The sequence below is a fragment of the Oncorhynchus clarkii genome, chromosome 8 (genome assembly GCF_045791955.1).
Source record: "Oncorhynchus clarkii lewisi isolate Uvic-CL-2024 chromosome 8, UVic_Ocla_1.0, whole genome shotgun sequence".
NCBI lineage: Eukaryota > Metazoa > Chordata > Actinopteri > Salmoniformes > Salmonidae > Oncorhynchus > Oncorhynchus clarkii.
Genome location: NC_092154.1, coordinates 34,997,650 through 35,141,828, shown reverse-complemented (window position 1 = coordinate 35,141,828; position 144,179 = coordinate 34,997,650). Strand labels below are relative to the sequence as shown.

Genomic DNA, 144,179 nt, shown 5'->3' with positions numbered 1-144,179 from the left:
CACGACCACGCAAAAAAACCTTGCAGAAGAACAAAACGAACAAAAACATCACAAAATGTCTTCATAATATATGCACAAACTGTTCCAAACTGTTTCGGATGGGAAGCATGAGGATGCCAATAAGGCACAAATTATTTGGGGAGGTGTGATGCATCTAGGGGTCAAAACATTGCCCGCCCCCGACTTCATTGTCCCTAGCTTTAAACCAATTTAAGGAGGTGAGCTCCTGCAATTTAATGTCCCTTAATAGCTAAGTCGAAGAGGAAGGGCCAGAGAATGCTTTTTTGCCCATCTCTGTACGGTGATTTTGTGACAAATTGTTTCTTCATATCTAGTTCATGTCCCGAATTCAAGTGAAATTGATCCTTGGCACCACCTCAATTGTATCCAGATCGTGAACACCAAGTATACACAGCTACAGTATATTGATTTTATGAAGTGAAACCATTGTGAGGTATTATATGTCATGTTGATGGGTGATTGGGAATCCCCTATAATGGAAGGCACTTAATGCTGTGTTTTTGTTTAGCCCCAAGGTGATCTCTTTCTCTCTCTCTCACACACACACACGCCATGAATCAGCGACGCGATTAAGATCCAAGTGGCCCGTGCCATCCTTGATTTAATGTTATCAACTCTGTTAGTAGCCACTTAATCTCTATCTGTATTAGCTCTCTCTCTGTGTATGTGTGTTGCTGTGATGCAAAGTCCCTCTAAAATACAGACCATAGTAAGTCCCGGGGCTAGATCAATCAACTACAGGCTTTTATATATATATATATATATATATATATATATATATATATATATATATATATATATATATATATATATATATATAAATCAAATCAAATTTTATTTGTCACATACACATGGTTAGCAGATGTTAATGCAAGTGTAGCGAAATGCTTGTGCTTCTAGTTCCGACAATGCAGTAATAACCAACAAGTAATCTAGCTAACAATTCCAAAACTACTACCTTATAGACACAAGTGTAAGGGGATAAAGAATATGTACATAAAGATATATGAATGAGTGATGGTACAGAGCGGCATAGGCAAGATACAGTAGATGGTATTGAGTGCAGTATATACATATGAGATGAGTATGTAAACAAAGTGGCATAGTTAAAGTGGCTAGTGATACATGTATTACATAAAGATGCAGTAGATGATATAGAGTACAGTATATACATATACATATGAGATGAATAATGTAGGGCGGGCAGGCAGGCCGGCAGGCAGGCAGGCAGGCAGGCAGGCAGGCAGGCAGACAGACAGACACACACACACACACACAACCCCATACTCACCAATGTACAACTCACTCCATCTCCACACCATTCACACAGTGTTTGTATTCACCTAATGTTCTTTCTGTGTATACCTTATTTGACCTGAACCTTGACCCTCATGGCCAGACCTCATCCTATACTCCTGGGGCTTGTTAACCCTTTCAAAAGGTGAATCTGCTTGACCCATGCAGTTGTAACAACAGAGCTGCACTTTGTGTTGCCGTGAAGACATCACAACCAATCAAAGAGAGGCGTACCAACAGGAACTGTCATTAAGGAATTCAGAATAACAGTGGGCTTCTTGGCCCTGGATCTGCCAATACAGATACAGAACCAGGAATGACAAAACCAGGAATGACAATATCAGGAACAGATAAAAGGAAATTAAATGAAAGGGTAGTGTGTCCACCCACTCTGCCTGGAATGGGTGAAAACGCGCATTCCTTATGTTATAAAATGCATTTTATCTGCTAGGATAATGAGGAAGCATTGTAAACACTACCCTATAACTACCAGCTATACTGATGAGGTAACGTTTTATTTAATTTAAAACAGGTCTTCCCAAACTGGGATACGCGCAATGCTGTAAGGGGGTACGCCAAATAAAAATGTGATTCACATTTGTTTTAAAACAGTACATTTATATTTTCCAACTGTGCTATACATTTGGGTGAGTTTTTTTTCCCCGCCTACGTAGCCTCGTTTCACTGCCAAAAATGAAATTAAACCATCTAGTTTAAGGAAGCCTAGTCAAATAATTAACATCCAATCACATTAACCGTTACTCTCTCGCAGGAATCCTTCACTCTTGCGCAGATATTTAGAAACTAAACATGATAATTTGAAAAATAAGCCACAGGAGTTTTTTGAGCGAGAATAAAGACGACTTTCGAGTATTAAGACATGTATAAAAGCAACAGATACCATTAATAAGAAAGAAGCGTCTTATATGGTGTGCTACCGAGTGGCTAGGACAGGCAAGCCCCATTATTGTGGAGGACTTCATTCTTTTTATTTTACCCCTTTTTCTCCCCAATTTCGTGGTATCCAATTGTTTTTAGTATCTTGTCTCATCGCTACAACTCCCGTACGGACTCGGGAGAGACGAAGGTTGAAAGTCCTCCGATACACAACCCAACCAAGCCGCACTGCTTCTTAACACAGCGCATCCAACCCGGAAGCCAGTCGCACCAATGTGTCGGAGGAAACACCTTGCACCTGGCAACCTTGGTTAGCGGGCATTGCGCCCAGCCCGCCACAGGAGTCGCTGGTGCGCCCGGCCAAACCCTCCCTAACCCGGACGACGCTAGGCCAATTGTGCGGACCTCCCGGTCGCGGCTGGTTAAGACAGAGCCTGGGCGTGAACCCAGAGTCTCTGATGGCACAGCTGGCGCTGCAGTACAGCGCCCTTAACCACTGTGCCACCTGGGAGGCAGGACTGGACTTCATTCTTCCTGCTGTCGCAGATCTGGCTGGGACAATGCTGCGGAGAAAGGCCAAACAAACAGACAAACTACATTGTTTCACGACTCATCAGTGATATGGCAGGAGATGTTTTGAAACAATTACTGCTTTGCAATCTGTAACATTAATGCTAGTATGAACTCGAATGAAGGGATGACGCTTTTGGTCTTTAGCAGAGCGCTGAGACAGAACTGCACCCACGCCAACGTCAGAGGCATCCACTTCTAACACGAAGGGAAGGATCCGCATGAACTGGAATGTGTGTAGAAGAAAACCAACGTTTCAGGTCCTGGAACACCTTCTCAGCAGCAGGGGTCCAGCTTACATGCCCAGCCGAGCCCTTGGTGAGCGCTGTCAATGGCACAGCCACCAAACTAAGGTCTTTCACAAATCTCCGGTAGAAATTAGCAAAACCCCAAAAACACTGGACTTGCTTGACTGTCCTGGGCCGCGGCCAGTTGACCACTGCTTCTACCTTTTGGGAGGCCAGCCGCACACAGCCCTGAGACACCCCAGGAAGAAGATCTGAGGAATGTGAAACTCACACTTTTCAGCCTTCACGAACAAGTGGTGAGAGAGAAGTCTTTGAAGAACCTGGCGAACATGTTGCATGTGTTCAACCATGGACCTGGAGAAGATGAGGATGTCATCTAGGTACACAACACGAGCTGGTGAAGGAAGTCGCGCAGCAGCATGACACGGTACTCATAATATCCATTTGGGATGTTGAACGCTGTATTCCACTCATCTCCCTGTCTGATGCGTACCAGATTGTACGTGTTCCGTAAATTCAATTTTGAGAAAACCGTAGCTCCCTGGAGTCTCTCAAAGGCTGATGACATAAGAAGAAGAGGGTAGAGGTTCTTGATGGTAATGTTATGATGGCATAGCAGTCAGACGTCCTTTGTCCTCGTCTTGTCGTGCCCCGTGTATATATATATTTACGTATTTCTTTGCATATCTTTTATATATTTATTTTCCAAAAACTAAACTTCAAAACACTCTCCTGCAACCCGCCTCACCAATTTTTAAAAAAAGTATTATTTACCTCAAATCTGAAATCCACAATAGAAGCTAGCCAGAAACTAACCAGAAGCTAGCCATAAACTAACCAGAAGCTAGCCAGAAGCTAACCAGAAGCTAGCCAGAAGTTAGCCAGTTTACTGACTAACGTTACTATTCAGCTAACCACGGTGTGTGGTCATCAGCTATCTTTTAGCTCGAAAAGCTATCACCAGTTTTGTACAACACGACTCAGACCAGAGCATACCGGACCTACTTTCTCTCCATATCCCCAGACTTCAACCTCAAGCTCTGGACATTTACACCTGGATCTCGCAGCTAGCTAGCTGCTATCTGTGTGACTATTGGCTTACTTCGATCCCGGCGCAAACATAAATTATTCCGGAGCTAGCCATCTGAAGAGTTCCATCAGCCACTCCTGGGCTACAATCACCTATGCGGACCCGTTTTACTACCGATGCGGAGCCCCACCGGGCCTTCACGACTGGACTACCGTTATCTGCCCGAGGGAGTTATCCAACTGGCCCCTCCATCCCGACGTTACCTGAACGCCCATCTGCGGCCCGCTAATCGTTAGCTGTCTTATCGGCTGCTATCTGAATAGGTCTATCGGACAATTTTTCTTGGGTCACTATAACTATATCTATTTTGCCAATTGGATTGGTCCCCTCTACCACACGGAACCCCACTAATCTACCGACGGAAACGCACGAGGTGGCTAAAAACAGATCTCCATCCTATGCTAGCTTGCTACCGATGGCCCGGCTAGCTGTCTGGATTGCCGTTACCCCAACCATCTCACTACTCACTGAACCCTTATGATCACTCAACTAAGCATGCCTCTCCTTAATGTCAATATGCCTTGTCCATTGCTGTTCTGGTTAGTGTTTATAGGCTTATTTCACTGTAGAGCCTCTAGCCCTGCTCATTATACCTTAGCCAACCTTTCAGTTCCACCACCCACACATGCAATGATATCACCTGGTTTCAATGATGTTTCTAGAGACAATATCTCTCTCATCATCACTCAATACCTAAGTTTACCTCCACTGTAGTCACATCCTACTATACCTTTGTCTGTACATTATACCTCAAAACTATTTTATCGCCCCCAGAAACCTCCTTTTACTCTCTGTTCCGGACGTTCTAGACGACCAATTCTCATAGCTTTTAGCCGTACCCTTATCCTACTCCTCCACTGTTCCTCTGGTGATGTAGAGGTGAATCCAGGCCCTGCAGTGCCAAGCTCCACTCCTATTACCCAGGCGCTCTCTTTTGATAACTTCTGGAACCTTAATAGCCTTGGTTTCATGCATGTTAACATTAGAAGCCTCCTCCCTAAATGTGTTTTATTCACTGCTTTGGCACACTCTGCCAACACAGATGTTCTAGCCGTGTCTGAATCCTGGCTTAGGAAGACCACCAAAAATTCTGAAATCTCCATCCGTAACTACAACATTTTCAGACAAGATAGAACGGCCAAAGGGGACGGTGTTGCAATCTACTGCAAAGATAGCCTGCAGAGTTCTGTCTTACTATCCAGGTCTGTACCCAAACAATTTGAACTTCTACTTTTAAAAATCCACCTCTCTAAAAACAAGTCTCTCACCGTTGCCGCCTGCTATAGACCACCCTCTGCCCGCAGCTGTGCTCTGGACACCATATGTGAACTGATTGCCCCCCATCTATCTTCAGAGCTCCTGCTGCTAGGCGACCTAAACTGGAAAATGCTTAACACCCCAGCCATCCTACAATCTAAGCTTGATGCCCTCAATCTCACACAAATTATCAATGAACCTACAAGGTACCACCCCAAAGCCGTAAACACGGGCACCCTCATAGATATAATCCTAACCAACTTGCCCTCTAAATGCACCTCTGCTGTTTTCAACCAAGATCTCAGCAATCACTGCCTCATTGCCTGCATCCGTAATGGGTCAGCGGTCAAACAACCTCCACTCATAACTGTCAAAAGCTCCCTGAAACACTTCAGCGAGCAGGCCTTTCTAATCGACCTAGCTGGGTTATCCTGGAAGGATATTGATCTCATCCCGTCAGTAGAGGATGCCTGGTTATTTAAAAAAAAAAAAAATACTTCCTCACCATCTTAACTAAACATGCCTCATTCAAGAAATTTAGAACCAGGAACAGATATAATAGCCCTTGGTTCTCTCCAGACCTGACTGCCCTTGACCAACACAAAAACATCCTATGGCGTTCTTCATTAGCATCGAACGTGATATGCAACTTTTCAGGGAAGCTAGAAACCAATATACACAGGCAGTTAGAAAAGCCAAGGCTAGCTTTTTCAAGCAGAAATTTGATTCCTGCAACACAAACTCATAAAAGTTCCGGGACACTGTAAAGTCCATGGAGAATAAGAACACCTCCTTCCAGCTGCCCACTGCACTGAGGATAGGAAACACTGTCACCACCGATAAATCCACTATAATTGAGAATTTCAATAAGCATTTTTCTACGGCTGGCCATGCTTTCCACCTGGCTACCCCTACCCCGGTCAACGGCACTGCACCCCCCACAGCAACTCGCCCAAGCCTTCCACATTTCTCCTTCTCCCAAATCCAGTCAGCTGATGTTCTGAAAGAGCTGCAAAATCTGTACCCCTACAAATCAGCCGGGCTAGACAATCTGGACCCTTTCTTTATAAAATTGTCTGCCGAAATTGCAACCCCTATTACTAGCCTGTTCAACCTCTCTTTCGTGTCGTCTGAGATTCCCAAAGATTGGAAAGCAGCTGCTGTCATCCCCCTCTTCAAAGGGGGGGACACTCTTGACCCAAACAGCTACAGACCTAAATCTATCCTACCCTGCCAAAAAGATTATCGACCATTTCGAAACCCACCATACCTTCTCTGCTATGCAATCTGATTTCAGAGCTGGTCATGGGTGCACCTCAGCCACGCTCAAGGTCCTAAACGATATCTTAACCTCCATCGATAAGAAACAATACTGTGCAGCCGTATTCATTGACCTGGCCAATGTTTTCGACTCTGTCAATCATCACATCCTCATTGGCAGACTCGATAGCCTTGGTTTCTCAAATTATTTGTTTGCCTGGTTCCCCAACTACTTCTCTGATAGAGTTCAGTGTGTCAAATCGGAGGGCCTGTTGTCCGGGCCTCTGGCAGTCTCCATGGGGGTGCCACAGGGTTCAATTCTTGGACCGAATCTCTTCTCTGTATACATCAATGATGTCGCTCTTGCTGCTGGTGAGTCTCTGATCCACCTCTACGCAGACGACACCATTATGTATACTTCTGGCCCTTCTTTGGACACTGGGTTAACAACCCTCCAGACGAGCTTCAATGCCATACAACTCTCCTTCTGTGGCCTCCAATTGCTCTTAAATACAAGTAAAACTAAATGCATGCTCTTCAACCGATCGCTGCCTGCACCTGCCCGCCCGTCCAACATCACTACTCTGGATGGTTCTGACTTAGAATATGTGGACAAATACAAATACCTAGGTGTCTGGTTAGACTGGAAACTCTCCTTCCAGACTCATATCAAACATCTCCAATCCAAAGTTAAATCTATAATTGGCTTCCTATTTTGCAACAAAGCATCCTTCACTCATGCCGCCAAACATACCCTCGTAAAACTGACCATCCTACCGATCCTCGACTTCGGCGATGTCATTTACAAAATAGCCTACAATACCCTACTTAATAAATTGGATGCAGTCTATCACAGTGCCATCTGTTTTGTCACCAAAGCCCCATATACTACCCACCACTGCGACCTGTACGCTCTCGTTGGCTGGCCCTCGCTTCATACTTGTCGCCAAACCCACTGGCTCCAGGTTATCTACAAGACCTGCTAGGTAAAGTCCCCCCTTATCTCAGCTCGCTGGTCACCATAGCAGCACCCACCTGTAGCACGCGCTCCAGCATTTATATCTCTCTGGTCACCCCCAAAACCAATTCTTCCTTTGGCCGCCTCTCCTTCCAGTTCTCTGCTGCCAATGACTGGAACGAACTACAAAAATCTCTGAAACTGGAAACACTTATCTTCCTCACTGGCTTTAGGTACCAGCTGTCAGAGCAGCTCACAGATTACTGCACCTGTACATAGCCCATCTATAATTTAGCCCAAACAACTACCTCTCCCCCTACTGTATTTATTTATTTTGCTCCTTTGCACCCCATTATTTATCTCTACTTTGCACATTCTTCCACTGCAAATCTACCATTCCAGTGTTTTACTTGCTATATTGTATTTACTTCGCCACCATGGCCTTCTTTTTGCATTTACCTCCCTTATCTCACCTCCTTTGCTCACATTGTATATAGACTTATTATTCTACTGGATTACTGACTGTATGTTTGTTTTACTCCATGTGTACCTCTGTGTTGTTGTATGTGTCGTACTGCTTTGCTTTATCTTGGCCAGGTCACAATTGTAAAGGAGAACTTGTTCTCAACTTGCCTACCTGGTTAAATAAAGGTGAAATATACAGTGCCTTGCGAAAGTATTCGGCCCCCTTGAACTTTGCGACCTTTTGCCACATTTCAGGCTTCAAACATAAAGATATAAAACTGTATTTTTTTGTGAAGAATCAACAACAAGTGGGACACAATCATGAAATGGAACGACATTTATTGGATATTTCAAACGTTTTTTAACAAATCAAAAACTGAAAAATTGGGCGTGCAAAATTATTCAGCCCCTTTACTTTCAGTGCAGCAAACTCTCTCCAGAAGTTCAGTGAGGATCTCTGAATGATCCAATGTTGACCTAAATGACTAATGATGATAAATACAATCCACCTGTGTGTAGTCAAGTCTCCGTATAAATGCACCTGCACTGTGATAGTCTCAGAGGTCCGTTAAAAGCGCAGAGAGCATCATGAAGAACAAGGAACACACCAGGCAGGTCCGAGATACTGTTGTGAAGAAGTTTAAAGCCGGATTTGGATACAAAAAGATTTCCCAAGATTTACACATCCCAAGGAGCACTGTGCAAGCGATAATATTGAAATGGAAGGAGTATCAGACCACTGCAAATCTACCAAGACCTGGCCGTCCCTCTAAACTTTCAGCTCATACAAGGAGAAGACTGATCAGAGATGCAGCCAAGAGGCCCATGATCACTCTGGATGAACTGCAGAGATCTACAGCTGAGGTGGGAGACTCTGTCCATAGGACAACAATCAGTCGTATATTGCACAAATCTGGCCTTTATGGAAGAGTGGCAAGAAGAAAGCCATTTCTTAAAGATATCCATAAAAAGTGTCGTTTAAAGTTTGCCACAAGCCACCTGGGAGACACACCAAACATGTGGAAGAAGGTGCTCTGGTCAGATGAAACCAAAATTGAACTTTTTGGCAACAATGCAAAACGTTATGTTTGGCGTAAAAGCAACACAGCTCATCACCCTGAACACACCATCCCCACTGTCAAACATGGTGGTGGCAGCATCATGGTTTGGGCCTGCTTTTCTTCAGCAGGGACAGGGAAGATGGTTAAAATCGATGGGAAGATGGATGGAGCCAAATACAGGACCATTCTGGAAGAAAACCTGATGGAGTCTGCAAAAGACCTGAGACTGGGACGGAGATTTGTCTTCCAACAAGACAATGATCCAAAACATAAAGCAAAATCTACAATGGAATGGTTCAAAAATAAACATATCCAGGTGTTAGAATGGCCAAGTCAAAGTCCAGACCTGAATCCAATCGAGAATCTGTGGAAAGAACTGAAAACTGCTGTTCACAAATGCTCTCCATCCAACCTCACTGAGCTCGAGCTGTTTTGCAAGGAGGAATGGGAAAAAATGTCTCTCGATGTGCAAAACTGATAGAGACATACCCCAAGCGACTTACAGCTGTAATCGCAGCAAAAGGTGGCGCTACAAAGTATTAACTTAAGGGGGCTGAATAATTTTGCACGCCCAATTTTTCAGTTTTTGATTTGTTAAAAAAGTTTGAAATATCCAATAAATGTCGTTCCACTTCATGATTGTGTCCCACTTGTTGTTGATTCTTCACAAAAAAATACAGTTTTATATCTTTATGTTTGAAGCCTGAAATGTGGCAAAAGGTCGCAAAGTTCAAGGGGGCCGAATACTTTCGCAAGGCACTGTATATCTTTTTTAAATCGATACAGGGACATAATCCCCCATCCCTCATTCCAACAACAAAAAACCTGCTCCTGCAGGTGAAGTGGGCGGCCAAATAAAACCAGCCGCCAGCTAATTTAACTGTTCATGGCTGCAGTCTCTGGACCTGAGAAAGAATACAGCCCTCCACTCGGAGGAGTGGTGCCGGGCAGAAGGTTGATGGCACAATCGTAGGACCTGTAAGGAGGCAGTTCGCTTCCCCTTCATTTGCTGAAGACATGACCCAGATCCCAGTAATCCCGAGGTATGCGGGAAAGATCAGGCTTGTCATCCCCAGCCAGGGGATTAGGAGAATTGGAAGCCTCCTGACGAGCAGGGCCGGAAGGTTGTGGAGAGAGCTGCTTGCAGTTGGACTGGCATGAAGGATTCCATCCGAGAACTCTTCCCAAGGGCCAATCAATTTCAGGAGTATGGATAGAAAGCCACGGATGTCCAAGAACCAGGGGAAGCTCAGGAGAGTCCACCAAATGTTACTGGATAAACTCCACATGATAATCCAGAACTCGTAGCTGAATAGGCATGGTGAGTTGCTTCACCTTCCCAGACCCTAGGGGTTGACCATCCAGCGCAGTGACCAACAATAGAATGTCCAGCTTAGTGAGAGGCAGCCCCTGTTGGCAAGCTAATATGCGATCCAGAAAACAGCCGGTATCCCCAGAGTCTATGAAAGTAGGAATGTCCAACTGCCCAAGTCAATGGTGTAATCAGCTACGCTCTGGCGGCCCTGCTGAAGCGCAATGAGTCTTTGAACAGCGTTCCTGCTACTGATGGAGTGATCAAAAACCCTATTCATCTCCTTGGTGAAGCTTTGCCAATTAAAACAAATGTCTGATTGCTGCTCCCATATGGCTGTGGCCCAGGCCAGAGCTTGTTCTGAGAGCAAGGAGATGATGTATGCCACTATGCTTGGGGGGAAACGTTGATGGCTGCAGCTCAAAGGCCAGCGAGCATTGGAGCAGGAACCCACGGCACCTCCCAGGATGCCTCTCATAGCGCTCCGGTGCCGTGAAATGAGGCTCCCGCAGGGAGGAAGACGCTGAGCTGGTATGGAGTGGAGGATTAGGAACAGCCACAGGTGCAGCAGCCGTTGCTCCCGCCTGTTCTGTCTGCAGAGTGGACACGAGTTCTTAAATCATGTCTGCAGCCGCGCCTCATGGCGACCAATCACAGTTCCATGGTGGGTGAGAGCCGACCGTAAATGTTGGAGTTTGGAATGTTCCTCTAACAACTGCGAAATCTCTGCTGGGTCCATTGTAAGCTTAGGTCTACTGTAACAATAATGCTAGTATGAACTCGAACCCAGGCGCAGAGAAACAGAGGTAAGGGTAAATCCAGAACTTTTACAACCTCACAAGAGCACACTAATAAAACATGAGACCTAAGCCAAGATACAGGCCAACCGATGAATCTAAATAACAAGGCAACCAGGTGAACAGAGAAGGTAATAAAACACGGGTAAATCCAATAACTAAAAATCAGGGTAACCTGGAAACTAGAAAACAGGGTAAGGGTGCCCTCCAGCGGTAACCTAAGGAAACAACAATCAAATAACACAGAAACTGTGACACATACAAGCCAGATAATTATATGTGTTACAGCTGGATGAGTCAACAGACGTGGTTGGCCTGGCACAGTTCCTGGTATATGTCCGTTACGTTTATGGAGGGTCAATTAAGGAAGACATCCTATTCTGCAAACCATTGGAAACCAAGACAACATAAGGGGATATTTTTTAAGTACTGGATAGCTTGGTGACAACAAATGGACTTTGGTGGCCAAGATGTGTTGGTATGTATACTGATGGTGCAAAAGCCATGACAGGGAGACATAGTGGAGTGGTAACACGCATGCAAGCATTGGCTCCCGACGCCACTTGGGTACACTGCAGCATCCACCGAGAGGCTCTTGCTGCCAAGGGAATGCCTGACAGCTTGAAAGATGTTTTGGACACTACAGTGAAAATGGTTAACTTTGTTCTAGCAAGGCCCCTGAACTCCCGTGTATTTTCTGCATTGTGCAATGGTAAGGGTAGCGGCCACGTAAAGCTTTTACAACATACAGAAGTGCGTTTTTATCAAAGGGCAAAGTATTGACACATTTTTTTAAATTGAGAGACGAGCTGGAGAGACTCTATCCGAAGCGGTGCAGCCAACGGGTTTCTCCACGCATCGCGCTGACAGAAACAAACATCTTTCTGGTAAGAAGAGGGGCGGGAGCGTATGCCTCATGGCCAACGTGACATGGTGTGATGAAAGAAACATACAGGAACTCAAATCCTTCTGTTCACCTGATTTAGAATTCCTCACAATCAAATGTAGACCGCATTATCTACCAAGAGAATTCTCTTCGATTATAATCACAGCCGTATATATCCCCCCCAAGCAGACACATCGATGGCTCTGAACAAACTTTATTTAACTCTCTGCAAACTGGAAACGATTTATCCGGAGGCTGCATTCATTGTAGCTGGGGATTTTAACAAGGCTAATCTGAAAACAAGACTCCCTAAATTTTATCAGCATATCGATTGCGCAACCAGGGGTGGAAAGACCTTGGATCATTGTTACTCTAACTTCCGCGACGCGGAAAAGCTGACCACGACTCCATTTTGTTGATCCCTGCCTACAGACAGAAACTAAAACAAGAGGCTGAGGTCTGTCCAACGCTGGTCCGACCAAGCTGACTCCACACTCCAAGACTGCTTCCATCACGTGGACTGGGAGATGTTTCGTATTGCGTCAGATAACAACATTGACGAATACGCTGATTCGGTGTGCGAGTTCATTAGAACGTGCGTTGAAGATGTCGTTCCCATAGCAACGATTAAAACATTCCCTAACCAGAAACCGTGGATTGATGGCAGCATTCGTGTGAAACTGAAAGCGCGAACCACTGCTTTTAATCAGGGCAAGGTGTCTGGTAACATGACCGAATACAAACAGTGCAGCTATTCCGTCCGCAAGGCTATCAAACAAGCTAAGCGCCAGTACAGAGACAAAGTAGAATCTCAATTCAACGGCTCAGACACAAGAGGCATGTGGCAGGGTCTACAGTCAATCACGGACTACAGGAAGAAATCCAGCCCAGTCACGGACCAGGATGTCTTGCTCCCAGGCAGACTAAATAACTTTTTTGCCCACTTTGAGGACAATACAGTGCCACTGACACGGCCTGCAACGAAAACATGCGGTCTCTCCTTCACTGCAGCCGAGGTGAGTAAGACATTTAAACGTGTTAACCCTCGCAAGGCTGCAGGCCCAGACGGCATCCCCAGCCGCGCCCTCAGAGCATGCGCAGACCAGCTGGCCGGTGTGTTTACGGACATATTCAATCAATCCCTATACCAGTCTGCTGTTCCCACATGCTTCAAGAGGGCCACCATTGTTCCTGTTCCAAAGAAAGCTGAGGTCTGCACAACGCATCACCGGGGGCAAACTACCTGCCCTCCAGGACACCTACACCACCCGATGTCACAGGAAGGCCATAAAGATCATCAAGGACATCAACCACCCGAGCCACTGCCTGTTCACCCCGCTATCATCCAGAAGGCGAGGTCAGTACAGGTGCATCAAAGCTGGGACCGAGAGACTGAAAAACAGCTTCTATCTCAAGGCCATCAGACTGTTAAACAGCCACCACTAACACTGAGTGGCTGCTGCCAACACACTGACACTGACTCAACTCCAGCCACTTTAATAATGGGAATTGATGGGAAATGATGTAAATATATCACTAGCCACTTTAAACAATGCTACCTTATATAATGTTACTTACCCTACATTATTCATCTCATATGCATACGTATATACTGTACTCTATATCATCGACTGTATCCTTATGTAATACATGTATCACTAGCCACTTTAAACTATGCCACTTTGTTTACATACTCATCTTATTTGTACATACTGTACTCGATACCATCTACTGTATCTTGCCTATGCTGCTCTGTACCATCACTCATTCATATATCCTTATGTACATATTCTTTATCCCCTTACACTGTGTACAAGACAGTAGTTTTGGAATTGTTAGTTAGATTACTTGTTATTACTGCATTGTCGGAACTAGAAGCACAAGCATTTCGCTACACTCGCATTAACATCTGCTAACCATGTGTATGTGACAAATAACATTTGATTTGATTTGATTTGAGCTTAAAGGTTTCTTTACTGACCATCATTTTCATTTGTCTGACCGCTTGCATGATGACGAGTTTCTATCTGGGTGATGGGTGATGTTATTTTTCTCCTGAACGATCTGAATCTAGGATTACAGGGACTCTCTGCAACTATATTCAAAGTGGGGGACAAAATTGAGATTATGATTAAGAAGTTGGAGCTCTTCTCTGTCTTCATTAACAAGGACAACACACAGGTCTTTCCATCGTATGATTTTTTTGTGTGCAAACGAACTCAAGCTTACGGACAATGTCAAATATGATATTGCGAAGCACCTGAGTGAGCTGGGAGTGCAATTACGCAGATACAGTGCCTTGCGAAAGTATTCGGCCCCCTTGAACTTTGCGACCTTTTGCCACATTTCAGGCTTCAAACATAAAGATATAAAACTGTATTTTTTTGTGAAGAATCAACAACAAGTGGGACACAATCATGAAGTGGAACGACATTTATTGGATATTTCAAACTTTAACAAATCAAAAACTGAAAAATTGGGCGTGCAAAATTATTCAGCCCCTTTACTTTCAGTGCAGCAAACTCTCTCCAGAAGTTCAGTGAGGATCTCTGAATGATCCAATGTTGACCTAAATGACTAATGATGATAAATACAATCCACCTGTGTGTAATCAAGTCTCCGTATAAATGCACCTGCACTGTGATAGTCTCAGAGGTCCGTCAAAAGCGCAGAGAGCATCATGAAGAACAAGGAACACACCAGGCAGGTCCGAGATACTGTTGTGAAGAAGTTTAAAGCCGGATTTGGATACAAAAAGATTTCCCAAGATTTACACATCCCAAGGAGCACTGTGCAAGCGATAATATTGAAATGGAAGGAGTATCAGACCACTGCAAATCTACCAAGACCTGGCCGTTCCTCTAAACTTTCAGCTCATACAAGGAGAAGACTGATCAGAGATGCAGCCAAGAGGCCCATGATCACTCTGGATGAACTGCAGAGATCTACAGCTGAGGTGGGAGACTCTGTCCATAGGACAACAATCAGTCGTATATTGCACAAATCTGGCCTTTATGGAAGAGTGGCAAGAAGAAAGCCATTTCTTAAAGATATCCATAAAAAGTGTCGTTTAAAGTTTGCCACAAGCCACCTGGGAGACACACCAAACATGTGGAAGAAGGTGCTCTGGTCAGATGAAACCAAAATTGAACTTTTTGGCAACAATGCAAAACGTTATGTTTGGCGTAAAAGCAACACAGCTCATCACCCTGAACACACCATCCCCACTGTCAAACATGGTGGTGGCAGCATCATGGTTTGGGCCTGCTTTTCTTCAGCAGGGACAGGGAAGATGGTTAAAATTGATGGGAAGATGGATGGAGCCAAATACAGGACCATTCTGGAAGAAAACCTGATGGAGTCTGCAAAAGACCTGAGACTGGGACGGAGATTTGTCTTCCAACAAGACAATGATCCAAAACATAAAGCAAAATCTACAATGGAATGGTTCAAAAATAAACATATCCAGGTGTTAGAATGGCCAAGTCAAAGTCCAGACCTGAATCCAATCGAGAATCTGTGGAAAGAACTGAAAACTGCTGTTCACAAATGCTCTCCATCCAACCTCACTGAGCTCGAGCTGTTTTGCAAGGAGGAATGGGAATAAATGTCAGTCTCTCGATGTGCAAAACTGATAGAAACATACCCCAAGCGACTTACAGCTGTAATTGCAGCAAAAGGTGGCGCTACAAAGTATTAACTTAAGGGGGCTGAATAATTTTGCACGCCCAATTTTTCAGTTTTTGATTTGTTAAAAAAGTTTGAAATATCCAATAAATGTCGTTCCACTTCATGATTGTGTCCCACTTGTTGTTGATTCTTCACAAAAAAATACAGTTTTATATCTTTATGTTTGAAGCCTGAAATGTGGCAAAAGGTCGCAAAGTTCAAGGGGGCCGAATACTTTCGCAAGGCACTGTACATTCCCGAAATGGACGACACAAGCAACTGGATTCGTTATCCCTTTCATGCCCTGCCTCCACTCCACTTACCGATATCTGAACAAGAGAGACTCATCGAAATTGCAACAAGCGTTTCTGTGAAAATTGAATTTAAATCAGAAGCCCCTGCCAGATTTCTGGATAGGGCTGCGTGCGCTCAGAGATTCTTGACTTGGCAAATCGCGCTGTTAAGACACAGATTTATTTTGAAACCACGTACCTATGTGCAAGTGGATTCTCAGCCCTCAACAGCATGAAAATTAAAAACAGGCACAGAAAATTATTTAAGACTGAGACTCTCTCCAATACAACCGAACATTGCAGAGTTATGTACATCCTTTCAAGCACACCCTTCTCATTAACCCGGGGTGAATTATTCACAATTTTTGATGAACAAATAAGGTTTTATATGTAAGATGGCTAAATAAAGAGCAAAATTATTGATTATTATTATATTATTATTTGTGCCCTGGTGCTATAAGAGCTCTTTGTCACTTCCCACGAGCCAGATGGTGACAAAAACTCACACTCATTCTTATGTTTAATAAATGTATCGTATAGTGTGTTTGTGGCAGGCTTACAATGATGGCAAATAACAACATTTGTGAGTGTGCTGACCCTGGTGCTAGAGGGGGTACGCAGCTGGAGGTTGAGTGTTTGAAGGGGTACGGGACAATAAACAGTTTGGGAACCACTGGTTTAAAACATACAGTCAAAACATGAAAACAATAGCAGTACTTTGGTTGTTTATTAGTTTATTAATCATGCAGTACTTTTTGCAGGTTCTTAAAAAACAAGGAATAATGTCAAACAAAAAAAACTATGATTAGGTATATTGATATTAAACAAATATTCATTTATATGAAATTCTATTGATAGAGGGGAACATTTTATTGATAAAAAATCCTTCATTTGATAGAAAATGATTCTACATCGTGGACCAGAGTACTATAACAGAGCAGAGACTAAGGGGGACAGTTAATACATGAGGAACCGCAGTAGGCTGCATCCCTTTAATAAACTCTGAGCAGATTTCCAGGCTGTTGGGTTCACTCTTCTTCTCTGGTGCCATGGAGAACATGTCTGCCTGCTGTACTACACCCAACAGACAGAGACCTTCAAACTATTTAGGTATGTGTTAGATGCACCCTTGTTGCTGTTTCATTTAGCTCGTGATTACCCCTTAATAAGTGTCCTCACACAGCATCAAAAGTTATGGTCATTGGTTATGGTAAGCGTATAAACTCACTTGACGAACATTACATTTAGCTGACTGGTTTACGGGGTTTTCCAGATAATCCTTTTTAGTGGAGCCCACTGAAAATCTTGTGTGAACCATACAAATACTGTACACACACACACACACGCACACATGCACACACACACATCTAATTCAGATCAAAACATCTAAATCAGATCATTGACGTCGTAAAATGTGTTTAAAACCTTCGTCACTGCTCCTCCTGCTGAACAGTGGCTCCTTTGACATATCTGTCTCTGAGTTCTTAGAAAACCACATTCCCATGGTCTCAGCTGAGCGGGTGAACAAAAATCAACTCCCTTCAACTCTCCCAACCCCCCCAGCAAATTACTAAGCCAATCAGTGGAGAGGATTCTGGTGCAAAAGGGCCACTGCGCAGTGTGCATCACGCAGGTAGTTGTTACACAAAACCACCTGCGTTACATAAAGCCATTTGAGTTTGAGAAACAGTGCTCTGTACCTGTATATGCAAACCTTTGTCATATGGAGAAGCAGGGGATACGAAATGTTCCCCACACCCTGAACCATCAAAGGCAGTGACAGCGTCACCATCTGTGGGTAGAACAGAATCAGGTGACTGGAGTCATAAGAGAGTGTTGGTCACAGATCTGGGACATCTCAGGGCACGCCAGGCAGTGTGCACGGGACAGTGTGCACGGGACAGTGTGCACGAGACATCTGTGCTGCAATGAGCACAAACCATCTGAGTACAAACCAACTTATTTAACCCCTTTTCCCCAAAAAAATATTACATCACAATAAAAAAAAATATTTGATACATTTTTTACAATGTAATGATCCGTCCCTATTTGAGAGGATGGACAAACAAGCAATTGGACAGAACTAGAAGCTATATACCAGCAGTATATGTCCCAGAGTAGGATGGAATCAGAAAGCCATAACAACGGTCCTATCTGTATGTATGTATGTATGTATGTATGTATGTATGTATGTATGTGTGTATGTGTGTATGTGTGTATGTTTGTGTGTGTGTGTGTCATGCTTAATGTGTAATTCTCCGGCCCCATGCGGACCACTGTGAAATTACACTGACATTGCGTGAGTGGTCTGTACATTGCTTGTCATCTCCGGCATAAATTGGATCTTATGAAACGGCCTCACATGGAACATGCTCCAATTAAGTGACGCACAGTGGAGGTTTGCTGAATTGTGTAACTCAGAGTTAGTGATTGTTAAGTTCGTTTTTACGATTACATACTGAATATCTATCTATTCAGCACTGTATTCAGCACTGTATTGTCCGCTTTGAGGACAATACAGTGCCACTGACACGGCCTGCAACGAAAACATGCAGACTCTCCTTCACTGCAGCCGAGGTGAGTAAGACATTTAAACGTGTTAACCCTCGCAAGGCTGCAGGCCCAGACGGCATCCCCAGCCGCGCCCTCAGAGCATGCGCAGACCAGCTGGCCGGTGTGTTTACGGACATATTCAATCAATCCCTATACCAGTCTGCTGTTCCCACATGCTTCAAGAGGGCCACCATTGTTCCTGTTCCCAAGAAAGCTAAGGTAACTGAGCTAAACGACTACCGCCCCGTAGCACTCACATCCGTCATCATGAAGTGCTTTGAGAGACTAGTCAAGGACCATATCACCTCCACCCTACCCGACACCCTAGACCCACTCCAATTTGCTTACCGCCCAAATAGGTCCACAGACGATGCAATCTCAACCACACTGCACACTGCCCTAACCCATCTGGACAAGAGGAATACCTATGTGAGAATGCTGTTCATCGACTACAGCTCGGCATTCAACACCATAGTACCCTCCAAGCTCGTCATCAAGCTCGAGACCCTGGGTCTCGACCCCGCCCTGTGCAACTGGGTACTGGACTTCCTGACGGGCCACCCCCAGGTGGTGAGGGTAGGCAACAACATCTCCACCCCGCTGATCCTCAACACTGGGGCCCCACAAGGGTGCGTTCTGAGCCCTCTCCTGTAATCCCTGTTCACCCACGACTGCGTGGCCACGCACGCCTCCAACTCAATCATCAAGTTTGCGGACGACACAACAGTGGTAGGCTTGATTACCAACAACGACGAGACGGCCTACAGGGAGGAGGTGAGGGCCCTCGGAGTGTGGTGTCAGGAAAATAACCTCACACTCAACGTCAACAAAACTAAGGAGATGATTGTGGACTTCCGGAAACAGCAGAGGGAACACCTCCCTATCCACATCGATGGAACAGTAGTGGAGAGGGTAGCAAGTTTTAAGTTCCTCGGCATACACATCACAGACAAACTGAATTGGTCCACTCACACAGACAGCATCGTGAAGAAGGAGCAGCAGCGCCTCTTCAACCTCAGGAGGCTGAAGAAATTCGGTTTGTCGCCAAAAGCACTCACAAACTTCTACAGATGCACAATCGAGAGCATCCTGGCGGGCTGTATCACCGCCTGGTACGGCAACTGCTCCGCCCACAACCGTAAGGCTCTCCAGGGGGTAGTGAGGTCTGCACAACGCATCACCGGGGGCAAACTACCTGCCCTCCAGGACACCTACACCACCCGATGTTACAGGAAGGCCATAAAGATCATCAAGGACATCAACCACCCGAGCCACTGCCTGTTCACCCCACTATCATCCAGAAGGCGAGGTCAGTACAGGTGCATCAAAGCTGGGACCGAGAGACTGAAAAACAGCTTCTATCTCAAGGCCATCAGACTGTTAAACAACCACCACTAACATTGAGTGGCTGCTGCCAACACACTGACACTGACACTGACTCAACTCCAGCCACTTTAATAATGGGAATTGATGGGAAATTATGTAAATATATCACTAGCCACTTTAAACAATGCTACCTTATATAATGTTACTTACCCTACATTATTCATCTCATATGCATACGTATATACTGTACTCTATATCATCGACTGCATCCTTATGTAATACATGTATCACTAGCCACTTTAACTATGGCACTACATACTCACCTCATGTATATACTGTACTCGATACCATCTACTGTATCCTGCCTATGCTGCTCTGTACCATCACTCATTCATATATCCTTATGTACATATTCTTTATCCCCTTACACTGTGTATAAGACAGTAGTTTTGGAATTGTTAGTTAGATTACTTGTTGGTTATTACTGCATTGTCGGAACTAGAAGCACAAGCATTTCGCTACACTCGCATTAACATCTGCTAACCATGTGTATGTGACAAATAAAATTTGATTTGATTTGATTTTCATTTGTTATTTGATCAACTTCAATTTGGCAGATAGATTTGGAGTTCTATCAAACTAATTGTTTGGATCATTTTATTACATACAGTACCAGTCAGAAGTTTGGACACACCTACTCATTCAAGGGATTTTCTTCATTTTAACTATTTTCTACATTGCAGAATAATAGTGAAGACATCAAAACTACGAAATAACACATAACACATGGAATCATGTTGTAACCCAAAAAGTGTTAAACAAATCAAAATATATTTTCTATTTTAGATTCTTCAAAGTAGCCAGCCTTTGCCTTGATGACAGCTTTGCACACTCTTGGCATTATCTCAACCAGCTTCACCTGTAATGCATTTCCAACAGTCTTGAAGGAGCTCCCACAGATGGTGAGCACTTGTTGGCTGCTTTTCCTTCGCTCTGCAGTCCAACTCATCCCAAACCATCTCAATTGGAATGAAGTCGGGTGATTGTGGAAGCCAGGTCATCTGATGCAGCACCACATCACTCTCCTTCTTGGTCAAATAGGCCTTACACAGCCTGGAGGTGTGTTGGGTCATTGTCCTGTTGGGATGGGATGGCGTTTCGCTGCAGAATGCGGTGGTATCCACGCTGTTTAAGTGTGCCTTGAATTCTAAATAAATCACAGACAGTGTCACCAGCAAAGCACCCCCACACCATCACACCTCCTCCTCCATGCTTCATGGTGGGAACCACACATGTGGAGATCATCCGTTCACCTACTCTGCGTCTCACAAAGACACAACGGTTAGAACCAAAAATCCCAAATTTGGACTCATCAGACCAAAGGAGATATTTCCACCAGTCTAATGTCCATTGCTCATGTTTCTTCGCCCAATAAAGTCTCTTCTTATTATTGGTGTCCTTTAATATTGTTTTTTTGCAGCAATTCGACCATGAAGGCCTGATTCACATAGTCTCCTCTGAACAGTTGATGTTGAGATGTGTCTGTTACTTGAACTCTGTGAAGCATTTATTTGGGCTGTAATTTCTGAGGCTGGTAACTCTAATGAACTTATCCTCTGCAGCAGAGGTAACTCTGGGTCTTCCTTTCCTGTGGAGGTCTTCATGTGAGCCTCATCATAGCTCGAGATGGTTTTGTGACTGCGCTTAAAGGAACTTTCAAAGTACTTGAAATGTTCCTGATTGACTGACCTTCATGTCTTAAAGTAATGATGGACTGTCGTTTCTCTTTGCTTATTTGAGCTGTTCTTAATATGGACTTGTTCTTTTACCAAATATGGGTATCTTCCGTATACCTACCTTGTCACAACACAACTGATTGCATGAAATGTATTAAGAAGGAAAGAAATTCCACCAATAAACTTTCAATAAGACACACCTGTTAACTGAAATGCATTCCAGGTGACTACCTCATGAAGCTGGTTGAGAGAATGCCAAGAGTATGCAAAGCTGTCATCAAGGCAAAGGGTGGCTACTTTGATTTGTTTAACACTTTTTGGGTTACTACACGATTCCATATGTGTTATTTCATAGTTTTCATGTCTTCACTGTTATTCTACAATGTAGAAAATAGTAAAAATAAAGAAAAACCCTGGTATGAGTAGGTGTGTCCAAAATGTTGACTGGTATTGTACAGTGGTTGCTCAACTAACAGTTTTGAGATTATGCTGCGGGATTTAGAGGTAATTTGTGGTTTAGTACGGTACCCTGCGTCACTGCTTTATTGCTCCAGACCAGCCCAAGGGGGAGTTAGAGCACTGATTATGCTTTTGGGTCCAAAGGCACTAATGTGTCTCTAACTGACAATGAATGGGCAACATAAACCAAATAAAAACTGATAATTGTGCACGACTTCAAAATTGAATTTCAATGAACTGAATGATGAAGATGAAGAAGGTGATTGAATTGAGAACAATAGTGTAAGAATTGCTTTTCCTCTGTCCTTCACGTGCACACCCAGAAAAGACACTGATTTGTTTTGTTTCTACTCATCAGTTGTCACGCCCTGGTCCAAGTATTTTGTGTTTTTCTTCATGTATTGGTTCAGGCCAGGGTGTGGCATGGGTTTTTGTATGTGGTGTGTATGTATGGGGATTGTAGCTAGTGGGGTGTTCTAGCTAAGTCTATGGCTGTCTGAAGTGGTTCTCAATCAGAGCCAGGTGTTTATCGTTGTCTCTGATTGGGAACCATATTTAGGCAGCCATATTCTTTGAGTTTGTCGTGGGTGATTGTCCCTAGAGTCCTGATGTCCTTGTTCTGTGTTAGTTTACACAAGTATAGGCTGTTTCGGTTTTTGTTACGTTTATTGTTTTTGTAGTGTTTGTGTTTTTTCATTAAACATGAATCGCAATCAACACGCTGCATTTTGGTCTGACTCTCCTTCACACCTGGAAAACCGTTACATCAGTATTACTTACTAAAACTGTTGTTCCACTAAGGTTTTTAATCTAAGAATTGACTGAACATAAGCAAATGATGTCTGCTAAATAATCAAGTTGATGGTGCAGTCATATAGCCTCGGCACCTACATAAAGCTGAGTGACTCACTTATTCATGGCTTTGAATCAAAATAAATATGTACCAACATTCTTTCTGATAGCATGACAATAGACTCTTACCAAAAACAAACAGCCTTGATTGGGAGTCCCATAGGGCGGCGCACAATTGTCCCAACGTCGTCCAGGTTTGACCAGAATAGGCCGTTATATAATGGTGCTGTGCAACGTGACCGGTCAGGTAGCACCATAGAAAGAAGCTGGCTTGATGTCCATTTAGTCTGTTCTCTTTGGTTGCAACGTCATTTAAAAAAAGAAACAGCTCATTTTTGAATGGTAACTGGGTGGAGTTTGGGGCGGGGTGAGGAGTACTGGAAAGGTGTGAATTTCAGGTTACAGTAGGACATAAGTATACAGCAGATCGCCTGTAACGTGTGTGCTGGGAGTCGGGAAGCAAGTTCAGGGAGTGAATAATTTAATAAATGAACTAAACATAATACAAAACAAGAAACACGAACCACGCAGAGCCATGAAACTAAAACAGAAACAATAACGCCTGGGGAAGGAACCAAATGGAGTGACATATATAAGGCAGGTAATCAGGGAGGTGATGAAGTCCAGGTGAGTGTCATTAGGCGCTGATGCGCGAGCCGATGGTGACAGGTGCACAATAATAAGCAGCCTGGTGACCTAGAGGCCGGAGAGGGAGGCCGATTGTCCTCACTTTGATTATGCTGTAACAACATACTGTAGCACCATAACCAGGATCTCTATTTATTTAAGTGAGCAGATTAGGGCTTTCAGAAGGAACAGAAAATCTACTGAAAACATTAAAAAAATACTGGTAGACTTGGGGATTTTGGTCATGGACAGTGCTATTTGCAAACACTGTCATCAGATAGTGGGGTGGCAGGTAGCCTAGTGGTTAGAGCGTTGGACTAGTAACCGAAAGGTTGCAAGATCGAATCCCAGAGATGAGAAGGTAAAAATCTGTTGTTCTGCCCCTGAACAAGGCAGTTAACCCACTGTCATTGAAAATAGGAATTTGTTCTTAACTGACCTGCCTAGTTAAATAAAGGATTTTTTGTGTGTTATGCGGAACACATTTTCTTGTGTTACAAAGTGGGATTTAAATCAAAAATGTATAACTAAAATGTAGTAATTGCATAAGGATTCAGACCCTTTGTTTAGGCAAGCCTAAATTAGTTCAGGAGTAAAACATGGCTTAACAAATCACATAATTAGACCCACACATATAACATCTGTAAGGGCCCTCAGTCAATAATTGAATTTCAAGCACAGATTCAACTACAAAGACCAGGGAGCTTTTCTAAAGCCTCATAAAGCAGGGCAGTGATTGGTAGATGAGTAACAATAACAAATCAGACATTGAATATATATTTAAGCAAGGTCAAGTTAATACTTATTCTGGGTACAAAACATTGACACCTGCTCTTTCCATAACATGACCAGGTGAATCCAGGTGAAAGCTATGATCTCTTATTAATGTCACTTGTTACATCCACGTCAATCCATGTAGATGAAGGGGAGGAGACAGGTTAAAGAAGGATTTTTAAGCTTAGAGACAATTGAGATATGGATTTTGTGCCATTCAGAGGGTGAATTGGCAAGACAAAGGATTTGAGTGCCTTTTGAACAGGGTATGAATGTAGGTGCCAGATGGACCGGTTTGGGCGTGTCAAGAATTGCAACACTGCTGGGTATTTCATGCTCTACAGTTTCCCGTGTGTATCAAGAATGGTCCACCACCCAAAGGACATCCTTCCAACTTGACCCAACTGTGGGAAGCATTGGAGTCAACATGGGCCAGCATCCCTGTGAAACGCTTGACACTTTGAAGAGTCCATGCCCCGCTGAATTGAAGATGTTCTGAGGGCAAAAGGGGGGTACAACTCAATATTAAAATCAAATAAATTTATATTTTAACATGCGCCGAATACAACAGGTACAGTGAAATGCTTACTCACAAGCGCTTAACCAACAATGCAGTTTTTTAAAAAATACCACAGAATATATATATAAGTAACAAATAATTAAAGAGCAGCAGTAAAATAACAATAGCGAGGCTACATACAGGGGGTACCGGTACAGAGTCAATGTGCGGGGGCACCGGTTAGTCAAGGTAATTAAGGTAATATGTACTTGTAGGTTATGAAGAGTTATTAAAGTCACTATGCATAGATAATAACAGAGAGTAGCAGCAGCGTTGATCACGTTGAGGGAGAGTTTGTTGTCCTTGTCAGTGATCAGGCCTACCACTGTTGTGTCATCGGCAAACTTAATGATGGTGTTGGAGTTTTGCGTGGTCACGCAGTCATGAGTGAACAGGGAGTACAGGAGGGGACTTAGCACGCACCCCTGAGGGGCCCCTCTGTTGTGGTTCAGCGTGGTGGATGTGTTGTTACCTACCCTTACCACCTGCGGGCGGCCTGTCAAGAAGTCAACAATCCAGTTGCAGAGGGAGGTGTTTAGTCCCAGGTTAGCTTAGTGATGAGCTTTGAAGGCACTATGGTGTTGAATACTGTAGTATGTAGCTGTAGTCAATGAATAGCATTCTCAAATAGATGTTCCTTTTGTCCAGATGTGAAAGGGCAGTGTGGACTGCAATAGAGCTGGTGTCATCTGTGGATATGTTGGGGCGGTATGCTTATTGGAGAGGGTCTGGGGTTTCTGGGATAATGGTGTTGATGTGAGCCATGACCAGCCTTTCAAAGCACTTCATGGCTACAGACGTGAGTGCTACGGTCGGTAGTCATTTAGGCAGCTTACCTTAGTGTTCTTGGGCACAGGGACTATGGTGGTCTGCTTGAAACATGTTGGTATTACAGACTCAGACAAGGAGAGGTTAGAAATGTCAGTGAATACACTTGCCAGTTGGTCGGAGTAAACGTCCTGGTAGTCCGTCTGGCTCTGCGGCCTTGTGAATGTTGACCTGTTTAAAGGTCTTACTCATATCAGCTGCGGAGAGCGTGATCACACAGTCTTCCAGACAGCTGATGCTCTCAAGCATGTTTCAGTTTTATTTGCATTTAAGCGAGCATAGAAGTAGTTTAGCTCGTCTGGTAGGCTCGTGTCACTGGGCAGCTTTCGGCTGTGCTTCCCTTTAAAGTCTGTAATAGTTTGCAAGCCCTGTCACATCCAACGAGTGTCGGAGCCGGTGTAGTACAATTCAATCTTAGTCCTGTATTGATGCTTTTCCTGTTTGATGGTTCGTCAGAGAGGATAGCGGGATTTCTTATAAGCTTCCGGGTTAGATTCCCGCTCCTTGAAAGCGGCAGCTCTACCCTTTAGCTCAGTGCGGATGTTTCCTGTAATCCATGGCTTCTGGTTGGGGTATGCACGCACAGTCATTGTGGGGATGACATCATCAATGCACTTATTGATGAAGCCAGTGACTGATGTAGTGTACTCCTCAATGCCTTCGGGAGAATCCCTGAACATATTCCAGTCTGTGCTTGCAAAACAGTCCTGTTTTGTTAGCACAGACTGGACAGTCTTTTAGCATCTGCTTCATCTGACCACTTTTTTATTGGCCGAGTCACTGGTGCTTCCTGCTTGAATTGTTGCTTATATCTGCTTCATCTGTTCCTAATGCTTTCTAAACTCAGTGCACTGTAATTGACTTGAAGCTCGCTTGTTCCCCTTTTGCTTGATTGTTTAGTTTGACCACATAGAGAGTAGTATTAGAAACCAAAACCATCATGCCACCCCAGCATTAGGCAGCACAAGGAGCTCCATTACTGTGGGAAACATTGGAGTCAACATGGGCTAGCATCTCTGTAGAATCCATGCCCCAACAAATTGAGGATGTTCTGAGGGCAAAAGGGGGTGCAACTCAATATTAGAAAGATGTTCCTAATATTTTGTACACTCGGTGTATTCCTATAAATACATATGGCTGCTGTATAAGTAAGTAACTGTCCAGTGTTCCCAGATTTCAATGAAATATGAACTATATTTAATTACAATGTGTGAGTACACCGGTCATTCACAATATTAATAGCAAGCATTTCTGAAACGCTGTTTGAGATACAATTTTGAGTTGGGGTTTTTAAAGTGTTTTTGTTTCTCCAATTTATGCTTTGGCTACAATCACCAGTATAGGATGAGTCAACAACGTTATTTGGGTATGAACTTTTAAAAGTGAGAATTTCACTGGTCAGTTATTTTAATATATGGCTTTGTATCTACCTGGTTGAATGCATGTTATGTATCAAAATGGTAACACGTATGTGCATGTTACAGAACAGGACCAAACATGAGTATACAAGACATGTTCAGAACTTGTTGCTCATCCACTCTGTTTGTGGCACAAAGGTATGTACTATATGGCATTCAAACTCATCAGTCAGAACCAGTACATATACACAACACACACGGCAGACAGACTGTGGAGGAGAGAGAGAGCAAGAGAGCGAGAGAGGAGCAGATTTCTGGTGGGATGACATTTCCCTCGATAATCTGTTGACCTTTTATGATAATATTTCATGTGATCAAACACTCCTCTCCTCCAGGGTGACTTAAAGATAGATGAAAGCCTGGGTGGAAGACACATGGACAGGAGAGGTGGCTATAAGTGTTGTTCCAGCCAGTCCCTCAGACTCTGTCTGTAAAACACAGGACCAGTGTTCTGATTGGATACATGAACTTATGCTGTTATGAAAGCGTAACACATCTTTAAGTGGATATCTATTCTCTAACCAATCTGGTGAATATAGAATGGTGCGAAAAATATGTCTAAGACAGTTATTGTAAGACACAAGTTGAAGTTTAGGTAATTACACACGTGATAATTACACAACAGTCTAAAGTGGATGCAATCTAATAACAGCATATTAGAGAACTGTCAGGGGATGGTATGAATATTGCGACGGAGAGATGGAGAACAGAAGAAAAGAAGGAAGCGAAAAGAAGACGAGACGATGTCGTCAGTTTTTTTGGGTCATGTAGCATCCAATCACTCGTCAGGTCACCTCAGCATGGAATCTGTATCCCGAATTGCCATGGCGACGCGGTTGCTATGAGATCAATCCATCTTTAGATCACACGGTGGCTTGCGGATGCCTCATCTCTCCTCTCAAAACGGACTCAGTTACATACAGTTAAAACTCGACCTCCTAGCTTTTACACTCTGCGTAGCTAGTAATGATTAGCAGTCATCTACTACACAACCAAGATCTGCCTGTCTGGCCATCTGCAAGTGCCCATTGAAAATAGCATTCCACCCAACAGACTGTCCCCCTCCCCCGTTTCCTTCCCTCTTTTCCCCCTTCCCTGCGTATCCCAAGGACTCTCCTGCGAATCATGGTGTCCCCCGTATGACGCTTGCCCAGTACCTTGGGGTGGTGTAAGAGCCCTGGCTAGCTGTCAACATACAGTACACTCAACTACCTACAGTTGAAGTCGGAAGTTTACATACACCTTAGCCAAATACATTTAAACTCAGTTTTTCACAATTCCTGACATTTACTCTGAGTAAAAATTCCCTGTCTTAGGTCAGTCAGTCACCACTTTATTTTAAGAATGTGAAATGTCAGAATAATAGTAGAGAGAATGATTTATTTCAGCTTTTCTTTCTTTCATCATATTCCCAGTAGGTCAGAAGTTTACATACACTCAATTGGTATTTGGCAGCATTTCCTTTAAATTGTTTAATTTGGGTGAAACATTTCGGGTAGCCTTCCACAAGCTTCTCACAATAAGTTGGGTGAATTTTGGCCCATTCCTCCTGACAGAGCTGGTGTAACTGAGTCAGGTTTGTAGGCCTCCTTGCTCGCACACGCTTTTTCAGTTCTGCCCACAAATTTTCTATAGGATTGAGGTCAGGTCTTTGTGATGGCCACTCCAATAGCTTGACTTTGTTGTCCTTTGCCACAACTTTGGAAGTATGCTTGGGGTCATTGTTCATTTGGAAGACCCATTTGCGACCAAGCTTTAACTTCCTGACTGATGTCTTAAGATGTTGCTTCAATATATATACACATAATTGGCCTTCCTCATGATGCCATCCATTTTGTGAAGTGCACCATTCCCTCCTGCAGCAAAGCACCCCCACAACATGATGCTGCCACCCCCTTGCTTCACGGTTGGGATGGTGTTCTTCGGGCTTGCAAGCCTCCCCCTTTTCCTCCAAACATAATGATGGTCATTATGGCCAAACAGTTCTATTTTTGTTTCATCAGACCAGAGGACATTTCTCCAAAAAGTATGAACTTTGTCCCCATGTGCAGTTGCAAACCGTAGTCTGGCTATTTTATGGCGGTATTTGAGCAAGTGGCTTCTTCCTTGCTGAGCGGCCTTTCAGGTTATGTTGATATAGGACTCGTTTTACTGTGAATATAGATACTTTTGTACCTGTTTCCTCCAGCATCTTCACAAGGTCCTTTGCGGTTGTTCTGGGATTGATTTGCACTTTTCGCACCAAAGTACGTTAATCTCTAGGAGACAGAACACGTCTCCTTCCTGAGCGGTATGACGGCTGTGTGGTCCCATGGTGTTTATTCTTGCATACTATTGTTGTACAGATGAATGTGGTACTTTCAGGCGTTTGGAAATTGCTCCCAAGGATGAACCATACTGGTGGAGGTCTACAATTTTCTTTCTGAGGTCATGGCTGATTTGTTTTGATTTTTCCATGATGTCAAGCAAAGAGGCATTGAGTTTGAAGGTAGGCCTTGATAAACATCCACAGGTACACCTCCAATTGACTCAAATGTTGTCAATTAGCCTATCAGAACATTCTAAAGCCATGACATTTTTTTTTTTATATTCTAAGCTAAGGCACAGTCAGAGAGAGAGAGTCCCCACAAGGTCAAATGCTATTTCTAGGTGGGGTATGCTCAAGGTTAGATTTAATGTTAGGGTTAGAATTTGGGTTAGGAACTAGGGTTACTTTTAGGGTTAGGAACTGGGGTTAGGTTTAGGGTAAATACAATTTTGAATGGGACTGAATTGTGTGTGTCCGTCCACAAGGCTAGTTCTACAAAACTGTGTGTGTGTGTGTGTGTGTGTGTGTGTGTGTGTGTGTGTGTGTGTGTGTGTGTGTGTGTGTGTGTGTGTGTGTGTGTGTGTGTGTGTGTGTGTGTGTAGGATGGAGGTGGGGTTGAGAGAGTTTGATTGTCAAGGCTTTGTGCTAAGCGTGGCCCTGGCCTCGAGATAGTCTCATGTTACATGAATGTTAGAGCCTCTGGCCTCATACGACCGACCCTATGTTGTACTAGGAGATATAAATCACAGCCACAGTTGTTGGCAGAGTCTACAATACAATTCAATATAAAGTTATTGTCCACTTGTCACAATTGAAAATTGGTCTTCACACAACTGGAATTGGACACACAATGGGAATTTAACGCACACACACATACATGTTTAAGAAGACCTCAGGGTTAGGGTCATGGGTCAATGGTCAGGGTCAGACACAGAAAGTGCCTCTGGTCCTGGTTATAAACCAAACTCTGGAGGGAAAGGGGGAGCACACAAACTGTTTTGACTTTTTCAGTAAAGTGACTGAAGTCTACGTAGCATAATGCAGCCTGTACCATCCCACCTGAATCTGAAGAAGGTTGTTGTCAGAGGTTGGATTGTGAGTGGAATACGGAGGCATAGGATCCAGGTCTTCAAGACATCATGCAGGAACTCTGAGTCTCTGGTCGGCTTTTCTCTTTAGAGTTTAAGCCACAGGGAATTGATAACGCGTCACAACAGAATCAATCTGTGGATATCACAAAATCAATCTGAAAGTTACAGTCTCTGTTCCAATAGCCCACCATGGATCCTAAACTTCTCCTGTCTGGTGTTAATGACATTCAGTGCCTTCAAAAAGTATACATACCCCTTTATTTATTCCACATTTTGTTGTGTTACAGCCTGAACTAAAAGAAAAATCTATATTTTTCTCTCACCCATCTATACACCCCTTCATTTTATTTAATTTATTTTATTTAACCTTTATTTAGCTAGGAAAATCAGTTAAGAACAAATTCTTATTTGCAATGATGACCTACCTAATGACAAAATGTTCTTAGAAATGTTAGCAAATCTATTGAAAATCAAATAAATACATATCTCATATACATAAGTATTCACACCCCTTGTCAATACATGTTAGAATCCTGTTTTGCAGCGACTACAGCTGTGAGTCTTTCTGGGAAAGTCTCTAAGAATTTAGCACACCCGGATTGTACAATATTTGTAAATTATTCTTTTTAAATGTCTCCAAGCCCTGTCAGGTTGGTTATTGATCATTGCCAGACAGCCATTTTCAGGTCTTGCCATATATTTTCAAGCCGATTCAATAAGTCAAAGCTGTAACTAGGCCACTCAGGAACATTGAAGCAACTCCAGTGTATATTTGGCCTTGTGTTTTAGGTTATTGTCCTGCTGAAAGGTGAATTTGTCTCCCAGCGTCTGTTGGAAAGCAGACTGAACCAGGTTTTCCTCTCGGGTTTTGCCTGTGCTTATCTGTATTCTGTTTCTTTTTATTTAAAAAATTACTCCCTAGTCCTTACCGATAACATACCCATAACATGATGCAGCCACCATCATGCTTGAAAATATGAAGAGTGTTACTCAGTGATGTGTTGTTTGGATTTGCCCCAAACATCACGCTTTGTATTCAGGACATAAAGTTAATTTCTTTGCCATATTTTTGCAGTATTACTTTAGTGCCTTGTTGCAAACAGGATGCATGTTTTGGAATATTCGTATTCTGTACGGGCTTTCTTCTTTCCATTCGGTCATTTAGTTAGTATTGTGGAGAAACTACAATGTTGTTGATCCCTCCTCAGTTTTCTCCTATCGCAGCCATTAAACCCAGTGACACATCTCAATTGAATCCATTTTAAATTCAGGCTGTAACACAACACAAAACAAGTCAAGGAGTGTGAAAACTTTTCTGAAGGAACTGTAACCATGGCTCACAGCTGAACATCTGAACCTGTCGCCAGAGGTTACACCCCTGATGTCATGTGGCCACTCAATCTTTCGACTGCATCCCCCCAGGAGAAATTGAGAGAGAGAGATGGAGAGATGGCTTGTTGCAATATTAATCAAGAGAATAGGTTCTGTTCAAACCGGAAGAAACACCCTGGGATTGACAGATTATTGCAAGTCTGAGGCATCTTGGATTTCATCTGCATTTAATAAATGTATACATTAACTGACAGAGGGAGACCAAAATGAACTGCATTGATACTGTACTTCTAAGAACAATGAATGATTCAAAGTAGTTTCACTGTGAGCCTGGCAAAATGGTAATTTATCCATTATTCCCTTTATCACACATCAAAGACATTCATTACGGAAGATCTGTCAAGTTCATTGTCTGCTCAAACAGCTTAACAATGAAGCAGGTGTTTCTGTTTATTTCAATGTTCTGATGCTATTTCATAAAACTTCTATTTTGTTGATTCGTCATTATAGTGCCGAATTTAATTTTAATTCAACTAAAAATTCAATTAATCTTACAATATGTTACAAGTGTTTTTGATATGTTTATGCTGAAACTGAGAGTTTAGAAAATTATACCAATGTTTCACGTTCGTCATAAGGAGTAGACCAAGATGCAGCGTGGTATGTTTCCATCCTTTATTATGGAATAGAAAACTTCAAAGAAAAAAACAACAAAGCTAACAAACGAAACGTGACGCTATAATAATGCTCACAGGCAACTGTGTAGACAAGATCCCACAAAGCACAATGGGGAAATGGCTACCTAAATATGATCCCCAATCAGAGACAACGATAAACAGCTGACTCTGATCGGGAACCATACCAGGCAAACATAGATATACAATTCCCCTAGATAACCCACCCTTAATCACACCTCGACCTAACCAACATAGAGAATAAACAGATCTCTATGGTCCGGGCGTGACACAATAGTGTGATCATCTTGATCAATTGGATGGTAAAAACTGTGATAAAATGCCTTACTTACGTAATACGTAGGCTCATAGGGACCATAGGCAATCAATCAACTCCTCTCCATCGCTCCCTGTTCTGGGCTGTCTTCTCAATCTCGTTCCACCCCAATGCCGGATCTTTTGGTGTCTGAAATAAATTGTCATTGTATCAAATTGATAATTAGTTCATCACCATGCTGGAAATATCATGCATTTGTCAATGCACCTCAGAGATGTTGCACTTGGCATTTACAAATACTCATCAGTCTACATGTAATTCTTCTTTCTGAAATGTACAAATGCTCTATCCAAGCAGACACACACCGGATTCTTCGAATCAACTTATCATAGTCTTTAATCAAGGCTTTGAGTAATATAATCAGGTGTGTTACAGCTTGGCTGGAACAAAAGCCTGGACCCACACACACACACACTGGCAGAGTAAGATTGCCCACTCCTGCTTCTGACAGTCAGAGTGTGGTCTTGGCTACCTGTGGTTTTCCAGTGTGGTCTGAATGTACCTTTGGCCCTTATACAGTACAGCTGCAGGGGCAGCAAGACACACACTTACCTGTCCCTCAGACTCTCACACAGAAAGGGTGTTGTTGTTGTTCCCATTTGACTCTGGTGGACAATAGCATAGTCCCTGGGTGTGGCTGTGGGTGTGTGTTATAAAAACATTATCTGAAGATGGCCATTCCTCACTACAGGAACAATAAGTACTGAGGAGAGAGACTCATTCTGGTCCATGATCATTTTTTTGCAGTGTGTAAAATAATACAAAATAATTATTGTCACAAGCAAACAAATTTTGGCAGGTAAAATGTATTGGAACTCACATTTCACAATCTGACATAAGGGTAGGCAACCTTTCATGCTTTACATTAGAAATGTGCTATTTTTCATGGTTTTTCATCCGTTTGAACCCCATTGAGATTTTTTAGGAGCCAAATTAACGGCTCATTTTGGTGAACGGAGCTAAAAGATCTGGCTCACCAAACATACCTGGAATGCCCATCACCCATTAACCCAGTCAGCTCTGATAAGTAAACATTTTGTGTGTGTGTGTGTGTGTGCTGGTGCATGTGTGTTCTGCTACTGAGGGTGACAGCGGCAGAGTGTCCTGGTGTAACTCTGTCATATCCTGACAGACAGCGGTCCCAGCGTCCCTGTTGATTGGATTACGGCTGAGGATACCAACACAGATTTATCCACTTCACAAACACACACACAAAATACACCTCCCGTCCCGCCTTATCAGTTCAACTCAGATCACTGCGTCTCCCCTCCTCTCACCTCGCCTCACCTCAGACGAACTCTCAGCACTCAAGTTCTTAAACATACCCCCCCCCCCCAACCTCCTGGCTCCCACTCCAGCACAAAATACAGCTCTTGGAACAAATCTTTAAGACAGTTCCTGGGAAAGAGTTCAGCAAGAAAATATACACTATTCACAGAAGACCTCTCTGCTCCTAGAAGACACGAGTTCGTGGAAGTCACCTCTTCTCTTGTTAAGAAGCGAAAGATTTCCTAACAAAAAACAACATAGTCGCTAATAACTGTACTTGGTCAAAGTTGCATGCCTTATTCCTTTGCAATTACAATGTACAAAGTCAACATCCAATGGGTATTACAGAGCAGTTTTAGACAACGAGCCTGTTCTAATACTATAGACATGCTTCGCCCTTCCTTTCTTGGATAGTTAGAGAACACACTTAGATAGCCAAGATGCCACGACATCCATTAACCAGTCAGCTCTGATCAGTAAACATTTCCAAGTAATCACTTCCAAGACCGTGAGGAGGAAAAGACGCCTTCTATTATTTTCAAGAACTAGACTAGAACATTGTCGAGCTGTCTTTTTTTTATTTTCAGAGCCAAGTATCACTCTTGTTCTGTAGGGAAAAGGGAGGTGTGAACTGCAAGTCTAGCCTGTCACCGGCCGATTTCTATTATTATGACTAGAGTGAACTCTGAGTGAGTTCAAACCAAGTTCATAGAGCACCATCGCAACACTTAACAGCAGATTCATAAACCAAAGAACTGGGCTTCGCCTCTCAGAGACCCCAACCCCATGGACCCCAACCCCATGGACTCTCTGCTTTCCATCTATTGTCCTTTCTCTGTGTGGCCTTCACAATGGCCTCATTCACGGCGCATTAATAGCAATGTAACCCTCCCTTCAGGACAGAACAAAACATCCCCAAATATCTGTTCCTGGTAAAAAACCTGTCAGGAGTAACTACACCCACTTTAACATACTGACATACTTTAACATACCGTAGCTCACCAAAACATTTTGTTTCTGTTTAACCATGCTGAAAAAAAAACATCACAGACCAGCATAGGCTTTCTCTGTTTTGGACACTAGTGACCAGCTTTCACTGTGCTTTTGCTGGAGACCAGCATTCGCAGTTTTTTTTGCTGGTGTCGTCACTGTGTTTTTGCAGGTGACCAGCCTTTACTGTGTTTTGGACACTGGTCACCAGCATACAAACATATGCTCGCCACCAGCAAAACCAGCATCGAAGTGCTTAATTATTTAGGACAATACATTACATACAGCCTTACTTTAAAGGCCTAGTTTTTCGCTAATACAGTGGCCACATCTGGCGTGCGAGCCACATTAAAATAAGAAATAATTTAGAGTGCTTATATTTGTCCAATTTTATGTACAAGTGTGTATTACACGCATGTGTGAATTGAAAATGTGTTTTTTTTTGCGCATTCCTTCTCTCCTTGAGACACCCTCGGAGAGTGAGGTCACGGTCAGGGTCAGCCATTATCAACAGCAACCCAGGAGCAATTAGGGTTAAGTGCCTTACTCAAGGGCACGTCAACAGTTTTTTTTTACCTTGTCGGCTCAGGGATTTCAGTTACTGGCCCAACACTCTAACTGCCAGGGTACCTTCCACTGGCTTGCAAAGTTATGTTTAATTCCTATAGGAATCCAGCCAGAGTGGGGATATCCAACAACTGGAACTTTTATTCACCCACAATCTGTATTCAGAGTGACTGCCGGGGTCATAGACTTCCTAAACCATCTCAACTGTAACAACCATTTCAGTAACAGGTGTAATAAGTCCAACTAACAGATTGGATTAGTTTATCAAAATGTATGGTATTTATCTTTGTGCATGATAAGATTAATGAATCAATCAATGCACATGCAAAAACAAACAAAACAGACAATTGTAAATCAAACAGCAATAGAGCATGCTGGGAAATATTATGGGTGTGGTTTTGCCAGACCATCTTGACCAGCTAGACCAGCTAGGTCTAGCATACCAAGCATCACCAGCATACCAGCATGAGCTAGTCACCAGCATCACTAGCTTGAACAGATGGTCGGCCAGCCTAACCAGCTAGACCAGCTTGAAATGTAGGTTGGTCTATACTGGGGGTTTCAGCAGGAAATGCATTTCTTTGTTAAAGGCATAGTTCATTGAAATAGGCTACTGAAGTCTCAGTCTGAATAACCCTTTGAAGCCTATTTCCGAATTTACAGCCTCTTTTATTCAATACGGAGACAAAGGAGACTGAAGCTATGATAAGGTGTGACTGACTTTAGAGGCTTCAGCAGACATCTTGTGTAATGGTTATCTACATGTAGACTGGACCAAAAGCCAGTCTCGAGATTGCTGTTCTGTTGTGGCCTCGGACAGGGTGAGAGAGGGACGTTGGCTCGACTCCACCCACTCTGTTGAAGCTCATATTAAGTCGATGGTGCTGCTCACTCTCTCTCATTCACTCCACCTCGCTCCCTCTTTCTTTTCATTGTTTTCTTCCGGGTCAATTAAAAGTGTGTTTCATGAAGTGGAGGCTACAAATATAACCCCTCAGCTGAGAGATACACAGGACCTTGCTCCTGCACCAGTAAGGGTGGTTATTATTAAAGCAAGAGCACCACAGGTAGCAAATCCTAAACTAGATATGCCCCTTAATTAAGCCACTCATTTACACTCTCCCTCTCCTTATATCTTTCTATTGCTCTACCACTCCACCCCCCACTTCCTCTCTGAGTAGATCAATTCACGCCCCTGTCAGTGTCATAACTGTTCCCCTCTCGAAGACGTGCATGTTAAGGCAGCCCTCCACACCTCTCAGATTCAGAGGGGTTGGGTTAAATGTGGAAGACACATTTCAGTTGAATGTATTCAGTTGTTCAACTGACTAGGCATACCCCTTTCCCTCACTTGATCTCCTTCTTATTCTTTCCTTTTCCATCCCTCTCTTCCTCCCCCCTTTCCTTCCTTCTGTGTGCCCATCACTCACTCTCCCTGCTCCATGCCACACCACTCCAGTCAGTGTGCTGACCACAGAGAGAGCTGCTTTGGTGGTGGATGACTTAGTGAATGGATCGCATGGTTCCATGATGACGGAGGGAACAGACAGAAAGTAAGTAAGGGAAAACAAACACATCCCTCTCTAAGAAGCAGCACAGCTGAAGACAGAGAATTAAACAAGAGGGAGTCACATCCCTGCCGTTCCAGACCTTCAGGGCCGTGTGAGTCCGTTTCCTGATTCTCAGTAGCTCCTTCCTTGGTAGCTGGCCCCCTCCATCCCCCTTCCCTATCCCATTCATCCACAGACTGCTGGAGAGGGGTGCTGAGTCATGGAGATGCGGGGGAGTAACACACACACACACACACACACACACAGCAATTTCAACGAAAGTAATGCTCATTGTCGAATGCTCTTCCTAAAATACACTGCTCAAAAAAATAAAGGGAACACTAAAATAACACATCCTAGATATGAATGAATGAAATATTCTGAATAAATACTTATTTCTTTACATAGTGCTGACAACAAAATCACACAAAAATGATCAATGGAAATCAAATTTATCAACCCATGGAGGTCTGGATTTGGAGTCACACTCAAAATTAAAGTGGAAAACCACACTACAGGCTGATCCAACATTGATTTAATGTCCTTAAAACAAGTCAAAATGAGGCTCAGTAGTGTGTGTGGCCTCCACGTGCCTGTATGACCTCCCTACAACGCCTGAGCATGCTCCTGATGAGGTGGCGGATGGTCTCCTGAGGGATCTCCTCCCAGACCTGGACTAAAGCATCCGCCAACTCCTGGACAGTCTGTGGTGCAACCATTGGTGGATGGAGCGAGACATGATGTCCCAGATGTGCTCAATTGGAGTCAGGCTACCTCTGGCGAGCACATGTGCGGCCCCCCAAAGAAATACCACCCCACACCATGACTGACCCACCACCAAACAGATCATGCTGGAGGATGTTGCAGGCAGCAGAACGTTCTCCACGGCGTCTCCAGACTGTCACGTCTGTCACATGTGCACAGTGTGAACCTGCTATCATCTGTGAAGAGCACAGGGTGCCAGTGGCGAATTTGCCAATCTTGGTGTTCTCTGGCAAATGCCAAATGTCCTGCACGGTGTTGGGCTGTAAGCACAACCCCCACCTGTGGACGTCGGGCCCTCATACCACCCTCATGGAGTCTGTTTCTGACCGTTTGAGCAGATACATGCACATTTGTGGCCTGCTGGAGGTCATTTTGCAGGGCTCTGGCAGTGCTCCTCCTGCTCCTCCTTGCACAAAGGCGAAGGTAGTGGTCCTGTTGCTGGGTTGTTGCCCTCCTACGGCCTCCTCCACGTCTCCTGATGTACTGGCCTGTCTCCTGGTAGCGCCTCCATGCTCTGGACACTACGCTGACAGACACAGCAAACCTTCTTGCCACAGCTCGCATTGATGTGCCATCCTGGATGAGCTGCACTACCTAAGCCACTTGTGTGGGTTGTACACTACGTCTCATGCTACCACTAGAGTGAAAGCACCGCCAGCATTCAAACGTGACCAAAACATCAGCCAGGAAGCATAGGAACTGAGAAGTGGTCTGTGTTCCCCACCTGCAGAACCACTCCTTTATTGGGGGTGTCTTGCTAATTGCCTATAATTTACACCTGTTGTCTATTCCATTTGCACAACAGCATGTGAAATGTATTGTCAATCAGTGTTGCTTCCTAAGTGGACAGTTTGATTTCACAGAAGTGTGATTGACTTGGAGTTACATTGTGTTGTTTAAGTGTTCCCTTTATTTTTTTGAGCAGTGTATTATTGAACACAATCACAATGGAGTCGACGCTTAAAAGTTCCAAGTCATGTTTCCATGGCAATAGGAGCTGACACCATCCCGTCGTGACAAAATGTCTTTATATACAGAGACCTGGGGTAGCACGGCAGCCGTAAGATCTAACACTGGAGGTGGAGGGAGGTATACAGGAGGACAGGCACATAACTAGTACATGATCCTTTTTGAAAATCTCTGGTAGCCTAAACAAAACGCTACAGCTGTCGGCAAAAACATTAAACGACCTCGTCGGAGAGACAGAGATGAAGAAAGATAGAGAGAGCGAGGGAGGAAAGAGGGAGGGTACCTACAGGGGGAGAGAGCGAGAGAGGAAAGAGGGAGGGTAACCACAGGGGCGGGGGGGGGGGGGGAAGAGAGAGAGAACCATTAGACAACCAGTTTATTTAGTTATTTTCAACATCTCAGATTCCTCAGAGAACATATGTTTTGGGATAAATGGGAAGCAATGTCGATGATAAAGCAAATTATTTGTTCATAATAAACACCTCCAATAAGGGTCAAAACGGAGACACTATTCACTTACGTAAATGAATGATTATGACACAGATGAATAGTTCTCAGAAGTTGACCACCGATTCCTTTTTCCCTGCTAACCTAAAACGATTTGTTCGCCTATGCCTAATGTTGTTCTTACTGGGAGTGATCCACACTGTCTATAGAGGACGGCTCTACCGACATACACGAGTCATCACCTCCACAATACCGAGGCCAGAAAACAAAAATGACTGTGTCAATCACAACCATCACAATTATTATCATCCTGATAATGATCATGAGTTTGAGTGAGCATAATAATTATAGACATGATTCCCTGAGTGGCTGAGTGTGTTGGTCGGTTGGATGGCTGGATGGTGTGGGAGCAGAGCAGGGCTCAGCAGATGTGCTAGACAGTGTGCGTAGGGGTAGCGTCCCCCACACCACAGTCAGCCCTGTCTGCTCTCTAAGGGGCTGGGGAACAGCATGACCCTAGAACAACCAATTAAGTCCGGAGCTGGCACCGTGTAGCCAATTGTCTCACTGCACCACTACTGAGAGTGCACAGAGACAGACCGGCACAGAAATAGCCTACACTTACCTCATCTATGAGGTTATATTGGTCGATAACAGCTAAGAGGTAGAGCTTTTGGCTCAAGGTTATGAATTGGTGCTCTGAGGTTCACTAGCCCAAAGGCTAAGGAGGCAGACCTGTAGGCATAAGGTCGCCGGTACAAATCCTGGACTGGGTGACAAATGTCCATTGTTCACTGTGTATCAAATACACAATAAGTGGTATGCTATGGACAATGGAAGGGAGCCGGTTTGACCACATCATACATAATTTCGTGAACTCTTTAATCTGGACTAATCTCAAAAGTATTTGATTGTACCCAGGCCTGATTCAGTTGTGTAGCCCCCAGACTTTGACTAAGCCCTCCAACAGTCAATAGGTCATCCCATTTACGCAACAGGCTAACTGAAATTAGTCTAGTATGTCAAAACAACAACAAGGCCCTCCGTCTGCTCCTGAATCAGTTTTATGCAACTGGCCCCCTGTCTAGTACACCAAATGGCAGACTAGCAAATCGCTTCAGAATGTCACTGGTTCAGTGAGTTCACTTTGATCGAAAGCTTAAGTACTTGTTTTCCGGAGCTCAGTATTAAAGTTACCGTTTTAAACCACAAGATGGTAGCAGAGAGTTACAGTAGGAATCTCTAGTCTAGCAGCTTGATCCTGGGCCCCGTTTCAAAGCTAGGAAAATGCTTGCTTGCTTCCGGAAATTGTAGGTGGTGTAACAAATATATATATTTTTTTAAAGTGAGAATAATTGCCTACATTCCAATATCCTCGTACCAGTATAGAATACACGCCTAAGCATTTGATTATAAGACACTAGGGGTGTCAAATACTAATAACTGTTGCTGCCATGCTATGTTGTCATTTTAGGTCTCTATGTAGTGTTGTCTCACTTGTGATGTGCTTTGTTCTATTTTTTTTAATTTAATACATTTTTAATCCCATCCCGTCCCCGCAAGAGGACTTTTGCCAGGCCATCATTGTATATAAGAATTTGTTCTCAACTGACTATGCCTACCTAAATAAAGGTTAAATGAAATGACTCATACAACGCATCATGACTGCAGGCTAAAATCGTACCCATGGTCTCATTCTAAATGGTAGGCTTGGTACAGAGCCAATACAAACAGGTCTAGTGTTTGATTTGTAAATATTCTCTCAGGGTTGATGTGCTGTGGTGTAGAGATGTATTAAAAAGGTCATCTCCAGATTTTGAGTGATGGAGATTTGAGACTGAAACCTTGATAAGTGATCTGTGTCCACGGATACCGAACTAAATAAGAGGGATAGGAGATGCAATCCATCAAGGAGTAATCTCATGTGGCCATCCTTTCTGATCTCGTCTCATGGGGCTCCAAGGCTAGTCAAGGAGGAATGAGGCAAATCATGAATGCACTCAATGGCTGTTCTTGGATGAAAATATAAAAAACACATTCTTTATTTACCATATATGTTGATGTACACAGCTGTTTTTTTTTTATAAAAGCGCTCACAAAATGCTAATGTAGGATCACTTCACATTTTTTAAATGCTGTAAAACAAATTGTTTAATTACAAAGCGATAAAAAAATATTATAATTCAAATTCTTAACTGCTCTAAATGCAAAAGTCACATATTGTAGTCTGTGCCACATCCAAACTGTCTGCAGTAGCTAATAACCTGTTTCCTGTAGGTACACAGGGGCATCTACCATTTAATAATACACAGATCAAATAAAATAGTAGATTAAGCCATTTAGTACAGGATGTCTACTAAAAGGACACTTGCAGTATTATCCTTTTGGAAAAAAATAATAATAATTGCTTATGTAAAATATAAAGAGGGCTCCAAAGAAACTATAATATTAAAGCCATTTGATATCACCAAAGTGAAGTCCTCGGTTCTCAGGACATTGGAACAGACAGGGTTGGGACCCATTCTACTTTGTCAATTCAGGAAGTCAACTAAAGAGCCAATTCTCTTCTTTGAGAAGCAATGAATTGGAATTTAAGTGTACTTCCTTAATTTATGAAATTGTAAGTGAGTTGACCACAACCCTGGAGCCATCCAGTTGTTTGTGCCATCAATAGAGCACTCTAGACTTCCTTTTAGTAATTGTACAGCAAAATAGTTGGGAGTGGAAGGGGATGGCATAAATGGGTGAATGTTATTTCTAAAAAAAGAAAAACATAGTAAATCTACCATTTGCACATTCAATTTGAACAGGCAAATAATAGAATTTGTAGGCAAAGGAATAGACCCTGCAAGCATCCCGAAGCAGTCTCACACACACAAACATACACAGCAGCACCACCTGGATGGTGAGCTTCTCTACAGGGATACAGCCAGAGTTCTTGTCTGTCTGGGGGTGCAAACAATGGTACTGCAACAGACATCAATACTCTTGATAGAATCTCAAATGGCACACTATTTCCTATATAGTGCACTACTTTTGATCAAGGTCTATAGGGCTCTAGGGGAATAAGTTGCCATTTGGGATAGATCCTAAATGGAACGGGGAATTAGAGGTTAATTGGGAAGCATCCTTCTATACACGTTATTCATCGGGCACACAGAGGGACTGACAGAACCGAGCAGACCACACAGCATGACTGACTCATTTTGGATATTTTTATTGTTCATGTTTTAAAAATCAGGAAGTCCTTCCATGTTAAGTCATTGGGGCTACTCCACTCCTTTCTAGCTTGACCACCATCATCATCAGCTTTGTAGATTTAACAATACTCTGGGGCAGTGTGTTTCGACGTCTCTCTCTCTCTGGTCTGTTAGGAAGCTAATGATGAATTTAACATGGTTTAGCCTTCAAATAACGTTAGTCTTCTATTCTTTCCCAGTTTAGCCGATGTCCCCCATGTACAATAAAGGCACTATGAAAAGAAAGGCTTGTGTTCAAATTCGACTCGGTTTCTCCAGACAGAATGGTCTTTATATGGCTGAACTAGCCTACTACTTGCTAACACATAACAGCAACATTAGAAAGAAAGGGGTTTTGGTTATGAAGAGTAGAAAAACCAGCCATGAGTATTCCTCTGTGTGTAGCCCAGTTCAATTCCTCTTGTCCCGCTCACACACACTAAAACTCAAAATGGGAGTCTGTAAACACTGAACTATAAAATTAGACCTTGGAGTTTTCACATCAATAACATGACAGGAGTTGGATGACATTGATCAATATTAATGAGGACTGAAAGACTGATGGGGATTGTGAAGTACACAGACGGAGTCTGTGTCTTTTGTTTTTACATGGACAGTAAACTCCAATGGATCCAGAAAACCATTGACCATTGTGTGAACAACCCAAACACACTGCAACCTGGGTCAACTTATTGCCTACAATATCATTCAGATAAAAAGTGAAGTTGGCACCAAACTATGTTTGTACAGACCAGCAGATATCCAGTCGAGGACAGAAGAACCCCTTCCTGTCCCTCAGCCTCAACCTTCCTCAGGCCAGCACATTTAAATCCCCACAACTCCATTACAACAACGTCTGTTGACCAACAGACAGTCCGCCGACTGTCCCCCTTGCTTCTCCTCCTATCCAATCATAGCAGAACAAAGAAAAATGCACACAGAGAGAGAAGGGTAAAGCTCATGGCAAAAGCAGCTGTAATGGGGCTCTGAGGAAGAAGTACGGCGCTTTCCTTTCTATGCTCAAGTAGAGAGAGATGGGAAGAAAATAAAAAGTGGTCTTCAACCAAGCTGCTTCTTCCTTCGCCATTACGTACAGCATGTGCCTATAATACATGTCTGTTCGCCAGTCGGATTTCCAAAGCACATGACATCATTAATGAGAGAAAAAGAACAGAAACAAACCAACAAATAAAAACAAAAGAAAACCTGAGAGAAATGACCAGAAGGGGGCACCACTGCACCCTAGAGCGCTTTTACAAGACAGCGAGAGCAGAACAGAGGGATAGGGAGGTGGGGCGAGGGAAACAATGTCATGTTTGGTCATGCCATAACGTCCTGTGCCATTGACATCTGTTGCGCAGGGCTGGAGTGGACTGGGGATTAACTGTCATAGTTGGACTGGGCTAAGTAGAGTTGTGCTGATTTGGTTTGAGCTCCAGATTTTTTCAGCCTGTTCTCTTCTCTTCTGTGCTGGTCCGTCTGTCGTGTCCTTCCGTCCGTATCGGACTGTCAGTGTGAATCGGACTGTACTGTGTGTGGTCTCTAGTGGCCGTCGTGTGGTGTTACCATGTCCTCGGCCCTCCGGTGCGTCTCCAGGGCATTGACGGTGGAAATGTCTTGAGGCAGCTCAGACTTCCTCCTGACCAGCGGACGCTCCTTACGCTCGTTCCTCTGGAGCTATCAGGGACAGGCAGGAACAGAGAGAGAACTGTTAAGCATAGTCCAGTCATACCAAAAGCTACAAAATAGTAAGAAATTGCCAAGCACTCCCATTTTTGGGTGTATTTTCCAATTAGCATGCACAACTTCACGTTGGCTGTTGGCCTATCCAGCACAGTTCCGAAGCTAGCTAACTAGACCCTCCCCCGATTAGTTATTGGTTGCTGCTAATTTGCATAAACATGGGACTCATAGTCGTCGACCGCTAAGTTGCTGAATGTATCCTCGTCTCCTCCCCCCATTGCAAAACAAATGATCTCCAGCAGTTTATCGTTAGAGATGGTGCCTGGTGTAATCAAAGCATTGGACTGGTCACACACCCATACTGGTTCCTTTGCACCAAGAAACAAAGGAACAGTTACACAGAGTGAGTTCACCCCCTCAAAACAAATGTTCTCTAGTCCTTAATACTCTTCAGTGCCGCTAAAATTCAAATAACAAGTTTCACTAGGTCCATCACGTCTTGACGAGATCTCAACTCAAAGTGATTCATACTGTATAGCTAACTCAGCCCAATCCATCAGTGATCACTAAACCCTCCTAGACATGTAGTAGTCTAGTAGGAAGTGTACACTATGCTGTGCATTGTAGGACAGCGGTTCTCAGCCTTTTCCGGGGACCACCAAATCACTGTCAAAAGCTCTCGAGGACAATCATTCGACGAGTCAAACATATTTTATGTAAAAAAAGATATATATCTTGGCAGTCATATTTTGTAAATATTTGCGTTGAATGTAACAAATTAAAGGCTTATTATTATTATAATAAACAAATGTGCATTGTGATATGTAAAAAAGCTTATAATACTATTAATACTCCAAAATATATTTTTTGGAAGAAAAACCTTTATTATAATTTTTTTTATATAATAATTTGTATACCACTTGCAGTACCCCTGCGGACCACAGGTTGAAAACAACTGCTGTAGGGTGTACACTAGAGTACGGTGTTTAATTAATTAATGTAAGCTCTCCACTGCCTTTGAAATGTGAGCCTGCCTATATCTGATCCTGTCAATAAGTGCGGCACTCAGCCCTCTCCCTGAACCTGTTCTTCACCTACAACCTAGACTACGTCCCAAATTGCACACTATTCCCCACGTAGTGAACTACTTTTGACCAGGGCCCATGCTACCCTGCTCCTGTTCAAACACACGTCTGTCTCTCCACATATTTAAAAACTGCAACAAGGTGTGAGAGGATCCACAAGATTAGTTCTACTAATGTCACACTGGTGCTACATTTCACACAGTGAGGAAGACACTGCTCTGGACGTTCACATGAACACACGACAGCATGGAGGTGGTCAGCAGGAAAGGAACACACAGTCCCACACCCACAGTACCTGTGTGGCCTCTTCCTCTATAGTCTTCTTCAGCATGTTGAAGTCCTCCATCATTGGTCCGTCTGTCTCCATGGGACTACCCAGGCCTGACTGGTCCACGTACACCAGGAACTAAACATGGGAGAGTGAAAGGGGGAGGATTATAATGAGACACCAGGAAGTAAAACCAGCAAGAGAAAGAGGTGAAGGACTCCCAGAACCAAAGATAATAAATATACCTTTTTAGATAATTTGGTCAAAATATATGATGGCTGTGTGTCCAGTTCTGCTAAGTGGTTGTTGGGCTCTGAGCAATACACAGAGTACAGCCATAGCGTACATCCATTTATCTGTTGCTGCCTGGGCTGTTCTGTCCTGAGATGGGGGACTAGGTGCAGTACTACTGGGTTGAGAGGGGAAGAGACACCGGGGCTGGAGTAACATGCCCGCACAGAGACGAATAGTGACGATGCATGCTCACCTGAGGATTGGACTTGGCCAGATTCTCGATCTTCACCCACGCTTCTTCTCGCTCTTTCCACTTGGCCTTCTCTCTGCGCACACACACGACGACAGGGGAACAGTCATTTCAGAGTCATGGGCAACACGTGGGTGGATGTTGTAAGTTTAAGGCTTCTTACTTGTTCTTCTCTGCTCGGAACTGCTGTGTGCAGTCGTCAAATAGCTTCTGGTTCATCTCCATGAAGAGCTTCAGGGCGTTGTAGATCAGACCGTGGATCGTCCTGTACACACAGACATGCAGAGAGACACGCACACACAAATTCGTATGAACCCAGGAATGCATAACAATAAAACATACGGTTGTTAACTTCCTTATAATAGGGCGGAAAACCGATAGGCAGAAAGAGAGGCAAGCTCCATAGTGGTAGTTAGTTGTTAGAGTGACTCACTTGTTCCAGTGGGTCTTGGAGTTGCGGTAGAGCGAGGGGAACATGATAGGGAGGATTCTGGCGGCATTGTCACTGATCAGACTCATGATGTACTCGTTGTTCCAGTAGTACAGCGCTCTCTCTGCCACCTGACACATGAGGAATCCTTGGTCAGGTAACGTCTTAGCACACATAACCACTAACACACGCACAAGCACGCAACACACAACACTTGAGCAAACAACATAACACACCTGGAAGTGTGGGCTGGACACACACTTAGCCAGCTGTCTGAAGAGGGGCTCCATGACCTTGACAAACTCAGAGGGTTCGATGACGTCCAAAATCTCCTCCAGCTCGTTGAGGAACATCACCTCCTTTGGACTGTGGGTCTTTGGCCAGTACTTCAACAGAGCCATCACTGTCTGTAGGCGAGAAGAGTAGAGCCATACTTTAACACTGCACTAACTAGTCACACACAGAGCTGTTGGTCTTTGGCCAGTACTTTAACAGAGCCATCACTGCCTATGGAGATGATTTACACATGATAACTGAACCAGCATTGGAGCAATATACTAATCTCAAACAGTGTACTGGGGACTGGTGATTCTTGCCCAGCGAACTGGAAGAGGTCTTACCGGTTCCGTGAGGGTGCTGTCCTTCTCTAGAAACTGCACCACACAGTACGCCAGCTAGAAAGAGACAGACAGACACAAAAGAGCATATTAACTACAACTATCATGTTAACAACGCTGACTAGAACTGGAATGAACATGTATTCCAACCTATAACACTGTAGGCCTATATCAAAAGGTTTTGTTCTAAAGTAGGCCTAAGGCTTCTTTAACAGTAATGGGTCTAGATGCTATACCTGCGGGTGATAGACACTAAGGGACTTGACTTTGTGTAAAGGCAGCAACACCTTCAACAGGAATATCTTGTGCTCCTCTTTCAACGGTAAGGCAAACCCATTGATTATGCTGCAAACAGAAAGACAAAAGGGTTGTGATCAGCAAATCTAATACGGGGAGATTGGCAAAACAACGTAGGCACAAAAACTATTTGAAATAATTACAAATTGACATACCTTCCTAATATTTCCAATAACTCTGCTATTCCATTATGATGTTCCGTTTCATAAATGAAGCTGCAAAGAAATGACAGTTCTATCAATTAAAATTACCAAAGACCCAAGCGAAACAGACTAGTGAAATTAATGGTCATTTAAAAACATTGCCAACATAACTAATCTCACAGTGCTGTATTACAGCTATTTACTCACCTATAAAATATGTTATTTATCTGTTTCCTGATGTACGCTCTCAGGCCCAGGAACTTGCCGTAGATGCGATGCAGAGTGGTCTTTAGAAAGTCCCTTTCCCTGGGGTCTTCACTGTCAAACAGGTCCAATAGCTGTGGAGACAACACAGTGACCTTACAACACCTGTTCACAACACAGAGACACAGCCAGTCCCACACAGACATCATCACATCCCATGTTGCTTTACTTCCAGTGAGAAAGGACCCGTGCTTACCTGCATTACAAATTTCTGGTCGATATACTTCTTGGCTACATTTGGTTGAAAGTCTGGAGACTCTAGAAACCGGAGGAAGAACTCGTAGACAAGCTGGAGAAAGAGGAGCAGAGGTGTACACATCACTGGTATGAAACAGTGTGTGTTCATTCACGTGCGTGCGTGCGTGCGTACCTGTAGGTGTGGCCACGCTGCCTCTAGCGTGGGCTCATCCTCCTCCGGGTCAAACTCCGCCCCTGTGGGGTTGGACGATGGAGGCAACGTCCTGAACATGTTCACTGCAAACTGAAGGACAGAGACAGACAAGTCACTACACAGAACGCCACACATTACCACCATCAGAGCTATTGAAAAAAAATAATCATGACAGGGGTCAAAGATTAGCTTTCAAACCAACTCCGGCACACAAACGTGACAACGGACATTTTGATTAATGTGTATCAAACTAAATAGAAGATAACGGTACAGACTTTCATCGGACCTCTTCACCCATCACCCCTTTTTAGATTTCAAAACATTCTGTCAACGCAGCAAAGATGAAGCACAAACCACTACTGCTGCAGACTAGACAGAGGAAGAAATGACACGACCGTCAAGATGACATTTACCTGGCCTTTCGCTCTCCAGCTCTGTCAAAAAAAACAAGTAGCCTAGATAGTTGCTTTCTTTTCACGAGTCTCTCAATCTCCCATAACGAATAAGCAGCAGACATCCCTCATCACTCCATCTGTCAGAGTAGACGCAGGCTTCTCTTTATCTCACAGCCTTTTCTCACCTCTCAGAGAACACTACATCCCGCCACACCCCTTGCAGGCCTGAGGGTAGCGTGCACTCACTTGTCAATGTTTACGTTCTGAGAACCCATTTTATTTTCCCAGAGTGTGTCACTGTCAGTCTAATGGACCACCAAAGGCACATGAACAGGGAGTGCTTTACCAATCTGAAGCTGATACGTCTAACAATAGCGCACTTATCAAAGAGCTGTCCGTTGTGGCCTATTATAACCATAAAGAACACCTTTTACAGTGCGCTTCGTCCATCTCTCTCCATACTTTGATGTTAAAAGCAGTGAATACTTCAAAGTAAAGGGGCAAGAAGGGGAGAACTAAAATAAACCAAGAACATTGTTATGCCGATTTGGCAGCAGCCTTGCATTTTCTGCTGCACTGATCAAATAGAGACAGGATAAGGAGAATAGGGGGAAATTTGCACCTCGATCATCCTCGGTTTCCTGCGTAGCATTGAGGCCTGCTTTGATAAACATCAAAGGCTTTAATTCAGACCTGTCTGGCTGACAGGCACACAGGCAGCACTTAACATCTGCAGCCATGTCCACACTGGACTCATTTACATTTAGACTACCCCACAGACCCAGTATTTCATTCACTCAGCTACAGGTAGTAGGCGGCCTGGCCTGCTAACCAGGGCTGAACTGAAGGGACAACGAGGAGGCTATATCTGTTAGAGGTAGGTGAACCCATGATGACGAACACCAAATTTGATTTTTTGTCAACTATGTGGACTGAAACAGATTCAGGCCACAGTAGTAGCCCTTGGCTGATAACAGCTAGCAAGTTAATACTGGTAGATAAGAGGCCTAGAGCTAACCGATAAGATTTAAGTCCAGTGAGTGTAAAGGCTTCAGTATGCTTCAATTCAGCTGGCGGCTAGCCGAAGTCGGCTAGGCAAACCGAACGAGTGTGCTCACATACTCCCTTAAAGCAGTTGTATTTTGTCATACCCTGGGTTCACATAGTTCATCTGATAGGCACGTCCCATTCCCTACGCCTCAGGAACCAAAATACAATATCTAAATAGAACTGAGATAACCTGCAACAGGCAACCTCAACAATTTATTTTTATAATAGCTTCTGACAGTTGAATTTGTTTGTATGAGGGGCTTATTAGGTCTACCTACACCTGACCCAGGACAAGACCTCTAGGGGAACACTGGGTTGTCTCTGGTGACCATTAATAGCAAGTTTGAGGACAGAATCAATGTCATTGTGGCTAGTCCTATGTTCACCACACAATCAGCATGGAAGGGAAACGGCAAGATAGGCATTTGTAAGTGCATGAGGCAAGGCCTTGTCCACTGTGTGTCTACTGACCACGTGCACCACCTCTGGGTAGATGGGCTCTGTGATGACGTTCCTGTTGTGGGTGATGTACTCCACCATCTCGCTGAGCGCAGCCCGCTTCACCTCCTTCCATTTCAGGTCGCTCAGAGGATCCGACAAAAAGTCAAAGAGGACACAGCACTGACGCAGCTTCTGGACAAACAGCTTCTCCTGCTCCGCCGCAGGGACATCTAGGGGAGAGAGAGAGAGAGTCAGATTCATACGTTGTCGCCTCACGAGGGAAATTCCTTTTCACTGCTTGACAAAATACGCAGAACAAACAAATTTGCAGCACAGGCTGTAGGCAAAATAATGAAATGGAGAGGCTGGGGATCCAACTTTTCCTGGACCCTTCTTGCCAATATAGTGATTTCATGTTGTTTTTTCAGGAGGGAGTACATGCAGCTATTTAGGCAAGCTAAAAGCGGCATATCAAAACACAAGCAAGACAGACAGGCAAGTCGAAGCAGCAATGTTATTTTTTCATTGCAAACATGGTCAAAGCAGGGGGGCAGACAAGCAGTCAAAGTAAGTGTTATTTCCCAGCAATTAAGGTTACGATATGGCAGCATAACTGTACATCTTTTAATTGCTTTGAAGAGCAGCAGAAGTGATTCCTGGAATCCAAAGAACTGCTGGTGTGTAAACAGTCTAGTTGTTTTCAAGGTCAAAATGTGCAATTGACCATATTATTCATAGGTGGGATCGTCCTTACGACCGGGAAGGAATCTATTTTTCTAAATTAAAAAGTTAAGATTTCCCAAAGAAGAATGGCAGCGGGATGCAGTGCCTGCACGGATAGTAACGTTAGCCGCAGGAGGTGGCGGCGCCAGGATGACGTGTAGCACACGGTAAGTTTTTCTAAATGTTTTATTATTATTATTTAAAACATACTTGCAGTGAAAGCGCTCAACAACTACATAACATTAGTCATCTAACAGACTCACATCAGAGCGACACACAGAAGCAACCAGGGTCAACGCCCTGCTCAAGGGCACGTAGACAGATCTCCCACAAGGTCAAAAACAAGGACCAGCAACCGGCCAAAGCTCCCAACCGCCAGGCCAATATCCTCCCCACAGTTCCCAAGAGCTGCCCCCCTTTCTTGTAAATAAATAATAATAAATAAACAAATAAATAATTTCCCCATCAATCTAAAAAATACCCCACAATGACAAAGCAAAAAATGGTTTAGAAATGTTTGCAAATTAAATCAACTGAAATATCACATTTGCATAAGTATTCAGACCCTTTACTCAGTACTTGAAGCACTTTGGGCAGCGATTAGTCTGGAGTATTCTTGGGTTTGACGCTACAAGCTTGGCACACCTGTAATTGGGGACTTCCTCCCATTCTTCTCTGCAGATCCTCAGGTTAGATAGGGAGTGTTGCTGCACAGCTATTTCCAGGTCTCTCCAGAGATGTTTGATCGGGTTCAAGTCCGGGCTCTGGCTGGGCCACTGAAGAACATTCAGAGACTTGTCCCGAAGCCACTTCTGTGTGGTCTTGGATGGGTGCTTAGGATCATTGTCCTGTTGGAAGGTGAACCGTCGCCCCAGTCTAAGGTCCTGAGCGCTCTGGAGCAGGTTTATCAAGGATCTCTCCTTATTTGCTCCGCTCATCTTTCCCTTGATTCTGACTAGTCTCCCAGTCCCTGCCCTGAAAAACATTCCCACTGTGTTCTTGGGGACCTTCAATGCTGCAGAAATGTCCCGGTACCCTTCCCCAGATCTGTCTAAACACAATCCTGTCTCAGTGCTCTACGGACAATTCCTTTGATCTCACGGCTTGGTTTTTGCTCTGACATCCACTGTGGGGACCTTAAGTAGACAGGTGTGCCTTCCCAAATTATATGTCCAATAAATTGAATTGACCACAGGTGGACTCCAAGTTGTAGAAACATCAAGGATGATCAATGGAAACAGGAAGCACCTGAGCTCAATTTCTAGGGTCTAAATACTTACAAATAATAAACACTTTATTTACGTATGTGGAAAAATTCAAGTGTCCGAACACTGTAGGTGGTGGTCTTCGCATGATATGAAAGTGTTCATTCTTTGACTTCAGTATAGTGAATTTTATGGTAATTTAACTGATGGGATTAGTATTGACCTTGTGGGCATGTGCAATGCGTGTGGCTTGTCATTTCTATACTGAAACAGGACTAATATATTCTCACATTTCTCAATGTAAACAGTTCTCCATTTTAAAATGATATTAGATGTAGTAAAAGCACTCACATCTAAGGTAAAGTGTGTAGGAATCATTTGATGATAACTTCATTAAAAAAAGAAAAAGGCTGATATTGGAAAGATGAGTGTGTGGGTTTTTCATTTTATGAGGCTAACTGTGTGGAAGAATAACCGATTGGACTTCGCCAGCTACTGTACATGCAGTCATGAAATGTATTTGTGCAAGCCCTACCCTAGCTACAGATGTTAAAGCCAGATAATGTGATTTAACCCCAAAATGTTGGTATCCATTATACTGGGAGTTACAGGTTTGCCTACACAAAACGTCAGATGTTTCAACTAACCTGGTATTGGCGATATTATCTTTGTTCTCAATTCATGGAAACAGGAGTCTCAATGTCCATGTCCAGTTGCAGGGGGCCCATTTTAACTTAGAAAATGCTCTGTTACTAAAATAAATACATATTTGCCCCATGAAGTAATCAAACAACGTGTACGCCACCATCTTGTCTATTTTCAAATATTCTCTCATTGTAAGAGACAGGTGAGTGTCATGAATTAGGGTGGACCCACCGGTCTCAATCAATGAGACCACGTATACATTGTTGGATTACTTCCTGGAGCAAAAACAAAATTTAATAACGGGGGCATTTTCTAATCTAAAAACGGAACCCCTGCAACTGGACACTGACATTGAGAATCCCGTTTTGGTTAAATCACATTATTTGGTGTGAAATCTGTAGCTAGCCTTACCCTCGTAATGAAAGTAGGCCTTAAGGGGTGACACACAGGAGACATTATTAGCAAATACCACAATTGTGAGGGTGTGTAGAAAGGAATATTTGAAGGTTAATTTGATTTAATTGCAAAATACAAAAATCACCAAATGCTGCATGAAATAAAGTTAATATTATGTACCATCCTTGTGTGCAGTTCAAATTTAACACCACAAGGTGTCAGTGCTAGCATCTGTATAGTGTAGCTTTACTGTAAACAAACCACTGTGTAGGTCTCGTAAGGTGGTCGATAATACATGACTAGAGCAAGCTAGCGGTTCATTATCCCAGCGAGGTTATGAGGGACGGTAGCGTCCCACCTCGCCAACAGCCAGTGAAAGTGCAGGGCGCCAAATTCAAAACAAAAATCTCAATGAAAATTCCTCAAGCATCCAAGTATTTTACACCATTTTAAAGATAAAATTCTTGTTATTCCAGCCACAGTGGGATTTCAAAAGGGCTTTACAGCGAAAGCTCCACAAACGATTATGTTAGGTCACCACCAACTCACAGAAAAACCCAGTCATTTTTCCAACCGAAGAGAGGAGTCACAAAAAGCACAAATAGAGATAAAATTAATCACTAACCTTTGATGATCATCAGATGACACTCATAGGACTTCATGTATGTTTTGTTCGCTAAAGTGCATATTTATACCCCAAAAAATCCCCTTTTACATTGGCGCATTAGGTTCAGTAGTTCTAAAATATGTGGTGATTGTGCAGAGAGCCACATCAATTTACAGAAATACTCATCATAAATGTTGATGAAAATACAAGTCTTTACATGGAATTAGAGATATACTTCTCCTTAATGCAACCGCTGGGTCAGATATCAAAAACACGTTACGGAAAAAGCAACAAAAACAAAAAGACAAAGCAGCCAAAAAGATATCCGCCATTTTGACATTAGTCAGAAATAGCATTATAAATATTCACTTACCTTTGATGATCTTCATTAGAATGCACTCCCAGGAATCGCAGTTCCACAATACATTTTTGTTTTGTTTGATAATATCCATCATTTATGTCCAAATAGCTTCTTTTGTTAGGGCGTTTGGTAAACAAATCCAAACACGCGTTCAGGTCTAGCCGACCGTCGGACAAAAAGTTATTACAGGTCGTAAAAACTTGTCAAACTAAGTATAGAATCAATCTTTAGGCTGTTTTTAATCATAAATCTTCAATCATCTTCCAACCGGAGAATTCCATTGTCTGTAGAAAAGCAATGGAACGAGAGCTACCTCATGTGAATGTGCGTCACTGAGATCGAGGCTGCTGCCAGACACTTGGCTCAATCCCCTCTCATTCGCCCCCACTTCACAGTAGAAGCCTCAAACAAAGTTCTAAAGACTGTTGACATCTAATGGAAGCCATAGGAAGTGCAATATGACCCCATTTACACTGTATATTGGAATGGCAAAGAGTTGAAAAACTACAAACCTCAGATTTCCTACGTCCTGGTTGGATTTTTCTCAGGTTTTCGCCTGCCATATGAGTTCTGTTACATTCACAGACATCATTCATACAGTTTTAGAAACTTCCGAGTGTTTTCTATCCAATACTACTAATAATATGCATATATTAGCATCAGGGACAGAGTAGCAGGCAGTTTTACTCGGGGCACCTTATTCAGCCAAGTTACTCAATACTTCCCCCTGTCACCAAGAAGTTAAAACTACAGTACGTTTTTTTTAACACTATGAAGGCCAAAGGGCTCATTTTGACCCAATATTAATTTAACATTTAAAATGTATTTATGTCCCCACCATCCTTGACTTTTCCCTAAGTCTATTTAACACACGTATGTTAGAAATTCAATATCACAAACAATGTGTTGTAAGCAGTTAAGAGGACATGTCAATCGAAACATCACATGCAGGTAAAACGGTTACATTTATATATAGTATCAGAAAGAGCATATTCTGAGATTTCCAAAACACTTACCATTGCCAAGTAACTCAATATGTTCCATGCGCTCCACAAGTGAGCACATGGCAACAAACAGCGTACAGTAACAAACTGATGAAAATGGTGGTTTAGATAGATTTTTTCCTTATGTTACCCAAGACCTTCATAAACACAAGCAAAATATTATTCTCCCCGTAGCATACATGAAATTTATTTATTACTATTAGAATGTTGAGTAAAAATGACTACTCATTGGCCTCAACGGGGGTACAAAGAGACCAGACTTTTCTAGTGTTAAGAAACTAAGTGGTAAATACACCTGGGCAAAATATAGTTGCATTTTGGAGGAAGCAGACGAAGAGCTGATTGACGAGGTGTTGATAACGAGCAGCAGTAAATACCCCACTAACTTTTGATGTAAACAATGTGGCCGTCACACTAGCTCTGTGGTGTTATTTGCTGTGCTAATCACATAAAAAACACCATCGCAACACATCACACACAAGTATCATGATAATATCGTTTCGTGAGGTCCCTGGCATTTCCCAGCCCTAAAGTACAACACTAGTGCTTGAAACAGATTGCTTTGTGGCAAAACAATATGTAGACTAAGGATATTATGCTACTGCAATATCCTTAGTTACAACAGAGAAGGTTGTAGCCTAAATCCCCCTACAAAACGTATTTATTTTTGGAAGGTCAATTCAAATAGCCGCTGGGTTTTTATTTCTGTTGTTCAGAAATTTGAGGCAGAAACATAGGCTACATCATGTTGATCAAATTGGTTGAAGGTTCAGAAGACGGTGAGTAAAGAGAGAAACGTGAAGGCGGAGGTTGAGCAGCAGATACATAAGAAATGTGATGAGGGGGAGGGTGGGCAGCAGCTTCCTAAAAAAGTGTAAAATAACATGCACAGAACGGGAATGAGCAAATGATTGATACTCTAATAGTAGGCAGTCTCAGACCCTGAGGCACTCCTGACAACAGTGCTTGCTGAATGAATACAAAATGTAAAACACTTTCAATCATGCTCCAGGAGAACAGAGCGTGACAGCCACCACAGAACCATTAACTCACAAATAGCCACTTGTTATCAGTCTCATTTTTCTGGATGAACGCTCACCTCATGTAGATAGCTAGCCATTGCACACTCATCATTGCCGAGCAGCAGCCTTCTGTGCACTGTGCATGTGATGACCGACCACAAAAACAGCCGGACAGAAATCAAGGTTTAGAACAAAGCCACCTCATACACTACACAGCCATGCCAATCTGCAGAGGACACAGATGCAGTCTGACATGGGTCTCCCGTGGCCTCAGACAGTGCATTCTGGTAAACCACTCAGAATGTTGCTTTTAACCTGTTCAAGTAGACAAATGTTTCTTTAGGAAATGTCTGCTGTTAGTTAGGTTAGGGCTTTACTGACCCACCTGTATCTGACTACTTCTCTGTGCATCACCATCACCACTGAGACAGGCAAGAGAACAGGAGTGCTGCTCTAGGATGAGTTGTACCTTTTAGATCACAAATGTATGGACAGTGGGCCCCGATGATAGATCAGCACTTGATACATATGGCCGCAGATGACAATTCTAATCCCACAGATAGCAATACCCAGGGAAGTTGTTGTTTTTGGCTAAACTACACTCGCATGATGGGTAGCCTAACGATGCCTGGCTAGCTTAGACTTGAAGATGCAGTTATCCAAGATGGAACCCTGTTCTGTTCTCACACACACACGTTAATGGAGATCAAGGCATCTACACTACCTATGTATTTGGACAGTGACACTAATATTTAAATATGGCTCTAAACTCCAGAATTTTCATACATCAGTGCTTTACTGTTTAGAAACAAAAGCACTTTATACATCTAGTCCCCCATTTGAAAATGTATAAAATTATTTATTAAAGAAGTAAAAAGTATTATTTGGTCCCTTATTCCTTACACACAATGACTATCAAGCTTGTGACTCTACAAACTTGTTTGGTACATTTAAAGCTTGTGTTTCAGATTATGTTTTGTCCAATAGGAAGTGAATGATAAATAATGGTGTCATTTTTATTGTATGTAAGAATGAATGTGGTTCCTACCATGTATACGGATAACAATGACAATCGTGAATGGTGATGAGTGAGAAAGTTAGAGGGACCCTGGCGGCAGGTAGCCTAGCAGTTAAGAGCATTGGGCCAGTAACCTAAAAGGTCAGTACTTATTGCGCAAAACATGCCCTAAAACAGAATTAAAACAAACTGCGAATGTATCCAACGAGTTTGTGGAGTCACAAGCTTGATGTAGTCATTGCGTGCTAGGAATATGGTACACTAACATGCTGACCAGACTGTGCGCCATTGCGCACATGTTGATTTTGCCCACCCCCAACCGACGCGATCAGGACACGCAGGTTGAAATATCAAAACAAACTCTGAACCAACTATATTAAATTTGGGAACAGGTTGAAACACATTAAACATTCATGGCAATTTAGCTAGATAGCTTGCTATTGCTAGCTAATTTGTCCTGGGATATAAACATTGGGTTGTTATTTTACCTGAAATGCACTAGGTCCTCTACTCCGACAATTAATCCACAGATAAAATGGTAAACAGTTCGTTTTTAGTAATCTCTCTTCCTTCAGGCTTCTTCTTTGGACTTTATATGGTGGTTAGCAACCAACTATAAGGTGCATTACCACCACCACCACCAACTGGACTGGAGTGTGGACCTCAGTTCATCTTTCAATCACCCACATGGGTATATGCTCCTAAAAACCAATGAGGAGATGGGAGAGGTGGGACTTTCAGCGCAACAAGCTTCACATATGAAATTTGTCCAAACACTTATGACTTCTTTAAAATGGGGGACTAGATATATAAATTGCTGTCATTTGTAAAGAGTAAAGTCGGATATTTATGACAATACCCTTAACTTCTTGGTGACGGGGCAGTATTTTCACGTCCGGATGAAATGCATGCCCAAATTCAACTGCCTGCTACTCATCCCCAGAAGATAAGATATACATATTATTAGTAGATTTGTATAGAAAACACTCTGAAGTTTCTAAAACTGTTTGAATCATGTCGGAGTATAACAGAACTTATTTAGCAGGCAAAACCGAGGACAAACCATACAGATATATTTTTCTTTTTGAGGTCACTCTTTTCAATGCGTTTTCATTGGGAATCCAGATTTCTAAAGGGACCTTCTTGCAAGTCCTATCGCTTCCACTGGATGTCAACAGTCTTTAGAAATTAGGTTATACCTTTGTGTAATGAAGAAGTACAGCCATCTTGAACAAGGGTCATTTGAAGTGTACTGTTAGAGGCGCGAGACCAGAAAGCATGCTACAGTTTGTTTTCTTCCTGTATTGAAAACAGATCATCCAGTCTTTAATTTTATAGATTATTTACGTTAATTTACAAAAGTAGTTTGAAATGTTTTGGCAAAGTTTACAGGTAACTTTTGAGATATTTTGTAGTCACGTTGAGCAAGTTGGAACCAGTGTGTGTGTGTGTGTGTGTGTATATATATATAAATATTTTTTACATAGTTGAATGTGCTGACAAAAATCACACAAAAATGATCAATGGAAATCAAATGTATCAACCCATGGCCACACTACAGGCTGATCCAACTTTGATGTAATGTCCTTAAAACAAGTCAAAAGTAGTGTGTGTGGCCTCCACGTAACTGTATGACCTCCCTACAATGCCTGGGCATGCTCCTGATGAGATGGCGGATGGTATCTTGAGGGATCTCCTCCCAGACCTGGACTAAAGCATCCGCCAACTCCTGGACAGTCTGTGGTTGGTGGATGAAGCGAGACATGATGTCCCAGATGTGCTCAATTGGATTCAGGTCTGGGGAACGGACGGGCCAGTCCATAGCATCAATGCCTTCCTCTTGCAGGAACTGCTGACACACTCCAGCCACAGGAGGTCTAGCATTGTCTTGCATTAGGAGGAACCCAGGGCCGACCGCACCAGCATATGGTCTCACAAGGGGTCTGAGGATCTCATCTCGGTACCTAATGGCAGTCAGGCTACCTCTGGCGAGCACATGGAAATGCCACCCCACACCATGACTGACCCACCGCCAAACGGGTCATGCTGGAGGATGTTGCAGGCAGCAGAACATTTTTTTTTTTTTTTACCTTTATTTAACCAGGCAAATCAGTTAAGAACAAATTCTTATTTTCAATGACGGCCTAGGAACAGTGGGTTAACTGCCTGTTCAGGGGCAGAACGACAGAGTTGTACCTTGTCGGCTCGGGTGTTTGAACTTGCAACCTTCCGGTTACTAGTCCAACACTCTAACCACCCTGCTACCCTGACTCCACGGCATCTCCAGACTCTGTCACATGCTCAGTGTGAACCTGCTATCATCTGTGAAGAGCACAGGGTGCCAGTGGCGAATTTGCCAATCTTGGTGTGGATGTCGGGCCCTCATACCACCCTCATGGAGTCTGTTTCTGACCGTTTGAGCAGACACATGCACATTTGTGGCCTGCTGGAGGTCATTTTGCAGGGCTCTGGCAGTGCTCCTCCTTCTCCTCCTTGCACAAAGGTGGAGGTAGCGGTCCTGCTGCTGGGTTGTTGCCTTCCTACGGCCTCCTCCACGTCTCCTGATGTACTGGCCTGTCTCCTGGTAGCGCCTCCATGCTCTGGACACTACGCTGACAGACACAGCAAACCTTCTTGCCACAGCTCGCATTGATGTGCCATCCTGGATGAGCTGCACTACCTGAGCCACTTGTGTGGGTTGTACACTCCGCCTCATGCTACTACTAGAGCGAAAGCACCGCCAGCATTCAAAAGTAACCAAAACATCAGCCAGGAAGCATAGGAACTGAGAAGTGGTCTGTGGTCCCCACCTGCAGAACCACTCCTTTGTTGGGGGTGTCTTGCTAATTGCCTATAATTTCCACCTGTTGTCTATTCCATTTGCACAACAGCATGTGAAATTTATTGTCAATCAGTGTTGCTTCCTAAGTGGACAGTTTGATTTCACAGAAGTGTGACTGACTTGGAGTTACATTGTGTTGTTTAAGTGTTCCCTTTATTTTTTTGAGAAGTTTATATATAGACGGAATTAATCAAACAAAATTACCATTTGTGATCGTTAGCCTCGTTTGCTTTCGCCGAAAAGCCTTTTTGAAATCTGACATGTTGGCTGGATTCACAACAAGTATAGCTTTCATTTGCTATCTTGCATGTGATTTAATGAAAGTTTGATTTTTATAGTAATTTATTTGAATTTGGCGCTCTGCATTTTCCCTGGCATATCCCAGAGAGGTTAAATGAAAAAGGTGACAATCTGTACAGTCACCTCATGAAACATTTGATGTTAATTCCTAAATGTTGGAAGAGAGAATAGCATCACTGTCCAAACACATGTAGGGGAGTGTATACAGATATGCTGGATATAGGCTAAACCCTAACACAAAAATTCCATAACATAACTAAGCCTAAACCTGTGTTTTTCACAAAGTAAAAATACACTACCCGACAGCCCTGTTCTAACATGTCCCTGTCAATCTCCTGTTTCCCAACACTGCTCCTGCTATGGTACATGCCGGTGTCAGGTGTGTTGAGGCACATGTTGCGCTAACACGGTTGTCCTATGATCCTCCATCCTCCATGCCTACCTGCTCTCCTTACAACAGCATTAGGGTTTCTCAACACGCCTAAAACATTAAGGGATGCGCTGTGGCGCCACATACAGCTAACAGACAGACACGGGCACATGGCCTTTATGCCCCCACAGGCATTTACAGTTTAAGAGAAAGCATCTGAACATTTGACGGGTGTAAAAGGCAAGAGATCAAGGATCCGCTTCATCAGAACTCCCAGTGAACACAAGCACATCTGAAGGGTGGTTGTTGCACAGACCCAGATTCAGCCAAGGCAGTTGCAGTGGAAAGTCTGTTGAAAAAAACGTTTAACTCCAGTAACAAGCTTAAACTGAGTCTCTGCAACAGCCCCGTAGTGTGGCGTTGCAGTGCATGCTCTCAATACTTTAGGCCAAGGTGAAAGTGTGGAGTGCCCTCCCTAAACAAACTGCTTTGAATGTTTGCACCATTTAGATGCCAAATAATGGCATACATGCATTTCTCATGACTAGGTAAAGTAACAAGTCCCCACCTCGAAGCCAAAATGGCAGTGTCACTGCTGCAGTGTTACTGCTAAACTATTCGCAACAGTGCCAGTGGCCATTAGCTTCTATGAATATTTGAACGAGTGCTGATGCTTAATGCATTAACCCCACAAAAAATGTAATGACATCTGAGGCCGCAGGTGTCTTAGCATAATTTACAGTACTAGTCAAAAGTCTGGACACCTACTCATTCAAGGGTTTTTATTTTTTAATATATTCTACATTGTAGAATAGTGAAGACATCAAAACTATGAAATAACATATGGAATCATGGAGCAACCAAAAACAGGTTAAACAAATCTAAATAATGTTCAATTTTAAATTCTCGAAGTAGCCACCTGTTGCCTTGATAACAGTTTGCACTCTTTGCATTCTCTCAAGCAGCTTCACCTGGAATGCTTTTCCAACAGTCTTGAAGGAGCTCCCACATATGTTGAGCACTTGTTGGCTGATTTTTCTTCACTCTGCGGCCCAACTCAACCCAAACCATCTCAATTAGGTTGAGGTCGCGTGATTGTGCCAGCTAGGTCATCTGCTGCAGCACTACATCACTCTTCTTTTTGGTCAAATAGCCCTTACACAGCCTGGAGGTGTGTTGGTCATTGTCCTGTTGAAAAACAAATGATAGTGGGACTAAGCGCAAACCAGATGGCATGGCGTATCGCTGCAGAATGCTGTGGTAGCCATGGTGGTTAAGTGTACCTTGAATTCTAAATAAATCGCAGACAGTACCACCAGCAAAGCATGCTCACACCTCCATGCTGCACCGTTGTAACCACACATGCCGAGAATATCCGTTCACCTACTCTGCGTCTCACAAAGACACAGCGGTTGGGAACCAAAAATCACAAATTTGCACCCATCAGACCAAAAGAGAGAGATTTCCACCAGTCTAATGTCCATTGCTCGTGATTCTTGGCCCAAGCAAGTCTCTCCTTATTGGTCTCCTTTAGTAGTGGTTTCTTTGCAGCAATTCGACCACGAGGGCCTGATTCACGCAATCTCCTCTGAACAGTTGATGTTGAGATGTGTCTGTTACTTGAAGTCTAAAGCATTTATTTGGGCTGCAATTCCTCAGGCTGGCAAATATAATTAACTTATCCTCTGCAGCAGAGGAAACTCTGGGTCTTCCTTTCATGTGGCCAGTTATCATAGCGCTTGATCGTTTTTGCGAACGCACTTGAAGAAACTTAGTCTGACATTTTCCAGATTGACTGACCAGGTCTTAAAGTAATGGACTGTCATTTCTCTTTGCTTATTTGAGCTGTTCTTGACATAATATGGACTTGGTTTTTTACCAAATAGGGATATCTTCTGTATTCCACCACTGAAAGAAATTCCACAAGTTAACAAGGCACACATGTTAATTGAAATGCATTCCTGGAGACAACCTCATGGATGAGAGAATGTCAAGTGTGCAAAGCTGTTATTAAGGCAAAGGGTGGCTATTTGAAGAATCTCATTTTTATTTGTTTTAACACTTTGGATACTACATGATTCCAAATGTTGTTATGTCATAGTTTGATGGTCTTTGCTATTATTCTACAATGTAGAAAACAGTAAAAGTAAAGAAAAAACCTTGAATGAGTAGGTGTCCAAACTTTTGACTGGTACTGTATGTGCATAATAAAACGAGATAAGTGTAGTGTCCCCATCAGCACATAGTATGGTATCTATAAACATTTACTCATATTGCAACAAGGAAACCAAACAGGATTATTACAGGAGATAATGACAGTAGACACACACTGACTTGAAGTGTTCATCTCCGCTTATGTGGGGCCTACATTTAACAGGGGACAATTTATGTTGATATCTACGGTGTTCTGATAGTCAACCCAGAAGCAAAATTACATCAATTAATTAATCTCAAAAGTCACGCACACGATAGTCTGCGTCTGCTACTGTTGTACTCATTTTCCCCTTCAAAAGCTACAGTGTAACACAGAGGGGACGTATGAAAAAGAAACCATTTCCACTGTGAAGGGAGGACTGCAAGACAGAACATAGCCAAAGGGCACTGCCGCTTTAGGGTAACACTAAACACATGCAAACGGCTGTGACCTCACTTCCTTTGACGTCAGCAGTCTTGGTGGGGGATGGGAGAGGCAGAAGGCAGTAAAACTAGCCCCCCTCCCATCGCTGTCTCTCACTAAGCGATCCTAGTCGTTTTCATAGGACAAACACGCACAACATTTTCCTGCTCCAAATACACCCCAATTACGCAGACAAAGATAAGACACCCTTCCCTGTCTCCTAAAGCAGGCTTTACTTTCAAAACTGTTTATCTCCAAAGTACACTAAAAAGCTACAGATGGTAAATCGCAACATTCTTGTCCACCTCCCCCTAACACACAAACACACACACAAACAAGAAGCCAGCCAGCTAGCGTTGCTCACCTCTAAAATGCATGAGGGCCACGGGCTGGAAAGGCCCATTTGAGTTGGGTGAATCCAGAACCATCGCACTGGCAGCTCTAGTACATGTCAACATCTAGGGGCTGGGGTAGAAGAGATAGCGATAGCCCAGGCTAAGTCGAGGAGCCAGCCTCCATTTTAGCATCAAACACTGGGAGCAGAAAATAAAGCTCTGCCCTGCTGCTGGAGGGAACAGGCTAGTTAGTGATGTCATCCCTCTAGGAAGAAGCCCTATTGGCCAACCTGGGTCACATGGGGAAGGCCGTCAGAATGCATAACCATGAGGCAGGGGATTGGCTAGTGGGCTGAGGCAGGGGATTGGCTGGTGGGCTGAGGCAGGACCTTTGCTGTGATTGGAGCAGAGGCAGGAGGTCTGGCTAACTGAGGCACAGCTAACCTTTCCCCTCATTTATTTTTTATTTCCCTCAGGCTCACACACATCTACCCTACAATAAATTACATTCCCAACAAGCAGAGTTTTTGGCTTATCCTAATACATATCACCTCCCTTATCTTCACTCCAGGAAAAGCATAGAGAGTCCATTGATACATCATAGAAAGGTCAGTTCTATACACACACTGACATTTTTAGGCTCTCTTTATCTGGCCTTTCTGGAGCCACAACACCTGGATTTCCCCTCAAACATCACACAATGACAGTGAACAATTAGAGATGTGAAAAATAACCAACACTTGAAGGGAAGCATTGATTATCATTCAGTAAAAAGGCTGTTATAAAAACAGAAATCACTGCTGACGTGTGTGTGTGTGGACAGATGGCCCAGGTGTGAGAAACAGGAAGCCACGATTATACAAAAAACAGGAAGCCAGTGAGCGAGTGTGCTCTGCCTCAGCTGCTCTCCCAGAGTGAGCAGTTACAGTGCTTAACACCAACGCAATGTCCCCATCTGCACCACATAGTGCACACACAGCAATGGCTCACATCCGTCTATTGTTCTTAGTTGTGTATCAGACTTTTCTGCTTTATAAGACTGACGAGTGACGACTGACTAACCACATTCATTGTAAGAGCCAAGTTTCATGTTTTTAATGTCACATGCACAATTACAGCAAATTGCCTTTCTTGCTCGTGCTTTCCCAACAATGCAGTAATCAATATCTGTAGTACTATAAAAAAATGAATACATACATAAAAAAGTAGAACAAAAACACAAGAGCTAGAAATAAAAGCCTGAGAAAGTAAGCTACAGTGTATACAAGTTCAGTTCCAATACCATATTTACAACGTGCAGGGACACTGGAGTGATAGAGGTTGATACTGTATGTATGCATGTATGCATAGGGGTAAGGTGACTACGCATCAGGATATGATAAACAGAGTAGCATCAGTGTATATGATGACTGTATGCGAGAGTGTGAGCAAATTTAGTGAGTGTGTTGGAGTGTCAGTGTGACTGTGCGAGTGAGTGTGTAGTGTGCGCGTATGGAGTGAGTGCATAGAGAAAATAAAATAGAAGAGTCAATGTATTCCTCCTACTGTGGTTGACGACCTAAATCCTTTAGGTGAAGTTAGTCATAGTGCATCCAGTGAACAGAAAACACCCCAACTCTACGCGGGACTTCTTGGCTTTGTTTGTAACAGGTAAACCAGAACTTGACCCGTCAGGTTAGCTGCTGAATGTTTTCAGTCTGAACTTTGTAGGTCCTGGGCTGGGTGGCTACAGGAAGGTGTGAGGAAGCATTGATGTTGCTATTGACTCATTTCTCAAGTTATTGATAGAGACCTGCAGCCTTGTCCTTTGTCAACTACATTTGGAGCTCCATCTGTTCTGCTCAGTCTCACCAAACATAAAGCAGATGTTGTAGCACTCTCATGCCGTGGACAGATTTGACTCAATTGGAAATCCTCCAAACGAGTCCACTCACTATCATCCCACTGTCTAGTCATGGGGCATTCTCCTGTCTGAAGAGCTGTTGTTCTTCTGATAGACCAAATAAGCGCACGCCTGCGTGAACGAACACACTTTCTCTCCAGCGGTCTGCGGTTATCCTCTAAACTCTACTTTGGCACACGTAACCGGGCTCCAGTTATTTATAAACTCAGCCTCTAGATCTGTGCAGAACGACGGGGTTGATCTTGTGACTGACTCTGGCTATTAACGTTAACAAAGTCTGTTTTGTAGCTATTTCAAAGAGGAGTCAACGACAGGAATTGAAGACTGAGACCGCTGACCCGAGGTTCTACTGACCTCGATTACTGAACTTGAAGCTATTTATCATCCAGCGAAGTCAGTGAACTTTATCCACTATGAGACCACAGTTCCCATTCCCCCCAACAGAGGGAGACCGAGCGTGAGAAACTATCCCTCCCAGGACAGTTCCTCTTTTCACACTATCACCAGCTGTTTGTTCGTTCACTACCTTTTGGCAAACACTTGCAGCTGGAGAGTTGAGGTGAATTTTTAAATATTTTTTTAAAGGCACCCGTCTGAAACGCTGTGTTGTTGCTGTCCCCCAAAATAGCATGTTTGTCATGCTTATCAATTATCCTGCGACTGTGGCACAGCTCTTTTCAAGCATTAATCACCAAATGAACACGATGCATACTGCATCTTCCACTCAGCAATAATGTGAGGTGGTATCAGGCATCTTTTCCTGCCTATAGACTGCTGTCTAAAAGAGGCACTTACTAGGAGAACTAAGTTTCCAAAAGCAGCCCTCTACTACTTCATGTAGCCCAAGTCTCCAGAGTGAGCACTTTGGTAAAGCTCTGAAAACAAGCCTTTCCTGACTGCCTGTCAGGACAGGACCACTGACAACATCCATGGCCCATGGGACAATAATTGGAGAAGCCCTCGTTGCTGGGCCGCTGGACGTGCCCAGCTGTTATCACGAATCAAAGCTTATGGAATGTGTTGTAAAGACCATAGTAAAACCAAGATAAAAGGTCCTTCATGATCAAAGAAAACAGTCCTTTGTGTCTGACAATGTAGGCTGTCCAGTGTTTCCCCTGTATTAAAATTTAGCAGCGGTGGCTCTAAAAAGACAAGCTTTTAAATGGATAGTCGTTAGCTCAAATGACTTGAAGTCTATAAGAACATCTAGCATGTCAATGCGCTAACAAGCAATTCACTAACCCTAGCAGCCATGCACCCCCCAAACCATTGCCACTGTTGCTGAAAAAAATCCCAGAGGGAAGCACTGCGGTCTGACAGAAGACATAGGGAAGAATGAGAGGTGAATACAGGTCATGACACCATATCACTACTGAGGTAGCTGGCTTGGTTGGCAACTGTAACAAGGCAACTGTGGTGTGTGTGTGTGTGTGTGTGTGTGTGTGTGTGTGTGTGTTCGGCTGGATTGTTGCCAAAGCTCCAGTCTAGACAGTTGAAGCCAGATAGCGGCTCTCTACTTTACCCTAGAGAGGTTTGGTGGTTCAGGTCATGGTAGATTAGCATGGAGAGGATCCACACAGTGGTCCAAACACAGCTACATTAAAACTCTAGAAACTCCTAAACACTAACATTATTATGGACTCTGCAAGACTGCATCATCTCTCCTGTAAAATCAGCTGGATTTGCACACTGTGCACTTTCCACATCTTTAAAAGTTTGGCCATGGAGAGCCAACTTAGTGCCAGTCACTCAAAGTAGTAACATGATAGCATAGCATTGGACATGCATCTGCCAGTGCTGACATTTTCCATGAGAGGAGCAGGGGATGAGAGGTGGGTTGCAGTTGTACACTGTAGCTCCCTGCCAGCCACCCGCTTATCTAGGCACTGGCAGCATCCTGAAACACAAGGACCCGCAGCATTAAAGCCTTATCTCTGGATTTTCCCTAAATATAGACACTTGGGTTAAATCAAGCACAGTCAGTCACTTACATTTAATGTGTGGCGGTGCGTTTTATAGCAGGGCAGTGTGGATTTTCAGACACACACAGAGAGAGAAGAGAGGGATAGACACGGTGTGATTTACAGATAAGAATGCAAGCAGACTGAGATGGCAGGCAGCTATGTTAAGGCTGAACTTAAAGGCTAAGCCAAGGCCAGGGGACAGGCATCAGTAAGGTGGGCTGGGAAACCAAACCTTACCAAGCCTATACATGGTTCTGTCCTGAGAGACTAGTTGACTAGTCAATCAAAAGTGGTTCAAAAGGGTTGGGAAATCTTCTGTTAGTATCGGATATTGAAGATGGCGACGACATCGTGACGTGACAGACGATGTATAGCCCATTTCAACTTGACCAGCACCACGCAGTAAGGAGCTGACCGGGCAGCGCACAGCAGGGCCATGCCAAGTGGCCTATTTCTTTGCTATAGCCTGCATAACCTATTATTTCAAGATGTTAAACAATTTACAGAATGCAAGAGAACAATGTAGACAGATGTAAGATTTACACCAAGCAGTGCAAAATGTCCAGTCAAACCCCCCCACTCCCTCTCTGAATGTTGGAAGATCTGGGTCATATAGCCAAAGAGCCAAATTTGGTATTTTCTCTCCATTAGATATGAATATGACTTCGGTTTTTTTATGCATGCTGGCTTTGTCCCGCCACGCTACCTCATGATCAAACAATTAATTATCTAACGGAGTTCTAGGCTATAAGAAAGTTAAGTTGTTTATGAATAACATAAAAACATGATTGGCCTAAGGTAATAATGAGAGCGGTAGAACAAACAAGAGCAAGATAGAAAAATCGAAAGATAGTTTGAACAAACCTTACAGTTGAAAGCCTAGTCTATTATACAATCAATTATTCATGCACCCCTCATTGCTGTTGAGAACAAAATGTCCAAAAGCCAAATCCTACTAATTAAAAAAACAGCCTATCAAAAGCATTAAGTTAGTTATGAAAAGTAATTCTCAAATAAGCTATTCTAATAAAGTGTTTAATGCCCTAAAATTGCAGCTTTCAAAATGGGAACAATTGTGAAAGTCAGAGTCTACTCTCTCATAGCCTTATTTTGAATGACAAATATTACAGGCAACAAGAAGTGAAATTGAGCAAACAAGATCAAAGAATCTAATGAGAAGTCAAAAGATACAGCTGAGTAAAGCTTATGAAAAGACATATGTAGAGTAGGCCTATTTCCATTGCCTATTGTTAGCAATGTAGGCTACAACGTATAGAAGCCCAGGCCTAATAAGAATGTAAAATTAGTCAGCGATGTGAATGATTTAATAATTATCCAGTTCTGGGGACAGCAGAGTTGCGTGCTCTGCAGATGGGAACCTTGATGATTTTAGCTGCCTTTCCCCATATATATATATATATATATATATATATATATATATATATATATATATATATATATATATATATATATATATATATATATATATATATATATATATATATATCGCTCAAAAATAAAGGGAACACTTAAATAACATCCTAGTTCTGAATGAATGAAATATTCTTATTAAATACTTTTTTCTTTACATAGTTGAATGCTGACAACAAAATCACACAAAAATTATCAATGGAAATCAAATTTATCAACCCATGGAGGTCTGGATTTGGAGTCACACTCAAAATTAAAGTGGAAAACCACACTACAGGCTGATCCAACATTGATTTAATGTCCTTAAAACAAGTCAAAATGAGGCTCAGTACTGTGTGTGGCCTCTACGTGCCTGTATGACCTCCCTACAACGCCTGGGCATGCTCCTGGTGAGGTGGCGGATGGTATCTTGAGGGATCTCCTCCCAGACCTGGACAAAAGCATCCGCCAACTCCTGGACAGTCTGTGGTGCAACGTGGCGTTGGTGGATGGAGCGAGACATGATGTCCCAGATGTGCTCAATTGGATTCAGGTCTGGGGAACGGGCAGGCCAGTCCATAGCATCAATGCCTTCCTCTTGCAGGAACTGCTGACACACTCCAGCCACAGGAGGTCTAGCATTGTCTTGCATTAGGAGGAACCCAGGGCCAACCGCACCAGCATATGGTCTCACAAGGGGTCTGAGGATCTCATCTCGGTACCTAATGGCAGTCAGGCTACCTCTAGCAAGCACATGGAAATGCCACCCCACACCATGACTGACCAACCGCCAAACCGGTCATGCTGGAGGATGTTGCAGGCAGCAGAACGTTCTCCACGGCGTCTCCAGACTGTCACGTGCTCAGTGTGAACCTGCTTTCATCGGTGAAGAGCACAGGGCGCCAGTGGCGAATTTGCCAATCTTGGTGTTCTCTGGCAAATGCCAAACGTCCTGCACGGTGTTGGGCTGTAAGCACAACCCCCACCTGTGGACGTCGGGCCCTCATACCACCCTCATGGAGTCTGTTTCTGACCGTTTGAGCAGACACATGCACATTTGTGGCCTGCTGGAGGTCATTTTGCAGGGCTCTGGCAGTGCTCCTCCTTGCACAAAGGTGGAGGTAGCGATCCTGCTGCTGGGTTGTTGCCTTCCTACGGCCTCCTCCAAGTCTCCTGATGTACTGGCCTGTCTCATTGTAGCGCCTCCATGCTCTAGACACTACGCTGACAGACACAGAAAACCTTCTTGCCACAGCTCGCATTGATATGCCATCCTGGATGAGCTTCACTACCTGAGCCACTTGTGTGGGTTGTAGACTCCGTCTCATGCTACCACTAGAGCGAAAGCAACGGCAGCATTCAAAAGTGACCAAAACATCAGCCAGGAAGCAGGAAGCATAGCCAGGAAGCATAGGAACTGATAAGTAGTCTGTGGTCACCACCTGCAGAACCACTCCTTTATTGGGGGTGTCTTGCTAATTGCCTATAATTTACACCTGTTGTCTATTCCATTTGCACAACAGCATGTGAAATTTATTGTCAATCAGTGTTGCTTCCTAAGTGGACAGTTTGATTTCACAGAAGTGTGATTGACTTGGAGTTACATTGTGTTGTTTAAGTGTTAAGTGGTCCCTTTATTTTTTTGAGCAGTGCACACACACACACACACACACATCTACTAAAAATATTTTAGTGAGTTACAATTCATAAAAGGAAATTCATTAGGTCCTAATCTATGGATGTCACAAGACTGGGAACACAGATATGCATCGGTTGGTCACCAAAAAAAACAAAGTAGGTGGGTGGATCAGAAACCAGTCAGTATCTGGTGTCCACCATTTATTTGCCTCATGCAGCATGAAACATCTCCTTCACAGAGTTGATCAAGCTGTTGATTTTGGCCTGTGGAATGTTGTCCCACTCCTCTTCAAAAAGGTTGTGCGAAGTTGCTGGATAATAGCAGGAACTGGAACACACTGTCGTACACGTCAATCCAGAGCATCCCAAACATGCCCAATGTGTGAAATGTCTGGTGAGTGTGCAGGCCATGGAAGAACAGGGACATTTTCAGCTTACAGGAATTGTGTACAGATCCTTGTGACACGGGGCTGTGCATTATCATGCTGAAACATGCAATGCCGGTGGTTGAATGGGCCCTCAGGATCTCATCACAGTATCTCTGTGCATTCAAACTGCCATCGATAAAACGGAATTGTGTTTGTTGTTCGTAGCTTATGCCTGCCCATAACCCCACCATGGGCACTCTGTTCACAATAGTAAACCGCTTGCCCACACAACACCATACAAGTGGTCTGCGGTTGAGAAGCCGGTTGGACGTACTGCCAAATTCTCTAAAACGACGTTGGAGGCGGCATATGATAGAGGAATGAACATACCAGTCTCTGGCAACAGCTCTGGTGGACATTCCTGCAGTCAGCATACCAATTGCATGCTCGCTCAAAACTTGAGATATGTGGCATTGTGTTGTGTGACAAAACAGCACATTTCAGAATGGCCTTTCATTGTCCCCATCACAAGGTGCACCTGTGTAATGATAATTCTGTTTAATCAGCTATGCCACAACTGTCAGGTGGACGGATTATCTTGGCAAAGGAGAAATGCTCACGAACAGGGATGTAAACAAATTTGTGCACAAAACTTGAGAAATAAGCTTATGTGCGTTTGTAACATTTCAGCAAACATGTATTTCAGCTCATAAAACATGGGATAAACACTTTACATGTTGTGTTGATATTTTTGTTCGGTCCAGATAATCTGCTTTTACCTAACAGAGTGACACATAATAGGTCTTAGAATAAACAGTTTAGAGCTAGGCGATATGGCCTAAAAATAATCCTGATTTAAAAAAAAATATAAAAAAAAGACGATTCACAATATCTTGACTTTAATGTTCTCTAAATAAGCTTTGCTGTACAATTAAAATGTCAAATACACTGCATTTCAAACAGTCAGCAATAATCTAAATTATTTCAGGGCCTGTGAAATGCTACCCAAGCTAAATATAAGCCTTCCACAAACATAACCTTTCAATAATTTAACCAAAATAGTTTAACCCGTATTTTTTGCAATAGTCACTGATCTGGCTTTCAAGTCAGTCTACGAAAATGCCCTTTGTTACAAATTTAACCAAAACTATGCATAACGCACATTCACTAAAAATGACTAACTTCTTGTTGCAGGTGTTTTAGAAAACTAACACAGGTCTCAAACAATCTCAAGCTTGTGTGCTAGTGAGTAGCCAGCTAATCTTTATATGTCAAGTTTAGCCAATAATTTTTATCCATTTGCTAGCTAACAAGGCAGAGCAGTTGAATTGTTATTAACACACTTCGGTGTCTCCCCAACTGTTTAAACAGCATATTAGCCTGTCCACTTTGTTCAGATGTTGAAATTAAAGGGGCCTAGCTTATTTCTAAGAACGAGTTGCCAATTCCTTATATAAAATTGTGTTCTATGTTTATTGCACATTTATTAAACAGAATAGATAGCTAGTATAACAGTCATTGGCTAAAATGCAGCTACTGGTACCACAACGCTGCACGTAACAAACCTCGCATTCATTTTCCAGAAGCAATGTTCATTGATGCTCCCGTTTGAGTAGTTTCTGCTCTTAGCGCAATTTGAGTAGTTGAAAAATAAAAAGGGTCTCGTTAGAGAGATTCACTTCTCTAACACAGTAAAATAATGTCTCCATTTGTTTCGGTGTCTATATGACCAATTATGTTGGACCAAACCTGATAGACCTGAGAATTCAGTGTGTCAAATCAGAGGGCCTGTTGTCCGGGCCTCTGGCAGTCTCTGGGGGTGCCACAGGGTTCAATTCTTGGGCCGACTCTCTTCTCCGTATACATCAATGATGTCGCTCTTGCTGCTGGTGAGTCTCTGATCCACCTCTACGCAGACGACACCATTATGTATACTTCTGGCCCTTCTTTGGACACTGTGTTAACAACCCTCCAGACGAGCTTCAATGCCATACAACTCTCCTTCCGTGGCCTCCAATTGCTCTTAAATACAAGTAAAACCAAATGCATGCTCGTCAACCGATCGCTAACTGGACCTGCCTGTCCAGCATCACTACTCTGGACGGTTCTGACTTAGAAAATGTGGACAAATACAAATACCTAGGTGTCTGATTAGACTGGAAACTCTCCTTCCAGACTCACATTAAGCATCTCCAATCCAAAGTGAAATCTAGATTTGGCTTCCTATTTTGCAACAAAGCATCCTTCACTCATGCTGCCAAACATACCCTCGTAAAACTGACCATCCTACCGATCCTCGACTTCGGCGATGTCATTTACAAAATAGCCTCCAATACCCTACTTAATAAATTGGATGCAGTCTATCACAGTGCCATCTGTTTTGTCACCAAAGCCCCATATACTACCCACCACTGCGACCTGTACGCACTCGTTGGCTGGCCCTCGCTTCATACTTGTCGCCAAACCCACTGGCTCCAGGTCATCTACAAGACCCTGCTAGGTAAAGTCCCCCCTTATCTCAGCTCGCTGGTCACCATAGCAGCACCCACCTGTAGCACGCACTCCAGCAGGTATACATCTCTGGTCACCCCCAAAACCAATTCTTCCTTTGGCCGCCTCTCCTTCCAGTTCTCTGCTGCCAATGACTGGAACGAACTACAAAAATCTCAAACTGGAAACACTTACCTCCCTCACTAGCTTTAAGCACCAGCTGTCAGAGCAGCTCAAAGATTACTGCACCTGTACATAGCCCATCTATAATTTAGCCCAAACAACTACCTCTTCCCCTACTGTATTTATTTATTTTGCTCCTTTGCACCCCATTATTTCGATTTCTACTTTGCACATTCTTCCACTGCAAATCTACCATTCTAGTGTTTTACTTGCTATATTCTATTTACTTCGCCACCATGGCATTTTTTTGCCTTTACCTCCCTTATCTCACCTCATTTGCTCACATCGTATATAGACATATTTTTCTACTGTATTATTGACTGTATGCTTGTTTTACTCCATGTGTAACTCTGTTGTTGTAGGTGTCGACCTGCTTTGCTTTATATTGGCCAGGTCGCAATTGTAAATGAGAACTTGTTCTCAACTTGCCTACCTGGTTAAATAAAGGTGAGGTGAAATAAAAATAAATTAAAAATTTTTTAAAAAAAATGCAAATAGCGAGTTGAAACCGCTTGTTAGAGGAAGAAGTGATCTCCCATCTTTGTTGCTGTGAGTGGCAGGTTAGAGGCTTGGTGTGTGTGTGTAAACAAAGAGGAAGAGGTGAAGCGAGAGGTTTCAATCTCACAAAAATCTGCACAAAAATAAGCCCAATGCATTTCTATGGGCTTATTTTGGACCTAAGCTTGCAGCCACCCTTCCCGCCTTTGGGACAACGACTTCCATTGTTAGGGTGGAGACATGCGCATCTCATCATTATATACAGATCTCTGATGTAAATGGGAAGGTGCACACCTCAGAAGGAGCGAACGAGGGGAGACCAAAAACATGTGAACAAGTGGCTCATAAATAAAATATAAAAAACTTGATTCTTGCAATACAGGCATTTGACACATCGTCAAAAACTAATTTATTTAACAAGATATATCCCCCAGCCCCAACTAGCCTAGGCTAGTAGTGGCGTACTACGCAGTCATACTTTTGAAGGCAAAAGAATGGGCTGCATTACAGCAAGGCAAGGAATAGACTTGATTAGGTCCAGTCATACCTTTGAAGGCGGGCAGCTTTTGCAGCTCTCTGTTGTTGCTGAGGCTGAAGCGGGACGAGCTCTGCCTCTTGTCCTTCTTGACAGGCATCTGGGAACCCAGCTGCTTGCCCTTCAGCAGCTGAGTGGTAGGAGGGACACTGTTACTGCCTTTTCTGTTGGAGCCCTGCTGTATGAAGGGAGGGAAAGAGTAGAGGTGGATCAGAGCATGCACCTGGGTTTGTTCATGAGACACCAAACGAAAAAGAAAAAAAAAGACAAACGGGGAGGGACTATTCATTTCAAAAGGTTTTAGCACAACCCAGTGTTGTCCCCAATCTCCCCTAGGTTGGATATGTAATCTGGTGAATGTGGGCAGTTTCTCCTGTCTTGTCCCATCTGCCTGCTGGGATCCATTCATCACCACACACACACGACAACAAGGGGGGGTGGGAATTGTCAAATTAACTTAGAACCTCAACTAATTTTGCCCTTCACACTACAAGACAGGGGTTTAGGGTTTTAGGCCTTCTTAGTGAGCCGCCGGCTGGCTGACTGTCTGGGAGACTAAAGCTGCTGAACCCCGTGATGGGCCTGGATTACTGACGCATGTGACCCAACCGAAGGTCTTTTCTCCCGCTGATTCATTTACCCAATGTGTGCCAGCTTCTTACTGTGTCAGCTTCTTACTGTGCCAGCTTCTTTTTACCTTCAAATAACAGCGTTAGCTTCATAAATGTGTGGGCTTAATAGCTTCATATACTGCATTCGCTTCATACTGCGGCTCGTCAGGCCCTTGGGTTAGAGATTGAATAAGAGGAGTGGTTCATACATCCAAAACACACAAGATGGATAGAAAATAGGTTTAGCTATATCAACAGGAGGCAGAAATGTCTGTTCAGAAACCAGCAGAATACATTAACAGACCTCTTTGCTTACATTTAGTGCCATTTTTAACCTTGCTCAAACAATGAGAAGATAATGTCAGCTCACAGACCATTGGCGCTTAAACAAAGGAAATTACCAAGCCTGAATCAGCCTGTCTTAATATGACTCCCATGTTGTCGTCGTTGTCCCATTGACGTCGAAAGCTTAGAGCCCTAGTGCCCAAAAGCATCCGTGAGGATAGTGGAGCCTGGCTGTACGCAGGGAAGGGGTGGGGGAGTAATACAGCAACAGCTTGTTGTCCATCGATTTAAATTTGACACAAGGTTGGCACATTAGCAGATCTGCCTCATGGCTGATGACACACAGTAGAAACATAATCCAGGGTTATAGCCCCAGAGAGAAGAGCAGACTACACAAAATAAAGAAATGCATTACTGGGTGTTAACAAGGGACATCTTCCATTCTATTAGTTTTTTTCATTACCGATTAGTTTGTGTGTTTCTGTGGGTTTAAGGCCACATCTTCGTTTTGGTCTTCAGTATATTTTCTGATTTGAACAGACATAGCTAATCATCTCAAGTGGTCTCAGTGCACAATGGTAGTAGCTAATGTTTTGCAAACATTTTTACCATCCATTCTGAAGGGATAGTGGCTACCTAGTCTGATTAAATCAGGCTGTAATACAGTCTGAAACTGCCTGCAAAAATCATGTAAATGTTCATTACAAGCCAGAATGTTATTTAAAATTACATTTAACCCTACTCTACCGGTTGTCTGTGCGGTATGGCTTTCAGCTGTGAAAGCGAGCTTTGGTGATTAAATTTCACTTCCTTCTGTTTTAAATACAATTTACCAAGACAAATATGATTATTCATGTTCTGAATCGTTCAGTGGGGTCTTTAACATTATATCAAAAAATCTTTCACAGCAATACGCTTGTTTTTGTGAGAAATCATCCATTTGGGGGGGGGGGATTTCAAATTAATACAAAAAGTGTATACTAAAAATATACTTTTTGGTTGTTTAACAACAGAAACTGACATGTGCGCAATTGAGGCAAAACAGACAGTTGGCTTAGACAGTTGAAAACATGCAAACCTTATTTTGTTTCCAAATATTTATTGAAAACAAATACATTTGCACAATGAGCACTTGTCTCTCAAATACAGTTGTTGTTGGTTAGTTAACAAATAATTGCCATATTAGCATAGACATCACATCAGTCAACACCTCAAAACAAGACATGGTATCCATAAGACACGAGCCACCTACGATTCCCCACACGGCAGCTTCTTGTCATTGTTGCTAGTGATCTGACCATTTAGAATCATAACGCATGCCTTCCAGCCACGTCGATGCGCACAGCATTTGTGTTGTCAGCCAACCAGTCCATAAAACAAATACTACATGTCATGTCTCAAAATGTCCATCTAACCTCTATTGTTTTATGTCCTGCAGATATGATATGACGAATTCAATGAGAAAGTAGAGCCTGTCAGGTAGAGAGCAGCCTTAAAGCTGAAATATATAACTTTTGGAGGAACCTGACTAAATTCACATAGAAGTACGTGTTATAGATCTGTCATTCTCATTGAAAGCAAGTCTAAAAAGCAATAGATGTTATATGTGGGCTATTTCTATGCTTCCCGTTCTTAAGTTTAGTTTTTGCAGGGCCTCCCAAGTGGCGCAGTGGTCTAAGGCACTGCATCGCAGTGCTAGCTGTGCCACTAGAGATTTTGGGATCGGGTCCAGGCTCTGACAGACCCTGCCACGACCGGGAGACCCACTATTGGGTCGTCCGGTTAGGGGAGGGTTGTCCTTATCCCATCGCGCACTAGCGACTCCTGTGGCGGGCTGGGCACAGTGCACGCTGACACTGTCGCAAGGTGTACGGTGTTTCCTCCAACACATTGGTGCAACTGGCTTCCGGGTTAAGTGGGCATTGTGTCAAGAAGCAGTGCGGCTTGGTTGGGTTGTGTTTCGGAGGACGCACGGCTCTTGACCTTCACCTCTCCTGAGTCCGTACGGGACTTGCAGCGATGTGACAAGACTAACTACCAATTGGATACCACGAAATTGGGGTGGGAAAAAAAATACATGTTTTTTATCAAATAAAAAAAGTTTAGTTATTGAGTCTTTAACTTTAGGTTTTGTACACCAGCTTCAAATAACTGAAAACAATATTTTTGGTTATGGAAAATATATTTCAGAGGTTTAGAAGGTACTTTGATTCCCTACACTATACTTGCTTGTTTTGTCACAAACTGAAATTAGGCAAACTATTAGAATTTTTGCAACCACGAAATGGCAAAGAAATTTCTGTATAATCCATCTTTAATTCTTGCACAGAACCCAGCCTAGCTGACACGACGCAATTTTCCTGATTTTGTAGCACTTTTTTCTCTGGCCTTCATTAGTCACCATAATAATGGCCATCATACAAGAGTAATAACACGCATAACGTTTGAACAAATTATGTTAGAGAAATGAAGTTCGGACCATTGGTGTTCTTATGGGAGTATCTACACAATACAATGTTTACCTATTGGACAAAATAGATGCATTTATGATTGGCCACCCTAAAATGTGAGACAAAATATCCACAGGAAAGTATTGTAGTGGCTACCATGTTTTTGAAACTGACTTCAACACTAACAACTAGTGTCGTCTCCATGTGATTCAGGTTGAAAACAGCTACTTGGATAGACCAAATAGCATTCAAATGATAACGCTTTTATTCAAAACCAAAGTTAATTCATATTTAGTTTATATAACGTTAGCTAACATGCTGACATTATAGCACATGCCGCATGCGCTGCAAATAAATGTACACATTCATGTTATTCAATCATTGCGTGCACCAACAAGTGTCTGCAAAGCCAGGCGCTAAAATAAAACTTGGTTCTATTTGTGATGCGCTGCAAGTCCCGCCTCTGCCATCTCCTCATTGGTTTTTAGGAGGATATACCCACATGGGTGATTAAAAGATGACCTGCGGTCCACACTCCAGTTGGTGGTGGTAATGCAGCTTAAAGTTGTTTGCCAACCACCATATAAAGTCCAAAGAACAAGCCTGAAGGAAGAGAGATTACTAAAAACTAACTGTTTACCCTTTTATCTGTGGATTAATTGTCTGAGTAGAGGACCTTGTGCATTTCAGGTAAAATAACAACCAATGTGCCAGTAATAACAAGCTCGCTAGCTACATTTCCATACATGTTTAATGATTTTTGACCTGTCCCCAAATTAATATAGTTGGTTCAGTTTATCACAGATCCAGCTGTGATTGAGAGTCCCACAGGGCAGCGCACAATTGGCCAAACGACGTTTGGGTTTGGCCGGTGTAGGCCATTGTAAATAATACATTTGTTCTTACCTGATTTGCCTAGTTAAATAAAGGTTATATTAAACGTTTAATTTTTAAGTAGAGTCTGTTGCTGGTGGACAAAATCAACATGCAAGCGGTGTGGTCAGCATGCACGTGTTATAAAGTTACCTCAATGTCCGAGTAATCTTGTCCTCCAGTTTTGCCAACTTTTCCATATTTAGGAGAGTCCTGTAAAAAAATGGAGATGGATTATTCACCAGTCAGCTAATGTGAAGGGACAGAGGCAAGTTTTGACTAACGTTAAATTAGCTAGTACTTAACTTTTCCGCTAACTAAACTGTTTGACAGTTGTGGTTAGTTAAACAAGTTGACTTTAAAAATAGAATTGTAGCAAACGTTAGCTAGCGTTTTCATGTACCACAAAACGTACATACGGTAACGTTAGATATTAACGTTACTCAAACTATAGCTAGCTTCACTACAACACTCAGGTAGCTAGCAAGCCTAGTTAGCTAGCTGATGATGCGTTGATGGGACATTACAAATATCGCTTCGATGGGTGTCTGTTCGTAGTTTTAAAACATTAAAAAACTAGCTAGTTTTGTTAGTACTCTGCACTAGTATCAACTGTTTTGCAAACTCCTAACTCACCTTCTCTTTTTTCGCTTTATTCGGCATTGCACAAAAATAACCGCCGTCGTTCCCGTTTTGACACACCGAAGCTAAATCCTGACAACTCTCCACTGCACTAGCCGTTCGCCTATCCTCTCGGATATGATAGGCTGATATCTGTCAGGTGACTCAACGTGCTCTTAAAGAGTGCATCGGAGGGAGTTCTTTATACCTTCGTGATGGAAGCACCCTGCCAGCGAGACAAATTACAGCATAAGTAAAGTATACAGTCATTGGGTGGGTCTTGTTCCCTCTCCAACGTGGCAGGTAGCAGTTTATTTTAATGTGTGGGGCTAACTTTTTTATTTTTTTATTAATCTGCTGGAGACCATTCAGAATTGTCAGTTATCTATAAATTATTTGTATTTGTGTCAGATGCTCTGGCATCTATTTCACAAATAAATAACGATGCACATTAGCAAATATGTGTATGTAGCTATTACTAGTAGCTACTGTAGTTAGTGCCTTAAACAACATGTTCAATATGCCGACCTCTTTCAGTCACTGTGTAGTGGGTAGTCATGGACGCAGATGCCATCTGGTGGCCAAGCTGTCTGACGCAAGACTGTAGGTTTCGCTGACTGCTGTGCATATTTATTCAGATTATGGAGTTCTTTTCCATTCGTGGTGTGCATGCACAGGATATGCAACTGTAATTATGTACTGTGCAATTGGTCTAGACTAAATTATTGTAATACAAAGTATTTCTCAGCACAGTAAGTGACTAAATAAGCACGCATCACCTCAAACTTGAGTATTTGTACAGTATCTAACTAAACCTCTAAAAGAGCTCATTTCATTCAACAACATAAATAGCGAAAATGAAGCAATGGAATTGGTTAACATGGTCAACTTTATTTTGGGGTCCTACCATTTCAAGTTACAGTATCAATTACAGAAAATATTTACAGTCAAGTCAACACAAAAGAAAGTTGGAATGTCAATAAAAAAAATCATTGATACAACTCAAGATACAAAAAAAGTGTCAACAGGCTCTTGTTTTGTAAACACTAACACTTATGGGAATGAATCTAAACTGCATATGATCAATGCAGGTCAAGGGACTTTGGATCGAGAAGGAGGGCAAGGGGGAAATTCCAGGTTCATGAACAAACATCAAAGTCATCCTGCCTTAATTTACAACACTACTAGTGTCAAAGCAAACTGGTGTAGTTACAGTAACACTGCAGCTGAGTCAGTTAGTCTAGTCAACCTCCTCCATCCTGGATGTGTCCTCGTCTCCCTCCAGGGGAGGCATGTCCTCCACAGGGGCTGAGGTTGGCTCCTCGGGGGTCAGGTCATCCTCGTCAATACCTGGACAGGGGAAGGGAGGGAATAGAGTCTCAGTCAGTTACTGAAGCTTAAACAATGTTCTCTCATATCTAGACCACTTAATGCTGAGAAAATGAAGGAGGGCTAGATGGAGCCATTATTACACCAACATGGGTCCTTCAGATCAGCAAACACAAAAGGAATACAGACAAGGGGCTAGCATTGATCATATATTGACAGCAAACATGGTTCTTGTTTAGACAAACTAACTCACCCAGTCCTAGCTTGATCATTCTGTAGATGCGGTTGGAGTGTGTCTGAGGGTCATCCAAGGTGAACCCAGAGGACAACAGAGCCGTCTCAAACAGCAGAAGGACTAGGTCCTTCACTGATTTATCATTCTTATCAGCCTCTGCCTTCTGCCTCAGGGTCTCCACAATGGGGTGGTCTGGGTTGATCTCCAGGTGCTTCTTGGCAGCCATGTAGCCCATGGTGGAGTTGTCCCTCAGGGCCTGGGCCTTCATGATCCTCTCCATGTTGGCCGTCCAGCCATAGGTACTGGTCACGATGCAGCAGGGGGAGGAGACCAGGCGGTTGGACACTGTCACCTATAAAGGAGGGGGGGGGGGAAGATAGGAGAGGTTGGTTATTAGGGAGATGATCAGAACAACATTGAATCAGGCAATCGTTGTACTGGCAGTGAGCATGTAAATACAGTGGCAAATATTGGTGGCATTTTTAAGGTAATGTTAAGCCTCCTGACATTTGTCTTAACATAAAGGACCCCTTCAGCAACATGATATATGTAAGCAATGTGATTAAGCGTTCTTACCTTCTCCACTTTCTTCTCCAAGATGTCCTTCATGATCTTGCAGAGGTTCTCAAACTGAGACTTCTGTTCTTCATGCCTCTTCTTCATGTCCTCGTCCTCAGGCAGCTCCAGACCCTCCTTGGTCACAGAGACAAGGGTCTTGCCATCATACTCCTTCAGCTGCTGGACACAGTACTCATCAATAGGCTCAATCATGTAGATTACTTCCAGGCCGGCCTTTCGAAGGCGTTCCACGAATGCAGAGTTAGCCACCTGGTCTCTGGTCTCGCCTGAAACATGCAGTAGATAAAGCGACTTGAGAAATCAGGTTCTTATCATGTGACAACCTATGAACTGGGCTGTACAGAGAGGAGTGTGTTTCCTCACCAGTGATGTAGTAGATATGTTTCTGGGTTTCCTTCATGCGTGTGACGTAGTCTTTGAGGGATACCATCTCGTCCCCTGAGGCTGAGGAGTAGTAGCGCAGCATGTCTGACAGCCTCTTACGGTTCTGAGAGTCCTCATGGATCCCCAGCTGGGAGAGAGAAAACACAGGATAGGTTATGTGGCCCTTTCCTGCAGTCAATGACAAAAGCCACCCTCTTTGGCCTCATGGGTGGAATTTTATTATTTTTCATAATAAAGATTATGAAACTATGAACATCTGGTGTTTCTATGTCAAACAGTTATGTTATATTTCAGTCTTCTGTGATGTATAAAAGTTTAATATTGGGACAATTTAACGTGTACGCTGGGAGTCTGGAAGCAAGTACAGGTGAATATTTAATATATAAACAAACATGGACCAATACAAGCAACACGAGTAGCGTACAGACATGGAACACAGAGTCAATAACGTCTGGGGAAAGAACCAAAGGAAGTGACAGATAAAGGGAAGGTAATCAGGAAGGTGATGGAGTCCAGTTGAGTCTCATGAAGCGCAGGTGCGTGTAACGATGGTGGCAGGTGTGCGTACTAATGAATAAACTGGCGACAACGAGAGCCAGAGAGGGGGAGTGGGAGTAGATGTGACAGTACCCCCTCCCTGACGCGTGGCTCCATCCACAGCACGTCGACGAGAGGGACGGTCCCAGGGACCAGAAGCGGGCCGGTCGTCTCTGCTGAGGCGCGGAACCCGTAGAACCAGCTGAGACGCGGGAGCCCGACGAGCCGGCTGTTCTATGTTCATTTATTTATTAAATACACTCCCTGTACTTGCTTCCCAGCATATACGTTACAGAATATCACCTCACCAAAGGGGCGCATCAGGGAGTGTTTTTGTAGGTGACGCCGGGTCCGGGTGCCACTACAGGAGCAACCGGGGATGCCTCAGCGGGCTCATCAGGTTTACAAGACTTGGAGGATGCCTAAGCTAGCTCGTCAGGCTCCCATGCCTCAGCTGGCTTGACAGGTTCCCGAGCCTCAGCAGAAGCGACCAGCTCGCTCCTGGTCCCTGGGACCGTCCCTCTGGTCGGTGTTCTGTGGCTTAGGCCGCACGTCAGGGAGGGTGTACCCTCACGTATACTCCCTCTCAAGCACTCGAGGTCGCCAGTCTGCTTATTACGCACACCTGTCACATCGTTACTCGCACCAGTGTCTCAGACTCAGATTAGACTACTTTCCGGCTACCTAGGTAAAGCACTAAATAAACTTCAGTTAGTGCTAAACACAGCTGCTATAATCTTGATTAGAACCAAAACATTTGATCACATTTCGCCAGTGCTAGCCTCTCTATACTGGCTTCCTGTTAAGGCTAAGGCTGATTTTCAAGGTTTTACAGCTAACCTACAAAGCATTACATGGGCTTGCTCCTACCTATCTCTCCGATTTGATCCTGCCGTACATACCTACACGTACGCTACGGTCACAAGACGTAGGCCTCCTTATAGTTCCTAGAATTTCTAAGCAAACAGCTGGAGGCAGGGCTTTCTCCTATAGAGCTTCATTTTTATGGAATGGTCTGCCTATCCATGTGAAAGACGCAGACTCGGTCTCAACCTTTAAGTCTTTATTGAAGACTCATCTCTTCAGTAGGTCCTATGATTGAGTGTAGTCTGGCCCAGGGTTGTGAAGGTGAACGGAAAGGCAATGGAGCGACTGGCCGGTTCCCCTCTCTCCACTGGGATTCTCTGCATCCAACGCTATTACAGGGGCTGAGTCACTGGCGCTCTTCCATGCCGTTCCTAGGAGGGGTGCGTCACTTGAGTGAGTTGAGTCACTGACGTGATCTTCCTGTCCGGGTTGGCGCCCCCCTTGAGTTTGTGCCGTGGGGGAGATCTTCATGGGCTATACTCAGCCTAGTCTCAGGGTAGTAAGTTGGTGGTTTGAAGATATCCCTCTAGTAATGTGGGGACTGTGCTTTGCTAAAGTGGGTGAAGGTTATATCCTGCCTGGTTGGTCCTGTCCGGGGATATCGTCAGGAGGGGCCACAGTGTCTCCCGACCCCTCCTGTCTCAGCCTCCAGTATATATGCTGCAATAGTTTGTGTTTTATATCGGAAGTATTTTTCCTGTCTTATCCAGTGTCCTGTGTGAATTTAAGTATGCTAATTCTTCCTCTTGGAGTACCTGAGTCCTAGGACCATGCCTCAGGACTATCTGGCCTGATGACTCCTTGCTGTCCCCAGACACCTGGTCGTGCTGCTGCTCCAGTTTCAACTGGCCTGCGGCTATGGAACCCTGACCTGTTCACCGGACGTGCACTCTCTCTCTCTCACCTGCTGTCTCTAACTCTAACTCTGAATGCTTGGCTATGAAAAGCCAACTGACATTTACTCATGTCGCACCGTCTACAACTGTGATTATTATTATTTGAACCTGCTGGTCATCTATGAACATCTTGGCCATGTACTGTTATAATCTCCACCCAGCACAGCCAGAAGATGACTGGCCACCCTTCAGAGCCTGGTTCCTCTCTAGGTTTCTTCCTAGGTTCCAGCCTTTCTAGGGAGTTTCTCCTAGCCACCGTGCTTCTCTACATCTGCATTGCTTGAAGTTTGGGGTTTTAGGCTGGGTTTGTGTATAGCACTTTGTGACATCGGCTGATGTAAAAAGGGCTTTATAAATACATTTGATTGATTGCCCTGGACTCCATCACCTTCCTGATTACCTTCCCTATATCTGTCACACCCTTTGGTTCTTTCCCTAGGCGTTACTGACTGTGTTCCATATCTGTACTCTACTTGTGTTTCTTGTTTTGATCTATGTTAATTTATTTATTAAATACACTCCCTATACTTGCTTCCTGACTCCCAGCGTACACGTTACAGATGCAAACTCAAAATTGAATACATTTCAACTCTAAATCTGACATGGTACCATTTTTTTAAAGCCCATTACCATGTGTGTGATGTTTATACTCTTGTTTCAAAGTAGATTTGTTTAAGACTACCAATAATCAATCTGTATGACCATGATTTATCCCATTGCAGTAAAAGGTTAAATAACAACTGTCCCCCAAAAATATCTTGATGTGTTACAAGACTGACATTTTCCAGGAAGTAACCTAAGTTCAGTAAATATGATACCAACAAGGGGAGTGTTGTTGACTTGTCAGTAAGGTTTTTCTGACTATGTAATTAGTGTACTTATGCAAAAAAATATAAAGGGGTAAACGTCCCCTTTAAGGTTAAAACCAGATAGATTTCACATAATTTCAGCAGACATGACAAAGGTCACCCCCTGCAGATTATTTCCACATGGAATCCAAGGTTTACCTTAAGACATATGCGATAACTGTAACGATATGCCATAGAGTCTGTCTAGTCATTTAAACACACTACAAAAAGCCAGAGGATGGTGGTAAGGAGCTCTGTGAAGGACTAAGCCGCTTATATCAGGTTTAGAGGAGACAAGATGGCGAGGGGATCAGACGGGTGGTGACCAGTTAAAGGTTAGTGAAACATTCAACAACTACACCATTCAGAATGTTCCAAGGATTTTTAAAAGAACAGGTGGTGATAAGGGTCATCGTAGTATCCACCTAGATCATGTCTACCACTAAATACAATGCATCCTAAGTTCAGTTTAGGTTGACCTTTAAGGCAATGTTACATAATGATGAAAGCTGACTCTGGTGAACCTGCTAGCACAAAATGGCTGCCTTGTATCACCCATGTGGTGGGTGCTGCTGCAACATCAATTGTCAGAAAGAACTAGTGAGAATATCTGTATAAATAATGCAATCCATTATTACTATGTTCTATACTGTTACGTTAAAAAGTATGAAACTGACCTTGATGTTCTTGGAGAACTGCTCGTAGTACTTCTTGTAGTTTTCTTTGTCCTCTGACAGCTCAGTGAAGAGCTCTATACACTTCTTGACCAGGTTCTTGCGGATCACCTTGAGGATCTTGCTCTGCTGCAGCATCTCTCTGGAGATGTTTAGGGGGAGATCCTCAGAGTCCACCACACCCTTGATGAAGTCTGGAGAAAATGACAGAGACAATTGGTCAGACACCTTCTCAATTAGATTATAGCTCATTCCCAGATCTACGTGAGCATCTGCTTCAGTTCTGTCTGACTCACTGAGGTACTCAGGGATAAGATCATCACAGTTGTCCATGATGAAGACCCTCCTGACGTACAGCTTGATATTGTTCTTCTTCTTCTTGTTTTCAAAGAGGTCAAAGGGTGCACGGCGAGGCACAAAGAGCAGGGCACGGAACTCCAGCTGGCCCTCAACTGAGAAGTGCTGTGTAAGTAAACAAACAGAATGCCAACTGCTGAAACCTTAATGTACATGTATATTTGTCGTTATGAAATTACCTCACCCATTATCAGCTGACTAATACTGGTACTATCTATGACTTCACACATCAGCGAGGGAAACTTAGTAAATAAACAGTGTGGGAACTTATTCTGTTGGCCAATATGAATAGAATATCCTCACCTTGACAGCCAGGTGTTCCTCCCAGTCGTTGGTCAGACTCTTGTAGAACTCTCCATACTCCTCGTTGGTGATGTCATCGGGGTTACGGGTCCACAGGGGCTTGGTCTTGTTCAGCTCCTCCTGGTCAATGTATTTCTCCTTGATCTTCTTCTTCTTCTTCTTCTTGTCACCGCATGCGCTGTCGTGGTCATGGTCATGGTGATCCTCCTCGTCTGAGCCTACGTCCTCGATCTCGGGTTTGTCAACCTCTCTCTTCTCTCCTTCTTCCCCATCCTTCTTCTCCTCTTCCTCCTCTGCCTCATCGTCACTCACTTCCTTGTCACGCTCCTTCTCCACCTGAACAGAGAGGATCATGAGAATGTTAGGGGACACATTCAATGTGTTGATGTACTGTAGCTGACTTTAAGTGGGTAGTTGTCTGAAATATTTCATTCTCTGTGCCTGTTTTTCATTCAATATAAAAATGCTAAAAGTGAAAGATATCCGCATCAATTTATCATCCAGTCATTTACTTGTCCAATCTGAAATCAACTCCTAGCCCCTCCCTTGACACCTCTTATGTAAACCTGAAAGGAAGTTTCAGATGTAGTACAACAATTTGGTAATCACTCAGTGGAGTTTCCACTATCTCGTGCCTGCTAGCTCTTACAAAGAGTGTGATGGGGTATCCGATGAACTGGGAGTGCTTCTTCACGATCTCTTTGACCCGTTTCTCCTCACAGTATTCTGTCTGGTCATCCTTCAGGTACAGAATCACCTTGGTCCCACGACCAATAGACTCAGCTATAGTAGAGTGACATAGGAGTTTAGTGGGTGTTAAGAACAGACCACACCAGGAAAACAATAGTCTGTAACTGTAGGCCTCTTCAGTTCACACAATTTATATAAAATATATAATAATATAATAACAAGCTCTGGTTAAGTTACGTGTAAAACTATAATCTGTCCTTACCTGACGGGTCGACTTTGACGGTGAAGGATCCGCCAGCGGATGATTCCCAGATGTACTGCTCATCATCGTTGTGCTTGGTGATGACGGTCACCCTCTCAGCCACCAGGTAGGCAGAGTAGAAACCCACACCGAACTGCCCAATCATGGAGATGTCAGCCCCAGCCTGCAGGGCCTCCATGAAGGCCTTGGTGCCAGACTTTGCAATGGTTCCCAGGTTGTTGATCAGGTCAGCCTTGGTCATGCCGATGCCGGTGTCAACCAGGGTCAGGGTGCGCTCCTCCTTGTTGGGAATGACCTCGATCTTCAGGTCCTTGCCAGAGTCCATCTTGGATGGGTCTGTGAGGCTTTCATAGCGTATTTTGTCTAGAGCCTAGTTGAATGAAAATACATAGGTCTAAATAAATCTGTTTTTTGATGTCACTAGATTAACAAAGCTCTTAATTTTATGTAAATGTATTCTGCAGGCTACGTCAATATTTTATGTAATAAAATATGAATACCTCCTAATAAACTATCTATAGATATGTAATAAAATATGAATAGTGGTGTAATAAACACGTATTTAAAGTAATATGCCTGTGTGTGTATTTTCTAAATCATCAAATAATACTAAACTACCAAGTAGTCTAAACGCCTGTTGTGCCTGAAGTACTCACATCTGAGGAGTTGGAGATGAGCTCCCTAAGGAAAATCTCTTTGTTGGAGTAGAAAGTGTTGATGATCAGGGACATCAGCTGGGCGATCTCAGCCTGGAAGGCAAAGGTCTCTGCCTCTTCCTCCATCGGGGCGTCATGGGCTTCCGGCATCTGTGGAGACAACACACATACTGAATGAATATACTGTAAACACACTGTGGTGACAAGGGGGCCCAAGGTGGCTTACATACAGCCAGTCCCCGTCTTAGGTTCTCAGCTGATGGTATGGAGGACAGCTGGTTCCATGTGAACTACAATCCCAACGCTTTGTTTTAACATTTATAAACGAATAATCCTTGCTTGTGGTACAGTTTTGGAAACATTTGTAACTTAACTTTCATAACAGCAGTAAATAATCTTTCAAAAACAAATGATGTACTGTATGCAGTTCAGCAAAGTTGCATCCTGGTTACACCCTGCCCAATAGTTTAAAACACAGCCCCAAGCCGAGATACGAAACCTCCTCCCCAGATAGCTCCATAGGAGAAGTTTGAAGCAGAAAAATGGAGGGGAGGAAGTGTATTCTCGGTTGGAGGCAGTGTTCTTGAAAATACAGCCAGGTGCAACTTTCCTAAACTGCGTACAGTAAGTGTATCTTTTGTATTTTTAAAATTATTGTTCACTTAATGAAAGTTAAGTTCCAAATGTATCGCGTGCAAGTCACTGGAGCAGCGTCGGAGCATCTCTCACAAGGCTAACAGATCGTTTTAACTAGTACTTATATTCCGCCTCGCCACACTAGCAAAGAGAGTACAGCATGAATATTAGCAAAAACTGCATCTCCAATCGAAATCCCAGATCATACTTGTAGGCATTGTCATGGTGACGTTGGCTCGCAAAGCTCATGCGCAAAATATGTAATTACAATAGAAACAATATAAAGTTGTTTCTGACAAATTAGATGTGTCAGTTTGTCACTTTCACAGATTGCTTGGAGTAAAAACATGTTCAACTACTTAAGACATTGGTTCGAAACCTATGTTGTGCCTTTTGTTTTAGAGATAATTAACAACTGAAGAAGAATTTTACGCTTCTCTCATTGATTTCCCAAACCTCGGCCTAGTCTGTTTGATCTGTTTCGCAAGCGTTCCTTTGTAGTCTTGCGATGTTGCGCCTCTGGGTTAAGAAACGAACGTGCCACAAAGTCGTGTAGTATTTGCATAAAGTTCAGCTCTCCCCAACTTTGGTGCCGCTCAGTTCACGTCCCTCGCCCATGCTCGCACCGCCCCAAAGGTCCTCCACCCACTTTGCTTCTCTTCCATTGGAAATTAATGGCTTTCCGTAGTTTTATCGCACACGTCGTCTTCAGAGACACTGTAAAGGGGGCGTCCAATAGGTTAATGTAATACAATGGAATTGGAGTCATGAATAAGGGTTAAGCGTAAGCACATACTGAGAAGGAGGCACAACACTACAAAACGCCCTGGCACTGCATTGTCTTCTGACAGCTTGCATCACTCCTTTGGCTGTTAGCACAGCCACTTAAAGCATGGTTTGGTTGCCCCTTGCAACCATCAAAAATTCCATCCCCAAATAAACAACTGTTTATCAGCATGTTAGTCACAGTATGGTTATGACAGTCCACAAGCCTACTTCAAGTCAACGGGAATCAGTGGGACTCACTACACGCTTAGAAAAAAAGGATTCCGAAAGGATCCTTCTGCTGTCCCCATAAGAGAACCCTTGTTGGTTCCAGGTGACACCGTTTTGGTTCCATGTAGCCTTTCCACAGAGGAAAGGGTTTTAGGAAAATTTTCTCCAATAAACTGAAATAAGTTCCTTGTAAGGAAATTGATAGGCACATCATAAATTGATAATTTTGTACTCTGGACAGGCACACTAGAATATAATAAAATGGAATCAAATATTCTACATTCCACATTGCTGGTAGACTATGTAAGAACGGACGGATATATTTCATTGGCTTTCATTCATTATTCCATATCCCAGTGTAAACTGACCAAGCGCAACGGCAAAACATACTCCACCTGCCGGTTCGCGCGGCTAATAACATGATTCTAGAAACTACCAGAACGATCGATCAAACGTTTCCATCCTTTCTCAATCTCGCGACCGGGTACCATAACGAGTTTGAATGTGAATCTTGATGAATCTCCTATTTGAATAAATATTAGCCAAATCGTGATGGATAGTTGTCATGTCGACAGTGAAGTGACGTGAATGAAAATACTTTTCTGAAAAGGATGTGTGGCAGTCAAGACCCACATTTGGATGTATTGGCCTAGGTTTTATAGGTCAACTTTAATAGAGAATGTGGTAGCCTATTCTGAAATAGCGGACGAAGTTCATTCTGAAATAACGTCGTTAGACCTACAAATTAGGAAATGTACAATGCAATTCATTGCAACAAAATTTAAAATAATGTTTCGAGTGGATTATTCTGAGAGTAAAAACGATATTTGATGATATTATGTTGATATTCTAAACTTCCATTGACTATATTAATTGGATAATGACACTCGCATCATCATGTTGGAACATAAATGTTATTTCATGTCTTACCTTGCTGTGGAAATATCCCTGAATTCTTCTTCAGAAGTTGGTCGCCAACGAAACGAAACCTAGCCAACTATCGGAGAAGATGGGGAGATGATAACTGGCTAGGTTTTATAGACGCTGAGAGTGTTCGAGAAATCAGCTTCCAGAACCGTCTGGAATCTTCCTGACGCTACTACTGTGTGTAGGATGAGCGTGTACACTGAGAGGAGCGATGGAATATCAATCAAACCCTACTGTTTCTCTGTCCACGCCCCTCCTTCATTTAACTCTATCGTGAAGGCGGGTCTATGGGCGTGGCGATATCAAATCTGTACAGTGGGTACATAGTGTACCTGGGATATTCATCATCATTTATGACCCTCACAAGATTTCATAATTAAGATAAACTTTTTACCTAAAAGTTTACTCTAAAAGATCTGAAATACAGGGAGTTATTATGGGGATAAGGTGATTGCAAAAGTATGACTGAAGATGCTAAATAGATAGTCCAGTATTGAATTATAAACATGCCATCACAATAATCCAGACTATTTGATAAAGAGAAAACATGTCAAATATGTTTCAAAATATTTTTTTATTATAAACCTTGTCGTTTTTCATAGAAAATAGCTTACAGAAATAGATAAAGACACAAGTCAAATCCCTGTTGACTTTTACAGTTGAATAGGGTTGAAAACAGCAGATATACTATATAATTATGGTATTCATTAATTATGATGAATTAATTACAACACTTTCCCCACGACTCAGCAGTCATGAAAATGTAAAGTCTATTTGGGACACAATGAAGTAACTTAAAAAATTAAATGTTAAAAAGGGAAAAAATGATGTACTTCTGATATATCTTTAGTCAACTTCCTCCATTCTTGATGTGTCATCATCTCCCTCCAAGACAGGCATGTCATCCTCACTGGGCTGGAGGATTTCCTCCACTGCTGAGTCATCACCATCGATGCCTGTAGAGGGAAAGAAATAGCCGACATTAGAAAAACATATTCACATCGTGTACAATCTGCTATTCAGACAGCCAAAGTATGGGAAAAAACAAAAGCCTTATTCCTAACCATTGTACTACCATGATAGTCCTGTAAGTTACTTGGTGTTTGCATACCTGTACTGTAAATTGATCTAGGAGGAGCCTTTAAACCCCATCAACCAAGACAAAAGTTGAGGGCAAATAATGCATTAAGGCAAAGCAACTCACCCAGGCCAAGCTTAATCATCCTGTAAATGCGGTTTGCATGGGTCTGAGGGTCGTCCAGCGTGAACCCAGATGACAATAGAGCAGTCTCGAACAGCAAGATGACCAAGTCCTTTACGGCTTTGTCGTTCTTGTCAGCCTCAGCTTTCTCTCTCAAAGTCTCGACAATAGGGTGGGTTGGGTTGATCTCCAGGTGCTTCTTGGCTGTCATGTAGCCCATGGTGGAGTTGTCTCTGAGAGCTTGAGATTTCATGATTCTCTCCATGTTGGCCGTCCAGCCGTATGTACTGGTGACGATGCAGCAGGGGGAGGAGACCAGGCGGTTGGAAACTGAAACCTGTAGACATATTGACAGTTGTGTATGAAGTGGTATGTTATTAAAAGGCGTAGACACATTGCAGAGGGATTGGGTTCAGGTAAGTTGTGCTTGTACCTTCTCAATCTTCTTGTCCAGGATGTCCTTCATGGTCTTGCAGAGGTTCTCGAATTTAGTGTTCAGCTCCTCCTGCTTCTTCTTCTCATCCTCATCCTCAGGCAGCTCCAGACCCTCCTTGGTCACAGAGACCAGGTTCTTGCCATCATACTCCTTCAGCTGCTGGACACAGTACTCATCAATGGGTTCAATCATGTAGATTACTTCCAAGCCGGCCTTGCGGAGGCGCTCTACAAAGGAAGAGTTGGCGACCTGTTCCTTGGTCTCACCTAGAAGAGGATACACAGTTATTAACAGTTAGATTACCCTGGTTTAAATGATGTATTTTTATGTCACATGGATTTAACAAAGGAGGAATAATGGAGAGTGAAAATAGATAGCAGCTCACCAGTTATGTAGTAGATGTGTTTCTGGGTGTCCTTCATGCGAGAAACATACTCCTTCAGGGAGACCATTTCGTCAGCGTTGGAGTTGGAGGTGTAGTAGCGCAGCATGTCTGACAGCTTCTTGCGGTTCTGAGCGTCTTCATGGATTCCCAGCTAATGGAAAGATGGAAAATGTTCAAGCTGAAGGTCCCTCAAAAAGAGAAGGAGAAATTCTGGTTGAAGAGTTTCAGGAACTTGGAAAATCCATTTCAAAGGGAGGAAGACCTTACCTTGATGTTCTTGGAGAACTGCTCATAGAACTTCTTGTAGTTGTCCTTGTCTTCTGAGAGCTCGACAAAAAGATCCATACACTTTTTGACCAGGTTCTTGCGGATCACCTTGAGGATCTTGCTCTGCTGCAGCATCTCTCTGGAGATGTTCAGGGGGAGATCCTCAGAGTCCACCACACCCTTAATGAAGTCTGGAGATAAGAGAATGGCAACTGGTCAGACATCTTACTTAAAGCTTTACTCAATGTCATGCTTGAGTGCGGTGCTGAAGAGGTATCCATGAAAGGCTAAAGGTTCAAGGTACAGTACTCACTGAGATACTCTGGCATCAGCTCATCACAGTTGTCCATGATGAACACCCTGCGCACGTACAGCTTGATGTTGTTCTTCTTCTTCTTGTTCTCGAAGAGGTCGAAGGAAGCCCTCCTGGGCACAAAAAGCAGAGCGCGGAACTCCAGCTGGCCCTCCACTGAGAAGTGCTGTGGGAATAATGAGATAAACTTTGACTCATACAGTCATACTAATATATTAATTAATCGGTTGGATCAAGACAAACCCATAAGGCTTGAGTTTTGATTTTCAGTTTGCCATCATAGAGACTCACCTTAATAGCCAGGTGGTCCTCCCAGTCGTTGGTCAGACTCTTGTAGAACTCTCCATACTCCTCATTGGTGATGTCATCAGGGTTACGGGTCCAGATAGGCTTGGTCTTATTCAGCTCCTCTGCGTCAATGTACTTCTCCTTGACCTTCTTCTTCCTCTTGTTCTTGGAATCCTTGGTGTCCTCATCCTCATCAGAACCGACATCTTCGATCTTGGGCTTGTCTTGGTCCTCAGCTGCAGAATCTTTATCAGCCTCCTCATCCTTTTCTCCCTCCTCAAGGTCCACCTCTTTCTCTCTAGACTTCTCCACCTGGATGAAAATGTTTGTTATTAAAAAGTTGTAGGATTTGTCCTGTATGGGGAACAATGTTTGGATCCACTTTTTTTAACAGGTTACTTTCCTAGTTCATACAGCAGATTTCAGTCAATCTCCGCATTATGTTGTTACATTGTTACAACCAAAGAAATATAAAGTTATATTTGAACTTACAAAGAGTGTGATGGGATAGCCAATGAACTGAGAGTGCTTCTTCACAACCTCCTTGACGCGCTTCTCCTCACAGTATTCAAACTGGTCCTCCTTCATGTGCAGTATCACTCTGGTGCCACGGCCAATGGACTCACCTTCAGATCAGAAAAATCAGACTTAGTCATTGGATCTAAGCTTACTTCCTTTTGAATTACATTGTTGAAAAGAAGATTCAACTGATCCAGGATGTAGGTTGATGGTGTTGTATTGGAGAAAAGTAATTGCAGCAGCATATTAATCAATACTGTTGAAGAGGCTTACCAGTGTCAACTTTGACAGTGAAAGAGCCACCAGCTGCAGACTCCCAGATATACTGCTCATCATCATTGTGCTTGGTGATGACAGTCACCCTCTCAGCCACCAGGTAGGCAGAGTAGAAACCCACACCGAACTGCCCGATCATGGAGATGTCAGCTCCAGCCTGCAGGGCCTCCATGAAGGCCTTGGTGCCAGACTTTGCAATGGTTCCCAGGTTGTTGATCAGGTCGGCCTTGGTCATGCCGATGCCGGTGTCAACCAGGGTCAGGGTACGAGTGCGCAGGTCAGGGGTGACCTCGATCTTCAGCTCCTTGCAAGAATCCAATTTGGTTGGGTCTGTCAAGCTCTCGTATCTGATCTTGTCCAAAGCCTGTCAGATCATGGCAAAAAGAGGTCACAAGGTTAAAAGAAAAGTGTCATGGTTGATACCTTGAGCGAATTTAAAAAAGTGTTTAGCAGGTTAACTCTGGGATATAGCTTGTTTTACTATATTGGCTCAGAAAGCAGTGTATACGTGGCTGCTTATTAAGGTAAAATGTTACATTGGTCAATTCAGCATTATGATTAATCTACTCACATCTGAAGAGTTGGAGATGAGCTCCCTAAGGAAGATCTCTTTGTTGGAATAGAAGGTGTTGATGATCAGAGACATCAGCTGGGCGATCTCAGCCTGGAAGGCAAAGGTCTCCACTTCCTCATCCATGGTGTGGCCGGCTTTTTCTGGCATCTGGAAGGAGAAACAAAATAGCAGAGTTTGTACTTCAGACTGATGGAGACTTTGATGCCTCAACACTTAGATTTGAATTGTTCTTCAATTATCCTAACAATGGATGAATATTGTATTAATAAGGCTATTCAGAAGACATGTTTTTGAAAAGCACATAAGGCTTTTTTTCTGCATTTTGCAATAAGACTTGCTTCAGCTAAATAAAAAAATAAAAAATACAACTTATAGTAGCTTGCAAATGATCATTGTCTGGAATGTGGACTTTTATATTTTACAGCTTTTGAAGCCAGAAACACCTGCTTTTTGGTATACCGCCTCTAGTCTAGTCAGACCACATGACAATGAGGCAATAAGGGATTGAAGTATTGAGGAATAGAGGCACCTGTTACAGCCCTCTGTCAGAGGCTCCTATTGCACAGGCCACATCTGTCAATCAAGGCCTCTGCCATTTGAAAAACTGTCGGAGTTTCCAGACCTTTTCACACCCCCTTGCCAACAGCTGCAGTCATGCCATGTGATACCCTTTCTTTGAAATGGAGGATTAAGATGAAGCAAGACTTGGCTTGAATAGAGTAATGTAGAGTTGTATTAATAGAGCTTCTTCACGCTACACTACTTAAATGACACAAACTAGGTCCAGGAGATATACTTGTCTAGTGTAAAGAGACGGATCTATATTAAAATCTCTCTTTTTAAGAGATTTCTCCCACGCTACCTCTGCAGGTAGTGTGCAAGACATCTACACAACATATCCTCCTCTGAGTTGTACATTGTAAAGACAATGGCTCTCCCACACCACATATCCCTGCAACAATGACCTTAACACCAGTAGAGAGCATTTTTGCTCTGTTAGCCAAATAGAAAATGAAAGGCTTTTAAAATATCTGCACATTTGTGAATCATTGCATTAATAAAGTGTGCAATATGTACACTGTGCAATATGGTTTAGATGATAAGCGCCTGTATAGTTTGAATTGCTACCCTTATTTTGTTTGTCTATATACTATGGTTTTTACGGTATGTCAATTAATAGCTGCAGTCACACTTTAAGCAAGAATGTGGATTTGGCCACACCACATCCAAGGCTAGTGTAAACAGAACATTTGCAAATCTGGTGTTGAAGAGAGATAGATCTCACTAGACATATTTTACTAATGTAAATCCACCCCTAGGGTGTCTTCAACATTGCATTTTTCTCTCAAGTATAGGGTTTTATATGTTATTAACTTTCAGCAAAAATATTAGAGTTGCTCTTAAAAGTTATGATTGTTTAACAGCACTGATATACTGAGAAGTATTCATCAAATGCCATTAACACTCTTTCCCATGAAAGATACTTTTTCCTAAAGTAGCTGCTTATCAATAAAAAACATCAAAGGCATTTTTCCAGTTCAATTAATGAATAAATGAATCCTTCCTGGTCCTTGGCTTCAAATTGACTACATGAACAAGTAGAATTCTGGTCTGAGACACTTTCAGGTCTGATAAATGCATTATTTAATAACTTGGTATAGACAACTTGATTGTAATAATTATTTGTGCTGACTGCCAGAACTCTCTTCTTTCTCTTCAACTGCCATGTCCCTTGCTCCTTCTAACCAGGGTCATATTCCATGCCATGTGCTCCTCTCTTGCCATGCACCCACAAAAGGGTTTTACCAGATCCAGGGTAACTGTCTATCAAAGTCTCCTCACTGATTTAATGCAATTTCAGATTAATACAGTGCAATTCATCCCCATTATATATTATTACATTTAGAGTACCAATATATACTGTAGGCTGCTTACTTCCTGCTGGTGTTTCACCTTTATAATATCAATGCATAATGTATTTCCAGAATATTGTCTATTGATCTTCCTTGTGTCCCTGAATTGCAAGTAGCTACATATTTGGTTTACCTTTCTCCCTGATACCCTCTCTCTCTTACCTTGAATAGATAAGAATGAGCTCCGGTGCTTCACTTCTCGTTTGCTGATCACTGTAGATTGAATCTCTGAGCGTCACTTCTGTTCCTCTGCAGATTAATGTAGTCTTTAAATCTCTGTATTTCACTGCTCCTAAATCCTCTATGGCTTCAGGTGAATGTCTTCTCACTTTCTGTATCTGAGTACCCCTGGGCCTACTCCATTCTTTTTATACAAGGGGCAGCTTTCTCGAAGCCCCCATTCAGAAGCTTCCAGAAGGAATGCCCAGTCCCACTACAGTACAGGCTAAGAGAGAAATTACCAGTAGGGTGGGGGTGACAGTGAAAGCTGTGAGGGGTCCGCGCCATAAACCACATGTGTCCTTATAGGGCAGCACAGTCATAAGGGGTGCCTGCCACTCGGGGGCCCGAGGCGTCATGATAGTGTGTCAGGCCTTGCCCACTAGGCCCCACCATACACCCCTATGGCGTGTCAGCAATGTCACAGCTGTGCGCAGCCTTTCAAACCACCTGCTCCCATTGAACCATCCGGACAGACAGACGCAGGGCAGAAGGACTGAAAAGATAACAGGCTGGCCACAAGTATTTTTTGGGGCCTGTGAGATTGGGAAATAATAGATGTGTTCAAGTAATGGTTCAGTTCTAGGCCACAGAAACTGTGTTGACAAATTGGATAAAGAGTTTACTTCTACATTTTTTAATCCCGCCAACCAATAAAACACTTGTAGGCCTATAGAAATACACTCTTTTGTGTGGTTTTATCCCAACAAGAGGGCATGTTTTGTGTCCTAATGGTGACACTACTGCTCATTTAGTTATAATGATGATATTAACATGACTTGCAATATGGTGATTTAACATGAGTAGGCTAACACATATACAATACACATCTTGATTATAAACAAGAAATTAGAAAATCTTTCATGTCAAATCATAGAAAATACCAGAATTCTCAGGCATGGGTATACTGCACAGCGCTTGACCGCAGACTGACCAGACGATGGCACTATTAGCAACAGACGAGTTATTAAAACATATCTAGTTGTTTCGAGAAGTTACTGTATCTCCCCGAGTGGATGTAAACATCGAGAGGAGACAGAATAATTAGATTTAGACTATGGTCACATTACAGAGAACATCTGGACAAAACAAATAATGAACAAGAAGGAATACATTGAATTGCTTGCAACTATGATGATTGGACTGGATGACTAGAGTTTGCAATTTCAACTTCAATTTCAAATTTCATTTATGTAACTAATCAATCAAATATTCATCACATATTCATATTCACAACATTAATATAAATGTCATGTAAAGGGGGATTGTATTCAAATTGAAAGAATACTTTTTTTCTTTACGACATTCTCGAGCGTGTTCAGGAGGATATTATATTCCAAAGGTCCACCATGATTCAAGGACCCACAGAGACAGCATTTTCCACAATAAGAAATTACTCATCCATGCAATTCCACAAGAGCGTTTAAACTAGATTAAACTATGACATTTATTTTTGTCGAGGGTTTAGAAGTGAATTTCGTCTTATCAAATACCTCACTGCTTTCGCTAAACTAGAGCGTCACTTCTAACGTTCATTGATGCTTTTAGCGCATGGGTTCTAGAATCAATTGCCGAGCGCATGCTCTGTGGGTAAGATCCGGGTTTTGGACAGGATGAACGCCAATTTCCAAGATGGCGGCGGAGGGAGGAGGGAAGGAGATGAACGAAATTAAAACTCAATTCACCACTCGGGAAGGTGTCTATAAACTCCTCACTCACTCCGAATATAGCCGCCCTAACAGGGTGCCTTTCAATTCACAGGGCTCGAATCCGGTGAAAGTTTCCTTCGTGAACGTCAACGACCAGTCCGGCAACGGCGACAGAATCTGTTTCAATGTGGGCCGGGAACTGTATTTTTATATCTACAAAGGCGTAAGAAAGGTACATAGCACTCAGGTGACAATGGCTGTATTATCAAGAAGTGAATGTGTGTGTTCAAACGTATAGTAATTTGCTGTCCAGTATGGTATTTTCACTGACGTGCGCAGATAGCCAGACTAGGCCACTTAGCTATGGTGGCTAGCTAGCTAGCATCGCCACAGTTTGTTTTGCCCGCACCTTGTGGAGATATGCTGGTTTACATGTCACCCACCTACTTAGCTATCTAGCTGGCCAGTTAACCAGTTCAATTCAAGCGAAGGGCCCTCCTTCTGTTATGGTGGACTGTTTACGCATAGGCAGGCATGAGATTACTCTTGTGTGATGCCTATTTGCTCTATATGAATATGTACGATTTAACCTTGGAGTGTGGGCAAAGGCTCGTGCCCGTCTTCAGTTCTGACATGTTGATTGACATCTGCAGTTTCAGAGTATGTTAAATAAGACACGTTTCTTCGTTGACATAGTGTATTTTGACGTTAGTGATAATTAACTGGTTGTGTTTTTAGTGCTCTTGTTTAATTGATTCTGCACAGGTTCTTTGCAATCATAGAATAGTTGACCATTGCATAGCAAGCTAGTTATGTGTGATATGCTGCTGGTACTTCAAGGCCCCAAAGCCAGCGCTGTACAGTATTGTGGATGTGTGTTAGGTTGGAAGTAAGCTGTGTTTGTTGATGATTCGGGATGATGATGTCATGCAAGTGATCTGTCTGGTTCTGACAGTGGTGGTGATGCAACATTTGGGGATGTCACTGCATCGAGCTGTATGCTTGTTTACGGTATCTAGTGACGATGATGATGATCACATGTCTGATCCACACATTTCTAAACATGTTCAAATCATAAAACAAGTTCAACTTAGACCATTATCAGACACCAGTAAATAATCAATTGGCTGCTAGGGGCTTTCTAGTGTTATGATGAGGAAGATGTTTTACCACTTCCATGACTTACTGTGTTGGCCTAGTTGGTTTTAAAGGTCCATTGCAGCTGTTTTTATCACAATATCAAATCATTTCTGGCTAACAATTAATTATCTTACTGTGATTGTTTTCAATTAAAATTGTCAAAAAGAAACACGTAGCTTTATGATAAGCTATTTCTCACGCAATAATTTTGCACGAGTAGTCTTCAGTGAGGTACCTAATTGGAGGAGCTTAATGGGAGGGATATGTAACTAGATGAAGGAAAAAGGAAACCACACACTGCTCTTGATAGTATCACCGATCTTTAATAAGCTTACGTATCGGCCACACGGCCTTCGTCAGAGCTTATGGGATTTTTTGAAAGTTGCACCATTATGTGGACCTGGCCCCACCCACATCCGTTCTACACATCGAAGGGGGTTGGAGGCAAAGGAAAAATAAATAAGTGCTACCAAATATAACAATATGCATTAAATAAATATTACAAAAGTGTATGAATAAGGCGTATTAAACATGTCTGTAAAATCTCAATGAGGACATAGCAAGTTTTCATTAGTCATAAGGTACATCATACGAAAAACATCAGAATAATCTACAAGAGACACATATTTCATGTTCAAATTCATAACATACAGTGCCTTGCGAAAATAATCGGCCCCCTTAAACTTTGCGACCTTTTGCCACATTTCAGGCTTCAAACATAAAGATATAAAACTGTACTTTTTTGTGAAGAATCAACAACAAGTGGGACACAATCATGAAGTGGAACGACATTTATTGGATATTTCAAACTTTTTTAACAAATCAAAAACTGAAAAATTGGGCGTGCAAAATTATTCAGCCCCCTTAAGTTAATACTTTGTAGCGCCACCTTTTGCTGCGATTACAGCTGTAAGTCGCTTGGGGTATGTCTCTATCAGTTTTGCACATCGAGAGACTACAATTTTTTCCCATTCCTCCTTGCAAAACAGCTCGAGCTCAGTGAGGTTGGATGGAGAGCATTTGTGAACAGCAGTTTTCAGTTCTTTCCACAGATTCTCGATTGGATTCAGGTCTGGGCTTTGACTTGGCCATTCTAACACCTGGATATGTTTATTTTTGAACCATTCCATTGTAGATTTTGCTTTATGTTTTGGATCATTGTCTTGTTGGAAGACAAATCTCCGTCCCAGTCTCAGGTCTTTTGCAGACTCCATCAGGTTTTCTTCCAGAATTGTCCTGTATTTGACTCCATCCATCAATTTTAACCATCTTCCCTGTCCCTGCTGAAGAAAAGCAGGCCCAAACCATGATGCTGCCACCACCATGTTTGACAGTGGGGATGGTGTGTTCAGCTGTGTTGCTTTTACGTCAAACATAACGTTTTGCATTGTTGCCAAAAAGTTCAATTTTGGTTTCATCTGACCAGAGCACCTTCTTCCACATGTTTGGTGTGTCTCCCAGGTGGCTTGTGGCAAACTTTAAACAACACATTTTATGGATATCTTTAAGAAATGGCTTTCTTCTTGCCACTCTTCCATAAAGGTCAGATTTGTGCAATATACGACTGATTGTTGTCCTATGGACAGAGTCTCCCACCTCAGCTGTAGATCTCTGCAGTTCATCCAGAGTGATCATGGGCCTCTTGGCTGCATCTCTGATCAGTCTTCTCCTTGTATGAGCTGAAAGTTTAGAGGGACGGCCAGGTCTTGGTAGATTTGCAGTGGTCTGATACTCATCCCATTTCAATATTATCGCTTGCACAGTGCTCCTTGGGATGTTTAAAGCTTGGGAAATCTTTTTGTTTCCAAATCCGGCTTTAAACTTCTTCACAACAGTATCTCGGACCTGCCTGGTGTGTTCCTTGTTCTTCATGATGCTCTCTGCGCTTTTAACGGACCTCTGAGACTATCACAGTGCAGGTGCATTTATACGGAGACTTGATTACACACAGGTGGATTGTATTTATCATCATTAGTCATTTAGGTCAACATTGGATCGTTCAGAGATCCTCACTAAACTTCTGGAGAGAGTTTGCTGCACTGAAAGTAAAGGGGCTGGATAATTTTGCAAGGCACTGTACATAGGCATTTCATCATTAAGTCCTTTAGGAAATAATGTCTGGAGGGTGAAAATCCAAAAACATTCTCTTTTACTCAGAGTATTATTAATATCTCCTCCCCTGTCTGATATGTAACTAGAAAATGAGTTGTTATTGGGAACTCTTTGTTATTAGTCTATTAGCTTTAACGAGGCAGACCAAAACAATAATAAATTCCTCCTCCCTCGAGTGTCCCATTGGTTCCTGCATGAACGCCCCCCTTTTCGAGCACGGCATCTTCATGCTTGTGTGACACTAATGGCATTCTGTATTTTCCCTGATTGTCCTTGCTACTAAAAATGTGGCTTAAAAGGAAAATAAAAGTATCTGCTGTGTACCAGAGCCTTCCTAGCTAGCAAAGTGTCTATCCTTCGCTCCAGCCTGTTGAACACCTGCCCCTTGCCGTCATTAACAGAACTGCAGGAAAGCAGTGCCTGACAGGTGGGGCAAAGGACACTGTCTCCCATTGTCCTAGCTAGCTTCTTCTGTGGGGTTCATTGGCTGTTGGCATCCAACGTTATTGTACATTACCGCCACCTACTGTACTGGATGCATCCCCCAAGTATTATTCCAACCTCTTAGTGTGCAAATATACACTGAACAAAAATATAAATGCAATATGTACAGTGTTGGTTTCATGAGATTAAATAAAAGATAACAGAATTTACTGGCCCAACGCTCTAACCACTAGGCTACCTGCCGCCACATGGAGAAGCTGATTAAACGGCCTGATCATTACACAGGTGTACATTATTCTGGGGACAATAAAGACCACTCTAAAATGTGCTGTTTTGTCACACAATACACAATGCCACAGATGTCTCAAGTTTTGAGGGAGTGTGAAAATTACATGCTGACTGCAGGAATGTCCACCAGAGCTGTTGCCAGATGATTGAATGTTAATTTCATTACCATAAGCCGCCTCCAACGTTGTTTTAGAGAATTTGGCAGTACGTCCAACCGGCCTTACCACCGCAGACCATGTGTATGGCTTCGTGTGGGAAAGTGGTTTGCTGATGTCAACATTGTGATCAAAGTGCCCCATGGTGGCAGTGGGATTATGGTATGGGCAGGCAGAAACTACGGACAACAAACACAATTGCCTCAGAGATCCTGAGGCCCATTGTCGTGCCATTCCACCGCCATTACCTCATGTTTAATCCCCATATCGCAAGGATTTCTACACAATTCCTGAAAGCTGATAATGTCCCAGTTCTTCCATGGCTTCCATACGCAAACATGTCACCCACTGAGCATGTTTAATATGCTCTGGATCGACGTGTAAGCCAGCGTGTTCCAGTTCCCGCTAATATCCAGCAAGTTCGCACAGCCATTGAAGATGAGTGGGACAACATTCTACAGGCCACACTCAATCGCCTGACCGACTCGATGCAAAGGAGGTGTTTCATGCAGCATGAAGCAGATACTGACTGGTTTTCTGATCCATGCCTCTACTTTTTTTTTTTTTTAATTAAAAGGTATCTGTGACCAACAAATGCATATCTGTATTCCCAGTTATGCGAAATCCATAGATAAGGGCCTAATTAATTTTCTACATTTGTAAAAACTATTAAATAACACATGGAATCATGTAGTAACCAAAAAACTGTTAAACAAATCAAAATATCTTATTTTAGATTCGTCAAAGTAGCCACCCTTTGCCTTTGACAGCTTTGTACACTCTTGCCGTTCTCTCAACCAACTTCACCTGGAACTTCCCACATATGTTGAGCACTTGTTGGCTGCTTTTTCTTCACTCTGCAGTCCAACTCATCCCAAACCCTCTCAATTAGGTTGATGTCAGGTGATTGTGGAGGCCAGGTCATCTGATGCATCACTACATCACTCTCCTTCTTGGTCAAGGAGGTGTGTTGGGTAATTTTTTAAAATTAACTAGGCAAGTCCGTTAACAATTTCTTATTTCCGATGACGGCCTAGGAACAGTGGGTTAACTGCCTTGTTCAGAGGCAGAACGACAGATTTTTACCTCGTCAACTCAAGGATTTGATCTGGCAACCTTTAGGTTACTGACCCACCGCTCTAACCACTAGGCTACCTGCCGCCCCTCATTGTCCTTTTGAATAACAGAATGCTGTGGTAGCCATGCTGGTTAAGTGTGCCTTGAATTCTAAATAAATCGCAGACAGTGTCACCAGCAAAGCACCATCACACCTCCGCCATTCTTCACGTTGGGAACCACACTTGCTGAGATCATCCATTCACCTACTCTGCATCTCACAAAGACACTGCGGTTGGAATCAAAAATCTCACATTTGGACTCATCAGACCAAAGGACAGGTTTCCATTGGTCTTATGTCCATCGCTTGTGTTTCTGGGCCCAAGCAAGTCTCTTCTTATTATTGGTGTCCTTTTAGTAGTGGTTTCTTTATAGCAATTGGTCCATGAAGGCCTAATTTTACGCAGTCTCCTCTGAACAGTTGATGTAGAGATGTCTGTTACTTGAACTCTGAAACATTTATTTGGGCTGCAATTTCTGAGGCTGGGAACTCTAATGAACTTATCCTCTGCAGCAGATGTAACTCTGGGTCTTCCTTTCCTGTGGCGGTCCTCATGAGCGCTTGATGGCTTTTGCACATTTTTATTTGATTTATTTAACTAGGCAAGTCAGTTAAGATCAAATTCTTATTTACAATGACAGCCTACCAAATGGCAAAAGGCCTTCTGCGGGGCTGGGATTAAAAATAAATAAATATAGGACAAAACACACATCACGACATAAGGAGAGACCTAAGACGATAACATAGCATGGCAGCAACACATGAGAACAGCATGGTAGCAACACAACATGGCAGCTCACAACATGTTAGCAGTACAAAACAGGGTAAAAACATTGTTGGGCACAGACAACAGCACAAAGAGCAAGAAGGTAGAGACAATACATCACGCAAAGCAGCCACAACTGTCAGTAAGTGTACATGATTGAGTCTTTGAATTAAGAGATTGAGATAAAAACTGTCCAGTTTGAGTGTTTTGTTGCAGCTAGCTGCAACGAACTGAAAAGCCGAGCGACCCAGGGATGTGTGGGGGACCTTTGACCTTCTTTGGGGACCTTTAACAGAATGTGACTGGCAGAACGGGTGTTGTATGTGGAGGATTAGGGCTGCAGTAGATATCTCATATAGGGGGGAGTGAGGCCTAAGAGGGTTTCATAAATAAGCAACAACCAGTGGCAGGGCTCTACGCTGAGATTTTTGACGAGGAGCACGTGCACCTCAGTTGAAACATGTAGGAGCACATGAAAAAATCTCCTGAAGAGGCTATCCCTTTTCATTTATTTTTGTTGCACTAAATGTTATCCAAGTACTGTAGGGGCACTGGCGCTTCCAAATAAAAATGTCAGGTAGCACAGCAAAATATTTAGGAGCCAATGTGACCAAAATGGTAGCACCATAGAGCCCTGAGTAGGTCTTGCGTCGGGTATACAGAGATGACTAGTTTACAGAAGAGTATAGGCTTTTGCGAATGCTTTTGAATAAATGTTCAAAGTTGTTGAAATTTTCCTAATTGACTGACCTTGACGTCTTAAAGTAATGATGCTGTCATTTCTCTTTGCTTATTTGAGCTGTTCTTGCAATAATATGGACTTGGTGTTAGCCCTATTTGGTATATCTTCGGTATGCCACATTTACCTTGTCACAGAACAAATTATTGGCTCAAATTCAGTAAAAGAGATTCCACATTCACTTAACAAGGCACACCTGTTAACTGAAATGGATTCCAGGGGACTACATCATGAAGCTGGTTGAGAGAATGCCGCGAGTGTGCAAAGCTCTCATCAAGGCAAAGGGTGGCTACTTTAAAGAATCTCAAATATAACATTTTGATTCAACAGTTTTTTTCTGGTTACTACATGATTCCGTATGTGTTATTTCATAGTTTTGATGTCTTCACTATAATTTTACAATATAGAAAATAATGAAAGTAAAGAGAAACCCTGAATAAGGAGGTATATCCAAACTTGACTGGCACTGTAAGTATTCAGACTCTTTGCTATGAGACTCGAAGTTGAACTCAGGTGCATCCTGTTTCCATTGATGATCCTTGAGGTGTTTCAACAACTTGATTGGAGTCCACCTGTGGTAAATTCAATTGATTGGACATGATTTTGAAAACCACACACCTGTCTATATAAGGTCCCACAGTTGACAGTGCATGTCAGAGCAAAAACCAAGCCATGAGGTCGAAGGAATTGTCCGTAGAGCTCCGAGACAGGATTGTGTGGAGGCACAGATCTGGGGAAGGGTACGAAAAATTTGCTGTACCATTGAACGTCCCCAAGAACACAGTGGCCGCCATCATTCTTAAATGGAAGAAGTTTGGAATGACCAACTCTTCCTAGAGCTGGCCGCCAGGCCAAACCGAGCAATCGGGGGAGAAGGGCCTTGGTCAGGGAGGTAACCAAGAACCGGATGGTCACTCTTGACAGAACTCCAGAGTTCCTCTGTGGAGATGGGAAAACCTTCCTGAAGAACAAACATCTCTGCAGCGCTCCACCAATCAAGCCTGTTTGGTATAGTGGCCAGATGGAAGCCACTCTTCAGTAAAAGGCACATGACCGCCAGCTTGGAGTTTGCCAAAAGGCACCTAAAGGACTCTCAGACTATGAGAAACAAGATTCTCTCTGATGAAACCAAGATTAAACTCTTTGGCCTGAATGCCAAGCATCACGTCTGGAGGAAACCTGGCACCATCCCTACGGTGAAGCATGGTGGTTGCAGCATCATTCTGTGTGGAGTTTTTTCAGCTGTAGGGACTGGGAGACTAGTCAGGATCGAGGGAAAGATGAACTGAGCAAAGTACAGAGATCCTTGAAGAAAACCTGCTCCAGAGCACTCAGGACATCAGACTGGGGCGAAGGTTCACCTTCCAACAGGACAACGTTCCCACACAGCCAATACAACGCAGGAGTGGCTTCGGGACAAGTCTCTGAATGTCCTTGAGTGGTCCAGCCAGAGACCGGACTTGAACCCGACCGAAATCTCTGGAGATAACTGAAAATAGCTGTGCAGCAACGCTCCCCATTCAACCGGACAGAGCTTGAGTGAATGGGATTATCCAAGAATAATCAAGGCTGTAATCACTGCCAAAGGTGTTTCAACAAAGTACAGAGTAAAGGTTCTGAATACTTATGTAAATGTGATATCTTTTTTTTTAAATATATATAAATTAGCAACATGTTTTGCCTGCTTTTGCTTTGTCATTATGGGGTATTGTGTGTAAATTGGAGGGGAAAAAAACTCATCAATTTTAGAATAAGGCTGTAACTTAAAAAAATGTGGAAAAAGTCAGGGAGTCTGAATACTTTCCAAAGTCACTGTTAAACACAGGAAAGTCATGTTTTTGACTGCACTGCCCATTTAACATGGGGGACTTGTGGGCCACTTGGATGGAGTAGATCTGTGTGGGAGATTGTAAGATATTTTAACACTTGTCACCAAGTTTTGCAAGTGTTCCTGACAAATAAATGGTCTACTGACCTTGACACAATTGGCACAAAATATTTTGTATAAGAGGGCCTGGATGTTGCTTTGGAGGCCTCTGTGCCCTGTCTGGAAAATAATTTAAGGGACAGACTGGTTTAATGCATCATAAAGGCCTACTTCTTCACTGAGTTCACTCCTGTCACATTGTCATTTCCTGTAAACAGTGCTCTCTTAGCACAGGTCGGTAAGATTGGCAAACCTGCCCTCCCCAGGTCTCTATGTAGTTCTTCCTGTAGTCAGTGAAGCATGCCAGAAGGGTATACCACAAGCCAGCTAACTTGCCTAAATCTTCTGATATAACTTTTTTTTGAGAGAGAAGCTTGAAATGTGTGTGGTCTAATTGATTAAACAAACTATAACACATCTAAGTTTAGCTTTTTTTTTAAATGAACAATAAAATCAATGGTTATTTCTGCAGTTTTATTAGAGGTAGGTGGCTAACTCATTGATCTCGTTTTGTAGAACACCCCTAGGTAAATAGGGCTGCAGAGCTAATGCCTGTTGATTAGTTTTGAGTGTGCTGTTTGGTTTCATTAGGTTGGTTTAAAGCAGGAGATACATTTGTTTCCCTGTGATAAGTAATTTTATAGCAGGGAGTAGGACTACAGTCCCTCGCTCATTACCAGAGAGTTAGCACAGTCTGTGTTAATCTCGAAATGAGTTTAATAGTGGCATTGGATTATATTTTAGCAGTGTCTGTGTGGACATTTCTCAGTTAAAGACAAGGAGGCAGAAGGCTAAGCACCCTCCAGTCTAATTGGCTAAACTGATTTTTTTGTCGTCACTAAATAGTTATCCTTCCATTTGGAGACAGATTTACATGTGAATATTCTAAAATCATAAAAACAATATCTGCATTTTCCCACCAGAGATGTTTCCATGCAATTGACTTGTTGTGGATAAAATGCATGATCACGTAGTGTATAGAAAAATAACGTTTGTTAAATGGATTTTCAACTCTGCTGATGGTTTTATCACAAATTGTGCGTTTTATTTATTATATATATAGTGAATGTTCCCACTCTGGTCTTGCCATGTGCGCTCTAGCCAGGCGCTCACAGACAGTGCGTATAGCCTAGGCCTACATGATCAGATTATTATGGACAAAAGAACGAGATTCTTTTTATTTGTCAAACGCCAGCCAAGCATTGATTATCATGTCACCAGAATAAGACCCTTGATATTTATTGGAAAGGAGCATGAAGCTCATCACCGTGCATTTTTACCACCCTGTGAAGTTCATAATTTATTTCAGCTGTAGCGTAATAAACTGCATCAATTCCCAAATCGTAGTGGGAGGACCACACAACACATCGTGTGACTCCAAGTTGACTTCGATATGATGGTTATTATATCAATATTTGCCCATAAAGGCATTTCTACCACCATTTATCACATTATTCATTTTTACAAAGATCCCATCTTGTCTAGTGTGTTTTTTTGTTTGTTTTGTCGACGTTTGAAAAGTTTACTGGCAAATTATCTGTTTCCGTCAGGCCTGTCGTGACTTTTTTTTATATCCAACATGTACTTTTACTTTAATTGCATAAAGGTTGGATGGGAACTAGGGATATGACAAAAATATTTTTTTCTTAACGTTTAAGCAGCAATTTTTTTTTGCTTTTCATGAACAATAACATTTTCTAAAATTCACACTAATTAACAATGCAGCTGCACTGCTGCCGACAACGGGTTGGGTCTCTCGGTGCGTCCCTTTTCAAATGCAACTGTACTACCATCACTGTACCTCCGTTCCATCTCGCAAAGTTAACATTTCCTTCTCATTTAACTTCTGAAAGCCATACAGGAATTCGCTGCTGTCGCTTGCCTTTCTCTGCCATTTGTCCAACTGTTAACGACGGTGGTGTAGTGGTAGAAAGTCGACTCCAAAATAATTTGTTCCTCTAATCATTGCACGTCTAATCCCATTTCTGAGTGTCAGGATTCGATTCAGCTACGAACCGACTCTTAAGGTTAAGTCTTTTTGGAAAGGAGGAGACTGATTAGTTGCTGTACTTCCGAGAACACAAATACTCACAACTTTCATAGCGAGCAATGAGGGACTGACCTTGTGACCACACCGCTTGCGCCGCAAAATAAATATACACGTTATTCAATCATTGCACCCACACTGCTCGCACGCGCCAACAAGCGTCTGCGCTGCCAAACAGTAGTCAGTTCTATTTGTGACGCTGAACATGGTGCAAGTCCTGCCTCTCCATCTCCTCATTGGTTCATAGAAGCATATACCCACGTGCCATCTCATTAGTTATACCCACGTGGGTGATTGAAAAATGAACTGAGGTCAGTCGGTCGGTTTTGGTAATACACCTATTATGAAAGTTAGATGCCAATCGCCATATAAAGTCCAAAGAAGGAAAAGGCCTGGAAGGAGGAGAGATGACTAGAAAAAAATTGTTTGACTGTTTTATTTGTGGATTAATTGTCGGAGTAGAGGACCTTGTGCATTTTCAGGTAAAATAACTCAACGTTTATATCCCAGGACAAATTAGCTAGCAACTGCAAGCTAACTAGCTAAATTGCCATAACTGTTTCTCGCAATGGAATGGTGTATCTCACAATTTCTTGGCTTGCAATTTCAGTAAAGCAGGGCCTATCCATGAATAGCCTACGATATTCTACACGCAACAGACCAAAGACTGAACACACTTGTATTATTAGTGAAGAGAAAGAGCAGGGGTGTAATTTAGTCCAATCCAGTGGTCACCAATCAGTCCATCGCCAAACATTTCTGTAAAAAATAAAATACGGATTAAGTATTATTAGTTTTGCGGTAGGTGTACTGGATTCAGCTGCCCTGCATGCTAGGTAGTAGAAGTGTTCCCATTTTGAGCTATTTAATCTGTCTGAATGTAAAAACTCCTACCTGGAAGGCCGGGAGAGCAAATCAAGTGCCCTTTATAGGCCTACTGCTGGCTAATCAGATCACCATGTCTGCAGCTTCCACGAGCCCATAGCAAAGTTGATACTGACATTTCTAAACTTTTAAAACCATGACTAGAGACTCAACTAATACCGCAAAGAACAGCTGTTTTTCTGAGTGAGTGAATGTTTGTATTTTTTTTCAGCACTGTCAACACTTATATAAGCCAGAAAATGTGCTTCTCCCTATCCACTCCCACTACAAAGTATCGATTGACTTATGTTATTAGTGGCTTGCCTTTTTTAATATTGAGGAATATTTAATGTTCTCTGGTGATAGGAGTAAGAACATGTATTCATGTATGAGGCAGAAATAATGAAATGGGGTGCAAGACGGTGGCCCCTTTTTGGTCAGTCTCAGCGGAGGAAACGAGAGCTGAGGAACTGTGAGAGGCTGGCCATCAGATGCAAGCACAATCAGTCCAGTAAAATTAAAAGGAATTATTTTAGTTTTTGTTCACTCAGCTGTGCCTCACAAGTAATACAACAAATGATATATTACCAGTGTATTCATATGCCTCAGGTTTTGAAATATCATTTTTAAATGGTCTGAGAATAACAACACTGGCAGGGCAATTCAAGCATAGCCAAAATGCAGTGATAATGTATTGGGCCTATAGCCTGCACAAACCTCATTGCTACAGAACGGTTTTTAATAGGTTATTAAAGGTGCAAAATTGCTCCGCCATTTCCTGGTTGCTAAAATTCTAACAGTTTACCCAATTTCGGTTTGTGACAAACCGAGCAGTGTGTAGTGTAGAGAATCATTGTACCATCTAAACCCATGTGAAATATTTTAAAAAAACCAAACTTAAGAACCTGAAGCATAGAAAGTGCACATAGAACATATTTACCGCTTCTTAGACTTGCTATTAATGAGTGACAGATCTATAGCTCACATTTCTATGTGAATTTGGTTGGGTCGGCCAAGAAGTTACATATTGAGCGGTAGATCTCGGCTCAAAACATTTTGCAACTAAAACAAGATTTCTATTGTATAAATGCTGGTAGGTTGCTCCCTGTTTGCTTCCGTTTAAGAAATGGTTTGAAACAGAATCGGCATAATGAATACGCCCTAGGCGAGCCGGTGCAAGGAAGGGGCAGGCAGAAAAAGCTGTGATGTGAATGTCTTGATAATCTGTTTAGCATGCCTTGCATATATTTACCAAAGTAGCCTAAAGTTCTATTTAAATGACACAATTTTCCCCAGGCCTTATAGCCTATCGTTTAGTTAGGCTATAACACGGAAAATCATGTTTTGTGATAACTGCACTATTTACATTTTTCTTTAATGTTAAAGATCACACTTTTATTTCAAAGTTTTTAACTTTAAAATGCTCACACCCCTAATAGAAAACTGGTTATTGACATTCATTTTCAATCACTCACTGTCATCATTCATGCTGGAGCTCGGAGTTAGCAGGTCTGACAGAGCATTTATGTCCTGTTGTGGCTCTTGGTGTGTGTGATTGAATTTGTCATGGTGTCTTTCATCTGAGGGTCCACAGATCAGCAAGATCTGATCCTGAGTTGAACTCTGCATTATTCTCTCAGACATAGGCTTGGCCTAATCAATTGCCTGTCTTTTGTGTGTTTTGAATGAGTTTCACATGACATGAGTTAAAGTTTAAAGTGCCATGGATAGAAAAGGCCTATGGTCATTGGTTTGTCGAGGGCTTTGGAGCAGCATGGATTCTTGGCATATCAAAGTGTGCTGGCCGTGCTCTGACAGATCTGTCAGCAGTCTTATGACAACCATATAATCTCCCTCGCTGCCTCCGATGATCCTCCACTCAGTTGCATCACCAGGGTCTCGGACTGACTCCTACAGTATCATCCCTTGGGCCAGGAGTTTTTCTGAATTTCCTCAGAAAAGCTTTAGGTAAAAATATGGCCAGGTGTTTTTCCTGGTCAGTTCACATGGACAGGAAAAACTCTTGGCCTAATGGTCAACAATATTGCTACTTATCTTACAAGTGATAACCTAGCCTATACCTTCGGGGGGCCTCAAATCCAGCTGCAGTGACCTACTGTACCACTCACTGCCTAGTACCGACCAGCTGTCCACAAACCCTTACTCTTAAATGTTTTACATCCATGAATTTGACAACCGCTGTTAAATTACCGACATTACAAATGACCCCTCTTATAGTGTTTATACGGTAGCATCTCTCTGATTTGGAGTCAAGTTGTCACCCCAGAGGTGCGTCTCTGCCCTAGCCACCTGTTGGTAGACATTGGCACTGCAGCTCTCTTTTGCTCTTTCTGTCTCTCTGTTTCTGCCTCTCTCTCTCTCTCTCTGGGCTAATGATTGGTCGGGCATCAGGAAGGCAGTAAGACCAGCGTCTTGTGCCTCTGGAGATAGCCTAATAATGAATTTACAGACCTCTAATGCCCTTGATATGATTGTCCTTGGGCAAGTTTGACAATGTTGCTACTTGCTAGGTTATGATTTTTTTTTAACTGTGTGTGTGTGAGGGATGGTGGATCTGACTATGCAGCCACATACCAGTATGTATTGTAAAAATACCGTCTATAATGATATGTGATAGTGCTAAAGAAATGAAAAATTGGAATACTTAAAAAAAAAAAAAATCAGCTTATCACGCTATACCATAATAAATGTAAGTTCAAATGCTGAGACCATTGATTGCTTTTGACCAAGCACCCTACACACTAAAGCAAGGCTGTTGAAAACTTAGGCTGGTTAAGGAAGTAATTTTATCATTCCATACCCTAGGTTTTTGCCGAAATGACGCTGCTGGCTATACCACAAAGATTTTTTGAAAAATCAAACAGCTAGATTGTTTACCTTTTCAAAAGATCCTCTGTGGAACTTCCTGAATAATCGGTCATTCCATTCTCAATCTTCTTGTAAGATCCCCCTCAAATGCCAGTTGTTTTAGTTTTCCTTGGGTGTAGCATGCTTCTTCTGTGCTGACTGAACACATTTGTCAAAGTGGAAAAGGAGTTCTCACATGAAGCTGTGGATGCCCCAAAAGTCAATCCATGTGCAGTAAGCACTGTCGGCATAGCGGAGAGAGGCCCAGAGATTCGTTTGCAGGATATCAAGTGGGTTCATTTGTCCTCATTGGCACAAAAACTGGCAAGTGACACTAAACTCAGCTTCCACCAAATCTGTTTTGCCTAGATCCAGCAGTGGTTTCACGTTTTCACATCTGGAAAGTAATGGCTCTTAGGGCACACAGGGCCTCCACCAGTTGGCTGTTGCGTTCGCTGAATCATTCTGACATTTCACCAATGAACGCGTCCAAGAACAGTCTTTTTACACTCAGTCTTTTCTCTGTCCTCATAGGCCTACTGTACTGTCCACCATGTATTGCTGGAGATATGTACTTACATAATGTTGCCGTTTGCTTGGAGCTGGTGGTGAGTCAGTGCCACTGGCACGGAACTGTGCCCAAATGGTTTCGAACTCGCTGTCACACCTCAGCTTCTCAACACACTCCAACGCACTGCGGACCACTTTGACTCTAGTGTAAAGATCTGTTGCTTTTGCATGGAGTAATTTGTTTGGAGGATCGAGAAGACTGATTCTGTAAGCCAGGGTCCGTCACTGCCTTCAGCAGCCCTGTAGCCTCGAGGCTTACTTCTGTGTTGTACAAACATGGTCATTCGATGTCACAGAGGAACTTCACAATGCTGTCAACTTTTAACAACCACTGGCACAGTTGCCATGTGTCCCCTTCTCCTTTGGCTTTGTTTGAGTACTTTAGCGAAGCCAATTTCTGAAATCCACCGTGGCAGATTAGCTGGTTCGAGCTAGCTATATAGGCTAAGGCTAAGACTTTAAAAAAATACAAAATTATACAGCAAGCTAAGAAGCTAACTAAACTCTGTAGTGGTGGGGCATGAGGCAGAGTTGAGAAGCAGCTTCAATGGTGAACTTGACCCCCCGCCCTTATAAATCTAAATCAAATATTACAGGTGGAGGCGTGTCATGTTATTCACTTAGCTTACCACAGATAAGACGCATATCCCCCCCCGCTTTTTATGGAAACCCAAAGGAGTCATACCTAACCCACCCCAGTGGCTTTCCATAGTCCCCCTATACACACAGCAGCGTTTGCTGTCTATGGTGCTGACGCAGCGGAGATACAGATTCTGTGCCAACTTGTCACTCAATCAGTAGAACTTTTTAGCTTCTTTCAATATATTGGCATATAAAACTTCACTGAGGGGGCTAAGCCCCTGTTTGCCCCCTCGTGGATCCGTGCCAGCATATATACTGATTGTTTCAAGAAAAACTACCAAACCTATTGGTGATGGAAGATCTGAGCAATCAAATAAAATCTCATGTCAGCCCTGATCAGCGTGTAGCCTACATATAGTCAGATGAGTTGTCAACGGTGGTAGCTTAGGATATTTTTATTCTGGTAAAACACAATTTAACACACATGATAAAAAATAACCTATCAAATGACATTGGGTTGTCATTCAACTAATAAAGCCTTATGTTTCCCAAGCCATTTTTACAAACATTTTAATGCTGAAGGTGACGCGCAGATGTGCCAGATCAGGAATAGGCCTACCTCCTCATTGGTCAGCTCTCGACGCAGTGCATTTTGACTAGGCTACTGATATTGCCTGGCGTTGTTCGATATGAAAAATTATTTGTAGATCAATGACTGTCAACATAATGACATACTTAGCTCGACACTGAAAGAGCGGAGAGTAGAGTACAGTACATTATAGTATACTCAACTCTAGTGTGTGCTGTGTACTTTAGTGAGATGTAGTCTACTTTTCTTTACTGTGCTGTACTGTCCAAACTTGTGAACTCTACTGTGGTTTGTGACTACTATGATTTACCGTTGTAGCCAATTCAATTGCAGACGGTCTGTTACCGATTTTGTTTTTGTTTAGGGAATTACATTACTGATTTTGTAACGGAATTTAGTTTTAATCGCTTAACAATTAATGAACACATTTGCTATCAGTAAAAACACTTAACTAATTGAAAGGTCTACCTTGTTACTTCTGTGAACTTTCATTATTCTCCCTCATGAGGGAGTGCGATTTGAAAATATCTTAGATATGTGGGTTTTTGATAACGGAGTTAAGGCACAAGGCAATGTTTATTAAATGCTGGAAAAAAATGTATTTCTAATACCTTTTAAGACTTATTTTTCTGGTAGATGTTTTCTAAGACCCGTTTTCTATCTGTTTGACCAGAATTCAAAGCCTTTGATTATTCCAAGTTTTTAGGATGGAAAATGGTTGAACAATTTACATGTCCCTTAATTCCTCAACATTATAGACACTCAATTTGACATTCTCCTATGAACTTCACATGTTGGTGATCATGGGTCGTTTTACATGGAAATTATACTATTTCTCATTAGGTCAATGATGATCTGCAAGTGTTATATAGACAGGAGGAATGGCTTTGTAAAATAACTGAGGTGTATGTTCAAGATAATTGCTCTACCTGTGAGTCAGACGTTGTGTCCTGTCTTTCTCCGCGTTTCTAGGCGGCTGACCTGAGCAAGCCCATAGACAAGAGGATCTACAAAGGAACGCAGCCCACGTGTCATGACTTCAACCCCCTCACAGCCACAGCGGAGAGCGTCTCCCTGCTCGTGGGTTTCTCGGCCGGCCAGGTGCAGCTCATTGACCCAATCAAGAAGGAGACCAGCAAGCTCTTCAATGAGGAGGTAGGTTTAACAGCGTTTACTTTAGCCAAGCTGGCTAAGATGGGTGTCCTGTGGTTGAATATCAATGTATGATGTTGACTCCCTACTGGGAGGAAACTGTTTTCTAATGCAAAATGAGAGTAAAGGTTCTGTTCCAATATCCAATGTATTAGGCATGCATTTAAGTGTAACGCTAGTGTTGATATCTTGTTTGAATGCATGTTTGACACTTGAGTTATTTGTCTCTCGCTGACAATCATCGTCTCCCCCTCTCTCCCTCAGAGACTGATAGACAAGTCTCGTGTGACATGTGTACGGTGGGTTCCTGGCTCAGAGAGCCTCTTCCTAGTGGCCCACTCCAGCGGCAGCCTGTACCTGTACAACGTAGAACACACCTGTGGCACCACGCCACCCCACTACCAGCTTCTCAAACAGGGCGATGGCTACGCCGTGCACACCTGCAAGAGCAAGTCGGCCCGCAACCCCCTACTGCGCTGGACAGTAGGCGAGGGGGCGCTGAACGAGTTTGCCTTCTCCCCCGATGGGAAGTTCCTTGCGTGCGCCAGCCAGGACGGCTTCCTGCGCGTGTTTGGCTTCGATGCAGCCGAGCTGCACGGCACAATGAAGAGCTACTTCGGTGGGTTGTTGTGCGTGTGCTGGAGCCCGGACGGACGATATATAGTGGCCGGGGGGGAGGACGACCTAGTGACCGTCTGGTCCTTCTCAGACTGCAGGGTGATCGCCAGGGGCCACGGCCACAAGTCGTGGGTGAGCGTGGTGGCGTTTGATCACTGTACTACCAGCGTGGAGGACAGCGACCCACCCGCCGAATTCAGCGGGAGTGACGAGGAGTTCCACGAGCAGATCCACTTTGGAGGGGGGCGGGACCGGGCTAATAGCTCCCAATCACATCTTTCCAAGAGGAACTCTACAGACGGCAGGCCAGTCAGCGTGACCTATCGCTTCGGCTCGGTGGGCCAGGACACCCAGCTGTGTCTGTGGGACCTGACTGAGGACATCCTGTTTCCCCACCTGCCCCTGTCACGTACCAGAACTCACACTAACGTCATGAGTGCCACCAGCCCCCCGGCTACTGGGGCGGCCACTACTAATACTACTACTACTACTACTGCTGCTGCTGCTACTACCACTACTACTACTGCTACTACTGCTACTACTCCTACTACTAACCCACCTGGTACCAATGGCAACAACACAGTGAGCAGTAGTAGTGGTAACAGTGGCGCCCCAGCTAACTCGCTCCCCGCCCCCCTGCCGCGCTCCAACAGCCTGCCACACTCCTCCGGCCCCGCAGGGGGCAGCACCACGCCTAACTGCCACACGAGCAGCAGCAAAGGAAGCAGCATCATCGACAGCACCTTCATCGCCACGGGCGTCAGCAAGTTCGCTACACTGTCGCTGCACGACACACGCAAGGAGCGCCACGAGAAGGACCACAAACGCAACCACAGCATGGGCCACATCAGCAGCAAGAGCAGCGACAAGCTCAACCAACTGAGCTCTGCGGCGCGGACGGCCAAGGCGGACGCCGCTAAGACTCTGGGCACGCTGCTGTGCCCGCGCATGGAGGAGGTTCCTCTGCTGGAGCCGCTGGTGTGTAAGAAGATTGCTCACGAAAGACTCACTGTGTTAATCTTCCTGGAGGACTGTCTGGTCACAGCCTGCCAGGAGGGCTTCATTTGCACATGGGCCAGGCCCGGTAAAGTGGTGAGTCTGTTACAACCCCTAACCCCTAGACATATGGGCCAGGCCTTGAAAAGTGGTGAGTCTTAACCCCAAGCCACTTTCAACCCCAGACACTTCAGTTTGACATCTAACACCTAGACTAGACACATCATAAATCTCTGAAAATGATTGAGTGAGTTGGGGTTTGCGACGCAGGATCCTCTTTTGCCCACTGTGACTCGCTTACAAGGGTGATTATCAATCCAGGATCTTAATTTGATTTTCTTTATGATGATGAAAACGTACCGTTTCCCCTCAATTACCTAAGTTTGAATTCAAATTGTTTTACCGTTCTGAGTGTCCAAAAACCATCTCTTCTCCTCTAACTCATTCCCCTCTGCTCTCTTCCTCCACAGGGCTTACTATCATCTCAGAACCCGGCCAACTCTCCTAGTGGGACTGTTGTATAGCCCTGGTGCTAGTGCTGCTAAACTAAACCGAGCTCCACCAGACATGATGGGACAGGATGACCTGGCCACACCTCGCCACAGCCCTGCAGCGCTGTTCTCTCTCTCACACACCTTCATCACAATCACCACTACTGAAGCTCTTTTTGTTCTGTTAATCTTTAGATAGATAGATGGATAGCTAACGTGGGCCATTGAGGGTAGATGGGTTGGCCCACAGTCTGAGAAGAGTGTAAAGGATCGTGTGAAAGGTGCAGAATGCTTGAAAATTGTCCAGGAGGATTTAAAGTGTTGTTCAGAGAGGGAGGCTGGCTGCGATGTGTTTACATTGTTTTCACCTCCCTTCCTCTCAACATTCTCTTTCCCGGTCCAAAAACAACCCCTGTAAAAGCTACAGCTTGTTTTCAGACTGGGCTTGTCTCTAATAGCGTGGCCTCCTCCAGAAACCACCCATAGCCACTACTACCCCCTAGGCTCTTCATGTAGATCTGAAAGACCTTGGATAGGTTTATTCATTATGGTAGTAGGCACATTTCTCCACTATTCAGTTCTCTCAGATCTAGCCTAGGTATTAGGGGCTAGGTGTTGTCTTGGGACAGGTGCTATCGCTTTTAGCTTGATCCTCATCCATGACTAACCCTGGTGGAGTTGGATCACATGTTCATAGCAAAGGGAGACCGGAGCAGTTAGCTTCCTCTAACTACAATAAAAAAATATTTTTGAATTTAAATCAGAATATCACAGCTTGAGTACGTTGCACTGATTTTATTGTTTATGTAAATTTGTATTCATAATTATGACAAAAACAAGATGGTTGAAGATAGCCTTTGGATGCACTTGGGTTGTGGCGAGTAATCTCTGTCTGGATGCTAAAATCATAGTTGTTGTTTTTTTTAAAGAAAAAGAGAATTGTTTGCACTTAATAGTTTGTTAGAAGAGAATGGCTTTACAATTTTGGAGTGTGCAAGGACTCCCCCGACAAGGTTGTTAAAAATATAAATAGAATTAAAAACCTTTATCTATTGAACATTTATTTTAATATTGTTTCAGATTTAAAAAATGGGCTCTGTATTATATGTAAATATTGTACTTCAATGATTTGGTGAAATTATCATTGTTACACTAGTTTGAAGTTCTTCATTTCAGAAAATAGTGATATTTCTAATTCAGAAAAATATACATAATAATATTAAAAATGAATCTTGAATATGCAGGTTCATGTTTTTTCCTTTCTGTTGTACATAAAGAGAATTCAGGTGTATTTTTCATAATGAAATGTTTGTTATAGGAGATGTCTCTATGGAATCCTCTTTATCTAGTAGGTAGTGCTGAAAGCTAGCCTGTCGCTGCAGACTCCTCTATGTAGAAAAGTTTTCCCAGTCCCAAACTCGCTCCTGCACCCTATGCACTTGTGAAGTCCTGAGAGCATGGCCGCAGGAAGTTTTGGGTTGGGGGTGCTGTCGATGGGGTTCTGAGTAATATTTTTCTCTGTGCTATGCTGAGAGGATTGTATAGGAAATGTGGAAATTGAAAGACTAGATATATACTTTACCATATTGCTCATATACCTATCCAATCTTCTTAGATCGCCACAAGTGTCACAGGGCTTAGGTGCTAGTGGTTGTTTTGGGACTGGGCCGTAGGCTAAGGTAGGAGCCGTCTAATTCAGACATCACTCAGAGCTCAGGTAAACCACGGAAGACTAACGCTAACATAATTCTCTTACCCATTATTAGGCCCCAGTACATAAAATATCTGTGAATTCACCTACCTAGTATACAAATATGACTAAACCGGTGTTATAGGTGTGTGTGGACTATGGCCGCTACATAAGTAATGACAATGGGAGTGTGTGTCAACCAGAAATGTGTGTCAACCACATTTCTGGTCAACTGACACTGTTGATAAACGTCACTACTTGATGGCGGTATGAGTGCTGGGCCTTGTTTACGGGGGTGCAACATTATGAAACGTTCACATAGAAATGTATTATCTAGAAAAGATATGGGAATATCTGTCGTGTAGATGGGGACTAGAGTTAGCTCTATTCATGACATTTCTAGGTGCTCATTTCAGCTGAGCGTTTTCCGAAAGCTTCATGGCACTGAGATCATCTTACAACCATTGCCTACAATGGATGTCTATAACGATTATTTTAGCGCTGTGAAGCGTCCGGGAAACTCGCACCCGAGTGTTTCACCTCCCTGAACCCACCCCAGGAGATGAGGGAGTTTTGTGAAGCACCCAGGTAGGCAGTGTGAGGATTCTCCAAGGTCTAACAGTGGGAGTATAATTTTTTTCCTCCATGTGACACCTATTAAACAACTTTGACAGACCTCGTTGTCTCCGACCTCCAGTCTTTACTAGTAGGCCTACGGGCTGAATGAGTATGAATGGACAGTCAGTCAAAAGTTCCCTCTCAATTCTGTTTTATTCACACTTGAATTAAACAATTATGATTGTAGCTGTAACACTTTGTTTTGGTAGTATTGAGTGGACAAATGACACTTCAATTTCATTTGAACAGACGACTGTCTCAAATCACTCAACATAATGTTTTGTTTGACCAACTGTTCAATAGAGTTATGACTAAAAAAGCGGAAATGGTTTCTTGGAACAGATTAACCCACAACATTGTGTCTCCACCTACCCCTCCCTAAACATTATGGCCCTAGGAGTAGTGAAGTTATTAGTGTTTTGGGTCTTTGTGGACCCCTCCACATGTGCAGCCCAGGGGGGCGATGGGACTCCTCTCTGGGCTAGAGGGACAAGTAGACAGAGCCTATAATCATCTTTATCGGAGTAGGGTAGAATATAACTTGTTCGTACAGAGATGGAAATGTACTGTGTTTGTCATGGCATTCTTAGTGCCACCATGATGGATGCAATGGAGTTCTCTACTAAACTCAATAGATCTTTGTCTGAGGGAGTCTGTCTCACCTTGATCAGAATGTTCTCTGGTTTCACATCCCGGTGGAAGAGCCCACGACTGTGAGGAGAGAATCTACACGTCACAGAAATCAACTGAAATTACCCTTGACACAGTATCAAGTGAGCCTGCTCTCCTATGCTCATCTGTGCTTACCGGTACATGTGGTCCAGAGACTTGCAGAACTGGTACATGAAGTTGTGGGGCCTGCTCTCTGGCATGGAGTACTGTCGGGCTAACTCAGAGGTCAGGGGTTATGGTAGTAATGAAGCATAGTTTTTACACCTCACCCCTGATAAAAATCACCTGTTTACTGCTGAAAGCATTTTAAATTCCAACAAAGGCAAAGACTTCGTTTCATTCCCGGCAGTTGTGAACGTTCCTTCCCTTTTGCCCTCTTTCACTCTGATGGGGTTGGATATGTAGAAGAAATATGGCGGGAAACTAGATGGAAAAACTGGTTATGACCACCAGTCTGAGATCTATGAAGAGAAATGAAGAAGGAAGGGAACAATGTTTTGAAATTAAATGCAGCCATATACTAAGTGTAGACTAAGACTACATAAACCTTCACTGACCTTTAATCAGCTCACAGACAGTTGAAGTCGGAAGTTTACATACACTTAGGTTGGAGTCATTAAAATCCGTTTTTCAACCACTCCACAAATTTCTTGTTAACAAACTATAGTTTTGGCAAGTCAGTTAGGACATCTACTTTGTGCATGACACAAGTAATTTTTCCAACAATTGTTTACAGACAGATTATTTCACTTCTAATTCACTGTATCACAATTCCAGTGGGTCAGAAGTTTACATACACTAAGTTGACTGTGCATTTAAACAGCTTGGAAAATTTCAAAAAATGATGTCATGGCTTTAGAAGCTTCTGATAGGCTAATTGACATTATTTGAGTCAATTGGAGGTGTAACTGTGGATGTTTATCAAGGCCTACCTTCAAATTCAGTGCCTCTTTGCTTGACATCATGGGAAAATAAAAAAAAATCAGCCAAGACCTCAGAAAAAAAATCTTAGACCTCCACAAGTCTGGTTCATCCTTGGGAGCAATTTCCAAACGCCTGAAAGTACCACGTTCATCTGTACAAACAATAGTATGCAAGTATAAACACCATGGGACCACACAGCTGTCATACCGCTCAGGAAGGAGACGCGTTCTGTCTCCTAGAGATGAATGTACTTTTGTGCGAAAAGTGCAAATCAATTACAAAACAACAGCAAAGGACCTTGTGAAGATGCTGGAGGACACAGGTACAAAAGTATCTATATCCACAGTAAAACGAGTCCTATATAGACATAACCTGAAAGGCCGCTCAGCAAGGAAGAAGCCACTGCTCCAAAACTGCCATAAAAAAGCCAGACAGTTATTTTTGGAGAAATGTCCTCTGGTCTCATGAAACAAAAATATAACTATTTGGCCATAATGACTATCGTTATGTTTGGAGGAAAAAGGGGGAGGCTTGCAAGTCGAAGAACACCATCCCAACTGTGAAACACGGGGGTGGCAGCATCATGTTGTGGGGGTGCTTTGCTGCAGGAGGGAATGGTGCACTTCACAAAATAGATGGCATCATGAGCAAGGAAAGTTATTTGAATTTATTGAAGCAACATCTCAAGACATCAAGTTAAAGCTTGGTTGCAAATGGGGCTTCCAAATGGACAATGACCCCAAGCATACCTCCAAAGTTGTGGCAAAATGGCGAAGGACAACAAAGTCAAGGTATTGGAGTGGCCATCACAAAGCCCTGACCTCAATCCTATAGAAAATGTATGGGCAGAACTGAAAAAGCGTGTGCGAGCAAGGAGGCCGTACAAACCTGACTCCGTTACACCAGCTCTTTCAGGAAGAATGGGCCAAAATTCACCCAACTTATTGTGGGAAGCTTGTGGAAGGCTACCCAAAATGTTTGACGCAAGTTAAAAAATGTAAAGGCAATACTACCAAATACTAATTGTGTGTATGTAAACTTCTGACCCACTGGGGATGTGATGAAAGAAATAAAAGCTGAAGTAAATAATTCTCTCTACAATTATTCTGACATTTCACATTCTTAAAATAAAGTGGTGATCCTAACTGACCTAAGACAGGGAATGTTTACTAGGATTACATTTCAGGAATTGTGAAAAACTGAGTTTAAATGTATTTGGCTAAGATGTATGTAAACTTCCGACTTCAACTGTCTCTCTATGGCACCACTGTTCTCATCACTGACAGGACACATCAGACAGAAGAAGAAGAGTGTGGCAATGGGAAAGAAACTAGCATGTGTGCCTTGATATTAAATGTTTATCCTCAGTGTGATGACTTCAGAAAGGAATTCTTGGTAAGTAGTACAGAAGAGTTATTCTGTTTAAGAACAGAACATAACTAGTCAGTTAACTGATGCTTATTTGAAGTGACATGCATTCAAAATAGGAGCTGAGACAACCATGTAGAATTAATGTAACTAAACCTCTATCCAAAAATAAAATGTTAGTAACAATTACGAATCCCTGTGACAGGCTTGTCGCCTTAGATGGCCTATGGAATGGACAGACACATTCAGTGTTACTCACAAGATGATCTGATGTAGTTGCAGGATGTTGAGATGAGAACTCTCCTGTTAGCCTGGACCTCCCACAGGTTACAGACATGCCCTGAGCTGAACCACATCTCCATAGACAAAAATTGGCAGTACAATGGCCTTACTGAAGACCTCAGTGACTTCCAACGTGGCACCGTCATTGGCTGCCACCTTTCCAACAAGTGCATTCGTCACATTTTTGCCCTGCTAGAGCTGCCCCGCTCATCTGTAAGTGCTGTTACTGTGAAGTGGAAACGTCTAGGAGCAACAGCAGCTCAGCCGCGAAGTGGAAGGTCTCACAGAACGGGGCGGCCAAGTGCTGAAGCGTGTAGCGTTTAAAAACCGTCTGTCCTCGGTTGCAACACTCACTATCAAGTTACAAACTGCCTCTGAAAGCAACGTTTCCATGGCTGAGCAGCCGCACACACGCCTAAGATCACCATGCGCAATGCCAAGCGTGGGCTGGAGTGGTGTAAAGCTCCCCGCCATTGGACTCTGGAGCAGTGGAAATGCGTTCTCTGGAGTGATGAATCACGCTTCACCATCTGGCAGTCCGATGGATGAATCTGGGTTTGGCGGATTCCAGGAGAACTCTACCTGCCCCAATGCATAGTGCCAACTGTAAAGTTTGGCGGAGGAGGAATAATGGTCTGGGGTTGTTTTTTAAGGTTTGGGCTAGGCCCGTAGTTCCAATGAAGAGAAATCTTAACACTATAGCATACAATGACTTCTAGACAATTCTGCACTTCCAACTTTGTGGCAAAACTTTGGGGAAGGCCCTTTCCTGTTTCAACATGACAATGTCCCTGTGCACAAAACGAGGTCCATACAGAAATGGTTTGCTGAGATCTGTGTGGAAGAACATGACTGGCCTGCACAGAGCTCTGACCTCAACCCTATCGAACACCTTTGGGATGAATTGGAACGACGACTGCGAGCCAGGCCTAATCGCCCAAAATCAGTGTCCGACCTCACTAATGCTCTTGTGGCTGAATGTAAGCAAGTCCCAGCAGCAATATTTCCAACATCTAGTAGAACACCTTCCCAGAAGAGTGGAGGCTGTTATAGCAGCAAAGGGGAGACCAAGTCCATATTAATGCCCATGATTTTGGAATTAGATGTTTGACGAACAGCTTTTAATCACTTTTAACTTTTAATCACAATGTCAAATAATGCTGTGTGTGAGAGAGTGTGTATAAATATCTGTATTACAAGGTGCACATCTCTGCTGGTCTGTCAGCTGAATTACCTTTCTAAAGGCTGCTTTATTGTCTTACAGGCAGAGTAGTCCTACTTTCCATCCATTAGACATTTGGTCTTTACAACATCTGCAAATGTCCCTTTTCCAATTTTCTTGATGATCCTGTATTTTACAAGAAAAAAGCAGAAGACAAGAAAAATGCAAGACATGAAACTCAACGTTTGTTGACGAATGATTGTTGAATAGACAATTTTCTAAAAAAATAGTTATGTGATTATAAATTTAAAAGTAAAAAAAGTTATATCCCATCCATATATAAGATTTCAGAAATAGTCATCTAGATTAGAATATGAACCACAAAACCTTACTTTCCATCCTCCCCCCGACTGCATCATAAAGTCTGAATAACTATTTCATCATCGTGAGTGTGTTGCTGTGTCTATGCGATGTGAAGAATGGTAGCAGACAGTAGCCTAAACAAACTATGGCTTGGAAATCGGGGATTCAGTACCACGGACAGCTGTGATAGCAATCCCTACGATCTGACGTCCAGTATGGGGTCAATGTCACACACCATATGTGTTGAATTCAAAATAAAATACATTGTGAACATGATCAATAAAGTTGAGAATGTCAACATATTTTCGAGGGCGGGTGAAATAATGGATGTTGAAATCTAGCTCATATCTCAGGGGAGGATTGGTGCACTCTCCCGTGATCTTACTCACCAAGTCAACCGTGTCATTTCTGACAGCATCTTGACCCCTCTGCTGGTTATTATACTATCAGAAAAGGAGCAGAAAGAGTCATGTCTTCTCCCATTATGGTAATTTATTTAATGTCCAGTGGGTGTCACTACAGCACCAGCAAATGTTGATATGCAGCAACTCCCTCAGTATTGATGTTATCATGCCCTTATCTTATGCCACATGTTAAATTGTTCAGTTGATACTATTCGATTTTTATTTGCTGATGACATTTGGCACCCGGAACATTTTAAATAACAAAATACGGCTTGCTAGCTGCTAGCCATGTTGAAAACAAATCTCTCATCTTCAATGGGAATTGATGGAAATGTATGTAAAATATATCACTAGCCACTTTAGACAATGATAGGACAAAGTGACAGTAACAGACGAGCGTAAAAAAAAAATTAGAAAATAATTATAATTATATATACAAACATACAATAAGAAAAAAATAATAACGAGACATTGGATCACCTGCCGTAGGCTACATATTATACATTATGTGTGAAACATTATGAGGATTATATATAGATTCAACCAATGAGATGTGGGGGGAGATTCTCCATATAGTCAATAAAAGGTTGCCAAATTCTATAAAATGTCTTTAACTTATTCCTCAAGCAGTAAGTGATTTTCTCCAAAGGGATACAACTATTAACTTCCGATAGCCACCTTGCAACTGGCAGGGAGGAATCCAATTTCCATTTCAAGGCAATACATTTCTTGGCGATCGCTAGCAATATTTCTGTTAGCTTTATAGTATGGCTTTGCCTAAGATTGGTGTTACCCAGTAGACAGACCTCCGGGTCTAAAGGGAATGCAACCCTGTGAATTGAGGATATGGTATCGTATACCCCCTGCCAGAAACCGTGTAGTTTTGAACACTGCCAAGTGGAATGGAGGAATGTTCCTTCATCTGAGCCACATCTAAAACATAGGGAGGAGATATCTGGGTTGAACTTGTGCAGTCTAGATGGGGTGATATAGAGCTGATGGAGGAAATTAAACTGGATCAGTCTGTATCTGGAGTTCAATGTGGATGTAACACCATCCCTGCATAGGTCACTCCAAAGATCCTCATCAAGATCAATACCCAGATCTTTTTCCCATCTAAGTCGGGGTTTATCTAGCCCAGGCAGTGTTCGTCCTGACATAAGAGCATCGTATACACGGGAAATGGTCTTGAACAGTGGTTGGTCTGCGTGGCAGAGTTGTTCAATAGGTGACATCTTAGGTAGGTTCCATTGTCCCTTGAGAGTCACCCTAATAAAGTTTCGTAGTTGTAAGTGGCTAAAGAAGTCCCTCTTAGGCAAGTGGTATTTATGCTTCAGCTGATCAAAAGACATAAGAACTCCCTCCTCGTAACAATGTTCCAGAAGAGTGATCCCCTTATCAGACCATGGTCTAAAGTTACTATTCTGGAAAGACATAGGGATAAATCTATTGTTCCATAAAGGGGTTTTAGGGGAAAGGAATCCCTCTCGTCCGAACAGCTCATGCAGTTTGCACCATGCCAGGACAGAATGTATGATTAAAGGGTTGTCTGTGATGGTTTTTATAGATTTTCTGTCCCATTTGTAAAACAATTCTGCTCCAGTGTCATCATTTACCTCAAGCTTTTCAATGTTCAACCATGAGGGAGAGGGACCATTGTCAAACCTCTGAGCCAGAAACCTAGACTGTGCAGCCCAGTAGTACATTCTAAAATTGGGGAGGTTTAAGCCCCCTTGACTGTAATCAAGGGTCAGTTTATCCAGGCCAACCCTAGGGGTTTTGCCGTGCCAGATAAACGGTCTGGTCAGCTTGTCGAGAGAGGAAAAAAATGCTGCGGGAACAGGGATAGGGAGAGATTGAAACAGATATAGAAATCTGGGCAGGACATTCATTTTAATTACATTGATTCTACCCAGTAGAGTGAGAGGTAAGTCCATCCATTTACAAAGGTCAACCTCCACCTTTTGCAAATCAAATCAAATCAAATCAAATCAAATTTATTTATATAGCCCTTCGTACATCAGCTGATATCTCAAAGTGCTGTACAGAAACCCAGCCTAAAACCCCAAACAGCAAGCAATGCAGGTGTAGAAGCACGGTGGCTAGGAAAAACTCCCTAGAAAGGCCTAAACCTAGGAAGAAACCTAGAGAGGAACCAGGCTATGTGGGGTGGCCAGTCCTCTTCTGGCTGTGCCGGGTGGAGATTATAACAGAACATGGCCAAGATGTTCAAATGTTCATAAATGACCAGCATGGTCGAATAATAATAAGGCAGAACAGTTGAAACTGGAGCAGCAGCACGGTCAGGTGGACTGGGGACAGCAAGGAGTCATCATGTCAGGTAGTCCTGGGGCATGGTCCTAGGGCTCAGGTCAGTTGAAACTGGAGCAGCAGCACGGACAGGTGGACTGGGGACAGCAAGGAGTCATCATGTCAGGTAGTCCTGGGGCATGGTCCTAGGGTTCAGGTTCTCCGAGAGAGAGAAGGAAAGAGAGAAAGAGAGAATTAGAGAACGCACACTTAGATTCACACAGGACACCGAATAGGACAGGAGAAGTACTCCAGATATAACAAACTGACCCTAGCTCCCCCCGACACATAAACTACTGCAGCATAAATACTGGAGGCTGAGACAGGAGGGGTCAGGAGACACTGTGGCCCCATCCAAGGACACCCCAGGACAGGGCCAAACAGGAAGGATATAGTTGGCAACAAACTGGCCAGATTGAGTTTATAGAGGTTGTTCAGATTACCATCCACCATTATGCCCAAATATGTGAAGCCCATAGGCGACCATCTAAAAGGAAACTTGTGCTTGATGGTATGATGGTCAAAGACAGACAACGGTAAGATTTTGCTTTTATCAAAATTGACCTTATATCCAGAGAAAGAACTATAACACTGTAGTAGGATCTGCAAGTGAGAGAGGGAGTGTTTTGGGTTTGTTAGAAATAAGATAAGGTCGTCCGCAAAGAGTGATAATTTATAGGTATGGGGGCCCACCTCAAAGCCATGTATGTCAGGGCACGTTCTAATAGCCTCAGCCAACGATGGCGAGGGCAAAGAGGTGGGGGCTAATTGGGCAACCTTGTCTGTTCCCCCTATAAAGAGGGAAAGAGGAGGAAGGAATCCCATTGGTAGCAATCCTAGCTTTAGGAGATTTGTAGAGTGATTTTATCAAATTTACAAACACGGTACCTAAACCGAACTTTTCCAAGACGCGAAAGAGGTATGGCCATTCAACCCTATCAAAAGGCCTTTTCAGCGTCGAGGGAGACTGCGACACTAGGTATTTTGTTTTTGTTAGCAAGGTGGATTATATCAAAGAACCTTCTGAGATTATTGGAGGACAATCTATAAATTATGAAGCCAGTCTGATCTGGGTTGACCAACAGGGGAAGACATGACTCCAGTCTCTTAGATAGCATCTTGGTGACCAGTTTACAATCTGTGTTAAGGCGAGAGATTGGTCTATAGGAGGCGCACTTTAGCGGGTTTTTCCCTTTCTTGTGGATTACAGTAATCACTGCTTGAGAGAAGGACTCTGGAATGCAGTTGTCTTCTCTGGACTTTTTAAGTACCTCCATAAGGTAGGGGACCAACAGCTCCCTAAATTCTTGATAGAACTCTGGAGGGAAGCCATCCTCCCCAGGAGATTTATTAGAAGGTAAGGATTTAATGGCCTCCAACAATTCAGGAACTGAGAAGTGTTCACTCAGGTGCTCGCTGTCTTCCCCTGACAGGCATGAGAGGTTGAGAGAGGAGAGAAAGGAGTCGATCTCTGATAGATCATCGCTTGATTGGGAAGTGTAGAGGTCTTCATAGTATTTCTTAAAAGTGTTATTAATTTCAGTAGGGTCGAAAGATATCTCATTAGTAAGAGTTTCTATGGCATTAATTGTCCTCTTACTTTCCTCTGCTTTCAGTTGCCATGCCAATACTTTGTGAGCTTTCTCTCCAAGCTCGTAATAACACTGTTTTGATTTAGTGATGGCCCTCTCAGCTTGATATGTGTTCAGAATATTATATTTAAGTTTTTTATTTACCAAAAGCCTGTATAGATCTTTAGTCAGGCCTCTTTGGTAGGTTTTCTCTAGCTCGGAGATTTCAGATTCAAGGGCACTCAGTTCCGCACCGTGTTTTCTCTTCAGCCCTTTAGTATAGGAAATAATCTGTCCCCTCAGATAGACCTTCAATGTGTCCCAAAGAATGCAGCTGTCTGGAGCAGAGGGTTTGTTTGTCAAAGTAACAATATTGATCTGCTCTTTGATGAATGCACAAAATTCAGGTTGCTTTAGGAGTGTAGAATTTAGTCTCCATCTATATGCTCCATTTACCTTGGTAGGAATGGAGATTGATAATACCAGAGGAGAATGGTCACTAAGCAATCTGGGGAGATACTCGACATCTAACACTCTATGAAACAGTTGTGTCGAAAGTAAAAAGTTATCTATGCGTGTGTGTGTCTTGTGTGGGTGTGAATAAAAAGAGTAGTCCCTATCCTGTGGGTGCAACTGTCTCCAGATGTCTAGTAAATTGAGATCTTTCATGAATGACATGGTGAGCTTGCCGGCTTTGGTAAGAAGTGAGGGTTTATCAGAAGACCTATCAAGAACTGTATCTAAGCAAAAATTAAAATCTCCTCCAACCAGTAGCCATCCTGGTGGTGCTTGAGCAACCTAAAGGAAGACATTCTGAATAAACATATGGTCATCGAAGTTAGGAGCATAAATATTCAATAGGGTCCAAGACTCTGAAAACATATGCCCCTGCACCAAAACAAACCTGCCAGAGGGATCAGAGATGGTGTTGTTGACGCAGAAGGGGATGTGTCTACTTATCAAAATTGCAGTTCCTCTTGCTTTGGAGTTAAAAGAGGATGCAAAAACTTGTCCTACCCATTCCCTCTTCAATTTCTTGTGTTCACTGGCTGTAAGATGTGTTTCTTGTAAAAACACAATGTCAGCCTTTAATTTCTTAAGGTATGTATAGACTCTTTTCCTTTTAATCGGGCTGTTAAGACCTTTTACGTTGAATGTGACATATTTTAGTGGATTAAGCATAGGTTGGGTTTCAAATATGTAACTGAATAGAAATCTATCATATGCAGATAATTAGGAAATGTTTCAACTTTGGTTTGAGCACAAAAGTGACCTGCGTGTCTCTTTAGGAAGGAAACAATAAACATAGAAAAAAGGAAGAAAAATAAATAAAAATCCCACCCACCCCGATTGTCAGACTAAAACAACAATCCCAACAATCAAACATGAATACACTTGTAGACAAATGTGGTTTCTAATAACATTTGAGATGTACAAACTATGGCATAAGGGGACAACAAGCAGATAAGAGGCAATCCGTTATTTCGATGAATACATTAATGAGCGAGCTAGGACGGACGTACAGTAAGTCAGTATAACTATTTGTTTAGCACTATTGAAATGTACAGCAACAGAATTCAGAACAAGGGCCGTTCTTAAAGTGTTCTCCCTGTACACCAAGCCAGAAACGTAGGATAAATAAAGGGGGAATATAAGCAGACAATGAAAGCGCTTACGATATTCAATAATTACATTTCTCTAAAACAGTTTATAGGCTACATGTGCACCACCAAGTCAGAACAGTAGGCGAAATTAAGAGGGGTAAATAGACCAAATTATTAGGGTGAGGCCCATGGGCTACTAACGTCTTACTATACAAAATACACTTAATATTACTTTCTTAGCTACAGTATATATATCTCCCTGGCATATTACATAATTTATGCAGCAGTATACAGTACATTTTTGGACTCACCTCGTTGTACTGTGCTCACTTGAACAGGAAGGTGGCGTGGCGGTGCTTCGGCAAATTTTGTCATCAAAGTCTGGTATTCTCTGGATTTATGGTGCATTAAAAACAACTGAGAACTCTGAAAAAAAAACAAGCTTGAATCATGATGATGTTATTGATCTTCACGTTGTAGCTCTAGAAAGAGGCCGGATTTACAATTCCCAGTTGGATGACCGTTCAAAACGCGTTGTCCCAGTCGGAGTTCATTTATTCCCGACGTACCAGTTGTCTTGAAGTCAAGTTTTCGCAGTTCCGAGTTAACAGTTGTTTTGAGCGCGGCACAAATCATGCTTCATTGACAGCATGACCAATGTTGAATGTTTATAATTTTAAACTTGTAAAAGAGATCTATCATATCGCAGATTTGGGACCACACAGCCACTCCACTGAATAGTAGGCTAGTGATTGCTTTGCAATGCTAGCAGTTAGCCACTGTCACTGATTCCTTCCAAACCACTCATTGTTGAATTTGCAATTTCCAACTTGTTGTGTAATGTTTATGTCCAAAGGCTGATGAGCACCAATACCTTTTAGCTATTATTTCTCTTCATATGAGAAGGATTAAAAAGGATTTGCCAGTAGATTGTTGACTTGATTCATGATGATGACCGCTAGCTAAGATTTTGAAAGTATGATGTTGACATGATCAGTCCAATCAAAACTACTGTACATATAATACATTTTATTTAACTAGTCAAGTCACTTAAGAACAAATTCTTATTTACAATAACTGCCTATCCCGGCCAAACCCTAAACAAGACATCACTGGGCCAATTGTGTGCCACCCTTTGGGACTCCCAATCACATCCGGTTGTAATACAGCCTGGAATTGACCAGGATCTGTAGTGACTCCTCTAGTACTGAGATGCAATGCCTTAGACTGCTGCGCCACTCAGGAGCCTGAGTGATTTGAAGTCATTTTATCCGTGGCTAATGACCTTAAGCCTTCTTGGATGGACACTACTTTTTTGTAGCTCTACTCTTAGACTTGGCGGTGACGTAGTGTCCTCATGAGTGACAGAGCACTGAGCCAATAATGGCGCAACGCTCCGTATTTTCTGACGCTTGCCCCACCATCACAGAAAGCACTGAGCTAGGCTGAAACACCTGCATTTTAGAGCTGCCTTACTCAAGAAAACAAAAAAGAGACCATGTTTGTATGCGGCTTTATTAACTCAATGATCTATATATATATATATTTTTTTTTACATTATTTGCAAACTGATATGTGACACGTATTAATGCCTAAATAAACATGCAGAACAGGCAAGCACCCCCCCCCCCCCAAAAAAAAATAAATCATGTGGGGCTCAAAACAGGTGGGGCAGAATGATGGGTCGCCACTGTGAAATCCCATTGGCCAATCAGAATTGACATACCTTGGGAACTACATTTCGGAAACCAATACATGCAATTTACATTTTTGCACCAGTTCATATTTTTTTTAAACTGGCAAAAATAAGTTAGATAATAAACATCAAGCCAACACTGTAAGAGTTTTCTGTAATTTAAATACCTTAAATGTCTTTTACAGCATTGATGCTGTAGATTGCACTGCATTCTGGGTAAAATGCTGAAAAATACTGTTATTAACTGTAATTGTAAGCCTTCTGTAAAAATGATTCTAACATATTTCTTTACAGTAATACCCAAACGCCAAACGGACTGTGGGGTGTGTGTGTGTGAGTGTGTGCCTGTGTGAGTGTGAGAGAGAGAGAGAGAGAGAGAGAGAGAGAGAGAGAGAGAGAGAGAGAGAGAGAGAGAGAGAGAGAGAGAGAGAGAGAGAGAGAGAGAGAGAGAGAGAGAGAGAGAGAGAGAGAGAGAGAGAGAGAGAGAGAGAGAGGGAGAGCTGTATTGCTTAGTTGAAACCAAAACTGTTCTCAGGGCAGGTCTGCTGGTTTTGACTAGCAGAAGTGACTTTTCGTAGCAGGTTACGAGAATTAACGCAGCATGCTAGGGTAATTAACGTGGCAGGTTATGATAATTAAGTAAAGGTTAGGGAAAGCTAAAATGCAAAAATGGTTCCCGACGCGACTTGAACCTATCTAGAAACAGTCTTGATTTCCACTAATGCGATGCTCTGCGACAAACGGTGTGTGAGGGAAGACGCATGAGAAAATAAAAATAAGCTTTATGTTCTGCTCGAGCTATTGGATCTTTTCCTTTGGGGAAAAGTCGCCTAAATATTTTTGAGCAGCTGCTAGGTATGTACTAGAGGTCGACCGATTAATAGGTATGGCCGATTAATTAGGGCCGATTTAAAGTTTCATAACAATAACAATCGGAAATTGTATTTTTGGGCGCCGATTTGCAGATTTTTTAATATATTTTTTTACACCTGTATTTAATCTTTATTTAACTAGGCAAGTCAGTTAAGAACAAATTGTTATTTTCAATGACGACCTAGAAACGGTGGGTTAACTGCCTCGTTCAGGGGCAGAAAGACAGATTTTCACCTTGTCAGCTTGGGGGATCAAATCTTGCAACTTTACAGTTAACTAGTCCAACGCAATAACGACCTGCCTCTCTCTCGTTGCACTCCACAAGGGGACTGCCTGTTACGCAAATGCAGTAAGCCAAGGTAAGTTGCTAGCTAGCATTAAACTTATCTTATAAAAAACAATCAATCATAATCACTAGTTAACTACACATGGCTGATGATATTACTAGATATTATCTAGCGTGTTCTGCATTGCATATAATCTGACTGAGCATATCTAAGTATCTGACTGAGCGGTGATAGGCAGAAGCACGCATGTAAACATTCATTCAAACAGCACTCTCATGCTGTTTTGCCAGCAGCTCTTCGTTGTGCGTCAAGCATTGCGCTGTTTATGACTTCAAGCCTATCAACTCCTGAGATGAGGCTGGTGTAACCGAACGGAGTGGGAGGAGTGAGGAGAGGGACGGAAGCTATACTGTTACACTGGCAATACTAAAGTGACTATAAGAACATCCAATAGTCAATGGTTAATTAAATACAAATGTTATAGAGGGAAATAGTCCTATAATTCCTAAAATAACTACAACCTAAAACTTCTTACCTGGGAATATTGAAGACTCATGTTAAAAGGAACCACCAGCTTTCATATGTCCTCATGTTCTGAGCAAGGTACTTAAACGTTAGCTTTTTTACATGGCACATATTGCACTTTTAATTTCTTCTCCACACTTTGTTTTTGCATTATTTAAACTAAATTGAACATGTTTCATTATTTACTTGAGGCTAAATTGATTTTATTGATGTATTATATTAAGTTAAAATAAGTGTTCATTCAGTATTGTTGTAATTGTCATTATTACAAATACATAAAAAAATTAAAAATAAAAATCGGCCGATTAATCGGTATCGGCTTTTTTGGTCCTCCAATAATCGGTATCGGTATCGCCGTTGAAAAATCATAATCGGTCGACCTCTAGTATGTACTAATTCCATATACAAAATATGCAAGCTACGTTAGTTAGCTAGCTTGCTTGGATTGTGTTAGCAAGCCAAGTTGACATGTCGGTCTGTTGCGTTGATCTTTTCTGCTGGTAGAATGATCAGGGATATTGTAGCTATAGAGCAAATCATTTTAATATTAACCACATGCAGAAATCCTAATGTGTGTTTCATTGGATAGGCTACTTAACCGGAGGGTGCATGACACAGGTGGCATGGTGTGAATGTTGGTATTGTCAGAGACTCCAGTCACCTACATCATAGACTGTATTTCTCTGCTACCGCATGAGAAGCGGTACCAAAGCGCCAAATCTAGGACCAAAAGGCTCCTTAATTAACAGCTTCTACTCCCAAGCCATAAGACTGTTGAACAATTAATCAAATGGCCACCGGATTATTTACATTGATCCCCTCATTTGTTTTTACACTGCTGCTATTCGCTGTTTATTATCTACACATAGTCACTTCACCCCTACCTACATGTACAAATTACCTGTACCCCCGCACATTAACTCCGGTACCCCCTGTATATTGTCTCGTTATTGTTATTTTATTGTGTTACTTTACTTTTTAATATTTTTTTACTTTAGTTAATTTGGTAAAAAAAAAAACTTAACTCTTTCTTGAACTGTGCTGTTGGTTAAGGGCTTGTAAGTAAGCATTTCACAATATGGTCTACACCTGGTGAATTCGTCGCATGTGACAAATAAAGTTTGATTAGATATTACTGGCATAAGTGGTCGTACTAGGCTACACAAAAAGACTATCCCGCTACGGAGGGAGCGAGAGTTTAGCTAGGTCGAATGCACCTTTAGTTTGTCAGCAGGCACAGACTGACATTTTGCCTTTGGGATGTATAGTTTTTGGGGGATTCTGTAGTTGGAATGATAGGCATCTCAGATGAAAGGGGAACAGTGCTTGCTAATGTTAGCTATAGCTCAGAGATGGGAATTCCACTGGACATCTTTCTTTAAATATCTCTGGTTACTGTACCTATATTCAGTCTGGGGGTGCTTGTGACAGTAGAAGTGTAGTGGAATATTCCCCCTGCATGTCCATAATCCATTACACTAATTAATTCAGCACAGCACAGACTGGTATTTTGCCCATGCAGGATATGAAAGTTATCTTTTATTTTAATTTTCTTCAAATTGTGTGGTTAACTAGCAGCATTATTCAAGTCCATGGTCGTGGCATTTTTCCACAGGAGTAGAATTTTCCCTCTTGCTTTTGCTAATCTTTCAGAAATGTTTTTAGAGATTGTATGGTTGGCATGAGTTGCATGGTAACTGTAGCTTGATAGCTCTTCAGGTGTGTGCATGCAATTTGCATGCAATTTGGTAGGTGGGGGTAGTGTAATTTTAATATTGCAGGCTGGCTGGTAGCTGGAAGTAACTTTTTTGGTAATGTACAGGTGTAAATCCTGCAATTCCTGTTGCCTAAATATTAAAGCATTCATTACTCATGCAAAAAAACGAAGTTTTGCTTGTGGGGTAGAGGAGTGCCCTTGCATTTTTAAGAACTTCTCTGCTTTTTAATCCCATGCATGTAGGCGTTATAAAAATACAAAGCCTCAGAATGAGGTGACTCAACAAGGGGAATTTCCACGGACCTGCCAGGTTCAGGGATGCTCATTTCAGAACCCTATTTTTTCAGTTTTGTGTGCGCATTTGAGATGGCATATCAGAGATGGGAAAAAGTATTGTCCCATAGAGGCTGCTTTAGATATTTCCATGTCAGGTTATCTTTAACTGCCATCTGAGCAGAAGACATAAGGAGCCGGTTGCAGATCAGTCATGTCAGACAAAATGCAGTAAACACAGTAGAGGATGAGAATGTAACACTCGCAGATGCACATGTCGATAAAGACGATGAAGTTGACCAAGGGGCATTCTTGAGTAACTTAGCCTTGTTTTACTTAAAAATGCAAGCCAAAAATGCTGTTGCCAGGCAACCGAATGCAGTCCATAAGAGAGGAGTTCCAGGAGGTCCACAACTGAGGAATGAAAAGTGTACTTTAAAAACTCCAAGAGAAGTTGTCTATGCTTAACTTGCAGGACAGTGAGGTAAAGCAAATCATTGTTGAAGTATCACAAGAAGATCTGCTTACAGTACACAATGAAGGATTCTTAAGGTCGGGCAAAACACGAAAGGTTTACCTTGGTTCTGATGCTAGTGGCAAGGAACGCTTCTGTCAATATATCCCTATCAAAGAGACACTGAAATCTCTCCTGGGAAAGTCAACTATGAAAGACCAATACACACAGGCAAAAATGCATGTCTCTGTTGCCAATGTTTTAGAGCAGCTATTACCCAAACTGGGTTACGCGCAATGCCGTAGGGGGTACGCCAAATAAAAATGTGATTCACATGAAACATTTTCAAACAGTCCATTTAGATTTTCCAACGGGGCTATACATTTGGGTGAGGTTTCTTTCTCGCCTGTGTAACCTCGTTTCACTGCCAAAACTAAAATGAAACCATACAGTGTTAAGCATAATAACAACACAATGTCAAATACAGGTAGCCTAGTTAAATAATTAACATCCAATCACATTAACCGTTACTCTCTTGCGGGAATTCCACTAAGCTGCTGCTCATTCCGTTTGCTCAAAAATGGATTAATGGTTAAAAAAAGTAAGGCCCTCGTCCATAAAGTCACATACCAGCTCCACTGGTAGTACTGCTACTACCAGCAGTACTGCAGGCAGTACTACACCTGCACATGTTGACGACACAAGTTGTTTTGCTTCCACGAGCATATCCAATACTAGCATCAGTAATTCTACATTTGGTGTTAGCCCAGCTAGCATGGACACTGACAGTTGTGAATCTGATGCAGCCGAAGAGCTACTGCCCTCTTACCCGGGAAAGCACTGAACAATAGACAGGGACGTTGGACCATCGAAGAGGTGAAAATATGATGAGAACTACATTGATTTGGTTCACTTATATTGGGAGTAGTGCCTTTCCTCAGTCACAGTGTGTTATATGTGCAAAGTACTATCTCACAACTTGATGAAACCTTCACTCTTGCGCAGACATTAAGAAACAAAACATGCCAATTAGAAAAATAAGCCACGGGAGTTTTTTGAGCGAGAATTAAGACAACTTTCGAGTATTAAGACAGGTATAAAAGCAACAGATACCATTAATAAGAAGGGGTTAGTAGCGTCTTATATGGTGAGCTACAAAGTGGCTAGGACAGGTAAACCCCATACTATTGTGGAGGACTTAATTGTTTCTGCTGCCACGGATATGGCTGGGACAATGCTGGGGAAAAGGCCAAAAGAACTCTGTCTTCATGTGTCTTCATCAAACAACACTGTTTCACGACGCATCAGCGACATGGCAGGAGATGTTTTGAAACAATTACTGCTTCGCATACAAGCCAGTGAATTCTATGCGTTACAGCTGGATGAGTCAACAGACAGAGCGGGCCTGGCACAGCTCCAGGTATATGTCCGTTATGTTTATGGGGGGTCAAACCACTGGAAACCGGGACAACAGGAGAGGATATTTTTAAGGTACTAGACAGCTTTGTGACATTAAATGGACTTTGGTGGTCAAGATGTGTTGGTATCTGTACTGATGGCACAAAAGCCATGACAGGGAGACATAGTGGAGTGGTAAGTGCGTGCAAGAAGTTGCTCCCGACGCTACTTGGGTACAAACAACAAAAGTAAGGGAATATTGAATGATCCCCAATGATTCATCGCATCTCCCAAAAACTTTTTCAACATACATGTAAAATGATAGTCTGGAAATTAAAGCTTTGGTTGTCTTCCTCTCAGGCTTCCATGTCTTCTTCCTGGACATCCTCAATGTCCACCACTTGAACATCAGACTCTGAGGCCTCATCTTCACTGTCACTTTCCAACCTTGTTGAGGATGGGTCGTTGTCAGGCTCAAAAAGCCTCACATTTGCCAGGGTGGCCACAAATTTTTCAACCCTTGTATTGGTCAGCAGGTTACGTGCTTTGCTGTGTGCGTTCCCAAACAAGTACCAGTTGCACTTTGAGACGGCTGATGTTGGTGGGATTTGGAGGATGATGGCGGCAACAGGGGAAAGAGCCTCAGATCCACGAAGTCCCTTCCACCAGGTGGCTGATGATACGCTGGCACGACTGCCATATTGCATCTCCATCCCAAAGCCCTTGCTTGGAAGTGTACTTCGCCAGACTGCCAAGAACCTTGCCCTCATCCAGGTGGTGAGACACAGTAGTGATGACACCATAGGCCTTGTTGAACTCTGCACCAGACAGGATTCTCTTGCCAGCATACTTGGGGTCCAACATGTACGCAGCGGCGTGTACAGGCTTCAGGCAGAAGTCCTCACGCTTTTTTATGTATTTCAGAACTGCAGATTCCTCAGCTTCGAGCAACAGGGAAGTGGGCAGGGCAGTACCATTTTTTACTCTTACATCTGCAAGCAGAGTCTGAACATCAGACAGGATGGCATTGTCTCCCTCAATTTGTGCAATGGCTACTGCTATAGGTTTCAGGCTGCTTACCACTCTCCCAAAATACATCATCCAGGAGGATCCTTGTGATGGGGCTGTCCATATCGACAGACTGTGATATGGCCATTTCTTGGAGAGACTCCTTGCCCTCCAAGAGACTGTCAAACATGATGACAACACCACCCCAACGGGTGTTGCTGGGCAGCTTCAATGTGGTGCTCTTATTCTTCTCACTTTGCTTGGTGAGGTAGATTGCTGCTATAACATGATGACCCTTCACATACCTAACCATTTCCTTGGCTCTCTTGTAGAGTGTCATGATGTCCTTGAGGAGCAGATTCAATGCATGAGCAGCACAGCCAATGGTTCACTGATATAAGCTAAAAGGTTCACTGTTATAAGCTAACGTTTTTGATGAATTTAAGCTAAATTCATTAAATGTATTGTACAATGCATACTGTACAACACATTTAATACATGTGTTTTACAGTGTGTGTGTGTGGCAGGCTTATAAAGATGGCAAAAAACAATATATGAGAGTGCGCTGACCCTGGTGCTGGCCCCTGTATGCAGATGGAGGTTGAACGTTTGAAGGGGTATGGGACTATAAAAAGTTTGGGAACCACTGCTCTAAGTAGTCAAACGTGTAACCTACTCTTTCAGCATGAACCACACAAATCAAATCACATACGCACATTTCAATGACTTTTTTATTCCAGGACATTTCTTGACCGAGGGGCCATGTCATTCTATGTGATGTACATTGTGTTCCTTTGGTTCACAATTCATTGGAAGTGGTCTGAGCTCAAGGACATCCACTGAGAGACGGACCAGTTACAGACTGCAGTCATAGACTTACATCATTGGTGGAAGATACATTCACCTCTTTAACAATTGAACAATTTTCATTACTGACACTCCATTACCAACTTGCTGACAAGAAGTGTCTTGTTTTTCAAAGTTTTAAAGGTAACATGTACTAGTATCATCCACATGGACGTACATCCACCCCTAACTGCCAAAAACGGTCTTCTTTTAAAGGTGTGAAATGACGAGCCATGTTCTTTTAGAGATAGGTCTGACGCTGTGGTAAAATTAAAAGACAACCCATGACCATGACAGCTTTCTCTCGCTCTCTGCTCAACCTCAGGAAAATGGCAGTGTTCTCTTTTTAAGGACAACCACTGAGAAAAGGACTAGTTGCAGTCATAGACATACCTATTTCTTCTTCTTTTTATATTAATCTATCCTCATTTTAGTGACAAACACAATTAAATGTGCTGCTTCTATAAAGCTAGTGCATACACTGTCATTGGATGTCCAGTTGGGCCCTTGGTAGGTTTAGGTTGATTTGAAGATATTGGTACATATGCAGAAACACACATGAAATGTGATGTCATGCAAAAACAGGTAAAAAATATATAATCTGCCTAAATATATCATCAAAGGTGTATCATCAAAAGTTGTACACAACAAATAGGCAAAACACCAAATCAATAGATATGCATATCAAATGCCTTTAGTGATGGAGAATGTCATTTGCCTAGTTTGAGAGCTCTTGCCCAATGCAATTATGCAGTCTAAAATATCCACAGTGTGATTTCAATTGTTTTCTGATTATTGTCAAATATATGAATTATTATATTTGAAATTATGTAACAACATTCCAACCTTGTATAACTTAATCTAGTACAAACATATGACATGATTCCACTTTTTGTATTCGTTTGCATCACCTTCAATAAGGGACTTAATTGATGGTGAATCTCAAATTCCAATGATTTGGCTAATCATTATTGTGGCTCATTTCACGCAGGTAAATGAACCTATCCGAACTGTCTGTCTGTCGATGGTGATGGGAGAGCTGGCCTCAGTTTCATGCTAAGCATCGCGCTAGCACTTACTCCTCCCTCAACGGTCCATGCTGCATTTTGTTACCGGTATTCACACATTTCGTCAGTAGTAGTCAGTATAATTCTCGATTATCAGAAGGTATAACGGTAATTGTTTTTGGAAAGCTGCAAAAAAGTGTCGACTTTTCATGGTCTGATAAACATTTCGAAGTGACAATTCGTGTAGCAGATAAAAATAGGTTTTTAAAAAATGAAAAGATTACGTCTCAATGTTTTACCACAGCTGCACTTACTCACAGGTATTATCCCACTACTGGACAGCACGGGGGATTTGACCTGCTTCGTTTCCGACCTGGGCCGGTTCACCCCTCCTTAGACAACCTGGTGGTCCCGGGCTCCCCCAAAAACACCATATCGATACCGAACTTAGCGTGGACACCCGTTCGACATAGCGTGCTGCAGCCCAGAGCTCCTCAGCTCACTTGATCCACCAACCTCAGCCTCCCAGTGACTTGGATTACAGGCACAAGCCACCGCACCCGGGAAGATATTCAGTGATAGAGGTAGGAGTCTGTGACGTAATTACGAAGGACGGTTGTAGGCTAAAGGCCTTTGCATGGTAAAAACTAAGAAGTGCTGCTTCTATAAAGCTAGTGCATACACTGTCATTGGATGTCCAGTTGGGCCCTTGGTAGGTTTAGGTTGATTTGAAGATATTGGTACATATGCAGAAACACACATGAAATGTGATGTCATGCAAAAACAGGTAAAAAATATATAATCTGCCTAAATATATCATCAAAGGTGTATCATCAAAAGTTGTACACAACAAATAGGCAAAACACCAAATCAATAGATATGCATATCAAATGCCTTTAGTGATGGAGAATGTCATTTGCCTAGTTTGAGAGCTCTTGCCCAATGCAATTATGCACTCTAAAATATCCACAGTGTGATTTCAATTGTTTTCTGATTATTGTCAAATATATGAATTATTATATTTGAAATTATGTAACAACATTCCAACCTTGTATAACTTAATCTAGTACAAACATATGACATGATTCCACTTTTTGTATTCGTTTGCATCACCTTCAATAAGGGACTTATTAATTGAAGGTGAATCTCAAATTCCAATGATTTGGCTAATCATTATTGTGGCTCATTTCACGCAGGTAAATGAACCTATCCGAACTGTCTGTCTGTCGAGGGTGATGGGAGAGCTGGCCTCAGTTTCATGCTAAGCATCGCGCTAGCACTTACTACTCCCTCAACGGTCCGTGCTGCATTTTGTTACCGGTATTCACACATTTCGTCAGTAGTAGTCAGTATAATTCTCGATTATCAGAAGGTATAACGGTAATTGTTTTTGGAAAGCTGCAAAAAAGTGTCGACTTTTCATGGTCTGATAAACATTTCGAAGTGACAATTCGTGTAGCAGATAAAAATAGGTTTTTAAAAAATGAAAAGATTAGGTCTCGATGTTTTGCCAAGGCTGCACTGCAGCATCTACTCACAGGTATTATCCCACTACTGGACAGCACGGGGGATTTGACCTGCTTCGTTTCCGACCTGGGCCGGTTCACCCCTCCTTAGACAACCTGGTGGTCCCGGGCTCCCCCAGAAACACCATATCGATACCGAACTTAGCGTGGACACCCGTTCGACATAGCGTGCTGCAGCCCAGAGCTCCTCAGCTCACTTGATCCACCAACCTCAGCCTCCCAGTGACTTGGATTACAGGCACATGCCACCGCACCCGGCGAGATATTCAGTGATAGAGGTAGGAGTCTGTGACGTAATTACGAAGGACGGTTGTAGGCTAAAGGCCTTTGCATGGTAAAAACTAAGAAGTGCTGCTTCTATAAAGCTAGTGCATACACTGTCATTGGATGTCCAGTTGGGCCCTTGGTAGGTTTAGGTTGATTTGAAGATATTGGTACATATGCAGAAACACACATGAAATGTGATGTCATGCAAAAACAGGTAAAAAATATATAATCTGCCTAAATATATCATCAAAGGTGTATCATCAAAAGTTGTACACAACAAATAGGCAAAACACCAAATCAATAGATATGCATATCAAATGCCTTTAGTGATGGAGAATGTCATTTGCCTAGTTTGAGAGCTCTTGCCCAATGCAATTATGCACTCTAAAATATCCACAGTGTGATTTCAATTGTTTTCTGATTATTGTCAAATATATGAATTATTATATTTGAAATTATGTAACAACATTCCAACCTTGTATAACTTAATCTAGTACAAACATATGACATGATTCCACTTTTTGTATTCGTTTGCATCACCTTCAATAAGGGACTTATTAATTGAAGGTGAATCTCAAATTCCAATGATTTGGCTAATCATTATTGTGGCTCATTTCACGCAGGTAAATGAACCTATCCGAACTGTCTGTCTGTCGAGGGTGATGGGAGAGCTGGCCTCAGTTTCATGCTAAGCATCGCGCTAGCACTTACTACTCCCTCAACGGTCCGTGCTGCATTTTGTTACCGGTATTCACACATTTCGTCAGTAGTAGTCAGTATAATTCTCGATTATCAGAAGGTATAACGGTAATTGTTTTTGGAAAGCTGCAAAAAAGTGTCGACTTTTCATGGTCTGATAAACATTTCGAAGTGACAATTCGTGTAGCAGATAAAAATAGGTTTTTAAAAAATGAAAAGATTAGGTCTCGATGTTTTGCCAAGGCTGCACTGCAGCATCTACTCACAGGTATTATCCCACTACTGGACAGCACGGGGGATTTGACCTGCTTCGTTTCCGACCTGGGCCGGTTCACCCCTCCTTAGACAACCTGGTGGTCCCGGGCTCCCCCAGAAACACCAT

The 144,179-nt window shown here is 42.8% G+C and overlaps 4 protein-coding genes across 9 annotated transcripts; 1 reads left to right on the top strand and 3 right to left on the bottom strand.

Moving 5' to 3' along the window:
* Positions 1-41,524: 41,524 nt before the first annotated feature.
* Positions 41,525-79,897, bottom strand: LOC139415328 (serine/threonine-protein phosphatase 2A 56 kDa regulatory subunit gamma isoform-like). 6 transcript variants are annotated; one of them, XM_071163388.1, is made up of 16 exons: positions 79,588-79,897; positions 79,105-79,164; positions 74,745-74,910; positions 50,329-50,528; positions 48,392-48,502; positions 48,218-48,310; positions 47,965-48,095; positions 47,770-47,829; positions 47,554-47,662; positions 47,321-47,374; positions 46,937-47,107; positions 46,704-46,831; positions 46,434-46,535; positions 46,274-46,346; positions 45,814-45,924; positions 41,525-44,427 (listed from the first exon to the last, which is right to left on the bottom strand). In XM_071163388.1, exons 1-16 carry the CDS (start codon positions 79,612-79,614, stop codon positions 44,293-44,295), a joined length of 1,731 nt encoding a protein of 576 aa, XP_071019489.1. In that variant the 5' UTR covers positions 79,615-79,897; the 3' UTR covers positions 41,525-44,292. The 6 variants fall into 6 exon arrangements, with proteins under 6 accessions (XP_071019489.1, XP_071019490.1, XP_071019487.1 ...); XM_071163389.1 differs by having other exon boundaries at positions 74,745-74,907; positions 79,588-79,714; XM_071163386.1 differs by having other exon boundaries at positions 46,704-47,107; positions 79,588-79,706.
* A 546-nt stretch (positions 79,898-80,443) lies between these two features.
* Positions 80,444-90,945, bottom strand: LOC139415325 (heat shock protein HSP 90-alpha). Its single transcript, XM_071163383.1, has 11 exons — positions 90,752-90,945; positions 88,190-88,339; positions 87,534-87,903; positions 87,231-87,364; positions 86,582-86,917; positions 86,218-86,383; positions 85,925-86,115; positions 82,079-82,226; positions 81,713-81,981; positions 81,155-81,488; positions 80,444-80,922 (listed from the first exon to the last, which is right to left on the bottom strand). Exons 2-11 carry the CDS (start codon positions 88,337-88,339, stop codon positions 80,813-80,815), a joined length of 2,208 nt encoding a protein of 735 aa, XP_071019484.1. The 5' UTR covers positions 90,752-90,945; the 3' UTR covers positions 80,444-80,812.
* A 360-nt stretch (positions 90,946-91,305) lies between these two features.
* Positions 91,306-97,419, bottom strand: LOC139415326 (heat shock protein HSP 90-alpha 1-like). Its single transcript, XM_071163384.1, has 11 exons — positions 97,083-97,419; positions 95,005-95,154; positions 94,431-94,797; positions 94,131-94,264; positions 93,642-93,950; positions 93,351-93,516; positions 93,038-93,228; positions 92,771-92,921; positions 92,383-92,651; positions 91,953-92,286; positions 91,306-91,704 (listed from the first exon to the last, which is right to left on the bottom strand). Exons 2-11 carry the CDS (start codon positions 95,152-95,154, stop codon positions 91,595-91,597), a joined length of 2,181 nt encoding a protein of 726 aa, XP_071019485.1. The 5' UTR covers positions 97,083-97,419; the 3' UTR covers positions 91,306-91,594.
* Positions 97,420-98,728: 1,309 nt separating this feature from the next.
* LOC139415327 (WD repeat-containing protein 20-like) lies at positions 98,729-120,619 on the top strand. Its single transcript, XM_071163385.1, has 4 exons — positions 98,729-99,020; positions 115,969-116,151; positions 116,413-117,858; positions 118,233-120,619. Exons 1-4 carry the CDS (start codon positions 98,772-98,774, stop codon positions 118,284-118,286), a joined length of 1,932 nt encoding a protein of 643 aa, XP_071019486.1. The 5' UTR covers positions 98,729-98,771; the 3' UTR covers positions 118,287-120,619.
* Positions 120,620-144,179: the final 23,560 nt, after the last annotated feature.

Excerpts from the sequence above, each read along its gene's own strand:
- LOC139415328 (XM_071163386.1), bottom strand. The coding sequence starts at position 79,614 with ATGCCGAATAAAGCGAAAAAAGAGAAG. Across the intron at positions 50,529-74,744 it reads AAAGCTGCCCGCCTTCAAAG|ATGTCCCTGCGGCGGAGCAG; the intron begins GTATGACTGGAC and ends TCTCTCCCCTAG. Across the intron at positions 46,347-46,433 it reads TTCCGAGCAGAGAAGAACAA|AGAGAAGGCCAAGTGGAAAG; the intron begins GTAAGAAGCCTT and ends GTGTGTGCGCAG.
- LOC139415325 (XM_071163383.1), bottom strand. The coding sequence starts at position 88,339 with ATGCCGGAAGCCCATGACGCCCCGATGGAGGAAGAGGCAGAGACCTTT. Across the intron at positions 87,904-88,189 it reads TCATCTCCAACTCCTCAGAT|GCTCTAGACAAAATACGCTA; the intron begins GTGAGTACTTCA and ends TCATTCAACTAG. Across the intron at positions 81,489-81,712 it reads TGGAGAAGAAAGTGGAGAAG|GTGACAGTGTCCAACCGCCT; the intron begins GTAAGAACGCTT and ends CCTCCTTTATAG.
- LOC139415326 (XM_071163384.1), bottom strand. The coding sequence starts at position 95,154 with ATGCCAGAAAAAGCCGGCCACACCATGGATGAGGAAGTGGAGACCTTT. Across the intron at positions 93,229-93,350 it reads GCTGATGCCAGAGTATCTCA|ACTTCATTAAGGGTGTGGTG; the intron begins GTGAGTACTGTA and ends TCTTATCTCCAG. Across the intron at positions 92,922-93,037 it reads AGTTCTCCAAGAACATCAAG|CTGGGAATCCATGAAGACGC; the intron begins GTAAGGTCTTCC and ends TCTTTCCATTAG.
- LOC139415327 (XM_071163385.1), top strand. The coding sequence starts at position 98,772 with ATGGCGGCGGAGGGAGGAGGGAAGGAGATGAACGAAATTAAAACTCAA. Across the intron at positions 99,021-115,968 it reads TCTACAAAGGCGTAAGAAAG|GCGGCTGACCTGAGCAAGCC; the intron begins GTACATAGCACT and ends CCGCGTTTCTAG. Across the intron at positions 116,152-116,412 it reads GCAAGCTCTTCAATGAGGAG|AGACTGATAGACAAGTCTCG; the intron begins GTAGGTTTAACA and ends TCTCTCCCTCAG.